The sequence below is a fragment of the Phaseolus vulgaris genome, chromosome 10, assembly GCF_000499845.2.
Source record: "Phaseolus vulgaris cultivar G19833 chromosome 10, P. vulgaris v2.0, whole genome shotgun sequence".
Taxonomy (NCBI): domain Eukaryota; kingdom Viridiplantae; phylum Streptophyta; class Magnoliopsida; order Fabales; family Fabaceae; genus Phaseolus; species Phaseolus vulgaris.
Window position 1 is genome coordinate 34,634,403 of NC_023750.2, and position 128,296 is coordinate 34,762,698.

At 34.9% G+C, this 128,296-nt stretch overlaps 8 protein-coding genes and 1 long non-coding RNA gene across 12 annotated transcripts in view; 6 read left to right on the forward strand and 3 right to left on the reverse strand.

Annotated features, from left to right (window-relative positions):
* Nucleotides 1-957, forward strand: part of LOC137817968 (uncharacterized) — a 2,236-nt gene extending 1,279 nt beyond the window's left edge. Inside the window, exons 3-5 of the mRNA XM_068621191.1 lie at nt 13-373; nt 470-759; nt 933-957. Coding sequence (XP_068477292.1) covers nt 13-373; nt 470-759; nt 933-957 — 676 coding nt within the window. The remainder of the gene's footprint in view (nt 1-12; nt 374-469; nt 760-932) is intronic.
* Nucleotides 958-9,213: 8,256 nt separating this feature from the next.
* LOC137817969 (uncharacterized) lies at nt 9,214-10,748 on the reverse strand. The gene is made up of 5 exons (XM_068621192.1): nt 10,735-10,748; nt 10,485-10,611; nt 10,127-10,405; nt 9,947-10,048; nt 9,214-9,870 (listed from the first exon to the last, which is right to left on the reverse strand). Exons 1-5 carry the CDS (start codon nt 10,746-10,748, stop codon nt 9,376-9,378), a joined length of 1,017 nt encoding a protein of 338 aa, XP_068477293.1. The 3' UTR covers nt 9,214-9,375.
* Nucleotides 10,749-10,755: 7 nt separating this feature from the next.
* On the reverse strand, nt 10,756-17,238 carry LOC137819719 (uncharacterized). 2 transcript variants are annotated; one of them, XR_011082380.1, is made up of 5 exons: nt 16,025-17,238; nt 15,895-15,938; nt 15,074-15,151; nt 11,141-11,204; nt 10,756-11,031 (listed from the first exon to the last, which is right to left on the reverse strand). It is a non-coding gene; the product is annotated as an uncharacterized lncRNA (long non-coding RNA). The 2 variants fall into 2 exon arrangements; XR_011082381.1 differs by lacking the exon at nt 11,141-11,204 and having other exon boundaries at nt 16,025-17,236.
* Nucleotides 17,239-58,494: 41,256 nt separating this feature from the next.
* LOC137818315 (uncharacterized) lies at nt 58,495-119,891 on the forward strand (the record flags this gene model as incomplete). Of its 3 annotated transcripts, none has more annotated exon segments than XM_068621652.1 (11): nt 58,495-58,629; nt 58,904-58,977; nt 109,931-110,057; nt 110,257-113,214; nt 113,414-113,656; nt 114,014-114,721; nt 114,870-115,697; nt 116,214-116,891; nt 116,996-117,841; nt 118,445-119,026; nt 119,195-119,891. In XM_068621652.1, coding segments are annotated over 8 exon segments (7,212 nt in total). In that variant the 5' UTR covers nt 58,495-58,629; nt 58,904-58,977; nt 109,931-110,057; nt 110,257-110,277.
* Nucleotides 68,868-69,875, reverse strand: LOC137817970 (uncharacterized). The gene has a single exon (XM_068621194.1). The coding sequence runs from the start codon at nt 69,873-69,875 to the stop codon at nt 68,868-68,870; it is 1,008 nt and encodes a 335-aa protein (XP_068477295.1).
* On the forward strand, nt 78,990-81,215 carry LOC137817971 (probable disease resistance protein At4g27220). Its single transcript, XM_068621195.1, has one exon. The coding sequence runs from the start codon at nt 78,990-78,992 to the stop codon at nt 81,213-81,215; it is 2,226 nt and encodes a 741-aa protein (XP_068477296.1).
* Nucleotides 81,226-82,512, forward strand: LOC137817972 (uncharacterized). Its single transcript, XM_068621196.1, has 2 exons — nt 81,226-82,033; nt 82,237-82,512. Exons 1-2 carry the CDS (start codon nt 81,374-81,376, stop codon nt 82,510-82,512), a joined length of 936 nt encoding a protein of 311 aa, XP_068477297.1. The 5' UTR covers nt 81,226-81,373.
* On the forward strand, nt 82,760-92,168 carry LOC137819493 (putative disease resistance protein At4g19050). Its single transcript, XM_068623361.1, has 5 exons — nt 82,760-83,444; nt 83,608-84,426; nt 84,720-85,406; nt 85,503-86,360; nt 92,033-92,168. Exons 1-4 carry the CDS (start codon nt 82,776-82,778, stop codon nt 86,247-86,249), a joined length of 2,922 nt encoding a protein of 973 aa, XP_068479462.1. The 5' UTR covers nt 82,760-82,775; the 3' UTR covers nt 86,250-86,360; nt 92,033-92,168.
* On the forward strand, nt 89,170-95,453 carry LOC137817973 (uncharacterized). The gene is made up of 9 exons (XM_068621197.1): nt 89,170-89,311; nt 90,192-90,646; nt 91,298-91,366; nt 92,033-92,713; nt 92,803-93,276; nt 93,326-93,646; nt 93,769-94,272; nt 94,361-94,471; nt 94,575-95,453. Exons 1-9 carry the CDS (start codon nt 89,170-89,172, stop codon nt 95,451-95,453), a joined length of 3,636 nt encoding a protein of 1,211 aa, XP_068477298.1.
* Nucleotides 119,892-128,296: the final 8,405 nt, after the last annotated feature.

The window sequence follows — 128,296 nt, forward strand, 5'->3', positions numbered from 1 at the left end:
TATCTTTCCCAGTCTACAAGAGGTTGCTGTCAGTGATTGTGCAAAGCTGCAAACTTTATTTCCTGCTTTCCTGGCAAAAAGTCTCAAGGATCTTAAGAAGCTTAAAATAGTTTCCTGTGAAAATTTGCAAGACTTGGTTGGAAAGGAAGAAACAGCATTTGTAACAGAAGAGTTTGTGTTCCCTAAGCTAGAGGATTTGGAACTCAATGACTTGCCCCGGGTCACTTGCCCTAACCCATTCACTCTGGAATTCCCCGCCCTAAAATTTTTATCTGTGTGGAATTGTGATGAGTTAGGGGTATTTCAAAGTGCAGGTGAACCCATGGATGAGGGTACTTCAAGCAGCAAACTTCCTCTTATCCCAGATCCAAAGGTAAGTTAAAGTATCATAGAATCAACTTTTTATGCTTTCATCTTTTATCTAATTCACACACCTTAGATCCCATTTGTTTTTGTCTCTAATTGTTAGGTCATTTCCAACCTGGAGAAACTGACTCTTGATTGGAAACAAATTCGGGCATTACCGGAAGGCCTCACAAATTTAAACAGCATTTCCTTGTGGTTCTTTGGCGCTGATGTGAATGAAATGTCTATGTTGCCCATTGAAATACTCAAGGCACCAAATTTAATAGAAATGCATATAAACAATTGCGAAAGTCTCAAGAATTTCCTTTCTCAAAACCCCAAAAGTGCCGAGGAGAAGATACTGGGACAGTTAACAATATTGAGACTACGCAATGTGTCCACTCCCCAGTTAGAGTACTCCCCAAGCTTAAACATAATCTGTGAGAGGCTCCACAAATTATATGTTTCTAGATGTCCTCATTTGACAACATTAGGAGTACATTCTACTTCTAAAGTGTCTTTCTCTTGTCTGAAAGAAGTGCATATACACAAATGTCCAAACTTGAACGATTTATTTACATCTTCAGCTGCAAAAAAGTTAGTGAACCTTGAGAAGATTGCTGTCAGAGAATGCGAATCAGTAACAGAAATAGTGGCTAAAGAGGGAGATGAAACTTCTGAACCCATTAAATTTGAGCGACTCCACACCATTTATCTATCATCTCTAAGAAGTTTAGAATGTTTTTATCGTGGGAGTGACACTCTGCAATTATCATCTTTGAAAACAGTGACAATATGGAGCTGCCCCAACATGAAGATTTTCTCCCAAGGAATTGAATCCCTTATGGAAATCACGTTATCCATGGACGAGGAAGCAGACGATTTACCTCCTCCACAAGATCTTAACACCAGAATAAAAGGGATCTCACAACGAAAGGTAAAAATTTCAAGTATGTGTTCGGAAAGATATTTATAATTTATTTGATCTTATCATATTTAATGCATATCTACAAGTAATTTAGAAAATTTATAAAAAAAAACCTTTTGTAATTTACAGGAGTTTTTTGAAGCAGTGGACAAGGAGTGTTTTTCTGATAATCTTGAGCTCCAAGAAGATCCGCATTGTAAGTTTGGCCTGCAAAACAAATGGTTGGGCGATTTGGTTACTTTGAAGCTGCAGAACTGCACTCTGCCATGTGCACTTCCATCTGCTATTATTGGTCTTCTAAAGAGCTTAAAAGAGTTGGAAGTACGGGATAGCGCAACAGTAGAGGTACTTTTTTATATGAATGACACTGAGATTACGGAAATAGCATCCCAGTTGAAGATATTGACCTTAAAAGGGCTATCGAAGATGACACATGTTTGGGAAAAGAAAAAAAATGGAGTTCTCATCTTTCCAAATCTGCAACAGGTCGTTGTTAGCAATTGTGAAAACCTGCAATCTTTATTTCCAGCTTCCCTGGCAAAACATCTTAAAAGTCTCAAGGCACTTGTGATAGAATATTGTGCTGAATTCCAAGAAATTATAGAAAAAGAGGAAGACACAGAAGCAAATTTTGTACTCCCTTGTTTAGAGGAGTTCAAACTTTCTTCCTTGCCACAACTCACTTGCTTTTACCCTCAAACATTTACTTTGGAATGTCCAGCCTTAAATAAATTATCTGTGTCGAACTGTGAGAAATTGGAGTTATTTCAAAGTGCACATTGCATTGGTGAGACTACTTTAGGTGACAGAGAGCCTCTTATCTCAAGTCTAGAGGCAAGTGCACTATAAAGAATCTGCAATCTATTTTTTTTTTGCCTATTACAGTCCTTAATTTCTGTTGAATTTGTTTTTGCTTTAATTGTTAGGCCATTTCAAACCTGTAACGATTGACTCTTGATTGGAAACAAATTCTGGCATTAAGATCAAGGCTTGGGTCTGAAAAATTTACAGGAGTCTTCAAATGTATAAAGAATATGTCCCTGTTATTACATGCTGATCAGAATGAGATACCTATGGTGCTCAATGAAATATTCCATACAGCACCCAACCTAACAGAAATGATGATGGCTATGCCATATTGCAATAATCCGGAGATTTTCCTTGCTCAAAACCCCAAAATTGGTGAGGATGGGATGCTCTTATTACAGCTAAGAATTTTGACACTCATCCAAGTTTCTGCTATCCGGTCCATCCAGTCAGAGAACTCATCATGGTTAAACACAATCTGCGAGAAGGTTCACCAATTATGTGTCATCGAATGCCCTCATGTTGAAACAATAGGAGTGCATTCTACTTCTACAATGTCTTTCTCTTTTCTAAAAAAAGTGCATGCAAACCAATGTTCCAAATTGCAGTATCTATTTACATCTTCAGTCGCCAAAAAGTTAGTGAACCTCGAAGAGATCATAGTCTGCCAATGTAAATCACTGAAAGAAATAGTGGTCAAAGGGGGAGATGAAGATGAGCCCAAAGGAGAAGGTGAAGATAAATATGAAAATGAGATTATATTCAAGAAGCTTGAGGATTTGACTCTTACCTCATTAGACAAATTTGAAGGCTTTTACACCGGGAGTTCCACTTTGAATTTCCCATCCTTGAGAAGTGTGTGGGTTGAAAAACGCTTCAGCACCAAAGTTTTCCGTGGTCGTGATAAAGTGCCTCGAAATTTACGGTGGTTATAGATGAAATCCATTGTGTAGGTGATAAAAAACATTTGATCATGCAATAACTTAGTTTGAAGATATTCCTCATTTAATAACTTTTCTTTGTTTCTGCATTTTACATAAATGAAGAAATATGAAATGTTAAATCAGAAAATAATTTTCCTTAATATGTGTTTGTCATCACTAACCTTGTAAATCATTTGCTTCAGGAAAATGTCAGCTGAAAGAAACTTATTGTCATTGCGTTGGCTTAAGGTACCCCTGAAAACTTGTTTTCTTCTTTTCATTAAGCACAACAACAGAGAAGAAATGGAATGTTAGTGAGTTTATTTTTCTTCTTTCATTCATAATTTTCCATCTTTATAAAACATTATTCTTAACATAATAAATGATGTTTCCATCATTCTTAACATAATAAATGATGACATGATAAGTTATTCTTAAAGATTGAAGGAAAGAAAAGTTCTGATATAAAAATTTGATAAAGCATGGACACTAGTCAGAACTAGAAATATAACACTAATTCAGACTATTAAAATATTGATAGTCAGGTTTTCTCATGCCTTACAAAAACCAGTTTAAAGGCTGTGAATCTTTCACTTCTCAAAGTTGGGATTTCACTTGCTGCACATGAACATATTCGTCTTCTTTTCCTAATAGTTTTAAATTGTTCCACACTCTAACCATAGTTCTTTTAAAAAAATTCAAGTTGCAGGGAATGAAGGCACTCTCTATAGCGACATGGCTACAACTATCAACAAACAGAGGGCTTTTTCTTTCTGTTGCAGTCCAGTGTTGATGAACAAAGTTTCCCTAGATATATAAGGTTGTTTGTGAATAAGTGTTGTTCCTGTATTCATACAGGAGCAGATGCATGTTGCTTTTAAATTATGTGAAGGATGTTTCATATATTTGACCAGATTTGAAGTGTTTTAAATTGAGTTCTTGAAGGATTTTCTCTGAATAAATTTGACATGAGTTTATTTGTAGCGAAAGATACTCCATGGATAAGTTGGAAACTAAGCCTTGCATCCCTACACATGTCGTGTATGGTTGGTTTCTCTGTTATAAGGTGTTTCATGAACAATACCTCAATTATCAACCCTCTCCTATGATAAATGCCTTGTGTCTTAACCTCTTTCTGACTATCTTAGAATTTCTAATATTTCCTTAGCTTTAAACTTTGATCACTTTCATGTTAATCATCTTACTGGTAATTAGACTTTGGATTAGTGCTTTTATCACTAGGAATCTTGTTGACATTTTTTATGTCTATATGTTGTCATAGAAAATTTGAAGATTTAGAAAGAAGATATTTTGGAGAAGTGGAAACTAATTATTCTACTCCAAGTTTCTTCAATTTTTATCATCAACTTTAGGGATTTCAATGGATCCCATGTTTAGGGTTAGATAATGAAGCTAAACTCCATAGATGTTAATGTTCTTAAATTATGTTTCACTTTTATGCATCACACTTTTGTGTGACTTATTTCATCCAAACTCTCTTTTGGCTAATTTTCTTATATAGGAAAAATGGTAAGTGTATTTTGAACTGATTTGGAACATCAATAGACAAAAGATTTTTCTTTGCCAATTTTTCTGTTAAATTTTTTGCCAATTTTCCTGAAAAATAATTTGTAAATATAAGACAATTAGTGAGTCAACCTTCATTTTAAGATATAAGCTTCAATAGGTGTGTTGTTTTTGTTCTGGGTACAAAAATATATTTTTCAACACCCAATAAATTAAATATCAAGTTAGGATGATCAAAACTATTGTAAACATTAAACATAGAAAAAAAATATTAGCATTGAATGGAAAGACATATATATAAACAATATCAATTATATGAGAAATTAGTTTCTTATGACATCTAATCCCAACAAAATGAATTTAGCTCTTCATTATCGTGAAGAGTCCAAAAATAAATAAATAAACTACAGAGGAAAATGGAGAACTAAGGAGGAGTATGAAGTTCTTCAAGGAAACTCTAACATCCCAAAAATCTCTTCAAAATGCTTTCTTTTCTCAAAAGTAGTCTAAGTTCTTTCACACAGTGTTTGGATCAGGGGTGGCCCTGTAGCGTGGACGGATTATAGGGTGGCCACCCCCATTTGGTTCTGTGAGAGGGGAAGGTGAGGGTGAGAGTGAATGGAAAGGAGGTGGTTTGAGGGTCATCTGAAATATGAAGAGAAAGGAGAGTGGAAAGTCACGTAGGATTGGTTGAAAGACCATGGTGCCCTTATTCACGTTACACAACAGTAACCTTTTACTTTGCATGGAAGCTAAGCACCACATCTATCTAGCCTTCACACAAAGAGTTGCATTGATATAGGATGCTTGGAGAGGGGTCTTTAGTAAGCATAGAGGTAGGAGAATGAGTTTGGTAGTTCATGTTTGCCCTGAGGTTACGTTTTTTTTCATTTTAGTTTCATACATAATTGATTATCATTGCAAAATAACGCACTACATAATTGATTATGTAGTTAAAAACAGTTGATAATCGATTATGGTCGTGATATAATCGGTTATCTGAAAACTTTTGGCAAGCATAATCGATTATGAGAGCTTTGTTATTTTGACCATAATCTATTATCTGTTAGCATAATCGATTATGTTAGATTTTGAACTGCAAGAATAGTTGATTATGTCTCTTAAATCTTTGGATAATCGATTATGTGATTTTTTTAAGGGAAGTGATAATCGATTATGTTCATGGTTTTCCAGATTTTTTTTTTTTTTTTGAACATTTTTTCAGGCACACTTTGATTTTCAGGCACAATTTATTTATGTTTAAATTGTGTTTGGATGTTTATTGTTTTTGGAATTGAATTTTTTAAAATTATTTGAAAGTAGTTATTTATGTTAATTAGTTTATAATTTTAGATGTCAATATTTAAGAGAAATTTATTAATTATATTAGTAAATTAATTATTGTGATAAGTTGTTTATGTAATTGTATATTGGAAGGAAAGAATTTGATGAAATATCAATATTTATTTTGTGTGAGATGAATTGAAATCATAGATATGAATATGTATTTTAAAAATATTATAAAAAAATTATAGTAATTAAAAAAGGCAGAAAAAGTTAGAGAAGAAATTTGAATTTTTAATGATATGTGTAGATAGTTTTTATTTTTTGAACATTTAATTATTTATAAAAAAATAGATTTATTTATTTAAAGAAAATATTTTTACAGAATGGAAATATAAATTTTTAATGTTTACTGTTTTTTTTCTTAGATTTTACATTAATTATTAATCTTATAATTAAAAAGATTATAAAAATTGTTGTAGTTATTAAAAACACAAAAAGATTAGAGAAGAAATTTGAATTTTGAATAATATGTGTAGATAATTTTGAATTTGAATTTTAAATTTTTAATGACTTTATATTATATCACTAAAAAAAATGTGTAAAAAGTGGCGGTTTTAATATAGCGGTTATTGATAACCGCCACAAATTTCAGTATAATACGTCATTTCATTAACCGTCATAATTATCTTTCAAATTATGTCATTTTTAACTGTCATAATTTTCCTTCAGATTTGAAAACTTGCTTTATTCCTTTATTCCTATATTCACATTTTTAACTGATTTAAAAATCCTTCAGTTTTTCACTTGAAAAATGATTTTTTTTTAAAACTTAAGAAAATATTTTTTTTTTAATTTCATTTTGAAAACCAGAGTGAACCCTAACTCTAACGCTTTCACACTTCTCTCTGCCTCACACTCACACGAACCCTAGTGCATGCTGCCTCACACGAACCCTAGCGCTTGCTGCTTCCACACGAACCGAGCGCTCTCTGCCTCACACAAACCCTAGCGATGTCGGCCTCACACGAACCCTAGCGCTCGCTGCTTCCACACGAACCTAGCGCTCTCTGCCTCACATGAACCCTAGCGCTCGCTGCCTCACACGAACCTAGCGCTCTCTGCCTCACACAAACCCTAGCGCTCTCTGCCTCCATACGAACCCTAGCGCTCTCTGCCTCACAAAACCCTAGCGCTCTCTACCTCACAAAACCCTACTCTCTCTGCCTCTACACGGAACCGATTTGAAGGTAATTAAATGTTCGCGCGTTCTCTTATCAATGCCGACCATCGACTTTGTTTGATGTTTAGGATTTGTCATGTGATTTTATTTGTGTATTTCATTATGTGTTTCATCTTTTTACTAGGTAGCTAAAGAGCAATTGAAGCAAGTTATCACAGAGGCGGCAGGGGAGAAAGAGTTTCTTGACTCGAGTTCTGATTTTCGAGCAATTGAAGCAAGTTATCACAGAGGCAGGTGAGAGAATTCTAAAACTCATTTTGAGTTCTAAGAAAATGCAATATCTTTTTCAAATGCAAAATTAGAGCAGCCTAAAATTCCCAAGGTATAATTCTCTGCTGGTTTTCTCTGCTGGTAACTGGTGTTGTATGATGCACCTTCGACAGTGTGAATTGGGTAAAAGAATCATCATGGAGAAGGTGTTAGGAAAGTTAACTAATAAAGAAACCACTGTTAGCTTTTTCTATTTTGATTTTTCCCATCATATCCATCTCTTTTGAGTTTTCACATGTTGTAGAACAATTTATTTATATTAATTGGAAGATGTTTAGAAAGTCAGAAATAAAATAAAATCTAAGGTTATTAAGCATACTACAGAAGCATTTGAATGTTCCATGAATAAGGCCCAATAGTTGAGAGAGAAACCTACCAAGACAAGGATTTCGTTTGCTGCAGAAACTGTTTTTCTGTATTAAGCAATGGATCTATGGAAATTATTAAAGAAGTCAAGTCAAGGGATTTTATTAAGTCCTTAATCATGACTAAAAGATTATATAAAAGTGAGTTTATATTTTAATTTTTTTAGTTTTCTATTTAATTCTCATTTCTCAAAAATTTAAAATCATTGTTTTGGAATTATGTCTCTTTCACCTACCACTAGAGGAAAACAATATGCTGAGATTATTTTTAAGAATTCAGTTTTCACAACTCTTTTAAGAATTCAGTTTTCACTATGATGCCCATAACTGGTCCCTCTTGATGCTTTGGTGATGGTGACTATGCTCTCCTGATTGAGTGATTATTCTGATTTGCTATATTTTGTGTATTTGATTGAGTAGGGTGGTGGTGAAACGTTACTAAGAATTCTCAATTAATTCATTGATAAAATTCACACAGGTTGTAAACATTGTAATATACACTAGTACTTACTGCTCATAACAAATATACTGAATGTACATATAAGGTTTCCTTGAAAAGGTGACGGGTGAAAGAGTCCAATAACAATTGCTTTCAACTTTCTTTTTTATGTCAGTTTATCAGCATCTATCCTTATCTCTTGTTTGGGTTATGATAGAAAGATGAGTACTTTGTTGGCAAAAGCTGTGTTGTTGAATAATGCATATATACCGATGCTTGGTTTATTCCAATCCTTGAGCTATTTTAGATCGAGTTGCGATAGTTATGTGTATTGATAGTTGCATATTGTATATGAACTACCAAGTGTGATGAATGAGTGAGAAAGAGAGAAAACCCAGAGTGGTAATACAAAATTGTGTTAGAATTTTGTGCTTGTCACATGTATACTGAAATCACAAATCGAAACCCTATTGACAGGACAATACTGTAGAACAATCACTACAAAAAAATCACTTTTAGCGACCACCAAATTCGGTCACTAAAATCACTATAATCGGTCGCTAATCATATCTGCGACCGAAACAGTCACCAAATAAAGATGGAAGCGAAAACCCTGGTCGCAAAGCCGTTAGCGACCGAATTATAAAGTGGTCGCTACTTTGCAACCGAAATTTCGATGGCTAAATCGGTCGCAGAGAATTTGGTCACCAAAATTTAGAAACTAAATTAGCAACCGAAAATTCGGTTGCTAAATTTTTCGCAGATAAATTTAGTCACCAAAATTCGAAAACCAAATTAGCAACTGAAATTTCGGTGACTAAATCAATCGCAGAAAATTTGGTCACAGAAATTCAAAATCCAAATTAGCTACCCAAATTTCGGTGGCTAAATCGGTGACTGAATTAGAAGGTGATAGTGACCACCATTTTCGGTCGCTAAAAAAAAATCTTTTGGTGACTATTTCGGTGACTAAATAGAGACTTCTACAGCGACGGATTTGATTTCGGTGGCTATTTTATTTGTATTATTAATACCTATTTAAAATGGTATTTTGACCATTTTATAAAAAAATTCAGACCTGCTTATAAAGATACTCAAAATTCAATCAAGCTAAATTGTAATGAACTTCAAATACATAGTTTAAGAAGAAGTTGTGCTCAAATTAAAGGTAAATCATACTACACAACTAAAACTGTTGAAAACTAGTTAAAAGAGTCAAATCTATGATATAATTCAACATATAACTAATCTTCTTCTGAACTGTCATCTCTACTCTGGTCTCCTTTATGATGTCCACTGGTAGTAGGATCTGAAGAGCCTGATGCGGGATTATTCATTTGAATGTGTTGTAGGATGAGTTGCATCTTCTCATCTTGTTTGCGCATGCGTTCACTTTGCTCTTCATGAGTTTTCATCAATAGCTCCATCTTTTCTTCAAGTGTCCGCTCCTTGACACGTTTTGTCATAAGTTCATCATTTAGCTTTTGAATAATCTCACGCATTTCTTCTATTTGATGGACTACTGGAGCTTGACTTGCAGCAGAGTGAGCACTTGTTGAACTATTAAACCTTTTGCTCAATACACCAAGACCATAGACATTCCCTTTTTTATTTCCACTTCCAACAACATCGATGTATATTTCATTGTCATCAATAGAGGCAACATGAGAGTTTTGCGAAGATGCGCTTTCAAGCATTTGCTGTTGTTGGGCTTCTTCTCGACGTTTCTTATATTTCTCCTGAAAATGAAGTCAAATTGATTATTACGAAGAAAACATAAAGTAAAAATTAAACTATAACAAAGTTTAAAAATACCGCAAGGTTGCGAGTTTTGTCATTGACCCATTCTCCAGTCTTCAATTTCTTTGTTCTCTCTACAACCTCCCAAGCAGTTGGTTGTCGTTCAAGCTCTTTAGTCTACATAAATTCGATAAAAAGATATAATAGATTGTATTTAAATTAAATATAGAAAGAGAAGAAATATAATAATATTACCATTTTCTCAAAGTGAGCTGCAGTAGATATGGAACCACCACAGTAGGCTGAGGCTCCCTTCTCAACAGCCCGATTCGCCTTGGCAATAACACTCTTGTTCTGGAATTCTGTACAACTCCAATGCTGGTCCAAGGTTGCTCGAACAAGTTGTGGAATCCAGGTCCCCTTATCTTGACAATGCCTAACTTTACTCATAGCATTTTTAAAGATACGGGAGGCTTTTGTATAAAAAATGGATCTAATGAGTTGGTCTTGTTCCATATCCCACCTATACTCTTTCTGCATGTAAAATAAATTAGAAAAAAAACATTGTAGAAAAATAAAATATCATTTTAAATGTAATCATAACTCAAATTACCTTGAACTCTCCAAACCATCTATCTCTAAGCTCAAGACGAACCTTCTTCCAAGTGGGACTGGGTTCATCATATTTTTGCTTGATGATTCGTGAGATTACATTGGAAGGTCCATTTTCAAGTGAAAAACTATGTTCAAAACATATTGTCAAAATGATATATGAAAATTAGATCATATTTACGAATTACAATTAGATTAAAATATACTTACTCTCCTCTTGCTGCATGAAGCCAGGGTCTTTGATCAACTACATTGCCAAACTCATTGTCAGGTGTAAGAGAGTCTTGTATCGGTGAAGGTTGATTCATAGTTAGCTCTGTAGAAAAGGTAGTAGGATTTGATTCTCCTACATGATGTTCAATATCTTGTCCGTGAAGTGTAGGAAGTGGGGCGGCTCCTTCATAAATAGGATGTGTAGACTCCATAGTTGTTGGAAGAACAAACGAAGGGGGAATGTTGGTATTGGGTAAAGATATATCATCAACACGAACACCTCGACCACCACGATTAGGTGGTCTACGACCACCACCTCTACCCCTTGGTGTCATCTGCAAGTAAAAAATATTACATATATAAGATGTAATTAATACAATAATCAAAGTCGATCAATCAATTTTGAATAAACAAATAAAGTAATCATGATCAAAAGACTCAAACCTGATTTTGTTTTCTACAACCAAATATGTCAACCAAATATGTCAGTTATCTTCCCTGTTATTCACTACAATTATGGGAAACCACAATAAAATTAATGTTAAACATAATTTGGACTAGGTATACAATCAATTTTAATGCATGAATTACCGAAGAGGTATCTGTGTCACTGAAATCACTCTCAATGTTATCCTCACTTGAAATGTATTCCTCCTCGTATTGTTCATCTATGTTTGTTTCATTTAGTAATTGTATATCTACTTCTTCTCCCCCCCCCCATCAACATCAGCAAGAGAATCATGAATGAATTCTGGATCAACATGTAGCACTACTTCAAGTTGTAGAAGCTCATCATCTTGGTATGGAGTGTCATGCTCAACCTCACTTACTGTGTTATCAATGATTCTAATACGAGCTTTTGTTTTAATTACTCCCAACCAACCTTGGTGTCGCTCTGGATATTTGGTGTAATAAACTTGCTCTGCCTGTTGGGCAAATATGAATGGATCATATGCTTTATTATATCTCCGTGATTCTTTTACTTGAACGATCCCATAGTTCTTATCTACTTTGGTTCCTATATTAGGAGTATTATCAAACCATTCACACTGGAAGAGAACTACATTCATTATTGGAAAGCCAGTATACTCCAATTGAATAATATTAGACAATATTCCATAAAAATTTGACTCTGATTGATCATTGGTTCCTCGTACATAAACACCATAGTTAGTGGAATTCATGCCTTCACTCCAAAGAACAGTGTGAAATTTGTATCCATTGATAACATAGATAGACCATGATTGAACTTTTCTCTTAGGACCCCATGCTAAGTTAACCAATAATGGATCTTCAATATTATTTTCTGGATTTAGAACCTAAACAAAAGATTATAAATTACACAATGTCTCCAAAAGTAAAATTTGTATAAAAGGCAAATTAAAAACATACATATTGTTTGAACCATATAGCAAAATAGGATGAAATGTATTGGCCAATTTGAGCTTCTGAAGCAGTAGGACTAATCTCTCTTAAATATTTAACATAAATACTGCAACAAAGAAATTGATTATTCAAACCTCATGCAACATAATTAACTTTCTTTTCAAATGAGTGAACATTGTCTTACTCAAAATATGGTTGAACCTCTTCACAGTTTTGAAGAACATACAATTGGGCAGCATCAAAGTCTTTTTGATTTAGATAATATGTCATGCATTTTCCGATTTCTCTTCCTGGATAATTGAAAATTGAAATAGGAGGAGCACGTGAAGAACCCTCGCCTACTTCAAGATTACGAGGGATCCTAGTCCTTCTTGTTTCAACATGATCAGGATAATAAAATGAGGCAAATGTAGATGTTTCCTCCACCAAGTAAGCTTCACAAATAGAGCCTTCCACCCTCGCTTTATTTTTTACTTTTTTTTAGGGAGTGTAAGAACCTAAAAAAGAATATGGATGTACATAATTTTAAATATTAAATAAATAAACAACAAATATTATAATAGTGATTAGTTCCAACGATATTGGACTGGACCACCAACTTTTGCCTCGTAAGGTAGATGAATTGGAAGATGTTCCATGGAATCAAAGAAGCTTGGTGGAAATATTTGTTCCAATTTACACAATAACACAGGAATATTTTCTTCCATAACTCTTAGGTGGTCAACATTTAGTGTTGTCGAACTTAATTCTCTGAAGAAAAGACTAAGTTCAATAAGAACTTTCCAGATTGATTTTGGTAATGCGTCAAATGCAATTGGAAGCAAACGTTGCATGAACACATGACAATCATGACTTTTCATGCCATGTAACTTGCCTCGATTAAGGTCAAAACATCTACCCAAATTGGAAGCATATCCATCTGGAAGCTTCAGTTCTTTAACCCATTTACAAATAAAGACTCTTTGGGATTTCGTAAATGTATATGCTGCTTTTGGTTTGATAAGTTTGCCACCACCAATGTCTTTCAACTCTAGCTCTTTTCGATTGCATATTTGTGCTACATCCAATCGAGCCTTGTTTGTGTCCTTAGTTTTTCCTTTGATATCCATCACAGTGTCAAACACATTCATGAACACATTTCTCTCTGTGTGCATAACATCAATATTGTGACGTAAAAGTTGAGTTTTCCAATATGGCAACCTCCAAAATATACTTTGTTTCTTCCAATTATGTTTAATACCATATTCAGGAATATTTTGTTGTTCTTGTAATTCAGTGCAAACTGGTAAGTGTGCAACCCTATTCCAAATGTCAAGACTAGACAAACGTGGAGGAGGGGGATCAGTCTCAACAAACTTCTTCTTGAATGCCTTTTTATTCTTCCTAAATTGATGATCAGGTGAAAGAAATTGACGATGACAGTCAAAAAAGGATATCTTGTGGCTATGACTAAGATAAAAAGCCTTTGTTCTTTCCATGCATATAGGGCAAGAAAGTCTACCAGAAGTCATCCAACCCGATAACATGCCGTAAGCTGGAAAGTCATTAATTGTCCACATCAAAGCAGCTTTCATCATAAAATTTTGCCTTAGTGACACGTCATAAGTCAATATCCCTTCAGTCCACAAGGTGCATAAGTCATCTATAAGTGGTTGCAAGAACACATCAATCTTATGCTTTGGATTTGAAGGACCTGGAACTAAGATTGTCAAAAACATAAACTCTCTCTTCATGCACATGGAAGGCGGAAGGTTGTATGGGGTTAGGATAATTGGCCAACAAGAATAACTTTTTCCATATTGACCAAAAGGATTAAACCCATCTGCACATAAACCTAATCTGACATTTCTTGGGTCTTGACTAAAATCTGGATGCATTCTATCAAAATGCTTCCAAGCTTCTCCATCAGATGGATGAGAGAAAATAGACGGGTCCCTTTGATTCTCACTATGCCATCTCATGTGAGGTGCAGTTGCCATTGAAGAGTATAACCTTCTAAGTCTAGGAATGATGGGAAAGTACCACATTTTCTTAATAGCAATTTTCTTTTCAATTCCCCTCCTAGTGACTGTCTTATATCGCTCCATTCCACAAATAAAGCAATTAGTTATACTTTTATGACAATGTTCCCTATAATACAACATGCATCCTTTTGGACAACAATCAATTTTCGTACAACCCAAACCCAATTTTTCCACTGACTTCTTAGCTTGGAAAAAATTATTAACCATTATGTGATCTTTGGGCATAGTCTCCCCCATAAGTTGGACCATTCTATTGAAACATCCTTCAGACATATTATAATCAGATTTCAAGCTTAGAGCTTCCAAAGAAGCTGACAATTCTGAGTGATTCTCGCATCCTTCCCACAAGGGTGCTTGTGCAACCGCAAGCATGTTAAAAAAATTTCGAGTTTCAAGATCAGGATTTTCCTCCATGTACTCAAATCCAATAACACTCTCTGGTTGCATGCAATGTGCATTTGAGGGCCCCACATGATCCATTATCGTTTGATGGAAACGACCTAATTCTTCTCTTTGTTCACAAGTTCCATAACATGAACTGGAAACATCCACTGGGGGGGATTGTGACAATTCTTCACCATGATTTGTCCACCAATAATAATTAGGCATGAATCCCTCTTGATAAAGATCCCACCCAACTTGATCCACATACTTGAAAACTTTACAACTACATTTAATACAAGGACATCTTAACATTTCACCTTGTTCTTGAAACTTTTCTTGACTAATAACATATTGTAGGAACTCATACACTCCTTCTCTAAATTCCTCTGTCAGATGTTTGTTTCTATCCAATCTTTTATACATCCACTTTCTACCTTCGGGGATTTCCATTAATGCAATCTGACTACAACAAATTCTTAATGTATACACTTGTTTTAGGAGAGAGAAAACAGAACACTGAATGGAGAAAGTAAAAAATGGATGCAAATATGAAAGTATTGGGTTGACAGGAAGAGAAACATACCTTTGTTGGTTCACTTTGTAACTGATCTTGGGAGGAGGTTCTATTATTTATATAGAGCTGCGGCTATATATATTTTTCCTATAGACAAGAGAGACGAAGAATATCATATTGAATCAAAAGATCATTAAAATAAGTAAAACTAGATTCAGCCTAATAATAAAGGTTTAGTCACCATCATCGAAAACTAATAAAAATTGAGATATAATCAGCCATTGATTAGCCATATTGCCAACAGTTTCATCTTGATATCATACAAAAGAATAAGAAAGAAGAAACTACAAACTAAGGAAATGAATGCAGAGGCAAGTTTAGAACAGAGGGAAAAATCTTTCACCTTTTATTTTTTAAAGTTCAACCATTAATTTGGTCCCTATAGTTGAACAAACTTTACATTTTAGTCTCATGTAAAGATCATATTTTTAGTCTTATACATACTATTGTAATCTCTTTTAATTTCTATGAATTTAAACATTGAGACTAACAAATTAAAAATGGTATGCATAAAAACTAAAAGTAATCGAAATAATGAGTGAGATAATGGCCTTTTTTTAATATTGATTGTGATTTTTCAGTAAAAAATAAATTTTATGCACTCTGTTCTAAAGTGACATCAATTGGAATGGTGTCCAAAATTAGTAAATAAGGAAGAATTTTGGAGAGTTAATTGCATATGAAAGATAAAACACCACATTGCACAACATTAATGTAGTAGTATAAACATACACATGTAACAATGATAAAACAAGATAATTTTGTAACTCCAAAAGGTTCACTCTAAGAAAGGTGGAGTAAAACACAGCAATTGCTTTACTGAAAACTACCTGAGGAACAACAATTGCTAGATTTAGAACTCCTATGGCCAATCCTGCAAAACCAACAGGCATCTTGAGATCATAAACATTAAAAGACCAAATATTCAGGATATCAAAACTATCTACAACTAATACCAACCTTGGCCACCTCCTGAATCAGCCGTCAACTCTGCTGTGACAGCAAATGGAACACTATAGGTAATCTGCCACAGATATGGGAAATTTATTATGTCATGCACTCCCTTAGGTATTTAATAAAGCTAATAGAATGATTGCTTGAGAAGATCTATAAGGAAACAAAATCTGGTGGTGCAACAAATAGTTTAAATGTAAAAGTCAAACAACTCATTCATTGATTTTAGCTCCAGGCATTTGTCAACTAAGGCAAAAAGCCCATTCTCAGTTACATGACGACAACTCCAAAGAAAAATGGTCTGAACAAAAACAATAAGCTATCATTTATAATGCAATGGAATATCACAAACATCGAATATAAACCAGTGAAGATTGATGATCAGGCTCATACAGACAGTGAGATTATTGAAATGCCATTTCTTAGACAATTGTAATTTTTCTTTTGACCATGAGCTTCAGTATAAACCCTTTGTTCTGATGTTCTATATATTAGTTTCTTTTGTTATGGAAGGAGGACAATAATTGAACACAAAAACCTAACATTCAAGTTCTTATAACTTGCCTCCAACTTTGGACAACTCCTTACAATGCCAAACAGAGATTCATCCGTGATAAATGTACCACCAACATTAAGATGTTGTAAATACCTAGTTCTGGTTATCTGTTGTTAGAAGCAAAGGGAAATAAAAACAAAACAACACATTAATTGACAATGTATTGATTTTTTCTTGGAATGTGTCCTAATTTAGGTTTGAGGACAAATTTTGTGGCTATCAACTGAAATCCAAATAGCTATTAGTCAAACTAAAAACAGAAAATAACAATTCCTTAACCTGACAAATGTCAGAATACTATCTGCACAATCTAGTCATGATAAACTCCCAAAACTAATCTAATTTCATTCCAACTGCAATAGTCTGCACAAAATGATTATATGTTGGAATGGCAAGTGAGACACACATTGAATTGAAAAGATCAATCAAAAGAATGACCCATATTTATAATATTTTAAAATTTTGGGTTGGATTTAATTTCAAGTTTACTCGTATAAGATGATAATAGAGATTTTCAGGGAGCTGAAAACAAGTATTGTGATTTAATCCCCTTCTATTTTCTAACATCATTCCATGTAATATGTCCCAAACCCAAGCATGTGAGTTACAAAATCAAAACAATAGCATACCAGTTGGTAAATCATCCAAAGGTTGTCATGAAACAATTATCCCAAACGCTTAAGCAGTTAGTGAAGGCACATGAATCTCATACACTTTTTACGCAAGAGCTCTTTGGGCTTAAAAGGTTTGTGTTTCAATTGAAAATTTACTAAGAAAATTGGGTGCAATAAGGATCAAACTTTGGACTACTTGGTCATAGAAGCTTTGATACATATGAAAAACCTTTATATCCAACAAGTTTAACACAGTTTAATGAAATAAATGTTCATCCTGAATATTCAATGAATTTTAAATGCAACAAAAATAAAAGTGACCATAAAAAGTACTCTTGCAACATATCCCAGTGGCTGATGAATTCTACTACAACACTGATTTACAAAATGGTCTGACAGGGCAACAAAGATTTTGGTTTTCAAGTGGAATTTATAGTAATACACCAAGAAACATAATTATAAGAATCTTACAATTCATGATTTGAATCACACAATTGGATTAGTCATCGTTCATATCAAGTGAAGAATCACACATAACCATGAATCTTAAATACATGATTGAATTGGAATGATTTTGTATCACCAATATAAATGATGCAGTTCAACAATTAATTGTTTTTATGTTTATTTTTACTTCACTTTTACCACTTCATATCAAAGCAATTGAGTTGATAAGCTTAAACTTAAATGAAAAGAAACCTGATTTTGTATCACCAATATAAATGATGCAGTTCAACAATTAATTTCTTTTTTTTTTGTTTATCTTTACTTCACTTTTACCACTTCTTATCAAAGCAATTGAGTTGATAAGCTTAAACAGTTAAACGAAAAGAAACCTAAGGACACTTTTGGCAGTATATTGGGCTCTATTTTTAATCTTCTAAAATAATGGTTTCAAATAAGAATGTGTTGCTTATGACTTTGTCTTGTGAAACTCATGGCTATTTGTTTAGTTTTAACTTATTATGTTGACCATTACTCGTCGTTTATATGATATATTTCAAGCTAACTTTTACCACTTCTTATCAATGCAATAGCATGATGTAGAAACTAGAAAGCATGATGTGTGGCTACATGCATAGCTTCCTCTACATGGCCAAAGTATGAGGTGCCAGATGTTAGCCTTTCAACCCATTCCTTAACCTCCAGTATCATTTAGCATTTTTTAGTGTGCCAAAGTATACTATGCTTTAACTTCACTCCTACTCAAAAATGCATAAAACCTCCCCCTCTAAACCCTTTGTACAATGTCCTCATCATTCTGTTTTGTTGAGCACCAATTCATTAACTCTTTCTTCCCACCGTTAAGCTCAATTAATCCCCATGATCCCTTCAGGAATAATGAAGCCTTCCAGAGGAAAGCTTCCTCTTCCCATCATTATCATCACAACCTGTGTTCTTGTTTTTGTGGCTATCTTGTATGCAGAGAGACTCAGTTTCCTCTCTTCCAAGTCCATTTTCAAGTTCAAACCATGTCCTAGACAAATCACCAAACCAAAGTCGAGTAAGTCAGCTTCTCATATGCCACAACTATATACCTCACCTCATCTTTGTCTTCTTATGTTTTTATCTATTATGAGTTTGATTCTTATGCATTTATATCTCATCATACAATGATAGTCCTAGCAGGTGACAAAAAGGCAGATGAAGAGGTTGTGATTGTGAATGCATCATCATGGATTGATGACATGTTTGATTTTGACCCTGAGGAGTGCAATGTTGCCAATGGGAAATGGGTGTTTAACTCTTCAGTAACGTCTCTCTACTCTGACATAAGCTGCCCATATATAGATAGACAGTTTTCTTGTGTCAAGAATGGGAGGAATGATTCTGACTATCGTCATTGGGAGTGGCAGCCAGAAGATTGCACGTGACAGCCAGAAGATTGCACCTTGCCACGGTAAGTTCCTCACTCCAACTTGCCAATTGTAATTGTAGAACTTGCTTTATGTATATAAACATTTTTATCATATACATGTATGATTAGTTTATGTAAACTACATTCCAAAATGACTATATTTTGCAGTTTCAAGCCAAAGCTAGCCCTCAGAAAGCTTCAAGGGAAAAAACTGCTATTTGTTGGGGATTCACTGCAAAGAAATCAGTGGGAGTCTTTTCTCTGCTTGGTAGAATGGGTCATAACTCATAAGCATAAATCTATGAGACTAGCTCATTCGGTCTTCACTGCCAAGGTATTGATATATTGATTGAAATGATGGTCAAATATGTTTACTCAACTCAAACAGCTATTAACTAGAACAAAACATAGATGCAGTTTTACATATGCTTTTGTTGTTGTTTTCCAATCAGAATTGGAGTTTCACTTCAATAGACAGAACTAAGATGAAGCTTTAAGAAAAGAAAAAAGCCAAAAGAATACGACTCTAGGGGTATCTATTTTCAATCAATCATATAGCCAAAAGACAGGCATACCGTTCGCTCGCACTACTCGCACCGTTCGCCTCCGCACGGCTCCGCTCACACCGTTCGTCTCCGCTCGGCTCCGCTCACACCTTCGTTCGCCTCTGTTCGTACCTCCGTTCGCACCACGATCATCACCTACAACTTCCTCCTCCTCCGACCACCGTTGCAGCTTCCTCCTCCTCCGACCACCGCTGTAGCTTCCTCTGCACCTTTCTTCACTCCTATAAGCAATTTTGGTATTTCGTGCCCTAACAACACCTGCACTTCCAAATAACTCCAAAGCTTAAAAAAAACAAATTTCAAATTAAAAAATATTAAAAAATATAGCATTTGTGTAAAATTAAAAATAAATATTTAAATATCCATGATAGTAAATATGGATATTTTAATAATTAAAAAACTATTTACAATTTATGTCTAAAAATTTATTTATGTTTATAAAATTAAAGTTATTTTAAAGATATCATTTTATTTAAATTTAATTATATAGCATAATTATATAGCATAATTTTATTAATAATAATATTTTGTTATGTAATTTTATTTAGAATTTTTATTTGAGCTGATATTTTAAAAAGAGTATTTAATAAATTTTATTTAAATTTAAGAAATTACAAATATATTTGAAATATATTTTTTAAATAGAAAACGAAACCAGTAATACAACTAATTATTTTTTAAACGGATGAGTACTCATTAATATTCAAAAGTGTGTGTGATCCTTGTATAGTTTTTTAAAATAAAAATGAATTATTATTATTATTAATAGTAGTAAAATAAACAATTACATTTAGCGACCAAAAGAAATTCGGTGGCTAAAAAGTGGTAAAAAATCGGTGGCTAAAAACTAAATAAATTTGGTGGCTGATTCGGTGGCAAAAATAAACATTTATATTTAGCGACCAAAAGAAAATCGGTGGCTAAGAAGTAAACATAATCGGTGGCTAATTCGGTGGCAGAAAAAAGCAATAAAATTTAGCGACCGAAATAAAATCGGTGGCTAAAAAATAAACATATTCGGTCGCTAATTCGGTTGCAAATATATTTTTCCCAATTTATTCGAAACAACCACCACTTTAGCGACCAATGGTTTTGTCACTCTCATATTCGGTTGCGGATTCGGTCGCAAAACTAACTAACATGATAAATAATTCAGTCGGTCGCTATTTCGGTCGCAGATCTGACACTACGGGTATTTGGTGGCTATTTCGGTTGCAAATTGCGATCACTAATTTTCGGTCGCTAAATTCGGTGACTAAATTGTTATTTCCTTGTAGTGAATATTTACATCAATTCAAGCCATTTTGTCTTGTAAGTTATCGATCAAGATTCAGGGAGATAATTGTTTCAATAGCTAAGGCGTACGTTGTCACTGCTTATATTAGTAACATGTTTAATTTACCAATACCTTGTGCCCTCAGAATGATGGGGCAACGTGGGAAGCTTATGAAGGTACTACTAGGATTATAATATTTTAAGCACCAAAAAAATAGTTAAGTTTTGTTTACAAAATAACTTTTTTTCAGTCAGTACACTGTTATGAAATTGATAGAGCAATACACAAAGCAATAAACAATACTCACAATTTTAAGATGCAATTTTGAACTTCTAAATTTTAGGACAACTACATATCCTCTGGTATTGTTGTCGGATTGGTTTTCAATGACTTGGAAGGTTGTGACATACATACCCTGGAAAATGAATTTTGACATGTTATGTTATGATGTTTGATTATAAACTGTTTATAAACAAAGGCTAATGAGTAATGACATTCCTATTGAGTTACATTTATCTGCATAAATCATCTTCTTTATATACCTTATAGTTTCAGTTCCAATGTGTAATAGTTTTATATGGGCCAAACTGTATAGATCCTTTCTATGGTCCAACACAATATTCTGGTCCCTCACTTCAACATTTTATGTTCTGTTTGCAGTTGCAACTACATTCATTATGATGTGACTTCATCATTCCCCCACCTTGGGCATTCAAGCATAGTTAAAGCTACACGAGAGCTTTTTATGCAGATTGAAGGAAATCCTGAATTTTTCTGATATAAAGTTACACTTGTAAGTTTCTTGATATCTCCATGTTACCTCTTCAAAAACAAAGGATGAACTTGGTGATGTATAGGGAGTAGAAAGGAAAAGTGGGAGTAAAATAGTCACACTAATATCTTTGAAACCATGACAAACTTATCACAAGAAACCAGATATGATAACAGTGAAATGCTTGTCTGCAGAGGAAGGCAAAACCTTGGGTGAACCTTCCTACACCATGATTTTTTATATGGTTTTCCCATGTATATTATTAACCTGTATATAGAAACAATACAAATTAACTAGCCATTATTGCCTGGTTAAAGAATTAGATCCACAAAGTATTAAAACTTGGTAAAGAAATTAATCAGTAGAATTAGATCCACATCTATGAAACCAAAATTTGATTAAATTTTAATATCTTTTTTTCCATTATATGCTAACAAATATCTACTAACTTTATTGAGAATTAATATTCATAAAAATGGATTAATTATACGTTTTATAATGTTGATAATAAGTGGTTCTTGGGTATATATGTTTCTTGATTGCTAATAAAAAAAATACGTGAAGTATAAGTTTATAATCGTACACTAGTATTTTAGTAGACTTGAGAAGTCAAATTTGTGAATTCCATAATACTAAACTCTCCATCACAGGACATTTCTCATACATTTATTATAATATATTAATATTGTAATATATTATATATTGACGTTTGGTTCTTAATTTGTTTGACATTTTAATTGGTATCATTCAGTCGATCTTGGGAGGAGTGTCTTTTGGGATATGAAGAATCGTCTTCCTCGAAGCATCTCAACATTGGAGTGGGAGAACAGCTTTGTTTATGTTTACAGCAAGGATAATCCAAACTTGCTTTTCAGCATGTGAGTGTTGATTATTTTCAGCAATACCAATTCCTTTTTATCTTTCCCTTTTTTCATTGCATTCAAGCCTTTAAGAATATTTAACTGGCCTTGGGTGTCTAATTTATCATGATTATGGTTGAAAATATAGTTTTAATTGGTGAGTGAAGCTGAATTGTGGATAGTCTGTGAAGAGGTCACCATTGGTTTCCCATGGTCTTTGTTTGTTTTCAGGGTTTATGACCTATTTTCGAGAGGCAACTGTGCATACCCAAGAGCTTCTAGATTTGCTAGTTAAATGTGAAAATAAAATTCAGACTCGTATTAAGATTGGGCTCAACACAAAGACGCCTAGCAGGTAATTAATTCTTTTTTTTATGGTAGGTATATTAGTTGTTTCTTAATATTTTATTCATAAATACTAGGTTTTAATGTTCAAATCTATGCTCCACTGTATCTTTTATCAGGTTCTCACCTATCATTTTCTACACTCCTAAAGAAATAGGAGGGCTTGGATTGTTGTCCATGGGTCACATTTTGATTCCACAAAGTGATCTTCGATACCGTCAGCAAACAGATGTTGGAGTAACCCACTTCAAGAGTGGAATGAGTCACGAGGAGGACCAACTGATTCCCAACCTTTATCGTTATATACAGGTGAACCTTAATTATCTTCCTCTTATATGTACTAATATGTATGCATTTGCCTTGTCATGTGGTTTATTAAGAGTCATATATTAAAATAAACTTTATCTTTATGTTCTCTTGGATCATGCTGCCTTGGGAGAGCAAGTTCATTGATTCATAGCGTGTCTGAGCTAATATGCATTGAAAAGACAGGAAGCACAGGCACAAAATTGACGTTTGACCCTGGAAGATCTGGAAGTGAGTTTCTGTTGACTTTTTATTGACCTTAATATTTGTGTTTAGGTAGTTGTTGTGACTCTGGATAATGCAGTGGTAATGTGCATGTGTTTTTCTTTGAGACAAATCTACTTATTTCCCTACTAAGTTATGTTAATCTGTTCTGCAGGATTCATGGGAGAGGTATATCGCGTATTAACACTCTGTTTCAAAAGGATAGGCACACTTTGGCTTATGATAAAGGATGGAGAGTGCGTACTGATTTCAAGCAGCACCAAGTTCTGAAACAAAACCCCTTCTAGTGGACACATCAGATGCACGATGGGAAATTGTGGAACTTGAACAATTACTGAAATGATGTTAATTGAACTTTTTAACAATTATGTGTTGTAATTTTAAACTTGATTAGAGATGTATGTAGTTTTTGTGTTTTAATTTTTAATTATATATAAACATTATTATGTGTGTTTTAATTTTCAATGAAATGAATGATTGATTATAACTTTATACATTATTTTATTTTATTATGAAAAAGTGGTGGTTAAATTTTATAATTGTATAAAACAGATTATAAAAACGTGGTGGTTAAATTTTATTTATTCAGAATTAAAATTACGTCAGTTAAAAATGTCACTATTTACGTATATAATGGTGCCATACTGTAAATTGCAACGGTTATAACTGACACTACTTATGTAGATTATGGTGTCAAAATCTTTTTCAATGAATGTAAATTACGACAGTTATAACTGATAATACTTACATATAAAAACCGTCACTATTTACACTATGTTTAAAGTGGCGGGTGTTGCGGCGGGTAACGTAAAACCGCCACATTAAACTTTGTGGCGGCCAGTTCTATGGCGGTTTGGGAAACCGCCACAAGTGTATATTGTGGCGGTTATAAACGCCAGTTTATACGAAAATAACCGCCACAATATACATTTTTTTTTGTAGTGTATATTTTCACAACTACTTAATATTCATATTCTAAATAACCATTTACTTTTTAAAATATATTAATTTTGTTAATGACAATAATAGAAGTCCTTATTAAAAATAATTTTGTATATAAATATATATATATATATAAAATAATTTAAAAAAAACATAAATAATATTAAAATTAACTTAACTAACAAAATTAATTTTAATTAATAAATTGGAAAATAATGAAATTATATTTAAATATAAAAAATTATTTTTTTTATTTCTTTGAATTTTGCAATATTTTTATTTTATTTATATTAAAACTTTAATTTATTTTAATGAACTAAAATATGAACAACATTAATAATTATTTATTTCTTTTTTTATATAAAGGATAAATTTGTAATCTTACAATTTAAACCTTTAAAAGTAATATAAAATACTCCTAGAACCATCAAATGACTCATGTATTTAATAAACGTTCTTCACACATTCAGTCTATCATACCTTAATTCAAACAGCCCCAATTTTTTTCACACTTTCTTCTAATATCCTCACATTTCTACTCACCCGCACCCTCAACTTTCGACTCTCCAATTCAATAAAAAATATCAAAAAAATTGAAAAAATAAGCCAAATATATCATATCATCAAAAGCAGCACCCAGCACTAGACATTCCACACTCGCCGCATGGACGCAAAAGAAGAAAATTAGATTCCTCTTCAAGTGGCGCTAAGTGCGAGTCAAGTGGTGCTCATCCTAGGGCAACACAAAATCCTCGGTGTTGAGCTTGATCTAAGTAGCTATCAGTGCAATTTAACTTTTAAAATTCTCATATTCGATATTTTTTATAAACTTTTTCATGGATTTCCCTCTTACTTACTTGGTTTAACACAAGTATTTTCGGTACAATTTTTAGACAAAAATAATAGGGATTAATAATATAATTATATGAGAGTAACTAATATCCAATTACATAAAAAAAATTATCAAAAGACGACTAAGTATGTTAAAAGTTAAAGAAGAATTTACTTTGTTAATGTAAAATGACTAAATAAAATGATAAAAATTAACATTATTATTAGTTAGCTACTGTGTAACTTTGTAAAAAGAATTTGGTATTTTGAAACTTAATGTTTCTTTTGTTGAGAATTTTGAAGATTAGTTTTAAATTTAATTATTTGATTATCTAAATGTTAGCTTATAATACTAAAGTGTAGAGTTGTTGGACTCATAGAGATGAAATTGTGATTTTTGTTTGAGTTATGGTCTTGGTTGAGTATATGTGTTAATTGGAATGTCGAAATTTGATTTTTTATATATTCTAGGGGTTGAATAGCTGAGTTTTTTTAATGTTGTTTTTTATGTATTCGCTTAGCGTATTAAAATTCACAAAGCAATTACAAGGAAATGAACATGAGAGCACGAGAGTCCAATTGTATTACTTTCGGACAAAAAAAATTAGACAGTATTTTCTATGAGAAGTTCACTAAGTAAATTTGAACCTGTTCAGTGGATTGAAATCTGTTTGCAGATTTCTTAAAAAAAAATTGTTTAATTATTTAATCCTACCATTAAAAAAGTTGTATGGTAAAAGATTTTAAATTGTTTACATGTGTTGAAATAAGCTAAATAAAAGAGTTAGGTTGTTAACTATAACTATCCAAAACTTAAAGCTAGATATTTCTGTTATCAGAATGTTTTTAATTCTTTCTGTTTTTAACAGCTATAAATAACATTGTTTGTATTGTATCAGTACAGTTTTTCTAATAAAGAGGTTTCAGTTTCAATTCCAATTATCAATTAATTCCCAACGGATTGGTATCAAGAGCATAGGGAGGGGACTTGTGTGGTTTCCTGGCAGTGAGGGTAAGACTGTTGCTGGAACTTTGAGCAGAGAAGGATCTGTTGTTGTTTTGCAAGCCAAGAATTGGAGGTTGACTGCTGTAGGTGATAGCTGTCATGGCTGCATTTGGTGTGGTTCCAAGGAGTCTTCCGGTGTTTGATGGGAAGGATTATGATGATTGGATTGTGAAGATGGAAGTCATTCTTGGTTTTCAAGAATTAGAAGAAGCTGTCAAGATTGGCTTTCAAGATTCAACCAAGCTTGAAACAGAGGAGCATAAGAAAAAGTCTGAGAAGCAATCAAAAGAAAATAAAAAGATTGATTGCAAGGCACAGATGTTACTGCATCAGTGTGTCTCAGCTGCTATTTTCCAGAAAATCTCAAAAGCTGAATTTGCCAAGCATATTTGGGACATACTGGAACAAACCTATGGAAATATTTGTAGGGTTAAGAAGGTGAGGCTTCAATCACTCAGAAAACAATTTGAATTGATGTCCATGACTGATCAAGAATTAGTGTGTGATTACTTTGGTAAAATCCAAGCAAATGCAAATTCCATGCGAGGTTGTGATGAGCAGTTGCCTGATTCAAAGGTGGTTGAGAAGATTCTTAGAACTTTGACTCCTGCTTTTGATCACATTGTAGTGGCAATTGAAGAATCCAAGGATCTTGATGAAATGACAGTAGAAGAACTCCAAAATTCTCTTGAAGCACATGAACAATGGTTACTTTCAAGAAAAGGTAAAGAAAAGGTAGTAGAGCAAGTTTTCCAGGCTCAAACTGCTGGCAAAGGCAGAGGAAGAAGTGGCTGGAAAAAGAAAGGAAGAGGAAGAGAAAGAGGAGGTCAATCAAGTGACTGGCTTGCTTCAAGCAGTCAGAACCAGAGTCAAAATAGTGTGCAAAAGCAGAAATTGGTTGCTGGTAGAGGGAGTCAAGATCATGGATTCAAGAAATTTCATGATAAAAGAAAACTACAATGTTATAATTGTGGAAAGTATGGTCATTTTGCAGTTGAATGTTGGGGAGTTGGTAACAGTAACAACACTGGAAAAATTTTCAGGAAAGATGAAGCACATTTAGCTCAAGAAGATGAAGATTCTGATTTAGATCAAGTGTTATTAATGGCCACTACAAATCAGGATGAAGATGCTTCAAGTTGGTACTTAGACACAGGTTGTTCCAATCATATGACTGGCAACAGGGAGTGGATTATTGATTTTGATTCTAATGTCAAAAACAGTGTGAGATTTGCAGATAATAGTATGATCTCTGCTGAAGGAATTGGCAAGGTCAGATTCACTTGTAAAGATGGAAAAGTTGGTTGTATGAATGATATCCTATATGTGCCATCAATGAAGAATAATCTTCTCAGCTTAGGCCAACTACTGGAAAAGGGATTCAAAATGTCAATGGAGCATAATTCTATCAACATCTATGATTAGAAATCAAGGTTAGTTCTTAAGGCACCTTTGTCTAAAAATAGGACTTTTAAGACTAACCTTAATACATCAACTGCACAATGCTTGTCTTCAATTGGGGATAAGGAGGAAACAAATCTGGTGTGGCACTACAGATTTGGTCATTTGAATTTCAAGAGTTTGAACCAACTGAGCAGTAAACAAATGGTCACAGGGTTGCCACCAATCAACCTATCTCATAAGACTTGTGAATGTTGCCTATTTGGGAAGCAATCAAGAAAGAATTTCAAGAAATCAGTACTGCAAAGAGCAAAGAAGCCTTTGGAGGTTGTATATTCATATGTATGTGGCCCTCATGATAACAATTCACTTGGAGGTAATAGGTATTTTCTTACTTTTGTTGATGAATTTACCAGAAAAATCTGGATTTACCTATTAAAGGAGAAAGGTGAGGTCTTTGGAAGATTTGTAAAATTTTGTGCTAAGGTTGAAAGGCAATCAGGCTATGCCTTAACCATTTTCAGAACTGATGGAGGTGGAGAATTCAATTCCAAAGAGCTGGAAGAATTTTGTGTTGCAAAAGGAATTGAACATGAAGTTACAGCTCCTTACACTCCACAACATAATGGAATTGCAGAGAGAAGAAATAGAACTTTGCTTGATATGGCAAGGTGCATGCTCAAAGGCAAGGGGCTGCCTCATAGCTTTTGGGGAGAGGTTGTCACCATTGCAGCCTATATTCTCAATAGGTGTCCTACAAAAAAATTGGAGGCAGTTGTACCAAAAACAGTTTGTTCTGGACTTAAACCAACTGTTAGTCATTTGAAAATATTTGGTTCCTTGTGCTATAGGCATATTCCAGATGAGAAAAGGAAGAAGTTGGAAGATAAGAGTGAAGCTCTTATCTTAATTGGATATCATCCAATAGGTGCTTACAGGTTGTTCAACCCAGTAAACTAGCAAATTCTCATCAGCAGAGATGTTGTTGTAGATGAGAATGCATCCTGGAATTGGAGTAAATCTGTAAAACAGATTCATTGTGTTTTAGAAGAAAGTGGACAACAACAAGATGAAGAACATGAAAATATAGTTGAGCCAGAATCTATAAGATCACAAAGGCAAAGATTTCCTTCTTCTTGATTAATAGGTCATGAAGTTTACAGTGATAATTTGATCTCTGATGAAGGAGAGTTGGTTAGCATTTGTGGCAGACATTGAGCCAATCACTTGGAAGGAGGCAATAGTTGATAGAAAGTGGAAGAGTGCAGTGATTGAAGAGCTGGAATCACTAGAGAGAAATGAAACCTGGGAATTAGTGGCTTTGCCAAAGGGGAAAAGACCAATTGATGTCAAATGGGTTTTCAAGATAAAACTCAAGTCTGATGGCAGCATAACCAAGCATAAAGCAAGATTAGTTGCTAAGGGTTTTCTGCAGAAACATGGAATATACTACACTGAATTCTATGCACCAGTGGCCAGATTGGAAACCATTAGATTGGTGATTGTTGTGGTCAGTTCTAGAAACTGGAAAATCTATCAAATGGATCTTAAATCTGCATTCTTGAATGGAATTTTAGAATCGGAGGTTTATGTGACTCAGCCACTAGGTTTTGAAGCAAAGGATGTCAGCCACAAAGTGTTCAAACTCAAGAAAGCACTTTATGGACTCAAACAAGCTCCTAGAGTGTGGAATAAACTGATAGATTCGTTTTTGCTCAAGCTAGGCTTCACAAAGTGTTCAGTAGAATATGGAGTGTATGTAAGAGAGTCACAAAGTCAAAGCTTAATCTATGTATGTCTATATGTGGATGATTTTTTAATCACAGGGAGCTCAATGACAGAGATTGAGCAATTCAAAAATAGATTGAAGGCTGTTTTTGAAATGAAAGATTTGGGAATGCTTAGCTATTTTTTGGGAATGGAATTTGTATACACAGATCAAGGTATTATCCTGCATCAAAGGAAGTACATTAATGAAGTGCTCAATAGATTTAATATGGATCAATGCAATGGAGCTAGGGTGCCTGCTGTTGGAAATTTGAAACTGACACAAAGCTTTCGAGGAGATTGCAGTAGATAGTACTTTGTTTAAACAAATTGTTGGAAGTTTGAGGTTCATCTGCAACAGCAGGCCTGACATAAGCTATGCAGTTGGACTTAGAAGCAGATTCATGTGTAATCCAAGAGCCTCTCATATGGCAGCAGCAAAACACATATTGAGGTATCTTAAGGAGACAACAGGGTATGGCTTACTGTTTCCAGTAAGCTTGAATGAATTTGAAGACTGTTTGGAGGCTTGGAGTGATTCAAATTGGTGTGGTGATAAAGTGGGAAGGAAGAGCACCTATGGATATTTCTTTTCAAATATCTGAAAGCACCAATTTCTTGGTGTTCTAAGAAACAAACTATAGTTGCTCTCTCATCTTGTGAGGCAGAGTATATAGTTGCAGCAAAGGCAACTTGTCAATGTGTTTGGCTTGAGTCTGTGCTTGATGATTTGAAGTTGGATCATGTGAAGCCCTGTGCAACTTTGTGTGGACAACCAATCAGCCATCAACCTTGCAAAGAATCCAATCTCACAAGGGAGGAGTAAACACATAGAGACCAAGTTCCATTTCTTAAGGGAACAAGTTGGAAAAGGAAAGCTAAAAGTGAAGCATTGCAACACATTGCAACACCAAGAAGCAAGTGGCCGATATTTTCACCAAACCACTTAGACTAGACAGATTTGAAGAACTAAGATAGTGGTTAGGAGTTAGAAGTGTTGCAGAATTTAGCTTAAGGAAGAATGTTGAAATAAGTTAAATAAAAGAGTTAGGTTGTTAACTCTAACTATCCAAAACTTAAAGCTAGATATTTCTGTTATCAGAATCTTTTTAATTCATTTTGTTTTTAACAGCTATAACTAACATTGCTTGTATTGTATCAGTACAGTTTTTCTAATGAGGATGTTTCGGTTTCAATTCCAATTATCAATTAATTCCCAACAACATGTTTATAAATATTATATTTTATGGGATTTTATGATAAGAAGTGATTGATTGAGATGAGTTGTTTATGATATGAAATGAAAAACTAGTCATTATTATATTTGAGTGAGTACTAAATTATGATATTTAATGAGATATTCAATTTATAGTGATAACCTTATATATAGATGAAAGTTATGATATGATAAAAGTTAATAAAGATTTTTTTAGTATTTGATCAAAAGTGAAGTGTTATCAATACTCACTGCAATGCGCGGGAAATCATCCTATTATATGATGTTTATAAAAAAAAAAAAATTATATCAGAATAAGTATAATTACTAGGTATATCAAATATTATATATATATATATTTGTATGTTTATTTTAATTTACTAATGATAGTAAAAAATTGTTATAGTTTATAGAAAGTTTTTTAACAACCAAAAAAATATAATATTTTATTCTATTTCAAAGAATTATGTAAAAAGATAGGAAACGTTTTTAAGAAAAATTAAATAAAATATTTGCTCTAGATAAAAGAATTGATAAGTTTATTAAATAAAATGAAATAAAATAATTTATCATAAAAATATCTATCTCTACTTTAATTTATTTACTTATAGGCTCTAGTTCTTCATATGAGAATTATAAATGCGATTTTAATTCTTATCATATTTTCTAATATTGATTAAAGTTTGAAGCATGATATTTCTCTTCCTCAATTATTTTCAATTCATCTAATGATTAACAAAAATAAATAAAAAATAAAAAAAGAAAAAGACTTATCATCTAATAAAAAAAAATCTTGATATGATTTCATAGGTCATTTGACACTACAAGAAATCATGAAATAGAAACTAATTTTTAGAGATAAAAAATAATTAGTTGCTATCATGACAAAATTAGAAACCATTTTAGAGACTAAAAAAATTTTAGTTTCTAAATTAGTTTTTATTATTATAAAATGATTTCTAAATTGGTGTCTAATTAACAATCAAGGTTTTTGCTAACGGTCTCTAATTTAGTCACTATAACAACTAATTATTTGTTGTCTCTAAAAATTGGTTTATATTTCATGATTTTCTTGTAGTGTGAGCTGGTCTTGTAAAATCTCTTCAAAAGTCGTTTGAGGTGTCCTTGAAAAGAGTTAGAGTAAAGTCCATATCAATGTTTATTTGATAGATGTCTCATGATTTGAATGCAATAAAAATGTGTTTCATTTCAAAATAATTATACATAAGTCATTATATATTTTAAGATTAGAAACTTTATATATATATATATATATATATATATATATATAAATTTAAGGGGTTAGCGGGATATTATAGGAGGTTTGTTAATTTTTAAGATATTTAATTTATTTCACTAGAAAATATCATCGTTTTGCATGGATTAAGGAATGTAAGAAAAGTTTTGAAAAATCGAAAAGAAGATTAATTAATGTTCTTGTCTTAACAGTCCATGATACAAGTCAACCTTTTGAAGTTTCTATAATGCTCTATATTAAGGATTGTGATGTTTTCTTTATTGCAAAATTAATAGGTTCTAAATTATCATAAGTATTACATTAATTTAAGCACATAAATTAAATAAATTGAAGAGAAAATATTATGAAATTGAAATTTTTTTTCACTTAGAATGATAATTAAAATAAATTGTATGATCTCATGTTAAACTTGATGAGATTTAGCTGGAAATAGAAACTAAGCTAAAATGGAGTATCTGTTTAGCACAAGCATGAAAATATAAGTGGATTGATGATAGAAAAGGCATGGAAGAAACACCTCCAACCATTGAGCATCTAGAGAAGCGCTGAGCGGATCTATATGCCATAGAAAGTTAATCAAATTATATGATCTATTGAACGAAGGCCAAGAAGCGTAGAGCATAAAAAAAACCTAAGAACAAGGAAAGTTAATTTGTTGAGCACAACAATAGAGCAACTGAGTGCATAGGATTCTTTGAGGTGAAGAAAGTCAATTAGTTGAGTGATTCTATTATGCGTTGAATGAAAGTTACGCAAAACAAAGTCACTGACTTAACACTATAAATAGAAGATTCCATGGTAAAAAAAAGGGTGGAAAAAGGAGGAGACAAAAAGAGAGCGAAATTTAGTTTAAACATGTTCTTAGTTGCTAGCTACTTGAGCTTTCATTGCTTTGTATTCATCATTATGAGTAGCCAAGTTACTTTTATTGAGATTGAAAGATAATGTAACATTTATGCACTTTTTTTACTTATGAATGCATGTATGTTTCAGTCCATTTGATTTGATTTTATGTTTAATGCCGATATGTGAGGGATCACTATTATTGTCTTTATAAATTGAATGATATTGGGAAATACTTTCACCTTCTGAATTAACTCAAATCATCCAAAGATTTTAATGTTTGGGGATGAAATTGAAGTGTTTGGCATGTATTGTTCCATTAATATTGCAAATTCAAACTATTATAAGTCAAGGAATTGATTATGATAGTTTGCTTTTTTATAAAACAATGATTAAGGGATTAACTTTGTTTGACTTTAGGGAGAAGTGAATATCAACTACATTGCATTTATAATCATTGAGTGCAAAAGAGTTGCAAAGTTTATTCAATCCCAACATCTTATCAACTCTGAATTCTTCTCCTTTTGCACCTAATTTTAGCTTTATTAAAGTTATAATTCAACCTCTAATAAAGATAACCTTTTTACATAATTTTGGATGATGAGATGAATAAAAATGATTTATTCTCAAGTTTGTGTTAGTTTTCGGAATCTAGGGGAAGATAGAGATAAGAGGACTAAAAGAAAATGGACAATTTAAAGACAAGATGAAAAGACAAAGTTGGAACATTGAAAAATCGCTCAAGCAAGATCACTCAAGAGGAACTCACTCAAGGCTCGCTTAAGCGAGTTCACTCTAGTGAAGTTAGGTTTTTTCTCGTGAAACTCACTTAAGCAAGCAATATTTTACTTGAGCTCACTTAAAACCAAACCCAATTAGGTTAAGTAGAAGGCATGAGACATAACCCTAAACATCACGGGAAGTATATTCAAAGATAGAAAATCCTAGAGGAGACAGCCGCCAAGGAGAAACACCTTAGATCTTATTTTCTTGTTTTTCATGCTTGTAACACTACAAAAAAATGTTTATATGGTGACGGTTATAATATGGCGGTTATTAAAAAACGTCACGATTATCTGTATAATATGACAACTTCGTAATCATCATAATTATTTTCTAAAATGTGGCATTTAGAACCACCATAATTATTCTTTGAAATAAATGCTCTCCCGCATTTAGTTCCCTCCGTATAATTCTCACAAAATTCTCAAAATTTATTTACTAAAACCTTTGAAATCCCTCTTCTATTCGAAACCCTCTCTTCTTCTCTCTGCCACTCATCGTATTTTCCTCGCTGCTATCCGCCTTCTCTCTGCCACATCCACCATCTTCTCTTCACAATTCACCGTTTTCTCTCCGCCACTCACCATTTTCTCCCTGCCACATCCACCGCTGGCTTCGTTTGCGCTAGAGTTTTTCGAAACAAACCTGTTTTCTCGCTCTTGTTTCACTTTTCACTCTCCATCATCTCTGCAAGTCCCGCGTTCGCTTTCAACATTTCCGACACTTCCTCAAATTTTTTATTTCCCAAAACCCTATTCTCATCTTCATCCCTGATTCTCCCAAATTTCTAAAAATCTTATGAAAACCTATTCCCAAAATCTTTTGTTTCTTTGCCTTTTCCAATCCCCAAATTTGAAAAGTACCTTTTTCAAATTTCAATTTTGAAAAGTACATTTTCAAATTTCAAAACTAACTAATATTTTCTTTTATTTTATGATTTATTTTTTAAACCACATATATGCCACATAGGTCATATATGCATATTTTACATTCTCCCACTTGGCCAATGTGGCAGAACTACGTTAATGAAAAATAAACCATAAACATAAGGTTGAAATATCTTAAGCATTGGTTATATCATTATATCATCATTAAGTATAGGCTAATATGAGTCTTAGCGGTTTTATGTCATTAAATTGACATAATTCCTTCGAAGTATTACAATATTAGTTTTCTACTTAATATGACCTATAAATGAAAGGCTCATGATGGTCCAACAATAATGTCTTAGTCACTGACAAATCCTGTTATATCAACATAACTCATTATGTATATACAACAATTAATTCAATAAAATAGGATGCATTAAATATCAGAAACAATAATCTAATGAGCTTAGAGTGCCAATACATAAAGAACATAATACTCAATCATAATGTCAATAAGGGTTTTTAATTACACCCATTCTTTCAACATGCTCATTAAATATCTTTGGTGGCAAACTTTTTGTCAAGGGATCTACAACCATAAGATTGGTGCGAATGTGTTCAATTGACATATCCATGTGTTTAACGCCCTTTGAATACTTGTCGTTTTTAGAAAAAGAAGACTGTTGTGATATTATCACAATAAATTTTCATTGGCTTGGCAATACTATCGACAATTCCAAGTCCTGAAATAAAGTTTCGTAGCCATAATCCCTAAATAGTGGCCTCAAAACATGCCACAAACTCATCCTTCATAGTGGATGCAACATAATCTGAATCTGAATATCCTATCACCTCAAGGTGATAAGATCTTCTATAAGTGAGCATGTAATTTTTTTGGTTCCTTGCAATTATCTCAATACTTTCTTTGTAGCTTTCCAATGATTTAATCTTGGATTACTTTGATACTTGACCAACATTTCGACAGCAACTGACATCTGGTATGGTACAAGTTTTAGCATACATCAAGCTGCCAACGACAGATGCATAAGGAATCCATTCCATTTCCTTGTGTTCCAACTTATTATTTGGACATTGCATAATACTAAACTTATCCCCTTTCTGAATTGGAACGACACTTGTAGAGCATTTTTCCATCTTAAATCTCTCAAGAACTTTATTAATATATGCTTTTTGAGACAAACCTAATAATCCTTGTGATGTATCACGAATAATTTCAATTCTAATCACATAGGATGCCTCACCCATATTTTTCATTTCAAAGTTTTTGAGAGAAATTTCTTGGTCTCGTGTAATAAGCCAACATCATTAATAGCAAGCAAAATATCATCAATATACAAAATTAGAATTATAAATCTGCTCTCACTGACCTTTAGATATATACATCAATCAACAATATTTTTCGTAAATCCAAAGGAAGTGATAGTATCATTAAACTTAAGATACCATTGTTGGGAAGCTTGTTTAACTCCATATATTGACTTCTTAAGCTTACACACCATGTGTTTTCCTTTAATTGCAAAACCTTTATGTTGATCCATATAGACTTCTTCCTCTAAATTCCCATTCAGAAAAGTGTTTTTCACATCCATTTGATGAAGCTCTAAATCATATTGAGCTACCAATGTCATGATAATTCTAATTATCCTTTTCAGAAACTGGAGAAAATGTCTCTTTGTAATCAACACCATCTATCTAAGTGAAACCTTTAGCAACAAGTCTAGCCTTGTGTCTTTCAACATTGCCTTTAGAGTCACGCTTGGTCTTAAAGACCCACTTACACCTAACTCTTTTACATCCTTCGGGAAATTCAACAAGATCCCAAACTTCATTATGATCCATTGATTTCAACTATTCTTTCATGACATCTAACCACTTAATAGAATTACTGCTTTCATGGCTTGTGAAAATGAAACTGGATCTTCATCAATACCTAAGTCAAAATCTGACTCTTGTAAATAAACCACATAATCATCAGAAATAGCAGGTTTTCTCTGCTTTCAGATCTTCTTAATACTGTCCCATATGGTTCATTTATTACAGGATCATTGGTGACAACTTCATTTTGGGGTGTTTCATCATTTATTTTTTGTTCTTGTATGTTGCCAAAAGTTTCAACAACTGTGGGAACAACAACCTGAGTAGACGTTTTAGGTAAAGGAATCTCCACCCTAACTTCTTCAATTTCCACCTTACGTGGTTCGAGACTCCCACTAATTTCACCATTTTCAACGAACCTTGCATTTCCAGTTTCAACAATTCTCGTACTATGGTCAGGACAATAAAATTTATACCCTTTAGATTTTTTTGGATAACCAATGAAAAAACCATTAGTTGTTCTTGAATCCAGTTTCTTTTCTTGTGGATTATATATTTTTACTTCTGATGGGCAACCCCAAACATGCAAGTGTCTCAAACTGGGTTTCCTTCCTGTCCACAGTTCAAAAGGTGTCTTTGAAACTGCCTTATTGGGAACCCTGTTTAACAAATACATGGCGGTTTTCAAAGCATACATCCACAATGACAAGGGTAAAGAAGAATAAATCAACATACTCCTACCATATCCATTAAAGTACGACTGTGCCTTTTTGCAACACCATTTTGTTGTGGTGTGCCTGGCATTGTATATTGGGCACATATGCCATAGTTTTCTAGGAACTTAGCAAATGGACCAGGATGTTGTCCCATTTCATCATACCTTCCATAGTATTCTCCTCCTCTATCAGACCTGACAATTTTCACTTTTCTATCTAATTGTCTTTCAACCTCATTAATAAATACCTCTAAGGTATCTACTGACTGAGATTTCTCATGCAACAAATAGATATATTCATAACGTGAAAAATCATCAATGAATGCGATAAAATACTTTTCTCCACCAAAAGATGAAGCATCAAAAGATCCACATATATCAGTGTGTATAAGTTCAAGGAGGTGTGAGCTTTTTGTGGCTGTTTTCTTAATTGTGTGTTTTGTATGTTTTCCCTTAATACAATCTACACAAATACCAATATCATTAAAATTGAAACCAGGTAGGATTTCATTCTTTACCAATCATTGTATTCTTTCTTTGGATGCCACAAATAAGCTGAACTTTCATTCACTAAATCGCGTTTAGTACCAATATTATGATGCAAGGTTAATAGAGTCTCAACGAACGGATTATCAAGTTTTAATTTGTATAAACCATCACCAAGAACACCATAACCAATAAAATGATTATGTTTAAACAAACTGCAACATCCATTTCCAAACTTAAAAGAATATCCAGTTGTATCAAGTTTAAACAAAGAAATTAAATTTCTAGAATTGAAGGAACATAAAGAGTTTGGAAAAGATCTAAATGATGTCTAGTATCTAAAATTAAATGGTAAGTTCCAATGGCTTCAACTGAAGCTTTGACTCGATTTTCCATAAACACAAATCTTTCATTTGGGCTTGTGGTTTAGGTCATAATAAATCCCTGCATCGTATTAGAAACATGAGTGGTACAACCAGAATCAATCCACCAAGTATTATAAGGAACTTCTGCCAAATTTGATTCGAAACATACGAAAGCACTAGGCTTACCTTTCTTTTTGAACCATATCTTACATTTCAGACAATTTTTCTTATAGTGTCCAATTTTCATACCAAAATGACCCACGTCCTTCTTTTGTTCTTTGTGGATTTTGGCTGATGACTCATTAACCTTTAACGGTCCTTTATAGCCCCCTTTGATTCTTCTTTCTTCTTTCCTAGTTTCTTCTTATCTCCTGACTTACCCACAATATTGACCAAGTGATTTCCTTACTTCTTGAGTCTTTCTTCCTCTTGAATAAGTAAACTTTGCAATTATGTCACATTCCATTTATCTTTAATAGTGTTGTAATTATTTGGAATGGACCATACTGAGGAGGCAAAGAATTCATGATGAATTGTACAAAGAAATTTTCATTCACTTCCAATCCCATAGATTTCAATCTTGCTGCTATGTTTTTCATTTCAGTGAGGTACTCATGCATTGTACGACCACCATCAAACTTCATGGTAGTTAACGTACCCAATAATGTCCCAGCAATTGACTTATCAGACTCAAACATACTTTGAGAAAACAACACTAACAATAATAAAATTTACATAGTATGACTCCAATTTGATGTCATTGTTTGCAATAACAAAGTATAATTCTTTATGCTTCCACTTCTATAATTGTACTTTAACATTTAGTGTTATTATATATAACTCATTCAAACTATACTATTGAAGAATAATTTATTACTTTTATATCTATGAAATCAAATCAATCTTGAATCATCATAAAGAAGAATAATCTACATTTCAAATGCAATAAATTATTAAAGCAAACCCTTAAAGGCATTAAGCAGCGGAAATATATAATTGATAAAATTATCAATTTTCTCATCAACAAAATTAAGGTTATCAATTAGTGGAAATAAATGACAAAAAATAATGGAAAATCATATGTTCTTAAACCTAGCTCTGATACCACATGTAAGAATTTTCTTAAAAACTGTTTGATCTTAGAACTATATGATTTTCACAATTTCATAAATATAAATATGCACCTTGATCCATGTAGATTTGTTCTTCAATATGTTGACAATAGATGATCACAAAATTGGTTTTCTTCTTCTTGACTCTTTTCTCACTTCTACAAAACTTTCTGATGGAGAAGAAAGTCTCTCACGTTCTTGGTTGAAGGAGGACTTCTTTTAAAAAAAACTCTTATCAGCACATACCATCAATGTGCCTAAAATATAAATTTCAAAACTACATTTTTCAAATTTCAAATTTGAAAAGTACCTTTTTAAATTTCAAAATATGAAAAGTACCTTTTCAAATTTCAAAACTAACTAATATTTTTTATTTATTTTATGATTTATTTTTTAAATCACATACATGACACATGACACATAGGTCATATATGCATATTTTACCTTGAAAGTTTTGTACATGAGTGGTGTGAATTGAACCAATCTAACATGCTCTAATTAACAGAGCAACAACCAAAGGTTTATATTATTATATTATAATTATGACTTGATGTTTAGTTAATTATCTAACTATGATGACCACGCTTATTTATGACTTCACATAACTGGTCGGTTGTAGTTAGTTATGATTTTTGCCTTGTATCATAATGTATTGTTTAGTTAATTCAAATAAATTATGCATAAGTTAGTACTTATAACTAATATGTAAATTCCTGCTTGCTATTATTTGAATATCTCAAGTTTCATGAATTCTTAAAGCTAGAAAATGAAATTGGAAATATTACGAGACAAGAAGCTGCGAGCATTGTGGGCTAATTTACATTTTGTCTATCATTATTCATGATCGTAAAAAAGGACCAGCTTTTGTTCTAAATAGCGGTATGACTTAGTGCATGTATTTTACTTTATAAGCTTACCTTTCAAGAATTTAAATTGTGCAAGTATTTCATATTTAATCCTAATGGTTTCTTTAACTTTCTTTTTTGTTATTCTTGAGTTGCTAATTACCACACGATGTAGTTTATCATGAAGGTGTGCCGAAACATTTTACTAATTACCACACGTGCCAACTTTTTGCTTCATTTATATTTTAAAAATTGAAAATTAACTCTAGAAATATTTTTATTTATTCAGACATTGGATGTTGGAAGTGGTGCTCTATCACCAAACGAGAATATTAAAGGATCAAGTGGAGGCATCAAGACAAATTAGGACTACGACTTCACTTGTAATATGTTAAAATAATGAAATAATTGATATTTTGACAATTTAATTTACTTGTAGTTTGGATTAGTTTAACATTATCAACTTTGTTATCTAAATGAATAAATGAAGTGATCTTTTGATTATTATATTTATCAATTTTAATTACATTATGAAGTTTAATTATATTATATTTATGTTATGATTTAGTTATATTATGAAATTTAATTGTATACTGGAATTTAAGTATAATATGAAATTAAATTATATTATAAATTTAAATTATAAAACATAATTGAATAAATTATTAAAAATTATAAAAATAAAAATAAATAAATATTTCATTCTTGAATTACAACCGTTGTAATAGTTATTATCAATGTCATATTATAATGTATTAAGTGGCATTTAAAACTGCCGTTATTTACACTAAAATTGGTTTACCCAAATTCAAAATTGTGACATTTATAACTAACAATATTACGTGCTTAAAACCGTATTTTATATAATGTATTATATGGCGTCTGCTACAACAGTTCTCAATTGACCATCACATTAAACTTTGTGGCAGCAAGAATTCTGGCGGTACGCGGTAGGCGGTACCGCCACACGCGTATAATGTGGCGGTTATAAAAGCCAGGTTATACAAAAATAACCGTCACCACATACACATTTTTTTGTAGTGTAATGACCAATATGAGTGACTAAGTGTTCCCTTTGAGATTGGAAGTAATTTGTTCAAACTCTTATGTATTTAGGTGATATTTTTTTTATAATATTTTATTCTTGATTGATGATTGATATTATCATTTTATTCTTAAAGTTTGAATCTTTATCCATGATTTTGATCCTTAGATTTGACTGAAAAGTACTTCTAAATATCTGACCTGAATGATAATGTTTAACATATTTGAATGCTAGGAATTTATTTGAAATGTTAATTGCTTTATAACATTTGTTCGTAATGATAAGACGTTTTTATAAATATGCGAGAAATCAATATTTAGGAAACAATCTTAATAATTTTGTATGTGAGGAATCAATATGAATTATTTTTATATGTGCATCAATGTCAGTCAAGATAGAATGTTATATGTTTTTATTCATTGAAAATACAAACGAGTAAGAAGGATTAACCACAATCTCAATTGAATCATCCAAATCATTTACTTTGTTTTTATTTAATTTCTTACAAATTCATAAATTCATGATACAAACAACCTTTCAAACAAACTTTGACACATCTTTTCATATATTTTGTGAATACTATACTTGAGATTTTAAAATCGTTCCTTATAGATTTGATATCCGTCGAAAAATTTATTACATCTGACTCGGTACAGTTGTCGAATTAAAGAGTCATTAAGCTTTTAAATTACTGTGATTTCCAACTAATGTACCATATTGGGAAATCAAATATTATTGCAGATGCTTTAAGTCACAAGAAGATACATGTGTCATCAGTTATGGTTAGAGAGTTTGAGTTAATTGAGAAATTCAACAATTTGAATTTGAAGGTTTCTATATCTTCATTATATTAGATACAATATGCTTGTATTTACACTCAGCACCCATGTAGACAAACACTACCATATGCTTAACAAGACTCTAATATTCATAACAATCGAAAAAAACATGCAATCAAAGATCAAGAGGTCTTCATAAGGGATGTAATGAGGCTAAGGTAAAGGTAGGTAAAAAGTGGGAAAATAGGCTTAAAAACCATAGAAAAACAAAGGAGCAATAGAGCATAGGTCTAAAAAACAAGTGTAAGTATTATGACAATTCAACTCCTCTTTTTATTTCAAGATATCATTTTTTTTTCATATAGTAGACAGTCAATCCAATGTATTAGAGGATCCACTTTTATTTTATTTATTTTGCTTTGCTTTTCTTTCTCTTGTTGTATTCCTTTTTTTTCTATCCATTTTTTTTCTTTTTTTTTCTTTAAAACTGAAGAGGTAAACTATGAAAATGAGATACACCCCCACACTTATTCAAAAACCTATTCCCAAATAATTTCAAAGCTCCTTTATCTTCTAAGGTAGGGACAAACATGGTTTTTCTGTTTTGAGGCTTGTAATGAGGGTTAAAAATAAGAAAAAGGCCATAGGCTCAAGGGGCTAACAAATGGATTATCATAAAGGTAGGCTAATATGGCTAGTGGGTTAATTTAAACAAAGAATGCCTCAATCATATCAATTCATGCACGCAAATCACAATTGTAAAACAAAGAATCAAGCTAAGTTCTAGAGTATAAGCAAACATGAGTGAAAACACACTAAAAAGAGTATTAAATGATATATCAATTAAGGCTCAAAACTCACTAGGGACATTCTATCAAAAGATTCAACCCAAAATTTCTCATAACCAACTTATTTATCAATTTTAAAGAAAATCCAAACGAAAAATATCAAGAAACCAAGATTTTCAAGAATTATAAAACATGTCAGCCATTAGACAATCCTAAAAAGCTTATTTATTAACAAAAGCAAAAATAAATTCAAACAATTAAAAGAAAAAACAAAAAAACACAAAAATAAATCAAGAAAAGATAAATCCTAAACTATGATTCTCCTCCCCCGCACTTAAATCATACATTGTCCTCAATGTAAAATCAATAAATAAATGTGTATAATAAAAGTGAGAGAAGAAGTACTCCCTCATTCAGCTTGAGGGAAGTGGCAACTGCAACAAATCTCTTCAACCATCTCCTCTACAATATAATCCAAGGGCCTTTGTATAGTGTAGCACAAAGATGATGATTGCTGGAAGGTCTTGCCAAGGCATGCAGTACCTTGGTAAACTATGAAACAAACATGCTATGACGAATAAGCCTTGAATTAATAGATGAAAATGGGGCGGGTCTGGAGGTCGTGTGAAATGGTACAGTTTCTTCCATGAATGGATGATGGTACTTTCAAGAGTATATATGGAAGACAAAAATATATTCATCATAGACGATCTGATATGATTAGCTGTTTGAGGATCGTCTAAGGGTGGTGGTCTAAGGCTAGACAGTCTAGCTAGGGTAGACGGTCTAGTTGGGGTGGGAGATGGAATGAAATGTAAGTTAGGAGGTGGTGGTGGCTGGTAAAGGCTGCTTTCAAACGTTCCAATTATGATAGAAGGTGTAACCAGTGGAGATGATGGAATGAGTGATATGGGCTTCACCTTAAATAGTGGAGGTTGTACTCTTTGAAGCTTTAAGGATGGAAGAATAATGTCATCTTCTTCTCCACTAGCCGTGTTTACTTGAAAGATGGGTAATTTCTGCTCTTCTTCTTCTTGTATTACCTCCAAAACTATGTCAGAGCCATCTGCTAGTGCGCAATCTTTTTCAGTAGATTCGACAAGTAAAGCAGCATCAACAACTTCTTTATCAAGACCTGCATGTGTCATAGAGTCTAATGCCTCTTGATTAAGCAATGATTTTTCCTCCATCAGTGGAGGTTGGACATTAGTTGGTAATGGTTCATAGATCCTAACAACCTGCAAATCAACAGTGTCTGCACTGCAAATTATATCATCAGAGGATATGCATTTGGTCATCACAGAACATGTTGCACATGTATCATCAAAATCCTCTATGTCTTCAGCAATCATATGCACTTCGGGAGTGTCTGGATAAGGTTTAATTCCTGCAAATGAAATGGAAACTGGAGGCATGACAGAATTAATCTCAACACATATATCAGGATCACAAGTATAGCCTGTATCAAAGTTGGAAAAATTTTCTATATCTAAATTAGGATCATGATGTGAATTCAAACTTTGCTTAGAAATATCTTCAAATTGTCTAGTCAATTGACCTACTTTCTCTTCTAATTTTGATAGAGTAGCATCTATGCTTTGCTGAGATTTGATTGTATTTACCATTAATTGTCTCACCAGCTCCTCTAAAGATGGCTCTTCAAGATTATGAGTAATATTATCAGTTTGAAAAAATGGTTGAAAAGGTGTTTCACTTTCATCAAAATAGTATTGCTGATAATATGGTTGCTGTTGAGGTAGCTCATATGACGGCTGACAATATGGATTAAAATGCTGAGGTTGTTGAAAATATGGTTCACATTGTTGTTGAGGCTGCTCATAAAACTGTGAACGTTGCTGCAAATATGGCTCATAATAAATATCATAATTGTAAATTTCTTCAGCTAATTTCCGTTCCATTTTAGAATTGAAAACAGTGGATGTATATTATGGACACCAACACCTATTAGACGCCTTAGAGCAAACTCTTTTTTTTTTTAAATTGAAAAGCAAACCAAGTAAACTCCCAGGAAAGAGAGGTGAGTCACAAGTGGACAAACTTAGAAACCAAGTCTTTCCTAGCCAGAGTCTTCCCTGAATTGCTTTCAGTTTAAAAAAAAAATCAAAGAGTAGCAACTGAAGTGTCTAACCTAAATGCAAGATCCTAAAAAAAAAAAAAAAAAAAAAAAAAAAAACTAATGCAAATGCTACACTTAATGCTTAAAAAAAATAGTTAGAGAAAAAAAATTATGTTAAAATAAATAAAGAAATAACTAAAATATAGAAAATAAAAACAGTAAACAAAAACAAAAATAAAAATAAATAAAGATTACAAAACAAAATAAAAGAAATAACTAAAAACATAAAAGATATAAAATTAAGGCAAAATAAGATAAAGATAAAATATATAAAGGAATAAAATAAAAACAAATCAAAACAAAAAAATAAAGATAAAAGATATATAGAAAGAAAATAAAAACAAATCAAAATAAAATAAAGGTAAGAGATATTCTAAATATTAGATTTTTTTTATTTTATTTTTTTTCGTTTTTTTTTTATTGCTATAATGAATAAAAACTAAAAGGAAGAAAACACAGGTTAAATCTGCAGAAAAAAAATTAGGGAAAAAAAAATTATGCAGATAAGAAAGAAAAACCTGATAACCAAAATCAAATTGAATTCCCCGGCAACGACGCCAAATTTGATAGCTGTCGTTTTGCTGTCAAATTAATATGATTCTAGCGTAGACTTGTCTAACACTAGAGAGATGATAGTATAATTGTGGATAAATGTCCCCAAGTCGTCTCCCAACAAATCCAATAGTAAAATCAGTTGATCAGGGTTTAAAATCTATCTGCAAGCAATAAAAGTTAGCAATAACAATAAAGATAAAAAGGGGGTTTGAGATAGTTGTGCAGAAAATATAAAAAAGATTAAAATAGCAAATAAAAAGCGGTTGATCCCTAGTTCTTCCACCATTGAATTCTTCACAGGTTCTCTAAAGATTAATCTTTTCTCAATCCTCCAACAGAGCTAAACCAGATTGAACATGCGCCGATCTAATTCAACTGAAACTCACCAGTAAAGCATGCGTCTACTAGTTTAATCAATACCCATTTTGTTCCATGCGTATACTCCATGGGAAAGCTTACCTCCTCTCCCTTGAATCATGCGCCCAAGAAATTAATTAGAACAATGCGAACTAACTAAGAAACCAAAGTTTAAGATAAGGAAGACTCTCAATCATGCGTTCAAGTACAACCTCTCACAAAAACCAGTTTTCCAGGAGATTAGACAATAAAAACAACTGCTATAGAGAATTAAAAATCGAAACTTTTATTGAACAAAACCTCAGAACTCAATGGGGAATTACAAAAGAATCAACCAAAAAGGTTTAGCCTTCCATGCGGAGGCAGAACAAAAGAATTACTAAGAAGAAAATAAACTAAGAAAACCCTATGAAGCTCTCCCTTTTCTCCTTGATGCTTGTGTCCTTTTATAGGCTTTTCACCTCCAAGGATCTTGAGAGAATATTGTAGTTTATATTTTGTTAACCGTTTCCAAGTTTCTATCTTTCCATAATTCTTGTATTTTGCAGAAGATCTGTTTTGGTTCAAGAAGCAACTTGGACTTTTGCATATTTGGCCCATTCACAAAGGTAGATGCTTCCTCTAGATAATTTACTCTAAAAACACAAAATTAACAATAATAATAGTTAAGGCCCAAATAAACCCAATTATAAGAATATTAATTAAAACAATGGATTTATTTATTATTATAGTCCAATAATCTATGAATAAGGCTAGTGAGTGTGAATAAATATATGCTCATCAGAAATCAAATATTATTGCAGATGCTTTGAGTCACAAGAAGATACATGTGTCATCAGTTATGGTTAGAGAGTTTGAGTTAATTGAGAAATTCAACAATTTGAATTTGAAGGTTTCTATATCTTCATTATATTAGATACAATATGCTTGTTATAACTAATGAGTTCTTAGAAAAAGTGAGAGTGAAGCAGAATAAAAGCTTCTCTACGGGAGTGAGGGATATCTTAAGATTTAGAAACAAAATATATGTTCTAAAGGATGATGAATTTAGGGGTGACAATGCGAGACGACTATAGTAGTGAATGTTTAATAGAGTCATTTGAAATACGTTTGTAGATATTTCTTGATGAATATCCTTTGATGTATAGATATCGTTATGTATGTTTATGTTTAATAGAATTGAATTCATTGTGAATTGATAATTAAAATATTTTCTTTTATATACATTTATTTTATGTTAAAAATTTATTTTAATAATTTACCTTTGTATATATTGTTTGTATAGTGATTTATTATGAATATACTGTATATACAAAAAAAAATATATAAGTATAATTTTAGAGTCGTATCTCAAAAAGACTGAAGAAAAATCTAAATTATGTTTTTGAAAAAATATAAAACATAAATATATGTACATATATTTTATTATATTTAATTATATATATATATATATATATATTGTTATATTTAAATTTCTTTTGAAATACTATATGTTTTGTAAAAATCCTCCCTATACTCTCTGTTGGAACTATACTAAATTACATAATTTTGTAAACATTTTAAATGACAATGTATTAAAAACATTTTAAATGTTATGTATCTATACACTACAAGAAAAACTTGATTTAGCTTTCAAATTTTTGCGTGGGCCATTTGCGGACGCTACTCTCGTCGGCCAAAATGAGTAAAATTCCACGCAAGATTTACAATGGACGCAAAACGGACGCATATATTGATTTAATTTTTTTTTTTTTGCGTCGGCCGCGACCCACGCATAGGCGTCGATTTTGCATCGGCCGCGGCCCACGCATATGCGTCCGTTTTGCGTTGCCCACAGAATCCACGCATATGCGTCCGCTATAGCCCACGCATGTTTAGAATTTTAAAATTTACATATTTTTAATGTATAATAAATATTTTAATATTTAATTCTTTATTATATTTATTTTAGAATTATTTATTTAATGTTATAATAAATTATTTAATTTATCAATTTTGAATATAAATTAATTAAATTAGATTTATTAAATTAAATAAGTGCTTGATTTAAAATTAATTGAGTAAAATAAAATATATATTTAAATTATTTAAATGTTATATAAAATATTTGTTTATTTTAAATATTATTTATTTTAAATTTATTTTATTTATATATTGTCATAACTATTTTATTTTTGAAATTATGATATAAATTAGTTAAATTAAATTTATTAAATTGATGATAATAATATTAAATTTATTAAATATTAATATTAATACTAATAATATTAAATTTATTAAATATTAATATTAATACTAATAATATTAATAATATGTATAATATGTATAATAATATTAATAATAATGTTAATTATAATATTAATTATAATGTTAATTATAATATTAATTATAATGTTAATAATAATGTTAATAATAATATTAATAATAATGTTAATAATAATTTAATAATAATGTTAATAATAATTTAATAATATGAGTATAATTTATTTTATTATTATTAATAATAATTATATTAATATGTATAAATTATATTAATAATAAGTATAATAAAAATGATAATATGACCAAAGAAGTTGTCTGGTTTAGTGGTTAATGCTTCCGTGCTTACTGCATGTCTCTTTATCGTTCGACAGTTTTATGTCGGGCGTCCTTTTGGCGCTCAATGTCGCTCCTACCCAACTTCACCCAAACACTTGGACGTCTGAGTGTTAATTGCAGATTTCTAGGGAGGATTGAAGATTTGGAGTAAAGGAGAATAATTTGAGCTAAAAAGAGAAAGCTGGAAGGTCCCAAAATGGGAAAAGATTGAGCCTTTTTTTATGTTTTATCACTTAGCCCATTAGCACGACACATGAAGCAACCTAGCCCTAGAAAATTAGGATAAATAGGGGGCTAGAGGCTCAACCCTAGTGTCTCAGATTGAGACGAAAATACCATAGAGTGAATTGTAACCCAATTGGGAGAATGAAAGGTGTTAGAAGTATGCGTGACTATTCTACCCTTTGGGATTGGGAGTAATCTGCTCAAACTATTAAGTATTGAGGTGATATCTTATATATTAATATTCAGTTCTTGATTGATTATTGGTATTGTTGTTTTAGTTTTAACTTTCCGTGACAAATAGAGAATCCTAAATCTGACCGGGAGGTATTTTTAGGGTTTGGACCTAAACAACAATACTTAACATATTTCAGTGCCAGGAATAGACTTGAAATGTTAATTGCTATTAACGTCTGAGCTTCGTTCTAAGTTTTTCTTATAATTATGTGAGGGATCGATAGTTAGGGAACATTCTTAAGGATTTTATATGCGAGGAATCGATATAAATGATTTTTATACGGGCATCAATTTCAATCAAAAAACTTAATATTGACATGCTAATCAAAATACATGAGAGTGAGAGAGATGAAACCTAATCCCTATTTTTCCAACTTGAAGCAACCAACTCTTTGTCTGTTTTCTTATTGATCATCGCCAACACAACCACTTTCAATACACTTTTAATTGTTTTGTTCTATATTTAGCGATTATTGTACTTGATAATTCATTGTTCCTTGTAGGATCGATATCCGTCCTTAGGGACAATTATTACTTTTGACAAAGTAGTGCACTTGCCATAAAAAGTCATCAGCGTCCATTCAGGCCTTCTTCCTGATATGCGACATTTTTCGGCTCTGACCTACTCCTTCTTGTTTTCTATGTCATTATGTGTCTCATCCGACCGAACCAATCATATTGCATTCGTTGGTAAGTCGGTCGGGGAATGTTTTGTTTAACGCCTTCACCACCTCCTAAAAGAATTTCAAGGAAAAGTTCAAGGTTGTCATTCATCAGGAGAGCACCTCATATTATTTTAATCGAAATGACCTTTCGAGGTTTCCTATGTTTTTTACTAGGAAACCTCGGAAGTTTAAAGAGTGGCCTCGCTCAGATTCGACTGCCGAGGAGAAGGAGATTCTTTTTCTCTTTGACAAGCTTCCCCGGAAACTTCCCACACGGAAGTTGATTGCGCTGTACGGGGAAACACAACGTTGGGCGACCTTTAAGGGTATGATAGTTTTCACTAGTCTCGGTCGGATATTTTGTTTTCAACTGACACCTTTGTACTCTTGTGCAGAAATAATGACTAAGGAATTTCCTTCATCCGGCGACATGTTAGACTTCTTCAAGATATGGGCCGCAGAGCGTAAAGGTCGGTCGTGCATAGAGGTCGTGGCTCCTGGGAAGGAGGTGGTTGCTGGTGCTGACCCTTCTAGGAAAAGACTAAGGGAGGGAGGTAATACAGTCAGGACTAATTGGTCTTCTGGCTCATTGCCAGTGCCCCCTCCTCGACGTGGCGGTCCTATTAATGTCGACTCTCCGTCACTAGGGGAGCTCGACCAGCCCCTGCCTCTTCCCGCTGCCGAGGCCATTCAAGTATCACCCCTATCGATGTTGGGGGTGACTTGTAGTGTGCACGGGGAGTGCAGGTTGGCTTGACTGCCCCTACCAAGGAGCTCCTCCGTGTCGTGCCTACCGACGATTGTCTACGCAGCGGTGTCTCGGCTTGAGCATCAACTGGCTGAGGCTATGGGTAACTTGAAGCAGTCCCTCGCGGTCAATACTGAGTATTCAGAAAAGTTGGCCCCAGAGGCTGCTGAAAGGGAGATTGCCCAGGATCGGGCGGCAATATTGGAGCGGCAGCTGGCCAAGAGCACAGTTGAGGAGGCTCAGCTGAAGAAGATGGTCGAGGAGGCGAAAAGGAAGAACTTGGTACTGCAGGTCGAGGCATCTGGTCTCGGGAAGGACAAAGAGGCTTTGGAGGTCGAGTTAGAAAAATTATATGAAGACACTCTGGAATTGACAAACCGGAGCTTCCTCCAAGTCGTCCACCAGGCCCATGTCCTCTACAACGGTCCACCACCGGTTGGTGATTTCGATCCCGAGATAGAGGTGTTCGAGGGTCGTGTTCTGTCACGTGCCGAGGTGAAGGCCTTGAAGAGCGCGACACAACCTGCATCGACCGAAGGTGATGAAGACGAAGATTCGTGTCTTAGGTTTCTAACATTTTGTTTCCTTCGGCCGGGATGTGGCCTTCTGTTACTTTTCCTCCTTGGTCGGGGTGTGGCTTCGTCCTCTTCTTTTTCAATGAATCGGTTGTTTCTTCCTTTTATACATTGCTTACAACTGATAAATCAACCAAGTTAAAAAACACTGTCAGAATAGTTTAAATGATCTTACAAAATTGCATGTTAATTATGTGTCGGTATGAGAAGTCGGTTAACGTTTATTCCTTATACAAGTGGTGTTTGGTACCGGCAGGATATTCCGGTCAAGACTCCTTCCAGACCGCACCACGTGTTTGAGGTGTCGGCAGGATATGTCGGTTAAGGCTCCATCCATATCGCACCGCATCTTTGAGGTGTCGGTAGGGTATGTCGGTTAAGGCTCCATCCAGACCGCACCGTGTCTCAGAGGTGTCGGCAGGGTATGCTGGTTATGGCTCCATCCAAACAGCATCGTGTGATTATAAATGCGAAAAAATAATTAAGAGCAGAGTTGAATAAAAACTCCTCGTTAAAACCTGACCGGCTGAAAACCCTCCTTATGGAAAAACAACCGGACGAGGAAAGAGTGCGTAAATTTTATTGCCTTTAACTATAATAAAATTTGAGATGCATAACATTCCACGTCCTTGGTACAATTTTTCCCGATAACCATTCTAAATGATACGCCCCCAGCAGCAACGTCTCAGACTTAGAACGATCCCTCTAAGTTGGACGAGAACTTGCCTTCGTTCTTCCTTGCTTCGCTCCTCATCCTCCAGACAAGGTCTCCTTTCTTGAAAGTCCTCGGTCAGACTTTGGTATTGTAACGCCATGCTGCACGTAGTTTGCATGCGGCCTCTTGGATTTTGCTTTTGTCCCGGAGTTCGTTTGACAAATCCAATCCGACCGATAGGCTTTCTTCATTAAGGTTGAGGTTGAACATTTGTCTCCAGATGGTGGGTTCCCCCACCTCGACCGATATCATCGCTTCGGTACTGTATGTTAAGCTATACGGTGTTTCTTGTGTGGGCATCTTGGGGGTACAGCGGTATGCCCAAAGGACTTCCAATAGCTCTTCAGTCCATCGCCCTTTCGTTTTGCCTAACCGTTTCTTTAGCTCGTTTAGTATGACTTTGTTAGCAGCTTCAGCTTATTCGTTCGCCTAGGATTGCTCGACCGAGGCTATTATTGATTTGATGCCAAGGTCCTCATAGAATGACTAGAGCCCTTTTTCAATTAACTGTCGGCCATTATCAGTGATGACGATATGCGGGACTTCGAACCGACATACAATGCTGCGCCAGACAAAACTTTGTACGTTCTTGGCCGAGATAGAGGCGAGTGGCTCGACCTCAATCCACTTGATGAAGTAGTCGACTCCTGCGAGGAGGAATTTCGTTTGGCCTTTTCCCGGGGTGAATGGACCGATGATGTCCATTCCCCAGACGGCGAAAGGCCACAAAGATGTCATGTTGTGGAGCATTTCTGGCTTGAGGTGACGTAGGGGGCCAAACTCCTGGAACTTGGTGCATTTCTTCACGTATTCCGCACAATCTCTTTGAACGGTCGACCAGTAATAGCCGGCTCAAATGAATTTTGCAGCCATCGTTCGCGCCCCTAAGTGATTATCGCATACTCCTTCGTGTAGCTTGCTAAGAACATACTCGGCCCTGTCCTTAGTGATGCACTTCAGCAGCGGCCTTGAATAGCCTCTCCGATAGAGGTTCCGATTGATCATTGTGTACCTTGAACATTGTTGCTTCATAGCTTTCTCCTTTTCCGGTTTGCAAGTGCCATGTTCAAGGTATTGGACGATTGGGGTCATCCAGCTTTCGGCCTTTGACCGTTAGGCATTCGGCCTCTGTCTCACTAGGTTGTTTTAACCAAATTTGAATGACAGATTTGTGGTGGCTCTTCCTTTTGGTTGTTGCAACCGAGACAACGCATCGACTCTCGTGTTGTCTGCCGGCAGATATGGTCCACCGTTACCTTTTGAAAACACGCGACACTGCTCTTCACCGTATGGTAGTACCTTTGTAACAAAGGTTCTTTCACCTTGAACTCCCTCTTGACCTGACTGACCATCACCTGGGAGTCACTTTTGCATGTCACTTCTCGAGCTCCCATGCCGTAGCGCCGTGAGCATGTGATGCATGACCACGTCCGAGCTAAGGTTGCGGATGTTCATGGCTACTTTTCCAATCCTGTCAATGAACACCCTCAACGATTCCCCTTTCTCCTGCCAGATGCCAACTAGGGCTATTGAAGTTAGGTGATGAGGCCGACTAATGGCAATTTGCGTGTCAAACTTTGCAACCAGGGTCTCGAAAGAATCTACAAAATTCAGAGGGAGCTTTGTGAACCAGCTCAAAGCTCCTCCCTTGAGCGAGGTGGGGAACACTCAACACAGAACCGCGTCGTCCGATGTATACAATCTCATGTGCATAGTGTACGCGTCCATGTGCTCATCAAGATCAGTCGTGCCATCATAACGGTCCCTTTGAATCCCTTCAACTTATCCGGCAGTGGGGTTCCTATGATGAAGTCAGTGAACGGGTGTCGATGGCTGGAGCCTGTAGTCCCGGTCATGTTCAGTGACTTGTTAGGATGGGATTCACCGTCCATCTCTAAGGTAAGAACCTTGTTCCTCTGCTCCTCGGCTGCTTTGGTATCGATAGTGGTGGTGAAGGACCTGCCGACTAAATTGTTCGGGTCAACAAATGGTCCTCCCTCCATAAACTTCTTCATTTCAGCGTTCTCCTTTCGTAGAGCCATGATCTCTTCCTCATTCTTCTTAGCATCTTCTTCATGCTTCCTCTTCATATCGGCCAATTCTTTTTTGCAAAGCCATCAACATTGCCGTCTGGTTTGCCTCAGACATCTTCTCGCTCGCCATGCTTCGGGTTGATACCATCTACCAATGCTTCTTCACACGAATTCTCTCGGCCCCACAGTGGGCGCCAATTGTTCTCGAACGGGGTTTGAGACCCAGAGAACTATTGGTATCAACGATCTTCTAACACCTGTCGGTCGGTCGTGCTAGTCTTCAACCTCCTTCCTTCTCGTCACACCTCTGAGTCGTCTCGGGCACAGACTCGAATGGTACCTGCAGAAGGCACTCCGACGCTCAAGTCAGCAAAGGTGTCGGCACTCGGTTATCAGAGTACTGTAGATAATGACGTACCTGATTCTTGGAATCTGTGCTATTTATATTACCTTAATGGGCCTCTGTGATTGGGCCGGATTAGGGAGTTGGGCTGTGCTATTTAGCGCTTAATCTGTGATTAGCTTTGCTGACTTCCTTTAAGCGCTTTGAGATAGGTCGACCTTCTCGAGGGGGTCAAGATCTCGGTCGTTCTGAGGAACGGGCCGTGAGGATGCTTGTTCTGTGAATCAGTTAAGGTATCGGTCGGTCTAGTAAGGAATGACCGACCCACTTAACCATTTGTACAGTCCATACCAGTATAGAAATGTTTGCAACAGTCACAATAATTTCAATGGGACAACCATTTGGTGGCTAGTCAATTCAATAATAAAAGAAAGCAAAAGTATCTATACTTTGTCTTGTATTAATCTTAATTTTTAGTTAATTAATTAATTTAATAATTTATAATTTTGAAATATTTTTATTCAATTAAAGTTTTAAATTTTTAATTTTAATTAGTGGTGACAAAGCGAGGTGATGGGTTCTATCGGAGCCCATACAAAACACGTAACACAAACTCATTGTTTTGGTATGCTGATCCGTTTAAGCCAGTCTTGCATCACCCATAACTCGCACAGACCAGGTACGGGACGGGGCGGCTCAACCCGCTAGTCCGGATAATAATAATATGATGTTTCTTCCTGCACCCTATCAATTTTAGAAATTGAATTCCAAAAGTCAAAATAGTTACTCTATATTTTGGAAAGTAAGATAACTATTCTAAAAAGGTTATTTTGGAATATTTTTTCCCATTTGATTTCCATTCACTACAAGAAAAAGTGCTTTTAGAAACTAAATTTTTTGTTTCTAAAATGATAAAATTAGTCACTAACGTAATTAAAGACTAATTTAGAAACTAATTGTCTTAAGTGGCTAAAATCATGGTCACTAATTTTAGATACCAATTTAGATTCTAATTTAGAAACCAATTTAGTTACCATTAAAATAAAAACCAATTTAGTGACCAAATATATAAAAACTAATTTAGTGACCAATTATATAGAAACCAAATTAACAACCAATTATATAGAAATCAATTTAGTGACCAAAATATATATAAACTCATTTAGTGACCAAATATATAAATACCAAAAAATGGTCACTATATTGGTCTCGAAATAATATAATTTATTATAAAAAATTTAATTTTTATTTTTTTAACTTTTATTTTATTTTATATTTTTTATGTTTAGTACTATCAAGCAACAAAGGGATGGTGATGAACTAAGTGGAGATTGTACAAATTTACTCCTACAATTAATAATTAATTAATTCCCCTAGAAGTGGGAGGGTACTAATAAGAATAAAAGTGCTGAAAATGTTTTTGTAGTATATGTTTGTAGGTGGTCTGAAAAGGCAAAAGGCAGCCCTTCGAGTGAAACTCCAAAAAATGAAACACATAGTAGTGCTCCATCTATCGTTACCCACACACTGACAACAATATCAATCCATCAAAGGTGTGTTACTAGTGCAGTGCTAGTCCATGCTCAGTAACTTCAATTAATAACTCATGATTCAGCTCAGCTGCATTAGTGGTATCTTCTTGAACACTCAGCTAGTAGGAAATGCCCTCAAATGTTGGTAGATAAGTACACAATGACAACCTAATGCAATTCTCATCAAATGCAAGCACTTTTAGACCTGTGAATGCATCCTCAATCTACTTGACAACTTCAAACCTGAACAAGGGAACAAGTTGAGTAAGTTGTGACACAGAATTACAGATAAGCATTTGAAGTGTAAGTGAAAGTTGACTCACCACTTGACTCTGAACTGAAGATTCTACAGATACTTTAGAATCAACTTCATTTCATCAATCTTATTTTCAAGTTCAAATTGCTGCATCATATGAGACAAAAGATCTTTATAAATCTCATAATCTGCATCTTTTTTAAACTAATTCAATCCAATTCAATTCAATTCAATCCCCAAGAAGAAACTAAATAGGAAGTAACATGGATTGTCAGTGTCAACTATACCTTTAAATTTTTGTCTAGATTTTCCGCGGCTAAATTTGAAGAATCATATTCTAGAATTGAGGAATCGATGCCTCATGTATGTTCTTCTGATCCTGTAATTATTAAAAGCTAATATAAAAACATGATAACTACATGAAACCCGAAACAGTATAAAACACAAACAAGTGCTTAATTTCTAAAAAAAACTCACTTGAGTAAGTTAAGTAGTTGCAGAATTGAATGGTGAGCATTTTGGTTCTGAAAATAGCAGCCAGACATTAAATAAAAAGACATAAAATATAAACAAAAGAAGCCAAGCTTCAATGCAACCAAATTTTTTATAAAGACCCACTCTCAATAACAGGGGAATATGCAAAATGTTTGGTACATCATGGATGTTCAGAATATTCTCAATCTGCAAAAAAATCATACAGAAAATATAGATCAATTAACCGATAGAACAAAACTCTCAGACAACTGAGCTCGGTTCACCAACAACTTACTGGAACATGGCAAAATTTTGAGAGTTTTTCCTTGGTACTTTCTAGAAGAGGCTGCCAGATTCAAGAACAAAGTATTTCAGTTTCTAATATAACCAAACTAGCATCAAAGACAACAGGAAAAGTCAAAACAGAAGAAAACATTTCAAAAACACTGAATTCACAATTGATTTTAACAAATAGAAAAGATGAACATAATGAAGTTCAAGCAATCACCATATTCTCCTAAGAATAGAATTATTGAGGTAAGAATGCGTCTTAACATAATAGCCCCAATTGTAACAACATAATTTCACTGGGGAAGCAAAAGCTAAAAAAATTCAACAGATGCTCTTACGTAGCTTTGCATAGTACTCAATTTGTCCTGTTTTACGGAGAAATCATATTTCCTGAAACAAAAAAATAGTACTCCGAGTTAATGAAATGAGAGAGAAAAGAAATTTAGGATTTTAAGATGGGGAAGATACAGTGAGTAAAGTTGTGAAGCTTCGATGACCAAGAAAAAAATAAAAAAAACAAAGAGCAAAATGGGGCATAAATTAATGGAGCGAGAATGAAACTTACGAAGGGTGCGTTGTCGTCGGGTGCATTGCCAACACAGGTGCGTTACCGTTGCGGGTGCATTGCCGTTGCGGCTGTGTTGCCGTCAAGGATGCGTTGCCATCGCAGGGTGCGGTTCCGATTGGTTGCAGAGTGTTGCTGAGAGTGAGAGATGAGTAGAAAAGTTAAATAGAGATAAACTTTGAAATTCAAATTCCTCGAAACTATGCTCAAATTTAAAAAAATTAAATAATTTTTTGAAAAATATGTATATTAATTTAAATTGATTTATTAAATTTTTAATTTAAATAATATTTTGAATTGATTATTAATTTAATTTTATATTTAAATAAAATTAAAAGATTAAAATACTATTTTAAATGTAATTTTTAAGTTGATATTAATTATTTTAATATTATACTAAAATTAATAAATTAGTAAATTTATTCATATCAATTTAAAATATTTTATAAATTAATAATTAATAATTAGTTTTATAAAATTTAATTAGTCCAAAATTAGTATCATAAATTTAAATAATAGTGACTAAAAATTTAAGTATCTAATCATATGATGATTAGAAACTACAAAATTAGTTTCTAATTTTATTTCTTTTAGAGACAAAAATTAGTTTCTAAAATAGATTAAAAGTGACTAAAAAAATGGTTTTCATTTACATTTTAACAAGAGACAAAAAAATGGTTTCTATATAATTTTTTTTTATTCTTAATTATCAAAAATATAGTATCTAAATTATAGAAACTATTTATTTTTTTATTTCTAAATTAGTTATCATAAAATCATTTTCTTGTAGTGATTTATAGAATTGACTTTATGTTATGAAAATTAAATTTTAAAATTAATGAGATACAAGAGAAAATTGAATGGAGTACAGGAAAAAAATCATAATAAAAAGTACAAAATTGTGTGTTCAAACGTTTGGTTTTTATCAACATGTATTTTTGTCACTCCAAACACCTTTTCAATACTAAAAAAATATAAAGTTATTGAAAAAAATTATTAAAATGAAAATAAGTTAAAAATATATAAAGAAATCCCTAAAAATACAAATTAAATATTATGACGCCAACATTATCATAACGTAGTTTACGGACAATATAACAAATGTTTTTAAGTACATTAACATTTTTTTACTTTTAATAAAATTTTAATTTCCTTTTACAGAATGAACCAATAAATTCAATTGAAAAAGTAAGGTAGGTGAATCACCCACATTTTTCTAATCAATGCGAGTCGGAAAAGTAGGCGGCACCCCAATTCCGATAACCATATCCTTTAAAACAAAGGTAACTTGTTTTTTTAAAATAAGTTTCTATGAAATTGAAAGTTTTTTTCATCAATGAAAAAATATTTAAGAAATTTAGTTTATTTTTGTACTAAATTTATTAATATTCCTAGCCTTTTTTTAAAAAATCAACTTTAATCTCTCTATCATTATTATATTTATTGTTTTTGTTTTTATTGATTGTACTTACCAAAAGAAGTGAAATTCACCCAGCTGTTTTACTCAAAATAAAATTACACTCCTAAATAGTTTAATTAATTAATAATTTTCATTACTTATTTACTAAAACTACAACACTGACTTGTAGTTAAACATTTTAAAAAAATATTAATATAAAATACCTTAGATTAATTATTGTAACAGAAAACTAACAATTAAAAGTATGAGGAAGAAGTGTTTTTTTTCTTATAGAGTGTTTAGTAATTTTTTTTATAAAATATATTAAAAAGGAGAAGAAAAAGACCCACTTAAGTGACAATAATATTTCAGGGAAAATTAAATTTGTGATGGATAATTAATTAAAAACAACACCAAACATTTATTTATTTATACTTTTTACTCTTACTCTTATTATCATAAAAGTTTTGGTGCAGATATCAGGGTGTGAATATTAGTTGTTGTTGCAACTTCATCCTTCTCAAAGTAAATCTCAATGCTTTGAAGTACACCCTTCTCTTTCACACTGTTTTCCTCAATACTTTTTTCTTTGTTTTGCAGTCTTCAACGTTTCTGGTTGTTTTGGTTGCCTTCATGGTGATCAGGTAAGCATTAATGGCAACCTCATAAATTTTCTCTTCTAAAACAAAAATATCCATGCATGTTTAACTTTCTATAGTCTGAAAAGATAATATTGCTACTTAGAATTAACTACAACGTTGTTTTTACTAGAATCTGGGAACCATATTTTGAATTCATCAGGTTCTTTTTTGGTCCATGGACGATCTCAAAGAGAATCCACTTTTCTAGTTGAAGAAATTATTGTTGACCATTTCTTTTACCATGAACTCATCATTTTACCTTCACTTTCCTTAACAGAAGAGAAGTGGCTACGAAATTCACAACTTGAACTGTTACTTCTTGAGAGTGTTCAATGGTTTCTACTTAACAAGGTAAACTCTCCTTTTTCTCTTCCTTGAATTTCCCATTGTCCTTTTTCATGTTTGGGTTTTTTCATTTCCATTGTTTGAACATATGCATATGCTTGGATATGATTTTTGCAGGTATGTTAGATAATTGCTTTTATTTAAAAATCAGGAAGACAAACAAAGTTTTCTATATTTTCTCATCTACAAAATACTTATAGAGAAATTTCTTGTTTGTGGTTTTCTGACACTTGTGTGTTAATGTTCTGTGAAAGTATCTGAGGCTACTGATAAGTTTAGAGTGGATCTGGTTTCTTTGATGGACCAAGTTTTGTCTTTTCCTTTAACATCTCATTCTTCTTTTCTTCCTAAACTCAATTAGTATATTTGATGAACAAAGGGTGTGAAGAGTGATCATACAATTTGGATTATATATTTCCTAAAGAGTTATCATTCTAAAAATAATAATGAAAAAGGAAATGCTGAAATTATGCAAGTTATTCTTATAACTAGAATATCTGAGAAGGAATTAAAAAAAATTATATTTCTACAGATGGGTGATCTGGAATTATTTATTTACTACTTTCGATATATTCTAAAAGGTAAAGGACAAAATTAAAATTTTAATAAGTGTTGAAGAAAATTATGTGGGTGAGGAAGAAAAAGTCCTAATTTTATGGGATATATTTTCTGCAGATTGTGAGTATTGTAAATGGATCAGATAATATTTTTTTATAAGTTATAAAAGGAAAAATAAATTATAAATATGTAGTTTTATAATACATTGTCAAAATATGATGTGTTTCAAAGTAATATTTATTATAAAGTAGAATTTTTTCCTACTTTATAAAATGACAAAAAACGAAAAAAAAAAGAAAAATTGAACCTAATTTTCTATGTTTGTATGTATTAAATAAACCAAATATATGTTTGTATCAATCATAAATATAAAGTTAAAATATAATTTGATCTCAAACTATATATAAATAAAGATAGTTATAAATGCTAAAACAAATTTATTATCTTTAAATAAAGACTTGACATTAAATAAACGCAAACAACTTTGATAATATATATATATATATAAATATATATATATATATATTTATATATATATATTTATATATATATTTATATATATATATATATAAAGAAAAGTTGTAAAAGTATTTATTTTCCGGTTATAAATTTTTATATATAAAAATAAAATAAAATTACTATGTCTATAGGAAAATGTTATTTTTTGCATCACATTAGTCCACGTACTAGTGTTTATTATGTGTTGGTGAAAATTGAATATTTACAAGAAAATTATTAAACAAAAATTAATTTTAAATTAAATAATTAATTAATATATTAATTAAATTAAATATTATTTTAAAAATTAAAAAAATTATTGTTCTCGCCGATTGACCAGGGACGTCTTCGTGCGTGGCTTATCCTCGCGAGCTAGGGCGTCTTCGTTTTGCACCGTCTGTGATACCTGAAAAGGTGTGGACAAAGGGGCGTCATCGCGGCCGTTTGCACTCCGACGATCAAGTCAGTTAGCGAGAAACATCAAAGGGATACACCTCCATATCGGAGCACCGTGAACGAATGCTCTGAAGGTGGTCGAAAAATATACTTACTGGCTAAAACTGTGTTGCCCTAATTCTCTGTGCGTTCAGTGGGTGCGCAGCGAAATAACTAGGGTTTACGTGTGTGTAGAACTGTGAGAATTAGGTCAAAGCCCGAATCCTTTTCATACACCTCCTGCATTTAAAGCGCGTTAAAGCGCATTGAAAGCGTATAAAAATGTGCCTTGAAACATTTGATACGTAAACTAAATTAACGCGTACCTTAGAAAACTTTCACTAAAAAATTGATGAGCACGTGCTTATTGCCACGTGTTCTTCTGACTTGATCGTTATTCTACGCAGAGGGCCTCACAACGCTGTAACCCAACTTAGGGTTATTCCATTGTGTGAGTCATCTTTCCTCGAAGTGCATCTGGCGTGTGGGGTGACTTCCTAGGTGCCAACTCATGCGCCCCAACCTCTAGTCACTCGCCCTGAGTGTATCTACCTTCCTCTCGCACCATGCACTTGGTTCACCCCCGGGCATGACCCTCTCATGGGTCGTATCTATCCCAGGGGTCTTCCTGAGGTGGCGTGGGTACTTCACGAGTCAGGTTACTCCCTACTGGTACTAGAACTATGGCCTTGAAGCCACCTTTCTCTTCTCCTTGTTACTATTCTGGGCTGTCAGACATGAGACCTCCGAGCGGTGTCGCCCCCTCCAAGGTCTTTCCTACACATGGGTATCTGGGGGTAACACCGTTGACGTCTCACCTTGGCTATGTCTTGTCTTGGCGACGCCTCCCCCTGGCGACGTCTTATCTTGGCGACGCCTCAAGGAGTCAATATATTGACTTTCTTCCTTGGGTCCCACCATACGTTGACTTTGACTTTGACTTTGACTTTGGTCGACACCCGGGGACGGGACGGTACACAAGCCCCCCAGTCTTGAGCTGATACTTGTTTTCAGTGAAAAGACTAAGGCATCGCCCTATCATCCACGTGGCACCCCGATGACGTGGCATTTCCTAAGCGGCTGACGTGATATTCTCTTGAGCAGCTGACGTGACATTCTCTGCGCCAGAGATGTGACGCCTTAAGTTGCGCTTTACTCTTTCGACACGTGGCTTGATCCTACGGCTGGGGATGAGCGTCGTTAGCGCTTCTAAGTTAACGTTATAACCTTTCGAAATCGCACGCTCCAGGCACTGTTCCATTCGCCTTCTTCGCATTCCCTACTATTCATCTTCTCAAAGCTCCTTCTGCGCTCTCTGTTCTAACTTTGCATTTTCGATCTTCACCAACTCCGAACACTTAAAGGTATGAACTTTCTCATTCGATGACCCTCTTTCTGCTTATCGTGCCCGATATAACTGCCTGGGACTGTTTATTTTTCTGCATTTCTTGTGTTTTTCTCTTTTCCTCCTAGTTTCTTCGTTCTTCCCCCTTTCTGGACTTCTCGCATGGGTAGGGGTTTCCTAGGGTTTCGTCCCATTCGCTTCTTCTAAACTCCTTCACTAAGCCTTTGCTTTTTTCTTCCTTCTTCAACTTCTTTATCAATCTATGGCACGTACAAAAACAACGCCCAATCCTCCCCCAAAGGTCGACTATAAGGCTCAGTACCCCTGGGCCTCAAATGAGCTCTTGGTTGAGTGCACCAGCCTGACCACTGTAGAAGACGTGGTGAATCACCAGGGTGACCCACATCTATACAACTTTTACGCCTTCTGCAGCACCCATGACTCCCACGTGTCTGTTCTCCATGGCACCCCTGGGGAGCCAGTCTGCGTGGACAACCAGTTTAATGGCAAGAAACCCTTCTTCTTCATGTACCAAACAGTTTTCAAACGCGTTGGTGTGCGCCTTCCCTTCACATCCTTTGAAAGGGAGTTACTCACCGAGATCAACACAGCCCCCGCCCAGCTACACCCCAATAGCTGGGCCTTTGTCAGGGCTTTCCAAATCCTATGTGGGTACCTGGGTGTCCCACCCTCGGTAGACGTTTTTCTTCATTTCTTTGAAGTGAAAAAGAAAGGGAAAACCCTCTGGGTAAGCTTTTTCGGGGTTGCTGGCAGAATCCTCCTCACCCTCTTCCAGAACTCTTACAAGGGGTGGAAAGGCCTCTTCTTCAGGGTGTGCGCCAACAAACACAACCCCTCTGTCCTAGACGGGTTTCCCCTGTATTGGGCGGAAAAGCCCAATCTGACCAAGCCGAAATCCTTGGACGAGCTGTCTTCCGCCGATAAAGGGGTGTGTGAGGCCTTGGCTGGCCTGAAGATCGTCTTCAACACGTTGAAGCTCATAGCTTGTGAGTTCAACGCGCGCACCCTCTCTTCATACTTCGGTAGGAAAACTTGCCCCTTGCTTGCCTCCTCTATGCTTATTTCGTAATCGTGCTTTCCCTTATTCATGCATGCGATACTTGTCTGCTTTAATTTCTATATTTGCTGTTGATCTGCAAAATTACCTCAGTAGTAGGGTTAATATCCTGTACTTAGTCCCAAGTTCAAGCCTTAACTCCAAATTTCTGCGTATCACCATATGTATTTGATACTTCATTCTTTATTGATATCGGCCTTAACCTTTGTTGCTTGGTTTGTTTGGTGCAACATCAGTGATGGACCCCGCAACGCGAGTTGAGCTGGCCAGGTCCTTGAAGGTGCGTTCTAACGCGACGTCCATAAAGACCGGCGCCTCCAGTACTCCCCCCACCGAGTCCAATCCAACGCCACCATCACCACTACCCCACACTGCCGAAACACTCCGCTCCCCTCATTCCCCCTCCAAACACCAAACTCCAAACTCCCCCCTTACGTTCCAAGCACCTTCCATAGCCCAAACATCCGACTCTCCCCCAACACTCCAAACACCTAACTCACCCCTTACACCCCAAACACCTAACTCACCCCGTCCCATTGCTGCAGTCCCACTAACTGTAGCTAGCATTCCTTCCACAACCCCCCCCCCTGACAAAGGCAAGAGGGTGCTTACCATTTCCTCCGAGGATGATGACTCGGACGTGGGGCTTGCCTATAAGAGAAGGAGGACCAACCGAATCGTCTACTCACACTCCCCTTCACCTCCATATGGGGGGTCTTTGATGGACAACCCCCCAGCGCCACATCTCCCCCACAACAAGCAGCCCAAGAGGCGGGGGTGGTGGAGTCTGCGCCCCTACCAACACCAACACTAGCCCCTGCACCTACCGCCCCTACGCCTACCCAAGAACTCTTGGAGATTCCCCCGCCAATTAGGCAGCTGATGCGGGGTTTTGCTGATAGGTCAACGCCCGAAAGCTCCTCCGTGGAGAATAGGAGAGAAGGCATGCTCTATTACTTGGGGGCCTTCTTGGCCATCGCTCTTGAATGGCGCGCCCAGGCCAAGTCCAAAGTTGAAGAGGTACGCGCCCTCCAAGCCCTTCAACAGGAAGTGGCTACCCTGAAAGAGGAGAAGGAGGGCTTGTCCTGCGACTTGGCGTGCCAAGAGGAGGTCTACAAGGCCTCTTTGAGGAGGACCCGAGAGGTCAATGCGGAAGCCTGCAAACGACTACACGATGCAGGGCAAGCTGGCACTGAGCTCCTCACTCGGGTGGCGTCTCTCCAATCCAAAATCGCTGATCTCGAAACGACGATGAAAGCTTCTGAGGCACAACAGAAACAACTTGCAGACCAGTGCGCTGACCGGGAGCAATTTTTGGGAAAGGCTGAGGGGGAGCTAGCTGAAAAGATGGAAAAGCTTAACCTTCTCCAAACTGAGCATGGCCAGTTCCAGGCTGAACTGAATAGGCTTTAGGTGGAGAAGGAAGTTCTCGAGAAGCAGCTAGCCTCCGGGGACTCCGCGATCGAGGAGCTGGAGAGGGCCAAGAAAGAGCTCATTGTGGAGAGGGAAATCCAGGACTCCACAATTAAAAGACTGGAGCAGGCCAAAGGGAAGCTTATCGACGACATGGCCGACACCTTTGCAGTGGGATTCAAGGAGGCTCTAGCTCAAGCTGCCTGTGAAAACCCGGGGATTGACACCTCCAACTGCAGCCATTTCAACCATATTGTTGATGGGAAGGTCGTGCCCCTCAACCTCGGGAAATGAGCTGCCCTTAATAAACTTCTATCTTGCTTGTGAATTTGTATTTACAATATTTTAAACTTTACTTGTAATCCTGACACTTAACTTCATTTGCTTGAATGTCATTCGAACGTCGCCTTTAAATTCTCGTACGATCTCAATCTTCATTGCACCTTTATTTGCTTCTGTCTTCTTTACTATATCGAACGTGTTTTCCTCAATACATCTCTTCATCGCTTCACCTTTAACTCTCTAGATAGCACGTGACTTCTTCTCTTGTTCTTTCTTTCTAAGTCGTATCGCCTATCCTTCTCTTGGCCTTTTCACTCAGAAACTTGCTTAACCTTCGTGTCTGTGAGAAATCTCCCTCACGAAGGCGTCGCCACCTTGTCATTGTCCATAGGCAAAGGAGGATTTAACTTCATGTGTTTTTCTCATCTTTGGCAGCTCGTGCCTTCATGCTTCATCTCCTCCTTGCTTTTCGCTTACTTGTCTTGAGTCCCGAGGTGCTTATTACCGAAGACATTGCTGGCCTTATCACCGCTTAGGATGAGAAGGGTCTCATCTTCTCTTTCTGGCCTGGACATCGCTCAAGGGCGAGGAGGACTTATCTTACCTGTACTGGGTGCCCATGCTCGAGGAGGGACCTGCTCTGGGTGTCTTCAGCGTATCTAGACACTTGGAACAAAAGTCGCGCTCTGGTGCCCACGCCTATGGAGAGGCCCATAAACCAAACTGAACAACGTCTCCATGGTGGAAGATTGAGGCGTGGTGTGGTAAACCCACACGATCCTTGGCACTTCTTCAGCCCACACCCCCTTAGCTTTCTCTAACCTTCTTTTCAGCCCTCTCAGCAAAACCCTATTTGCTGATTCTACCTGCCCATTCGTCTGGGGGTGTTCGACTGATGCGAACACTTGCTTGATCCCTACTTCTGCACATAACTTTCCCAACTGTTGGCTTGCGAACTGGGTGCCATTATCAGAAATGAGACGCCTCGGCACCCCCAAAACGACACACAATGTTCTTCCAAACAAAGTGTTGTACCTTGTGCGCAGTGATCTGTGCCACTGGTTCTACCTCTATCCACTTGGTGAAGTACTTGATGACGATGATCAGGTACTTCATCTGCCTTATCGCCAGTGGAAACAGACCTAGGATATCAATCTCCCAAGTATGGAAAGGCCATGGGTTATATATGGATCTCAGTTCTTCTGGCGGCGCTTTGTGCCAATCAGCGTGCATCTGACACTGCTTGCAACACTGGGCGTAACGAACGCAGTCTTCTCTTACCGTCGGCCAGTAAAAACCTGCACGTACTACCTTGGATGCCAAGGATCTTCCTCCCACGTGGCTCCCACAAATACCTTCATGGAGTTCAGCCATTATCCTGGTGCACTCGTTGCCACTTACACACGTCAAGATAGGGTGCGTAAACCCATGTCTGAATAATATCCCATCCACTAAAGTTTACCTTGCGGCGTTCCTCTTGACCTTCTTGCCTTCTTCTGGTTCCGCTGGGAGGATCCCATCCGTGAGGTATCGCCTGTAAGGGGTCATCCAGGTGTCGCCTTCCTCCAAGGCGCATACATGTACGCCCATCTCTTCTTCCAACGAGGTCGCGTAGGTACTGATGCAGGGTGTCCTCGCCGTAGCTTGACTCAAAGAGCGATGGCTCCTTGACTTTCCTCTTGTTGTACTAATGTGAAAGACATCCACTCTGTTGTCTGCCACAAACTTTCGCGGTGTTTTGGACGTCTCTTGGATGACAGTCCTCTGCCTTCCCCCCTCTCCTGAGCTAGCAAACTTGGCAAGTAGGTCAGCACTGGCATTTTGTTCCATAGGGACATGCACCAACTCAAACACGGCGAAGGCTCCCTTCAACACCTCGACGTACCTCAAGTACGTAGCCATCTGTGGATCCTTTGCCTGATACTCCCCTGTTACTTGTCCTGTGACCAATTGTGAGTCACTCTTTGCCAAAAGGCTTTGAGCGCCCATTTCTTTAGCCAAAAGCATCCCAGCAATCAGCGCCTCATACTCCGATTAATTATTGCTTGCCTTGAATGCGAATCGTAAGGCTTGCTCGATCAACACTCTGTTAGGCCCTTCCAAGATTATTCCAGCGCCACTTCCCTACTGGTTAGAGGACCCATCCACTGAGAGCATCCACTGTGATCCCAAGTCTACCTCTTGAGGGTCTCCTCCTGGTGACAGCTTTGCCACGAAATCTGCATAGACTTGCTCTTTGATGGATCCCCTGGGTTCATACTGGATATCAAACTCCAACAGCTCCACCGCCCAGCGAACCATCCTCCATGCTACATCTGGCTTCTAAATTATCTTCTGGAGGGGGAAGTTCGTCATCACCACCACTGTGAAACTGTGGAAATAGTGGCGGAACCTTCTGGCTGAGAACACCACTGCTAGTGTTGCCTTCTCCAGTGATTGATACCTCAGTTCTGGGCCTTGCAAGGCCTTGCTTACAAAGTAGATGGGCTTCTGCACTTGGTCTTGCTCCTGGACCAGCACAGAGCTAATGGCCCACTCTGTCACCGCAAAGTATAATCGGAGGGGGACGCCTGCCCGTGGCTTGCAAAGAACAGGTGGCGTCGCCAAGTACTCCTTCAATTTGAGTAACGCTGCTTCACACTCATCTGTCCATGCAAAACGGCTATTCCTCTTGAGGCATTGAAAATAGGGGTGGCCTTTCTCACCTCTAGCAGATACGAATCTTGATAACGCTGTCATTCGCTCCGTCAGTTGTTGAACTTCTTTCATTGAGGTTGGGCTCCTCATGGCGATGATGGTTGCGCACTTATCGGAGTTTGCCTCTATCCCCTTCTCCGTGAGCATGAAGCCTAAGAACTTCCCCACCTCCATGCCAAAAACGCATTTCTCCGGGTTTAACTTGAAGCAGTATCTGGCTATTGTGGCGAACAGCTCTTCCAGATCCACTGCGTGCTGGCCTTTGTCACGCGAAGTCACTATCATGTCATCCACGTAGGCTTGCACGTTCCTTCCTAGCATGGGTGCTAGGACCTTGTCCATCAGCCTCTGGTAAGTGGCACCTGCATTTTTTAGCCCAAACGACATCACCTTGTAACAGTAGTTGCATGTCTCTGTCATGAACGTTGTTTTACACTCATCTCTTGGGTGCATCTTGATCTGGTTGTAACCCGAGAATGCGTCCAAGAAGCTCAACATCTTGCTTCCCGATGCACTGTCCACCAATGCGTCGATGTTGGGCAACGGGTACGAATCTTTAGGGCACGCTTTGTTCAAATTCGTGAAGTCGACGCACATCCTCCACTTCCCATTCACTTTCTTCACTAGAACCACGTTGGCATGCCACTCAGGGTATTGTATCTCTCTGATGTACCCGGTGCTTAGCAACTTTTGCGTCTCTTCCTTCATGACGAGGCATCGTTCTTCATTGAACTTCCTCCTTCTCTATCGTACAGGGCGAACGTTGGCATCTATAGTATGATGGTGGCACAAAAAATATGGGTCTATGCCCGACATGTCCGCCACAGTCCACGCGAATGCGTCTAGGTGGCGGGAGATGACTGCTGCCACTTCATCTTGTTCTTCCCGACTCAACAAACGTCCCAATTTGAACACCTTACCCCCTATCTGCATTTCCACCACATTGTCTAATGGTTGGGGTCACCTATCCCGCACACTCTCTGCACGAGTCTTATTCCTGTGATCCTCTTCTACTGGCGTCGCCCTGTCGGGTGCGTCGGGCGTCGCCTCCTCCGACGCTTCTTCTATGGGCAAGGCCTCTATGTGGCTTCCTTCTGCGCACACATCTTCTACAGGCATTGCCTCTTCCACTGGGTCTAACTCCATTCGCGAATCTGAATTGGGTGGTCATTCAATCACCATGACCACGCCTCTCTTCATAGCATCTCCGGGCCTCTTCCTGGTATGACTTGATAACTATCACCTTGCCACTAAGATCCGGTAGCTTCATCTTCATGTGGTGTATGGAGGCCGCTGCTCTCAATCTGTTTAGGGCGGGTCTGCCCAACAAAATGTTATAGGCTGAATTGGCGTTAACCACCAAGTACCGGATGCTCTCGGTACGCGACGCCACTCCATCAGTGAATGTCGTTCTCAGCTCCAAGTAGCTACGTACCTCCACTGGATTGTCTGCGAATCCATATAAGTATCCAGTATAGGGTCTCAAAAGGTCAGGGGATAATTGTAGCTTGTTGAAGGTCGACCAAAACATGACATCTGCAGAACTGCCTTGGTCGACAAGGACCCTGTGTACCTTTCTCCCCGCTGTGACTACTGAGATGACCACGAGGTCATTGTCATGCGGGAGAACATCCCGTAGGTCAGCCCTGGTGAAAACAAGGTTTGACTCTCATGGGTCATCCGAAAACTCCCAGCAACTGCACTCAGTGATCTCACATATTTCTTACGTTGAGAGGCAGTAGGTCCTTCCCCGGAAAAGCCACCAGAAATGGTGTGAACTTCCCCATGGACTGGCATCTCATGTGCCTGACCCTCCTCTGGTACCGTCGGGACTGTGGTCACAGCAGACCCAGCGAGATAATCCTTTAGGAAACCATTCTTCACGAGCTCATCCAACTGATAGCCCAGCGCTAAGCAGTTGTTGATATGGTGCCCGAACGCCTCATGGAACTCGCACCACGAATCTTTGTGAGGTCCTAGTACCTTATCAGACTTTACTGGTGGCCTCAACCTGTCAACTATGTTGGGCACGACGATGAGGTCTTTAAGCTCTACCACAAAGTTGTGCCTCAATGGTTTACACCCTTCTCTCTTTCTCTCTGTTTGACCCCTGGGCTGGGTACTTCTTGCCTCGTAGGGGCGCTTCCTGTCTTGGTTCTCCCTCCCTGTCGTGGCCTTGTGGATCCTAGCGGGTTGCGCGCGTATATGCGCTCTCGGGTGCATGGCCGCAACAGTTGAGCGTTTCTCGTACACCTCGCCCTCAGAGGCAATGTGTTCTACCTCACAACGCCTTATTTCAGCAAAAGTCTTGGGGCAGTCACGAAAGAGCGACTTGCTGAAAGGCTCAGGACACACCCCTTTCCTGAATGCATACACGATCATGGGCTCGTCTGTGGTACCCACCTTCACCACCTGCACCCCGAAACGGCTTATGTATTCTTTCAGGGTCTCATCCTGATACTGTTTTACGTCAAATAGGTCATATGAAACTGGGGGAGGGGCCCTGTTGGCTAGATACTGCTCTCGGAATAGCCGCGAAAGCTGTGCGAAAGACGTGATATGACCCTCTGGGAGGTTGATGAACCAGTCCATGGCCATCCCAGTCAAGGTGCTCATGAAGAGCTTGCACCTTACCGCATCAGAGCCGCCTACCAGCATCATCTGCGTGTGGAACGCAGTGAGGTGCGCCTCAGGGTCTTCTATTCCTGTGAAGGTTGCTTTGGGCCCTGTGAACGTGTTGGGAATCACTGTCTCTAGGATCGCTTGTGAGAACGGTGTTGAGAATTCTTTTGGTGGGGTGACAGCCTCGACTTCGTCTGTGTCGCGCCGCCCGCGGCGCAGCTCCTCGTTTGTACGGTGGAGCTCTTCGTTTATCTCTTGAGATGTAGCAAGATCCGCTTGCATGCGTTCTTACTCCACTTTCGACGCTGCCATTGCTTCTTGTAATCCCTGCATCATACCCATGAGTTACTGCATGGTCATCTCTTCACTTTCAGCGCGCGTCGCGCTTTGTCTCGTGGATCTCATCATCTGGAACCGCTCTTAGCTGTCGTGCAACTCCAAGGGGTAAAGACTTGAATTCGAACGAACGTGAGCGTACAACGACTCAACCAAAGCAACCGGTGAAAACTGCACCAATTCTTCTTTGGTAAAATGGCGAGGGAATTGGGTTAGAAACTGCAACTGCAACTGGAAAACTGGGTGATGGGACTGATGTTTTATATCGGCCCCACGGTGGGCACCAAATGTTCCCGCCGGTTGACCAGGACATCTTCGTGCGTGGCTTGTCCTCGCGAGTTAGGGCGTCTTCATTCTGCACCGTCTGTGATACCTGAAAAGAAGTGGACAAAGGGGCGCCCTAGCGGCCGTTTGCGCTCCGACGATCAAGTCAACTAGCGAGAAACATCAAGGGGACACACCTCCATATCGGAGCACCGTGAACGAATGCTCTGAAGGTGGTCGAAAAATATACTGAGTGGCTAAAACTGTGTTGCCCTAATTCTCTGTGTGTCCAGTGGGTGCACAACGAAATAACTAGGGTTTACGTATGTGTAGAACTGTGAGAATTAGGTCAAAGCCCGGATCCTTTTCAAATGTCCCCAGGCCCCTTTTCATACACCTCCTGCATTTAAAGCGCGTTAAAGCGCATTGAAAGCATATAAAAATGTGTCTTGAAACATTTGATACGTAAACTAAATTAACGCGTACCTTAGTAAACTTTCACTATAACATTGATGAGCACGTGCTTATTGTCATGTGTTCTTCTGACTTGATCGTTATTCTACGTAAAGGGCCTCACAGCGCTGTAACCCAACTTAGGGTTATTCCATTGTGTGAGTCCTCTTTCCTCGAAGTGCATCTGGCGTGTGTGGTGACTTCCTGGGTGCCAACTCATGCGCCCCAACCTCTAGTCACTCGCCTAGAGAGTGTATCTACCTTCCTCTCACACCATGCACATGGTTCACCCCCGGGCATGACCCTCTCATGGGTCGTATCTATCCCGGGGGTCTCCCTAAGGTGGCGTGGGTACTTCACGAGTCAGGTTACTCCCTACTGGTACTAGAACTATGTTGTTGAAGCCACCTTTCTCTTCTCCTTGTTACTGTTATGGGCTGTCGGACCTGAGACCTCCGAGCGGTGTCGCCCCCTCCAAGGTCTTTCCTACCCATAGGTATCTGGGGGTAACACTGTCGACGTCTCACCTTGGCTATGTCTTGTCTTGGCGACGCCTTTGCCTGACGACGCCTTCTCTTGGCGATGCCTTAATGATGCGACACCTCCCCCTGACGACGTCTTATCTTGGCGACGCCTTAACCTGGCGACGCCTCAACCTGGCGACGCCTCAACCTGGCGACGCCTCAACCTGGCGACGCCTGAAGGAGTCAACCTGTTGACTTTCTTCCTTGACTCCCCTTGAGGGGTCCCACCATATGTTGACTTTGACTTTGACTTTGGTCGACACCCGGGAACGGGACGGTACAATTATTGATATTTTAAAATTAATATATAATTAAAATAATATTAAATTTAATTAATATAATAACTAATTATTTTTAATATTTAAAATTAATTTTTATTTAATAATGCTGCAGTGACATATACTCATTTGAGTCCCTTCCTTCCCTCTCTTTCCTCGTACAACCAAAAGTGTCCCTCCATTTGGGTGAAACCTTCTCCACTCCTCGAGATCCTATCTCCACTCGAGCCACCATTGCACGCACCATTGCCATGAAGGGCAAGCTCCTCCACCGGAAACTGCACAGATTTTTCTTCACCCACCCTCACACCATCTTCTCTTTCTTCGCCATAGTTAGAGCATTCTGACTCGTAAAACTGCTCTCCAGTCTTCTCCTCTGAGCCGACATCCGAGTCCGCCTCTTGTGTCTCCCCCCACATGGGATGAAAGCATATGGAGATGTTGGCCGAGAGAGACGACTCCTCCTCTACTACATTGAAGCACCTCTTTTCCAAACGTTGCTTCATTAACTTCTATTAGTGTCCCAACTTGAGCAGTTATTTCTTCAAAGCACTGTCTGTTCCAGTAAGCTAGGGAATTCCTCTACATCTTACCCATACATACTTATCCGTTACAGCAAAGCTATTAACCCATGGAACAACTTATTCAAAAATTCTTCTAGCCATGCCTTTTTCTCTTTGATAGTCTTCTCTACCACCCCTTCCGCTTCCCCAGACATCAACACAAAACTATCTCCTAGATATCTCACTCTAATGAAGTTGAAACCTTTCATGATGATCTCTCCTTTATGGCCTCCACCTTCCCCGCCTCTAACATTCTACCTACAAAGCATTTTTGTAGCCATTTTGTACTATCCTCCTTAACCCTGATAAGAACCATACACTCTTCTTGATAGCATTGTCTTCATTTCTTTTGAATTTTTGTGGTGGAGCAAAAGCTTGATGTAGGAAGCGGACAAGGATGATTCTAATAAAGTTATGGTTTCTTTGAAGGTGCATGATTGGTTGGGCCATATCACTTGGAGAAGGTGAAGAAGAAGATTAAGGTCTCAATCCTAGAGAGACAAGACAAGAGAGTGAGAAAGCATGCAATCTTGGCAATAATTTAGTCATTCATTAATCTTGGAAATTCATGAGCCAAGCACCCTTTTAAATAGGAATGAGGTACAACCATTGTACAAGGAAATTAGTGGGAAATTCAAATGCAATGGGTTTGTATATTAGCCCCTAAAATGAGCTCACAAGTCAAGCACGACAAGGTGTGTTTCATGTGATTCATTTAGACCTAAATGACTGGCCTAGGTTAACTAGGGGTTTTTTTATAAACCCTAATTTAAACTAGGTTGATTTTTAGATGCTTAAATTCAACCCTAATTACAATTAAGAAAAGTTATAAGTAAATTTTTTATTCTACTTTTGACAAGAAAATAAATTCTACTTTAAATATTTTACACTAGGTTTATGACATTCTTGAACATGTATATGAGGGTTTCTCTACTATCAGTAGCATAGTCTCAGTCTTCTTGGATCTTTCTTGCCATGGACCTAGTATTTCCCTTCTTTCATTCCCTTCACCACTTGTGCAAACGTCTGGCATCTGACGATGATCTTGTTTCCTCCATTCCTTCCTGTGTTGCATTGATCTTTGGCTTCAATTCCACTCATTCTTTGATTCCTCAAACCTCCTATATTTTGATCTATGTACTCGCAACTTCCACGTCGCAGCATCAACAACCTCTTGAAATCTCACAAAACCAAACCTTTATTTTCTAACATTAAATCTTCTTTTTTTTTTTTTTTTTTTTTTTTTTGATCAGCAATGAATGAATTAAATTAAGAGGGATACTTTAGGGGTATCCCAACCCGTTTACAAACCACACACTGATTATACTGCTGAGCAGCCATAGAGAGGCTATGCCTGCAGCGATAGATACAAGAAAACCCTGCAAAAAAGAATCATAGCAGCAGAATTGAGCTTACACACCCACTAAACCCATCCTCCAAACAAACATGAGAAGGGTGCTCTTAGCTTATGATCTAACCTTTAAAAAGGTCCTAGGATACCTCATTAGCAGTAAAAAAAACAGCAAGTACCCCGACATTTTAAATTCTCAACTACAGCAGAAACAGCCAACACCAAAGTGTTTATATAGATTCACCACTGCAGCAGGCTCCAACAACTGATGATTTCTTTTGCACTCCAACCCACCTCACCCATATCTACTCCTGCATGTTCTTCCAAGGCCACCCCTTCCATCTATAATAATGCAAAGCCATCGTCCAACACCACCACCTATATACACCTACTGTTGTCCTTCCATGCTCCACCCTTCCATATCTTCCTCTGTTATAGCCTTTTCCAACTTACCCATGCCAAGTAAAACCAACAGACCGTGTCTGTATGAACACGCTGTGCATCCTCCAAGCTCCAGCAAGCCTGTCCTGCACCACTAAGCCAGTTCCAGTATTCTCACACCTATACCAGTAATGTTTACGCCAGCTCACATGTGAGTGAGAAAAGATAGAGTGAGGGTAGTGCACTTCTCAAAGCAGTGCATACTCTCAAAGCCTATTACAGCACCGGAACTAACTCGACTTCTCCCAAGATCCCTATTTCCAGTCAAAACCTTCTTCTCCAGCAATCAAAAACGGCCCATCTATTCCCCTGTATCTGCATCAAAGACTTGCCTGGAAAAATTACTTAAAGCTCGTAATGCATATAAGTGGATTAAGAACCCAATCAACGAACGAATAGTTAAAGGAAGGCGTTTTATGCTTCAGCCATAGCCAAGACTTGAGTTGAGCCTTTTGGAAGACTTCCTCCACGTCTACTACCCCATGCTGGAAAACAACCATATTTCTTTGATCCCATATGCTCCTAACAACATTTACCCAAACACCTTTCCATAGCAGATTTTGTTTGCTACTAACTTGGGATAAGAAAAAGCTTTGAAAATGCACCTTTAAATCATTATGCTGGACAGATAAAATACCTATCCAATTAAAGCATAAAGACCATACCCGTTGAGCGTGTTTGCATTCCAAGAAGATGTGTTGACATGACTCCTCCTCCAACTGGCATAAAGGACACGACGTAGAGGTCATCAACACCCCTTTCCTGCTCAAGCCCACTCTTGTAGGTATTCTTCCCACAAGTACCCTCCAAGCTGTCGTGACTACGCTTGGAAATGCCTTTACCTTCCACAAGAGTTTAAACACTTCGGATTGAGGGTCTCTAATTTGCTTAGTTAGGCATTCGTATGCAGATTTCACAGAGAATAACCGTGATTTCTCCTTCCCCCACGTGTGATTGTCCTTGATGTTCTTCTTCAAAATGACCCTGGATAAGATCATGCTAAGATCTGCTTCCATTGGCTTCTCCCACTCAAATCGAGCACGCCTCCACTTCAAACTCCACCGCCACTCCGAGTTTATCCATTCACCAACCTCACCCACTACTTGACCCTGATTTAGGGACAAGGAAAAAAGTCGTGGGAACATGGATTTCAAATCGGCACTTCCAACCCATACCTCCTCCCAGAATTTAATTTTATTACCACATCCTATTTCCCATCCTAGCTCTTCTTGAAACCAGCCTTTACCTCCTCCCTCCTTGCATATCTTTAACAGGTCTCTCCACCACCAAGACTGAACTTTGGTAGGTGTTTGGTTATCTTCTAACTCCAAGTTGTACTTTGAATCTAGCAGCTCCTTCCACCTTCCATTCACATCAGACAGACTGCGCCATCTCCATTTGGCTAAAAGAGCATAATTGAGCATACGTATATCCCGACAACCCAAACCTCCCTCCGCTTTAGATTTGCATACGTCTTTCCAGCTAACCCAGAAGATTGGCTTATTGGCTTTCCCCCATCCCCACAGAAATCTCCTTTGTATGCTCATAATCCTCTTACAAACCGCCAGCGGTGCTTTGAAAAGGGATAAGTAATACAAAGGTACACCTGTTAAAACAGATTTAATAAGACAAATTCTTCCTGCCATTGAAAGGAATCTTCCTTTCCATACACTAAGTCTTCCTTTTAACTTATTAATGACCGGTTCCCAGAACTGCTTCGTCCTTGGGTTTCCTCCCACTTCCAGGCCAAGATATTTGAAGGGAATCCCCATCTGCGAGCAATTAAGAGTCTTAGTGTAGCATGATACTGCACTACTTTGCACGTTTATACCTGCTAGCCTGGACTTATGGAAGTTAATCTTTAAGCCTGAGGCTAGCTCAAAACCCCTCAAAATGGCTTTCAAAGTTAACACGTTGCTGTAGGAGTCTTCACACAGAAATAAGGTGTCATCCGCAAATTGGAGAATGCATATCTCTAACTCCTTGCTTCCAATCTTGAGACCCGATAGCATATTGACCTTCAAAGCCTGTCTGACAATTCCAGCAAGACCTTCTGCTGCCACCAAGAACAGGAAGGGGGCTAAAGGATCACCCTGTCTCAACCCTCTTGATGGCTTGAACTCCTTCGTAGGGCTCCCATTGACCAGCACAGAAATTGAAGCGGACTCCATACAACCTCGAATCCAAGTGATCCATAAGTTATGAAACCCCATCCTGTGCAGCATATCATATAGGAATTCCCATCTAACCGAGTCATATGCCTTCTCGAAGTCCACCTTTAAGCAGAGCCCACTTCTCCCCTTTTTTCTAAGATCCTCCACCACTTCATTAGCCATAAGCACGCTGTCTAGAATCCCTCTATTCTTTAGGAAGGCTGATTGGCTTTCATCTACGATTGCAGGCAGCACCTTCTTCAACCTGCTAGCCAAGACCTTAGATATGATTTTGTATAGGGCTCCTACTAGTGAGATGGGTCTATACTGTTCAAGCTTAGATGGGTCCCTGACCTTGGGGATTAGACATATGAACGAAGCGTTACAACCCTTCGGAATGGTTCCAGTCCTGTGAAACAAAGCCATTGCTGCAAAAATGTCATGTTTTATAAGATCCCAGCTTTTCCTGATAAAACTGAAGTTAAAGCCATCTGGACCGGGACTCTTCGAACCTTCACACTGCCACACTGCGTCCCTTATCTCTTCCTCCGTGAACGCTGCTACAAGTCTCTCGTTATCCATTGGGTTAAGAGATTTAAACTCGACTTCATCCAACCTTACACCAAGATCTTTCGTGGCACTAAATCTAGCTTCAAACAACTTTTTTGCCTCCATGCGAACGGTACTAGGTTCCTCACACCATTGGTCCCCAACCTGAACGCCCTTCACTTCATTCCTGAGCCTTCTCCACCTCAAAGATGAGTGAAAAAACCTAGTACAGGAGTCCCCATTTTTAAACCAGCTTGCTCTAGCCTTTTGACAAAAAAGGCTTTCAATTTTCTTTTCAGTCTCAACCAGACGGCTTGTCAATTCCATTTTTTCCAGCCTCTCACCTTCCCCTAAGCCCCCACTGCAGTCTTGGCAATCTAAAGCCTCCAGATCCTGAAGGATCCTCCTCTTAGTAGTATCAAGGTTACCAAACACATCTCTGTTCCATACTTTCAGATCTGTTTTGAGCATTTTCAGTTTTTCTTTAAAAACCGTTATACCATTCCCCTGTAGCAAGTATGATTGCCATTTATCCTTCACCATCCTGTTAAAGCCCCTTTCCAATAGCCAAGCGTCAATGAATTTGAAGGGCTTAGGTCCCCAGTCCTTCTCTACCGACTTAACCACCAGTGCACAATGGTCGGATACCTCCCTCCGTAAAACATACTGTTTACTCGTGGGCCATAGTTTAAGCCACTCTTCAGAAACCAGCACTCTATCGATTCTGCTCTTAGCCGTTCCATCCGGTTTGAACCACGTAAAACTCTTGCCTACCCGAGGTAAGTCTAGCAGAAAATTGGCATCAATGAAACTATTAAAGCCCATTATCTCACTTGACTGTGTACCCCATCCTCTAATGCCTGACCTTTCGTTTCTACTTCTCACAGCATTGAAGTCTCCACACAAGCACCATGCTAGAACTTGAGAGGCCAGCTTAGCAGAAGAAAGGTCCTCCCATAATTTCTTCTTACCACTTAATGCACAAGGAGAGTACACATTAACCACCACACACCTAGAAGAGGATTTAATATGTTGACCGCACACTATAATAAAACCTTTGCCTACCAGATGATATTCACAGCTAAAGGCTTCTTTATGCCATAGCGACAGTAAACTTCCATTCCCATCATCTCCTTTATTATGTATCCATCCAACATTGTTATCTCCCCAAAGAGAGAAGCATCTACCGTCCGAAATCTCCTTAGTTTTTGTTTCCTGCACACACACAAATTCTGCTCCCTCGCTTCCAATGATATGCCTCAAATACCTGGCTTTGGTACCTCCCCCCAGACCTCTTATATTTAAATTGACAATTATCATTTAAACACATCCTTCTTACCCTCCGCTAGACTCTCCATGAACTGCAGATCTCTTGCTTCCAAAGAAGAGTATTCATTGAGAACCTGTTGTTCGTCCCCTTGGCATGTGATCCCCACTCTTCTACTTATCTCCCACAGTTTGGCCGAGGCCACAGGCGAAACAGAATCACCCAAACGAGTGTTGCAATTATCAATATCACCGTCAGAAAGAGAGACTGAGGTCAAACCGTGTCGGGAAAGAGAAGAAGAAAGGTCAAACCCTAAACATTAAATCTTCTTGAAATGAAAACATATTTGATTCTTCTCCCTCTCAGAAAAATCTTCCACATATCTCTTTCATTATGGTCGCTTGGAAAATTGGAGAAAAAAAGCAGAACTCCATTACAAAACTTTTTTGTTTCATTTATGTTAATGTTGCTTTTCAAGTTTGATTGTTTAATTCTTTAACTGAAAGTTCGTTCCCCATTTTAATTCAAATAAACAATTTGGATTTTTTTATATTCGGTCCATTTGCAGAGGTAAAATTTATGCACCTCAATTACACAGATGGTTAAACTTATATTGTAACATAAACATATACAAAAGAATTGCAGAATTTATTAAGAGAAATACATAAGATATCGATCTTTGTGGAGATAAGAATTTTAGAAAACTACTCTTTGTTATATCATTCTTCTTTTTCTTACACGAAATTAGTTTTTGCATTACAAAACATGAAATTTCAGGCTCAAAGAACAGCAAAGTTCATCATCCCTAATCTATTATTATCGATTCATTAGTTCAACTATATTATCTCTTAATTAATATTACTCTGTGATTTACACGTATGCATGCAGAAAAGATGTAATTGAGAGGCAACATGGCTTCTCTGGTCACGTGTTATGAATTCCTGACATCGTCACCTCGTGCAAAGGCGTGGCTAAAGAAGCATTTGATTCAACTGTACAAGTACGAGGCAAGAGTTCGTGAAGTAGAAGGTGTTGTGACGAAGCTCCAGAAAAAGAGAGATACTATTCAGCATACTGTTGACGAGGAAGAACGTCGACATGGAAGAAAAATTCACGTTGAAGTTAAAGAATGGATAGAGAGTGTGGATAAACTCATTCTCGCATATAAGGATTTCGACGAGGACAAAAATTGCCATAAATGTGCAGTGTTTGACTTTTTCGAAAGTGGTTATCTTCCGAAGCCGGGAATAAGGTATCATCGAAGTAGAAAAGCAGATGATATCACAAAGCAGGCAAATGGGTTGCTGCAAAATGCAAAGTTTGACATTTTGTCTTATTGGTCTGGGCCACCTTCCATGGCTGCATTTTTTTCAAACCTTGGTTACGAAAACTATACATCAAGAAATGACACTGTGAAAAAGATTACTGATGAATTCCAAAAGCCAGGTGTTAGAATGATCGGTCTTCATGGCTTGAGTGGCGTTGGCAAGACCTCTTTAGTGAAAGAAGTTGTGAAGAAAGCCTTGAAAGATAAGATGTTCGAAGTGGTGACCATGGCAAGTGTGACAAAAAACCCTGACGTAAGAAAAATCCAAGGACAAATTGTTGACATGTTGGGGGTTGTATTGGAGGAGGAAAGTGACATTGCAAGAGCTGCTAGGATTCACGAGATATTGAATAATGAGAATAAGAGTACGCTTATAATACTAGATGATCTCTGGGAAGAAGTGAACTTTAACCTGCTGGGGATTCCATGTGAATTAAAGAAAGATGATAGCGTAACAAATGTCAAAGGAAAATCCCTTTATGTTGATAGCTCCAAGAATGTCACTGATGGAAAATCCCCCGGTGCTCTTGATAGGGTGAAGAGTGTCAAAATAAGAGATATCCTTGGCGGTGGTTTGAAGAATGCCAATGAAGGAAAATCCCCCGTTGATGCTTCTGATCGGGTTAAAACAGAAAAAACTGTTCCTCAGTACAAAGGGTGCAAGATTTTGATTATTTCTGAAATCAAACAAGTGTTATCAAGTCAAATGGAAGGGAAAGAAGAGTATATTTTCCCCGTGGAAGTCTTAAAGGAGAAGGAAGGAGAGATGTTGTTCAAGAAAAAGGCTGGAATAGATGGCAAGAATTCTGAATTTGACAAATTAGCAGCTCAAATTGCCAAGAAGTGTAAAGGGTTGCCAATGACAATAGTTACCACTGCAAGGACACTGAAAAATAAGAGCCTTTCTGTATGGGAGGAAACTAACCGAAACCTCGAATCTCAAAACTTAACTGGAGCACCTGAATTTTCTACAATGTTGAGTTATAAGCTTTTGGATGAGGAACTCAAGCACACTTTCTTGCTTTGTGCTCGCATGGGTCATGATGCATTGATTATGGACTTGGTCAAATATTGTATTGGTTTTGGTTTTCTTCGAGGAATCAACACAGCAAGGCAAACCAGAGACAAAGTACATACGTTGGTTGGAAAGCTAAAAGAGTCGGGTCTGTTGTCTGACAGTTATTCAAGTGATCATTTTACCATGCCGGATACTGTTCGTACTGCAGCTTTGTCAATAGCATATAAGGAAAATCATTTATTTACACTGACAAAGGGAAAAGTAGATGATTGGCCTGATAACCTTGAAAGCTATGCTGCTATTTCCTTACATCATTGTGACTTCATTGAAGAGTTTCCCGAGAGAATAAACTATCCAAGACTTAGAGTCCTAGAAATTGTCAATAATAATCCACGTCCGAAAATACCTAACAACTTCTTCGAAGGAGTGAAAGAACTCAGAGTGTTGATATTGACTGGTATTCATCTCCACCTCATTGATTCTTCAATTTCATGCTTGAATAAACTTAGAATGCTCTGTTTGGAACAATGCTGCATGCCAGATGAGGAATTATCCATCATCGGAGAGCTGAAAAGGTTAAGAATTCTTAGTTTTTCAGGATCTGATATTAAAAGTTTGCCAGATGAATTGAATGAGTTAAAAATGCTACAAATTTTTGACATAAGTAATTGCTCTAAACTTAAAAAAATTCCATATGGTGTCATATCAAGCTTGGTAAGTCTGGAGGAGTTGTATATGAGAAATACCTTGATTCAATGGGAGGATGAAGAACAACACGTCAAAGTAAAGTAGCTCTTCTTTCTGATTTGAAACATTTGAATCAATTGACAACTCTAGACATACAAATCCCAAATGTTTCCTACTTGCCAAGGAATTTGTTTTTTGACAAGTTATATAGTTACAAGATTGTTATTGGAGATTTGAGTTCATTTTTAGAGACAGATTTCAAGATGCCAGAGAAATATGAAACATTGAAATTTTTGGCAGTACAATTGAAAAATGGATCTGACATTCATTCTTTAAAGGGGATCAAAATGCTGTTTGAAGGAGTTGAAAATTTGTTTCTAGAACTTAATACTGTCCATGAAAAGCACAGTAGTGTCCAGGAAGCCCATAATATTGTCCACGACCTTTTTTATAGATTGAATTTAAAAGGATTTCCATATCTGAAACATTTGTGGATTGTAAATAATTCTACCATTCAATCTCTCATCCATCCAAAGGACAGGCAGCACCCTGAGAAAGCTTTTCCAAAATTGGAATCATTATGTCTCTATAATCTGAAGATGAATGAATTATGCTCATGTAAACTTTCTGAACCCTCTTTTGGTAAACTGAAAGTCATCAAGATCAATCTCTGTGGTGAATTGAAGAATGTCTTCTCAATTTCTGTGGTTAGACTTTTAAAAGTCCTTGAAACAATTAAAGTTTCTGAATGTAACTCTTTGAAGGAAATTATCGATGTGGGACCACAAAGCAACCCTGAAAAGACTGAGCTTCTTACTCTCCCTGAATTACGCTATTTGAAGCTACAATCTTTGTCTGAGTTTATTGGGTTTGATGCCATTCCTCCGATAGAAGGAGAGGAAAGAAAACTCTTCAACGAAAAGGTGCGTTTATAATTGTTCCTCCAAATTTCTGTGCTAAACCTTTTTTTTCACATTTTATTTTGTTAAACTAATAGGAAAGAGTTTGTAAGGAGTTAAACTTTAAAATAGAAGAAGCTTATTTGTCTATTACGAAAATTAAGTTGAGAAAATCAAAATCAATTCCTTAGTTTTTTGAGACACTAATCACGTGTGTCTCTTTGCAGGTTGGAGTTTCAAAATTAGAGAGACTGGAGTTGTCCTCAATCATGATTGACGTTATATGGAGTGTCGACCATTCTTCTAAAAGATTATCTTTTGAAAGTTTAACACGTTTGGATGTTAATCGTTGTTGGAAACTAAAATATTTGGTATCATCCACAATGGCCAAGAGTCTGGTGAATCTTCAAAGCCTTTATATTAGTGAATGTGATAAGATGAGAAGCATCTTCCTCCCTGAACAAGATACAGAGAAGGATATTATGGTAAGAAGATTGGTCTGATTAGATTCAATGTTACGATTTGAAATTGCAAACCCACCACAATCGTAGTTTCAAATAGTACAGTTATTGATGTTGTTTGTTTGTAGATCTATAAATGTTATATTAGTCCATTTCAAATTTTAATAGTTTTTAATGTTTATTATAACCAAAGTACTTCATGTTTTTCTGTTTATTAATTTGGTTTCTCTATTTTACATCTAATTCCATTAACTAATGGTAACTGTGTACCAAAATAGGGTAGCATCTTTCCAAAATTGAAGAATATGAAACTTGGCAGCATGAAGAGTCTGAGCAAGATATGGAATCCGAAACTCCCTTCAGACTCCTTTAACAAACTAGACACTCTAATCATTGAGGAGTGTGACAAACTTGAAAATGTAATGGAGGGAATATTTGGGAGTCTATGCAGCTTGAGAGTTACAAATTGCAGGTCCATGCAAACAATATTTAATATAGGTGTGCAAGTTGGGGATGTAGCTAATAACTTGCAAGATGTTCATTTAGAAACACTCCCAAAATTGAAGCTTGTATGGAAAATCAATAATGAAGATCGAATAGAGATTCCTAAGTTTAACATACTGAAGAAGATGTGGGCACAAGATTGTGACAGCTTGGAATATATATTTCCATTTTCTGTAGCCAGGAGTCTTGATAATCTGGAATCTCTAGTGGTTTGTGATTGCTATGGATTGAGTGAAATTGTTGCCGAAAGGGAAGCTACCAACAGGGGTAGAGCCAGATTTAACTTTCCTAAACTAAGCACCATCAAATTTTCAGAACTACCAAAACTTACGAGCTTCTATCCAACAACTTATGATTTATCATGTCCATTGAATGAGCTGTCTATTGAACTTTGTAACAATCTGGAACCATTCAACAAAGGAACCGAGTATGCACAAAGAAATCCTGTACATGTATGCTTTCCTGAAGAGGTACTTGTACTAAGCCCTTCAACTCTTCAACCACACTTTCTAATTCATGCAAAATTAAATAGAAAATGATAAAAATGGAAACATATTCTTCTACTTTTATTTAAATATATTTACATTTATATTAATATACTCATCCTTTTGTTTACATGTTTGTCAATTATAGGTAATCAATCACTTGAAGTCCATGCAAATTGAGTCTTGGCATGCAAAGTCACCAAGCAGTTATATGGGTAAAAGGAACCATCGAAGGGATAACTTAGAAGAGCTTTCCTTGTCTAGATTAATGGATACTGAGATTTTATATTCTTTCCTACAAAGAAATCCTAATTTGAAAAGCCTATCATTAAGTAATTGTTTCTTTAATAAGATAGTGCCTCTAAAAGAAGATACGGAAATTGAAAACTTGGGAGTAGTTCCAAATCTGAAAAGCTTGAAATTGATAGACTTGCCGAATCTTGAAGAGATAGGCTTTGAACCAGACATAATTCTTGAAAGGATAGAGTTCTTGATTTTACAGAACTGTCCCTGTATGATTACTATAGCACCTTCCTCTGTATCTTTTACTCGCTTGACAAATCTAGAAGTGGTCAACTGTGATGGATTGCAAAGTCTAATGTCAGCATCTACTGCAAAAAGTTTGGTTCAGCTCAACACCATGAAGGTAGTGAAATGTGAATCCCTGATGGAAATAGTAAGAAAAGATGGAGAAAAATCGGACAAAGTTGTTTTTCAACAATTGAAAGTCCTAGAGCTTGTTTCACTGAAGAACCTCAAGAGTTTCTGTGTCTCTGATTGTGACTTTGAATTCCCATCACTGGAGAAATTTGTAGTGAGTGCATGTTATAATATGGAAAAATTTTCTGAAACAGTCTCCAGCTCACCAATTTTACAAAATATTCACGTTGTACATGGAAAAGAGAACAAACGATTCTGCTGGGAAGGAGGTATAAATGCTACAATACAAAAAATATTTGGGGAGAAGGTATGTAATTATGTATGATTTTCTTGACTAAATTTTCGTTTCAATTTTGTTGTCCCCAGTTTTAAAAGTTAACTTAAAACAGTGTAATTAGTGGGCTTAAAAATTTGTGTGAATTTGTGGTAAATAGAAAACGAGAAATAATTATGTCTTAGCTTCAGTTATCTTTTTAAAGAATCAAAGACCCATTTTTTTTAAACATCCTCTAACCAAAAAATAAAAGAAAAATCAATGACAAGTGATTGTCTGAGTGGAATAGGTATCATACAATGAACTTACACAATATATATTCACAGAAATTTTTTGAAGGCATGGAGGAGATGAGCCTTTCTGAACATCAAGAGCTACAAGAAACCTGGCAAAGTGGATCTAGTCTTCAAAAGCAAAATAGCTGGTTTTATAGTCTGAAAATTTTGAAGCTTGAAAACTGTGTAATTCAACCATGTGCAATTCCATCTAACATTCTTCCTTATTTGAGGAGCTTAGAAGAACTGGAAGTACGAGGTTGCAACAATGTAAAGGTAATTTTTCAGATGAATGCTGAAGGGGGTACTGGAACAACATTCCACTTGCAGAAATTGACTTTAGAAGAGCTACCAGAACTTAAGGATGTCTGGGAAAGAAACGGTAAAGGAACTCAGAGCTTTCAAAATCTGAAGGTAGTCAATGTCAGTGAATGTGAAAACCTGCAAACTGTGTTTCCTTTGACCTTGGCAAAAATTCTTAAGAAACTTGACGAACTTGAAATACTACTTTGTCTTGGATTGCATGAAATTGTTAGAAAGGAAGAGGACACAGAAGCGGTGTTTGTGTTCCCATGCTTAACTACACTTCATCTTGGTGATCTGCCAGAGCTCATTTACTTCTACCCACAATCATTTACTTTGGAATGCCCTGTGTTAAATAAATTATTAGTGTGGAGTTGCCCAGAGTTGGAGCTATTTGGAAGTGCTAACAGACAATCCATGTTCTTTGATCTAAAGGTAATTAAGTAAAAAGAAATGCGCACTTTGTATATATTTTACGTTTCACCTTTTAATACTCAGTGCTCACCCTTTTATTTGTTTTTCTTTCACTAGGATATCTGCAACCTTGAGGTACTGTTACTTGACTGGAAACTTGACTCGGTGTTAAGGACAAACTTGGGAGAACCTATGGACAACCTCAAATACTTACATTATATTCTCCTGTTTTGTTATACTGATGAGAATAAAAGATTTGATTTTCCCATTCAAATACTCCAGAAGATGCCCAATTTAACAAAAATGAGTATATACAATTGCAGTTGCCTCGAGTTATTCCAAACTCGAATCCCAGAAATTGTTGAAACAAAGGTGGTGCTTACGGACTTGAAAGCATTGGAACTGAATAACATTTCGAAACTCCAGTCCATTGGGTCGGAGGACTCACCATGGTTAAACGTGATTTGTGACAGTGAAAAGCTCCAAGAATTATATATTGAAAATTGTCCTGATTTGAAAACTTTAGTGCATTCTACTCCTTCAGTGTCTTTCACGTATGTGAAAGAAATGTTCATAGAAAGCTGTCAAGAATTGAAGTATTTATTCACATTATCTGCGGTGAATAAGTTAGAGAACCTTGAGCATATAAAAGTCAGAGACTGTAAATCAATGGAAGCGATAGTCTTGAAAGATGAGGGTGACATTTCAGAAGAGATCAAATTACAGCAGCTAAAGCGCATAGATCTAAGTATTTTACCAAGCTTGGAATGCTTTTATTCAGGCGATGACACTATGCGCTTACCCTCCTTGAAGCAAGTGGACATATGGATGTGCCCCAAGATGGAGTTTTTCTCTCGAGGATAGATAGACATGAATTCTTCTTTTAGAGGAATTCAAGCTTCAAACAACACAAGTGATGAATTTTTCTTATACAATAATCTTAACTCGTCGGTAAAAAAGGTGTTCCTTCAAGAGGTAACCACTTCTAATTATGAATCAATTAATTATGACTCTGGTTTGTGTGAATTTAAAGAATCTAAAACAAGAATTTGCTAAGTATTAAACTCAAAACCACCATAAGTTAAGTTTTGTTTTCTCCATGGAAATTTGAATCACCAATAATTATTACCTTTAATTCTGATTTTGAATATCATTTATGTTAGAATTGTAGGCCTTAAACAAGAAGGGGTGACTTGTTTTCAAACGTTTTTTTGAAAGTTTTGAAGGTATGTAGAAAGTCAAAGAAGAATCAAAGTCAAAGGAATCAAAGAATACAAAATAGAAAACAGTTTTAGTTGAATTCCAGAAATTCAACCAGTTGTTTCTGCGATTCAACCGATTGTTTTTATCAGCAGAGTGTAAATACAACTAAAAACAGATATGCAAGAGTTAAGGGAGAGAAAGAATCACACAAGCAATTTTATACTGGTTCACTCTTATACCCAAAGCTACATCCAGTTCCCAGAAACCTCTGGGTATCCACTAAGTAATAGAAAAACCAGATTACAAACACACAACCACTAAAGAAGTGATCTTGATCCCCTCAAGAGCACACACTTCCTTTGGCACACCACAAACACACCACAGATCATAACACCCTCTGACTCTGTGAACACCAGTTCTTATAGAAATACAATTGAAGGAGGAAATAGGATTGATCACACCTGGTACAAATAAAATCAAAGTACACAACAAGTCCTACTTCACTCTTAGAGAAAAATCCAAAGCCTTAAGCAATCTTGGAGAAAACTTGATTTCAAAAACTGATCTAACTCTTTTGCTAGGAGCGTATAACAGAATATTTATACTCCAATTAGCAGTTAAAAGCATTTATTATTAAAGTCAAATCAGTTTTAAAACATTCAAAGCAGATTTAACAAACTTAACATAATTATGTTAAGGCAGTTAAAAAAAAATTGATTGTTTTGTCGAAACAACCGATTAAATTGATTTGACAGCAAAGTCAACCAAGTTCAAATATGCCAAAACTACACTACAAGAAAATCTTGAAATAGAAACCAATATTTAGAGACCAAAATAATTAGTTACAATAGGAACTAAAATAGAGACCATTTTAAAAACTAAAAAAAAAATGGTTTCTAAATTAGTTTCTATTATTTTCTATTATTGTTAAATAGTTTCTAAATTGATATCTAATTAGCAACTAAGGTTTTAACTACCAATTATGTAGTTTCTAAATTTGGTAGCAAAAACCTTGGTTGCTAATTAGATACCAATTTAGAAACTATTTAACAATAATAGAAACTAATTTAGAAACCAAATTTCTTTTTAGTTTCTAAAATGGTCTCTAATTTAGTTACTATTGCAACTAATTATTTTGGTTTCTACAAATTGGTTTCTATTTCATGATTTTCTTGTAGTGGTAGTTTCAAAAACCTTATGTATAAAACAACTGATTGAAACGATAAAACAACTGGTTGTTTTTTTGCTTCTTCATAAAACACTCTTTTAAAAAGATTTGAATTAAACCAACTTCTGGATTCAAATTAAGAGTGAATTAACAAATTCAAACTACCCTAGAACACACCCAACTAAGCTACAATCATCCTTCACGCAATCCATAGACAGCGCATGAACAGCGAAAGAAGAAAAAGAAACAAGAAGTCTTAGAGGAAGCCTAACAAACAAAGATGACCACCAAGAAATACAAGGTGATGTATGCGCAATGTAACTGAGGAAAAAGACGTGGATGCGAAGGTCGCGACTTCAGTCGCAACGAAGGTCATGCTCGTGAATACAACAATAAAGAGAAAGGACAAACAAACCAAAAAAACTAACGTGCATGAGGTTGCGGTCGTGGAAGTGGTGGTCGTTCAAATAGTCAAAATGTTGAATGTTACAACTGCAAAAGACATGGACACTGCGCAAAAGATTGTAATACCGAGAAGAAAGTGGAAGAAAATGCAAATTTAGTCGAGGAATATGAGACAAAAGAAGAAGGAATTCTCATGATGGTTGATGAAAATGTCATTTTGGATAGTGACATGGTATGGTATCAAGACACTGATACTAGTAGTCATATGTGTGGGCACAAACACTTCTTTGTTGATATACAAGAGATAAAAGATGGACATGTTTTGGAGACTCAACAAGGGTCAGGGAAAAAAATGTTTTCCTAGAAGGATAGAAAAGAAGGTATTATAGAGGACGTCTATATTTTTTTATCGGCAAAGAATAAAAAATAAAATAGGGAGCACTTGGGGTGCCTCAACCCATATACAAAAACCAGGCTTGAGAAAAAGTATTACATGTTGGCCTAAGACAGCTAACCAACTAAAGCAAAAATCAAGCCTGTAAAAACTTTAAAACGCATAAATATATAACCGAAAATTGCTCCCCTCCCATAATTTTCCTAACTTAAAACTTACATAATTCCCCAATTCACCAAAACACCAAATTAAGAAAAAAAATACAAACAATACAATATCTCCAACATTGGTCTAAACTAACACCCCAATTGAGTTGCACCAATGGAAAACATTATTCCTTGAGACAACTACAGTATAAATCTGTGATCCATGTGTGCAGGTTATCATTCCATGCCTTAGAGAGTTCCTCAAGTTATGAAGGACTTCTATTATGTACTTGACTTGAAAAGTAATATTATTAGTATGGGATAATTATTGAAGAAAGGATGTTTGGTTTTCATGAAAGACCGAATGTTGCACTTGAAGGACAAAAATGATAGAGTGATCGCAAATGTGGAGATGTGATGTTCAAACTCAACTTAAAGAATATACAAGAGAGGTGTTTGCAAGTCAACATGGAGGACAAAGCATGGTTATGGCATTTACGGTTTGGACATTTACACTACAATGGGCTAAAAGAGTTAGCAAAGAAGAAGATGGTCCATGGGTTATCAGACATGGACTACATCAAGAAATTATGTGAAGGTTGTGTATTTGGTAAGCAAGCAAGGACAAATTTTCAAAGAAGGCAGAATATCGTGGAAGGAAATGCCTTGAGTTGGTTCATACTGACATATGTGGCCTAATCACTCTAGGTCTTTTAGTGAGAAGACGTATTTCATTACTTTCATTAGCGACTGTACAAGGAAGACTTGATTTTATTTTTTGAAGGAAAAATCATAAGCATATGAGGTGTTAAAAATTTAAGGCAATGGTAGAGAAGACAATCAATTTATACATAAAGGCTTTACGGTCAAATAGAGACGGAGAGTACATGTCAACCACTTTCATAAACTATTGTACGAAACAAGGTATCAAAAGATTCTTGACAACACCATATTCACCTCAGCAAAATGGCATCGCAAAAAGAAAAGATCGAATAATACTTGATATGGTTTGATCCATGTTAAAGAGAAAAAATATGCCGAAGAAATTTTTGTGCGAAAGTAGTGCAATGTGTTGTATACGTGCAAAATCGATATCCACATACAAAATTGATGAATCAAACGCCAAAAGAAGCCTAGAGCGGTTATAAACCAACCGTATCACACCTTAAAGTGTTTGGTAGTATGGCGTACACGCATTGTACTCACACCTTAGAGTAAGAAATATGTGTTTGTTTGGTATGATGGGAATACTTGATCCCATTGATAAAAAAGTGATTGGGAGTCGAGACGTACAAGTGAATGAAGAAAACACGTGGGACTAGAAGAATCAAATGGTTGCAAAACAAGGAGGGTAATTGAGTATTGTACCAGTAAATATTTGAATAATTTTTCCATATCATGATGAAGAAGAAGAGCCATGACAACCTAAGATGCGAAGCCAGACCTATATGACTCAACTGATGAAACACATTTGATTCGCTTATTAGTAGACTCAAAGAACATTGAATTTGAGGAAGTAGTGAGAGACAAGAAATGGAAAGCTGCAATGGACAAAAAGATAAAAACAATTGAAAGAAATGGAATGAGGGACTTATTAGAGTTTCCAAAACGAAGTAAACTCATAGGTGTAAAACGGGTGTACAAGAAAAAGATGAATGTTCAAGGGGAGATTGAAAGGCATAAGGCACACCTAGCTGCAAAAGACTACAAACAAAAGGCGGGAATTGATTATGATGAAGTTTTTGCTTCAGTTTCAAGAATAGAGAAAGTTCGACTTCTTTCTTCTCTTGTTGCACAAATCGAGTGGCCAATCTATCAAATGGATGTGAAATTTGCATTTTTAAATGAAGTCCTTGAAGAAGACGTCTATGTAGAGCAACCGCTAGGGTTCATGAAATTTTGGAAAAAAGACCAAAGTTTTGAAGCTAAAGAAAGCATTGTACAGGTTAAAGGAAGCGCCCCGTGCTTGGAACTCCCAAATTGATACTTACTTCAAAAGCGAAATAAATTTTTACAATGTGCTTATGAACATGCACTATACGTAAAGAAAGAAGAAGGTAATTTAATTTTTGTTGCTCGTTATGTTGATGATCTTATTTTCATGGGGAGTAATAAGAAGATGACTGAAGATTTTAAAGAAGTTATGAAGCAAGAGTTTGAAATGACAAACTTAGGATTGATGAAGTATTTCTTGGCCTTGAGATTAGACAGAGATTTTGGAATTTTTGTGTCCCAAGAAGCACATATGCTAAGGATATTTTGAAGAAAAACGAGATGGAAGATTGTTATCCGATAACAACGCCAATGAAGCTCGGTATGAAACACTCTAAATTTGAAGGAGGAGACCAAGTGAAGGCAAGAGAATAATGTAGTTTAGTAGGGAGTCTACCGTATCTCACATGTACAAGGCCGAACATTGAGTATAGTTTTGGTATAATAAGTCGATTCATGGAGGATCTAAGACACTTGCACCTAAAAGATATTAAAAGAATTCTTCAATACATTCGAGGAACAAAATCACTTGGGCTACTCTACTCAAAGACAAATGAATTTAAGTTGGTTGGATACTCTGATAGTGATTGATGTGGAGATGTAGATGACCGAAAAAGTAGAGCAGGATATGGGGAATACAACATTAACATGGCTCTTAAAGAAGCATCCAATCGTAACTTTGTCAACATGTGAGGAGGAATATGTTACAACATCTTGGTGTGTGTGACACATGATTTGGTAAAGAAATTTATTATGTGAGTTAAATTTGCAACAACTTGAGGCAACTAAAATACGAGTTGACATCAAATCAACCATTGAATTAGCAAAGAATCTAGTTCATCATGAGAGGAATAAGCATATTGATACTCGTTTTCATTTTATTAGAACATGTGAAGAATGGAAAAGTAAAAATAATGCATGTTGCAAGTCATCTACAAACAATTCTATTTGAAAAATTGAAGATGATTGGAATGAAGAATATGAAAGGTTTTAGTTTAAGGGAGGAATTTGTTAAGCATTCAAATCAAAGTCGCCCTCAGTTGTTTTTTTCGTCAAAATTTGAATGACCAATAATTATTACTTTTAATTTTGAATTTTGAATATTATTTATAATATGATTTTAGATGTAATTTATATTATAACTGTTATTAGAGAACAAGATGCATTGGAAGTCTATTGTGAGACTATATAGTATTGTACTCTCTATTTGAAATATTAAAAATAAAAACTTTGTCTCTGTTGACAGAACCATTGTAGATTTAAAGCGGTTTTTTATAGGTAAACAAAGCATAGCAGGCAATTGATATATCTGATGATAAACCTATTGAAATATTTACAGGAGTTTTTTCAAGCCGTGGACAAGGACTGTTTTTCTGATAATCTTGAGCTACAAGCAGACCCACGTTGTAAAATTGGTCTGCAAAACAAATGGATGGCCAATTTGGAAACTTTGAAGCTGCAGAACTGCACTCTATCATATGCAATTCCATCTTCTATTCTTGCTCTTTTAAACAACTTAAAAGAGTTAGAAGTACGAGAAAGCGACCAAGTAAAGGCAATTTTTGACATGAATGACGACACTGAGATTACTGCAACAGAATCCCAGTTGAAGATATTGACTTTAAATGGGCTACCAGAGCTTACGCATGTGTGGGAAAAGGACACTCACAAAATTCTCATCTTTCGCAATCTACAAGAGGTTGCTGTCAGTGATTGTGCAAAGCTGCAAAGTTTATTTCCTGCTTCCCTGGCAAAAAGTCTCAAGGATCTTAAGAAGCTTAAAATAGATTCGTGTAAAGATTTGCAAGAAATAGCATTTGCAACAGAAGAGTTTGTGTTCCCTAAGCTAGAGGATATGGAACTCAATGCCTTGCCCCAGGTCATTTGCCCTAACACATTCACTCTGAAATTCCCCGCCCTAAAATTTTTATCGGTGAGGGATTGTGATAAGTTAGGGGTATATGATCCCATGGGTGAAGGTACTTCAAGAAGCATACTCCCTCTTATCTCAGATCCAAAGGTAAGTTAAAGCATCACTGAATCAACTTTTTTCTCCTTTCAAAATTCACGCACCTTTCGATCCGATTTGTTTTTGTCTCTAACTTGTAGGTCATTTCCAACATGGAGAAACTGACTCTTGATTGGAAACAAAGGGCATTAAGCTTATGGTTTCAGTCACAACAATCTACGGAAGGCCTCACAAATTTAAACAGCATTTCCTTGTGGTTCCTTGGTGCTAATGAGAATGAAATGCCTATGTTGCCCATTGAAATACTCAAGGCACCAAATTTAATAGAAATGGAAATAAACAATTGCAAACTCGAGAATTTCCTTGCTCAAAACCCCAAAATTGGCGAGAAGGAGATGCTGGGACATTTAACAATATTGACACTATGCAATGTGTCCACTCTTCAGTTCTTCCAGTTTGAGTACTCTTCAAGCTTAAACATAATCTGTGAAAGAATTCATAAATTACTTGTTTCTGAATGTTCTCATTTGACAACATTAGGAATACATTCTACTTCTACAGTGTCTTTCTCTTGTCTGAAAGAACTGCACCATACACAAATGTCCAAACTTGAAGTATTTATTTACATCTTCAGCTGCAAAAAAGTTAATGAACCTTGAGCAGATCAGTGTCACAGAATGCGAATCAGTAACAGAAATAGTGGCTAAAGAGGGTGATGCAACTTCTGAACCCATTAAATTTGAGCGACTCCACACCATTTATCTATTATCTTTAACAAGTTTAGTATGTTTTTATTCTGGGAGTGACACTCTGCAATTATCATCTTTGAAAACTGTGAAAATATGGAGCTGCCCCAACATGAAGATTTTCTCCCAAGGAATTGAATCCCTTATGGAAATTACGTTATCCATGGACAAGGAAGCAGACGATTTACCCCCTCGTCAAGATCTTAACACCAGAATAAAATGGATCTCACAACGAAAGGTAAAAATTTCAAGGATGGGTTTAGAAAGATATTTATAATTTATTTGACCTTATCATATCGAAGGCATATTTACAAGTAATTTAGAAAATTTATAAAAATAAACCTTTTGTAATATTTACAGGAGTTTTTCGAAGCAGTGGACAAGGGGTGTTTTTCTAATAATCTTGAGTTACAAAAAGATCCGCATTATAAGTTTGGCCTGAAAAACAAATGGTTGGGCGATTTGGTTACTTTGAAGCTGCAGAACTGTACTCTGCCATGTGCACTTCCATCTGCTATTATTGGTCTTCTAAAGAGCTTAAAAGAGTTGGAAGTACGGGATAGCGCAACAGTAGAGGTACTCTTTTATATGAATGACACTGAGATTACGGAAATAGCATCCCAGTTGAAGATATTGACATTAAAAGGGCTATCGAAGATGACACATGTTTGGGAAAAGAAGAAAAATGGAGTTCTCATCTTTCCAAATCTGCAACAGGTTGTTGTTAGCAATTGTGAAAACCTGCAATCTTTATTTCCAGCTTCCCTGGCAAAAAATCTTAAAATTCTCAAGGCACTTGTGATAGAATATTGTGCTGAGTTCCAAGAAATTATAGAAAAAGAGGAAGACACAGAAGCAAAGTTTGTACTCCCTTGTTTAGAGGAATTCAATCTTTCTTCCTTGCCACAACTCACTTGCTTTTACCCTCAAACATTTACTTTGGAATGTCCAGCCTTATAAATTACATGTGTCGAACTGTGAGAAATTGGAGTTATTTCAAAGTGCACATTGCATTGGTGAGACTACTTTAGGTGACAGAGAGCCTCTTATCTCAAGTCTAGAGGCAAGTGCACAATAAAGAATCTGCAATCTATTTTTTTTTTCCCTTTTTTTTGCCTATTACAGTCCTTAATTTCTGTTAAATTTGTTTTTGATTTAATTTTTAGGTCATTTCCAACCTGAAACGATTGAGTCTTGATTGGAAACAAATTCTGGCATTAAGATCAAGGCTTAGGTCTGAAAAATTTACAGGAGTCTTCAAATGTATAAAGAATATGTCCCTGTCATTAGATGCTGATCAGAGTGAGATACCTATGGTGCTCAATGAAATATTCCATACAGCACCCAACCTAACAGAAATGATGATGGCTATGCCAGATTGCAATAATCCGGAGATTTTCCTTGCTCAAAACCCCAAAATTGGTGAGGATGGGATACTCTTACAGCTAAGAATTTTGACACTCCAAGTATCTGCTATCCGGTCCATCCAGTCAGAGAACTCATCATGGTTAAACACAATCTGCGAGAAGGTTCACGAATTAAATGTCTTCCAATGCCCTCTTGTTGAAACAATAGGAGTGCATTCCACTTCTACAATGTCTTTCTCTTTTCTGAAACAAGTGCGTGCATACCGATGTTCCCAATTGCAGTATTTATTTACATCTTCAGTCGCCAAAAAGCTAGTGAACCTCGAAGAGATCGGAGTCCAAGAATGTGAATCACTGAAAGAAATAGTGGCCAAAGGGGGAGATGAAGATGAGCCCGAAGGAGAAGGTGAAGATAAATATGAAAATGAGATGGTATTCATGAAGCTTGAGAAATTAACTCTTATCTCATTAGACAAATTTGAAAGCTTTTACACCGGGAGTTCCACTTTAAATTTCCCATCCTTGAGAAGAGTGTGGGTTCAAAATTGCTTCAGCACCAAAGTTTTCCGTCGTCGTGATAAAGTGCCTCCGAAATTTAGGGTGGTAATAGATGGATTCCGTTGTGAAGGTGATAAAAAACATCTGATCATGCAACAGTTCGAGGAGGAGGCATCCTGAGTTAGTTTGGTCACAAATTCTGTAGACTAGTAAGTAAGTACATTATATGATTTTCTATTCCTCTTGGAAATGGGATTGGCATATGCTGATCAACTGCTATTGACTTTGTGTGAAGAGATTCCTCATTTAATAACTTTTCTTTGTTTCTGCATTTTACATAAATGAAGAAATATGAAATGTTAAATCAAAAAATAGTTTTCCTTAATATGTGTTTGTCATCACTAACCTTGTAAATCATTTGCTTCAGGAAAATGTCAGCTGAAAAATACTTTTTGTCATTGCGTTGGCTTATGGTACCCCTGAAAACTTGTTTTATTCTTTTCATTAAGCACAACAACAGAGAAGAAATGGAATGTTAGTGAGTTTATTTTCCTTCTTGCATTCATAATTTTCCATCTCTATAAAACATTATTCTTAACATAATAAATGATGACACGATAAGTTTATTCTTAAAGATTGAAGAAAGAAAAGTTCTGATATAAAAATTTGATAAAGCATGGACACTAGTCAGAACTAGAAATTTAACACTAGTTCAGACTATCAAAATATTGATAGTCAGGTTTTCTCATGCCTTACAAAAACCAGTTTAAAGGCTGTGAATCTTTCACTTCTCAAAGTTGGGATTTCACTTGCTGCACATCAACATATTCGTCTTATTTTCCTAAGAGTTTTAATTTGTTCCACACTCTAACCATAGTTCTTTTAAAAAAATTCAAGTTGCAGGGTAATCAAGGGACTCTTGATAGCGACATGACTACAACTATTAACAAATAGAGGGCTTTTTCTTTGTGTTGCAGTCCAGTGTTGATGAATAAAGTTTCCCTATATATACCTACAGGAAACCGTGAATGGTTCTCTAGATATATAAGGTTGTATGTGAATAAGTGTTGTTCTTGTATTCATGCAGGAGCAGATGCATGTTGCTTTTAAATTATGTGAAGGATGTTTCATATATTTGACCAGATTTGAATTGTTTTAAATTGAGTTTTTTGAAGGATTTTGTCTGAATAAATTTGACATGAGTTTATTTGTAGAGAAAGATGCTCCATGGATAAGTTGGAAACTGAGCATTGCATCTCTACACATGTCGTGTATGGTTGGTTTCTCTGTTATAAGGTGTTTCATGAACAATACCTCAATCCTCTGTATCAACCCTCTCCTATGATAAATGCCTTGTGTCTTTACCTCTTTTTGTCTATCTTAGAATTTCTAATATTTCCATAGCTTTAAACTTTGATCACTTTCATGTTAATCATCTTACTGGTAATTAGACTTTGGATTAATGCTTTTATCACTAGGAATCTTGTTGACTTTTTTTATGTCTATATGTTGTCATAGAAAATATTTGAAGATTTAGAAAGAAGATATTTTGGAGAAGTGGAAACTAATAATTCTATTCCAAGTTTCTTCAATTTTTATCATCAATTTTAGGGATTTCAATGGATCCCATGTTTAGGGTTAGATAATGAAGCTAAACTCCATAGATGTTAATGTTCTTAAATTATGTTTCACTTTTATGCATCACACTTTTGTGTGACTTATTTCATCCATACTCTCTTTTGGCTAATTTTCTTATATAGGAAAGTTGGTAATTTTATTTTGAACTAATTTGGAACAACTAAGAAACTTTGTATCAATAGACAAAAGATTTTTCTTTACCAATTTTTCTGTTAAATTTTTTGCCAATTTTCCTGAAAAATAATTTGTAAATATAAGACAATTAGTGAGTCAACGTCCGTTTAAAGATATAAGCTTCAATAAGTGTGTTGTTTCTGTTCTATATCACAAAATATATTTTTCAATACCCAATGAATTAAATATCAAGTTATAGATGATCAAAACTATTGTAAACATTAAACATATAAAAAAAATATTAACAGGAAAGACACATATATAAACAATATCAATTAAATGAGAATTTAGTTTCTTATGACATCTAATCCCAACAAAATAAATTTAACTATGAGAGTAACTAATATCCAATTACATAAAAAAACAAATTATCAAAAGACGACTATGTATGTTAAAAGTTAAAGAATAATTTACAAGGTTAATGTAAAATGACTAAATAAAATGATAAAAATTAACATTATTAGTTAGCTACTGTGTAACTTTGTAAAAAGAATTTGGTATTTTGAAACTTAATGTTTCTTTTGTTGAGAATTTTGAAGATTAGTTTTAAATTTAATTATTTGATTATCTAAATGTTAGCTTATAATACTAAAGTGTAGAGTTGTTGGACTCATAGAGATGAAATTGTGATTTTTGTTTGAGTTATGGTCTTGGTTGAGTATATGTGTTAATTGGAATGTCGAAATTTGATTTTTATTTGAATTGAAAATGGCAGGTTTGAATTGAAAAGCTGAGTTTTTTTGATGTTGTTTTTTATGTATTAGCTCACCGTATTAAAATTCACAAAGCAATTACAAGGAAATGAACATGAGAGCACGAGTCCAATTGTATTACTTTCGGACAAAAAAAATTAGACAGTATTTTCTATGAGAAGTTCACTATGCAAATTTGCACCTGTTCTTGGATTGAAATCTGTTTGCAGATTTCTTAAAAAAAACTGTTTAATTATTTAATCCTACGATTAAAAAGTTGTATGGTAAAACTTTTTAAATTGTTTATATGTTTATAAATATTATATTTTATGGATTTTAAGATAAGAAGTGATTGATTGAGATGAGTTGTTAATGATATGAAATGAAAAACTAGTCATTATTATACTTGAGTGAGCACTAAATTATGATATTTTATGAGATATTCAATTTATAGTGATAATCTTTTCTAATATTGATTAAAGTTTGGAGCATGATATTTCTCTTCCTCAATTATTTTCAATTCATCTAATGATTAAAAACAATAAAAAAGAAGAAAAGAAAAAGACTTACCATCAAATAAAAAAAAATTCTTAAATGATTTGATAGGTCTTTTGGGCTGGCCTTGTAAAGTCTCTTCAAAGGTCGTTTGAGGTGTCCTTGGATAGAGTTGTCCAATGTTCATTTCATAGATGTCTCATCATTTAAATGGGTTTGTCGTGTTATGCAATAACTAAAAAGAGTTTGAAACTTGATTAAAATATAAGTATTTAGTTAATGCAATAAAGGTGTATTTCATTTTAAAAATAATTATACATAACTCATTATATACTTTTAAGATAAGAAACTTTTATATTAGTTAAAATCTTGGTGACTAATAAAATATTAAATAAAAATTATTTAATAATAATAGAAATTAATTTAAAAATTAAAAAAAAAATTAAAATGATTTCTAATTTAGTCAATATAGTAGTTAATTATTTTTTGTCTCTATTAGTTTTTATTTAATGATTTTCTTATAATGATATATATATATATAATAAATTTAAGGGGTTAGCGGGATATTTTATGAGGTTTGTTAATTTTTAAGATATTTGACTTACTTTACTAAAAAAATATCATCGTTTTGTATGGATTAAGGAATGTGAGAGAAGTTTTGAAAAGTTAAAAAGAAGATTAATTAATGCTCTTGTCTTAAAAATCCATGATACAAGTCAACCTTTTGAAGTTTTATATGATGCTATATATTAAGGATTGTGATGTTTTCTTTGTTGCAAAATTTATAGGTTCCAAATTATCATAAGTATTAATTAATTTAGGCACATAAATTGAAGAAAAAAATTATGAAATTGAACTTTTCCCACATAGAATAATAATTAGAATAAATTGTATGATCTCATGTTAAACTTGTTACAAGAAATAGAAACTAAGCCAAAATGGAGTATCTGTTGAGCACAAACATGAAAAGCGGAATGGATTGATGATAATAAAAAGGCATGGAAGAAACACCTCCAACCACTGAGCGTCTAGAGAATCATTGAGCGGATATATGCCGAAGAAGGTTAATCAAATTACATGATTTATTGAACGAAGGCCATGAAGCGCCGAGCATAAAAAAAACCTGAGACAAAGGAAAGTTAATTTATTGAGCACAACAACAGAGGAGTTGAGTGCATAGGATTCTTTGAGATGAAGAAAGTCAATTCGTTGAGTGAATCTATTATGCGTTGAACAAAAGTTATGCAAAACAGAGCCACTGACTCAACACTATAAATAGAAGATGTCATGGTACAAACAAAGAGTGGAAAAAGGAGGAAACAAAAAGAGAGCGAAATTTAGTATAAGCATGTTCTTAGTTGCTAGCTACTTAAGCTTTCATTGTTTTATATTCATCATTATGAGTAGCCAAGTTACTTTTATTGGGATTGAAGACAATGTAACATTTATGTACGCTTTTACTTATGAATGCATGTGTGTTTCAGTCCATTTGATTTGATTTTATGTTTAATGTTGATATGTGAGGGATCACTATTGTTTCTTTTATAAGTTGAATGATATCGGGAAATACTTTCACCTTCTGAACTAAATCAAATCATCCAAAGATTTTAATGTTTAGGGATGAAATTGAAGTGTTTGGCATGTATTGTTCATTAGTAGTGCAAATTCAAATTATTATAAGTCAAGGAATTAATTATGATAGTTTGCTTTCTATATAACCATGATTAAGGTATTAACTTTGTTTGACTTGGGAGAAGTGGATATCAACTACATTGCTTTTATAATCATTGAGTGAAAAAGAGTTGCAAAGTTTATTCAATCCCAACATCTTATCAAATCTAAATTCTTTTCCTTTTGCACCTAATTTTAGCTTTATACAACATATATTTTGTTTACTTTACAAATATTTACAAGACTTCAAATGATTATGATCTTACTTTATAATGAAAAGTGCATTTGTTCTGCTTACACCTAGTTCCTGGAGAAACTACAATCTCTCTTATCATATATATTACAGTTGACTCAGTCTACCTACCAAGAAATATCACATCAAAAATAAGAAAATCGTTGCCTATGCCTCCCTTCAGTTGAAGATACATGAGAGGAATTACCCAACTCATGATTTGGAATTTATAGTAATCGTTCTTGATTTGAAAATATGGAGACATTACCTTTATTGATCATAAGAGCTTAAGATATTTGTTTGATCAAAAGCAACCTAACATGAGACAAAAAAGATGGATAAAGCCTTGATAAGTGTCATAATTCAGTAATATTTCAGTAATAAAGTTATAATTCAACCTCTAATAAAGATAACCTTTTTATGTATTTTTTTATTATGAGATGAATAAGAACGATTTATTCTCAAGTTTGTGTTAATTTCAGAAATCTAGGAGAAGATGGAGATAAGAAGGCTAAAAGAAAATGGACAAGTGAAAGATAAAGTTGAAACATTGAAAACTCGCTCAAGCAAGATTACTCTAGGAACTCGCCCATGGCTCCCTTAGGCTTTGTTTGGATTAGAGGGTGTGGGGGAGTGGAAAGTTGAGGGTGAGGGGAAATGAAAGTGTGAAGATTTGAGAAGAAAATGTGAAGAAAGTTGAGTGTGTTTGGATTGAGGTATGTTAGAGTGGATGTGTAAGGAAAGTTTATTGAAATATGTGAGTGATGTGATGGTTATAAGGATATTTTGAATTATTTTTAATTGTGTAAATGATAAGATTACAAATTTACCCTTGTGTATAAAAATAAGAAAACAAATAATAATTAATTTTGTTCACATTTTATTCAATTAAAATAATTTAAAATTTCAATTATAAATAAAAAAATAAAATAATTTAAAATTCAAACAAATAAATAAAATATAATTATATTATTTTTCAATTTATTAATTTATTTTAATTTTATTAGTTAAATTAATGTATTTAGATAATTTTAATATTATTTATGATTCTTTAAATTATATATATATATATATATATATATATAAAAAGTAATGCTTCAATGTAATGGAGCCTAAATTTAATTTATACATAATATAAATTAAATGTTAAAAAAGTTGCATTTAAAACAATATCATTCTCTAAATAGTACCATTAAAACTACCATGAAAACCTTAATATTCTAAAAACAGAAAAAAAAAATTCAATGTTTTATGACTAATATGAAAAAAAAACTCCTATTAATCAATAAAACCCTAAATAAAAAACAATAATTATATTAGTGCTGATAAAAAAATAATAATTATATTAATTTGGTCTAGATTTAAAATGAATTTTAATCAAGAGAAATTCATTTGAATGGATTCTATAACAAAAATATGTAATTTATTTATTTAATTTTAAATAATATAAATTTCATTATTATCTTAATATTTCTATTTTAAATTAATTTATATAATTAATTTTCATGAAAATAATTATATTATTTTTATTACTAATAATATTTTCAAAACAATACAAATTATTATAAAACAAAAAAAAATAAACAACACAAAAATTTACAAATCTGAAAATAACTAACATAATCAATTATTTATATAGTTAAAAAACTAACATAATCGATTATTCAAATACATAATCGATTACCCTCACTTTTACACAGAGTGCATAATCGATTATGGTCGGAAAAAAATAACAGATAATCGATTATCCCAAGAGCATAATCGATTATCCACTGTTTTTAACAGCATAATCGATTATGTACTTTGTTATTTTTCAGTCATAATCGATTATGTGCTATACAAAACCAAGACAATGCTAACCTGAGACCAAACAACCACTACGAAACTCACTCCCCTACCACTTTGATGCATCACGAACCTCTCCAACCCCAGTGAACCACTACGAAACTCACTGTTCAATGTTGTGGTGTTGTGCAATGACATGCAAGCTCACGTGAAAGATAGCAAAAGGCAAGGGTAACTATGTAAATGACACTATCCTACGTGGCTTTCTTCTTAATCTCCCCCACTTTCTCTTCACTCTTGAGAGCAACAAAAACACTCTCTACTTTCCCTTCACTCACACTCTCAACCTCACCCTTCAATAGAAACAAACGGGGGTGGCACCAACAATTTGTCTGCGGCTACAGTGCCATCCCCAGAAGCAAACAGGCACTTAAGCAAGTTCACTCTAGTGAAATTGAACCTTGTCTCGTGAAACTTGCTTAAGGAAGCAATATTTCGCTTGAGTTAGATGTCACTTAAACCAAACCTAATTACGTTAAATGAAAGGTGTGAGACATAACCCTAGACATCATGGGGAGGATATTCAATGATAGAGAACCCTAGAGGAGACAACCTTCAAGGAGAAACACCATGGATCTTATTTTCTTGTTTTCCATGCTTGTAATGACCAATATGAGTGACTAAGTGTTCCTTTTTGAGATTGGGAGTAATATGTTCAAACTCTTACGTATTGAGGTGATATTTTTTTATAATATTCTATTCTTGATTGATGATTGGTATTATCATTTTATTCTTAAAATTTGAATCTTTATCCATGATTTTGTTCCTTAGATTTGATTGAAAAGTACTTCTAAGCATCTTACCTAAATGGTAATGTTTAACATATTTGAATGCTACGAATAAATTTGAAATATCAATTGCTTTATAACATTTGTTCATAATGATAAGACGTTTTTATAAATATGCGAGGAATTGATATTTAGAAAACAATCTTCATAATTTTGTATGTGAGGAATCAATATGAATTAGGGGTGGCAAAGTGGGGCGGGCCGGCCCGCGATCTGCTGAAAAAAAACTCAGGACGGGCTGCTTATTTTAATCCGCTGGCTTGCTTAGGCCCGCCCCGTATAACCCACAGCCCGGGCGGGCCAAGTGCGGGGTGGGGCGGGTTTGCCCGCATAACCCGCATAACTTTAAAATGTAGAAATTTTTTTCTGCACCTCCATATTTTCTTTATGTAGTATCATATTTCATATTCCACAAATTTTAATAACATCTTATTACGCATGCCTAATGAAAATAATATTATGAGACCATTTACCTAATTCATCTAAATAATAAAAATTCAAAATTTTTATTTAAGATTTTTTTTTATTTTTTAAAAATATTTCTTATGCGGGCTGGCCCGCAAGCCCGCGGACCAACCCTTATGCGGGGCGGGCTACAAGAATCAGCCTGCAGATTCTATGCGGGGCGGTCCAACCCGCATTGTCACCCCTAATATGAATGATTTTTATATGAGCATCAATATTAATTAAGATGGAATGTTATATGTTTTTATTCATTAAGAATACAGATGAGTGAGAAGGATTAATCACAATCTCAATTTTCTCAATTGAATCATCCAAATTATTTACCTTGTTTTTATATAATTTATTACAAATTCATGATACAAACAACCTTTTGAACAAAATTGACACATCTTTTCATATTTTGTGAATATTATACTTGAGATTTTAGATTCGTTCCTTCTGGTTTCGATATCTGTCGAACAATTTATTACTTTTGACTCAGTACACTTGCTGAATTAAATAGTCATCAAACTTTTAAATTACTGTGATTTCCAAGTAATGCACCATCTTGGGAATTCAAATATTATTGCAAATGCTGAGTCACAAGAAGATACATGTGTTATCAATTATGGTTAGAGAGTTTGAGTTGATTGAGAAATTCAACAATTTGAATTTGAAGGTTTCTATATCTTCATTATATTATATGTAATATGTTTGTTATAACTAATGAGTTCCTAGAAAAAGTGAGAGTGAAGCAGTTGGTGGATTTTTATTTGAAGAATATTAAGCCTATGGATTTTTATTTGAAGAATATTAAGCCTATTAAATACTGATAAAAGCTTCTCTATGAGAATGGATGATATCTTAAGATTTAGAGAAAAAAATATGTGTTCTAAAGGATGATGAATTTAGGGGTGGCAATGCAAGACAACTATAGTAGTGAATGCTTAATACGAGTCATCCAAAATACGTTTGTAGATATTTCTTGATGAATATCCTTTGATGTATAGATTCATATATGGTTTATATGCACTACAAGAAATAATGATGGCAGAGTCCCCAAAAGAGCGATGCAAAGAGCAAAAGAGAGATGCTACATGGGGCTAGTGTGGGCTTAGCGTCCCAATAGAAATGAAAGTTATTCTTTTGGTGGTTATGCATTAGAGACGACCTCCAATGGGACACAAATTTACAAGGTAGTGTTGGCTAAGCTACATAAAGAAAAATATATTATTTAACTATAGCGTAGGTTTGGGGAGCACTAAAATGGATATAAAATTAGATAATTATTAAGAAATGGACTTTAAGCCTAACTCAACCTCATAAAACCGACTTATAAGGTGAGGTTTACACCCACTTATATACTACGAAATATCATAATCGCTAGTCAATGTGTGATCTCCAACACACCCCTCTCACGTTGAGGCTACCAACTCGTGCGTGAGCTATATATTTTGGGTGGTCCGATAATGGTCTGATAGTGGGTGGCCTGGTAAGCCCAACAAACAATCGCTAGGATAAGCTTGAAATGGTTCTGATACCGTATTAAGAAGTTGACTTTAAGCCTAACTCAACCTCATAAAACCAACTTATAAAGTGAAATTTACACCCACTTATATACTATGAAATGTCCTAGTCTCTAGTTGATGTGGGATCTCCAACAATAATTAAAATTAACGTCGTCATTGGGGACACTATATGAGAAAGCAAATGTGAGTAAATTGTTGTTATTGAGGACACTACCTGGGAAATAAATTAGTAAAATGCACTTAAGGAGAGCGAAATGGCCACGAAGACAAAAATGAAAAATGAAATTAAGGAGACGAAATGGCCACGAAGAAGATGTAGATTTTTAGGAGGAATTTCAGGATTATGAGTTTAAACGTGTGAGACAGAAATGAGAAATTGAAAGTGTGAGAAAATGAATATGTTTTTTTAGTGTTTTATTTCTTTTCTTATTAAATAACTTAGCGTGGGCTAAGGTGACAATAAACATCCACATCACCTTAGTGTCGACCTATGCTAAATGTAATAAAATATTATGTTGCATATACTTTGTGTTCTCATTCTCGACGCAGTATCATTTTGTAACTTATTTTTTTATTGCATCTACTTTCTATCCCCATTCTAGACACTAACTTATTATTATTATTTTAATAATTTTTAATTTGCATCCACTTTGTGTCCTCATTTTATACTCAATATTATTCTCTTACTTAATTTTTTTCATTGCATATACTTTGTGTCCCAATTCTAGACACTAACTTATTATTATTTTAATAATTTTTAGTGTGAGGTAAAAGTCTCCATTGTGGACACAATTTTTGACATTTCTTTTTGTATCCAACTTGATTAGACTTTACCAATATTAGTGATTTTTTTTATAGCCTCTGCTTTTTGTTTAGTAGCTAAAATGAATTTTTCTTGTAATGATGATTATGTATGTTTATGTTTATGTTTAATAGAATTCGTGGTGAATTTCTAATTAAAATATTTTTTTATATACATTTATTAAATGTTAAAAATTTATTCTAATAATTTACTTTGTATATATTGTCTGTGTAGTGATTTGTTATTAATATATTGAATATATACAAACAAAAATATAAGTATATATGTTTTGGAGTCATATTTCAAAAAAACTGAAAAATAATCTAAATTATCTTTTTGAAAAAACATAAAACATAAATATATGTACATATATTTTATTATATATATATATATTTTTTTTTGTTATATTTAATTTTCTTTTGAAATACTATATATTTTGTACAAATCCTCCCTATACTCCCTGCTGGACCTATACTAAACATTTTAAATGACAATGTATTAAAAACATTTTTAACTTTATGTATCTTTAAATGATTAATGTATTAATACTATTATAATTAAATGGTGTATATAGAATATGCAAAATACAATGGTTAATTATGTTTATTTTTGTATATTTTTTTATATTTTTACTAGGTATTTATAATAGTAATATTAAGCGTGCTACGTGGCAAATCAAACTTATTAAATTTTTATTGAATTAAATTTCATTTAAAATTATGAGTATAGTGAATTTTTTCCTTACATTTAACACAACTCGTAATTATTAGAATAAAAACAAGTTAAAAAAGATAAAAAAAATAGTTCCTAAAATACATATTGAATTTTGTCACGCCAACATTATTATCATGCAATTTGCAAACTAGACAACAAATATTTTCTATATATATTATAAGTAAATTAATATTTTTTTTATATAAATTGTAGCAATAAACTCAATTCACACGAGTAAGGTAGGGGAAAACAAGTAGGCGCGCATTGTAACCCCAATTTCAATAACCATATGATTCTCAAATATCAATTACCAATCCTTTAAAACAAAGAAAGGTTCCTTGTTTTTTCAAATTAAGTTTCTATGAAATTGAAGTTTTTCATCAATGTGAAAAAAATTTAAGAAATTTCGTTCATTTTTTGTACTAAATTAATTAATATTCCTAGCCTTTTTTTGAAAATTCAATTTTTAACCTCTCTCATCATTATTATATTTATTGTTTTTGCTTTTATTGATTGTACTTACGAAAAGAAGTGAAATTCACCAAGCTTTTTTACTCAAAATAAAATTACACTCCTAACTAGTTTAATTAATTAATAATTTTCATTACTTGTTTACTAAAACTACAAAACTGACTTGTAGTTAAACATTTTAAAAAAAAATATTCATATAAAATACTTTAGATTAATTATTGTAACAGAAAACTAACAATTAAAAGTACGAGGAAGAAGTGTTTTTTTCTTATAGAGAGTATTTGGTAATTTTTTTATAAAATATATTAAGTGACAAAGTAACACAAAGACCCACTTAAGTGACAATAATATTTCAGGGAAAACTAAATCTGTGATTGATAATTAATTAAAAACAACACCAAACATTTATTTATACTTTATTATCATAAAAGTTTTGTTGCAGATATCAAAGTAAATCTCAATGCTTTGAAGTATACCCTTCTCTTTCACACTGTTTTCTTCAAAACTTTTTTCTTTGTTTTGCAGTCTTCAAAGTTTCTGGTTGTTTCGGTTGCCTTCATGGTGATCAGGTAAGCACTAATGGCAACCTCATCTTTCCTATTTGAAGCTATGGTTTTCGCTCTGATCTCTTCTAAAACAAAAATATCCATGCATCTTTAACTTTCTATAGTCTGAAAAGATAATATTGCTACTTAGATTAACTACAACGTTCTTTTTACTAGAATCTGGGAACCAAATTTTGAATTCTTCAGGTTCTTTTTTGGTCCATGGACGATCACAAAGAGAATCAACTTTTCTAGTTGAAGAAATTATTGTTGTACCATTTCTTTTACCATAAATTCATCATTTTACCTTCACTTGCTTTAACAGAAGAGTGGCTACGAAATTCACAACTTGAACTGTTACTTCTTGAGAGTGTTCAATGGTTCTACTTAACAAGGTAAGCTCTCCTTTTTCTCTTCCTTGAATTTCCCATTGTCCTTTTCTCTGTTTGGGTTTTTTCATTTCCATTGTTTGAACATATGCATATGCTTGGATATGATTTTTGCAGGTATGTTTGGATAATTTTTTTTATTTAAAAATAAGGAAGACAAACAAAGTTTTCTATAATTTGTCCTCTTCAAAATACTTAAAAAAAAGTTATTGTTTGTGGTTTTCTGACACTTGTATGTTAAATGTTCTGTAAAGGTTTTATAAATGTTCTGTAAAAGTATCTGAGGCTACTGATAAATTTTGAGTGGATCTGGTTTCTTTGGTGGACCAAGTTTTGACTTTTCCTTTAACATCTCATTCTTCTTTTCTTCTTAAACTCCACTATTATATTTGATGAACAAAGGGTGTAAAGAGTGATCATACAATTTGGATTGTATATTTCCTAAAGAGTTGTCAGAATATTGCTACAAGAGTCTCTTATTAAAATGAATTTTGAAAATACATTTCTAAATATTCCCGAAAATTTATATTTTGTATAATGATAAATATAAAGTTAAATTATAATTTGATCTCAAACTATATATAAATAAAAGATAGTTAGAAATACTAAAACAAATTTATTATCTTTAAATAAAGATTTAACATTAAATAAACGCAAACATACAACTTTAATAAAATATTTTATTATATATATATATATAAAGAAAAGTTGTAAAAGTATTTATTTTCTTGTTATAAATTTTTTATATAAAAATAAAATAAAATTACTAGGTCTATTAGTAAAAGTATATTTTGTGCATCACATTAGTCCACGTACTAGTGTTTATTATGGGAGGGTAAAAAGTAAATATGGTACATACATATATATTATTAAGATTAAAAATTATTTAATAATTACATGATAATTTAAAAAAAAAGTCATTTTTTTTATTTTTTTTATTTTTTTTATTTTTTTTATTTCTAAGGTCATTTCTAATCTAAAAGTTATACCATAAAGTCTTATTCTACTTTGTATGAGTCTCACCATGCTGCATCATTTTTAATAATTGATCTTGAATCCATCGATCTTAGAAAATCCATTCTTTATTCACACTTCAATAAGATCTTTAAATAATATTTTATTCTTTATGATCCATGATTAAAGTTAAGTTCTCCATTTATAAGAGAAAGATTCTATCTAGAACATAGAAGAAGAAATTAAAAAGCAAAATGTTTGTATTCTTTTCGGAGATTCTAAATGTTCTAGAAGGTTTAAGAATGTTCAGAATCTCCTAGAAGTTCAAAAGGTGGAAGACCAAAGGTTAAGGAAGCATATTTGCAAGCTATAACTTCCTTCACATCAAATGACACTTAAAATACAACTAAATTTGTAAGCATCTTTGAGTGTCTTTGAAAGTATGAAACTCTTGTTTATTAGTTCTTATCTTCAAGAGTTTTTTCAATACTTAGAATTCATTCTATAAGTGACATGTTCTTTTCCCTATTTTTACCTTAATCCAATTTGTAATTTCTTTTGCAACTTGTTATTGTTACATTTTGATCAATGCCGCAAGCTTCTTTGAGCCATCCATAGAGTTTGGTTTCTCAAATTCTTCTTGAGATGATAAATCCTATAGCTTCCCTAAGGAACACATCACTCTCTCATATTACATCAGCATGTTCTAAAAACAGTTTGTTATAAGATTCACATCTTAAGCTTAATAAGACCCTAGTTATGACCCATACATTAGATATGCCCTTAATGCGTGGTTGTATGATATATTTAAGCACTCCTCTCCCTCTTCCCCTCACTCTCTATTTTGGTATCTTCCCATATGTATAACAAGATTCTGTCATTTCACAGGCTATAATTCACTGAAAACAACATTACAAAGCATTAATGACATCTTTTTTATGAAAACTCAGTTTTTATTCCTTAAACAGTGTCCTAAACATATACTTTTTCTCACATTGTTTACCTTGTTGTGGTTCGTCCCTTTCAACTGCGTTTAGCATAATGCAACACCTAGTATTGCTGCTAGGCCGTCAAATCTGCATAAATATAGTATACTCCTCTGGTGATCAAATTATAATTTTACAAAAAAGTTATTGTAGCACCAATTTGTATTTCTAAACTTGATGATTCTTGCTATATTATAGCTCCATCTTGTATTGCAAAAAAATTATTCTAGCACCAAGTGAAACAGCTCATGTTGTGCCCTCACATCACACAACCCATTTGTTTTACAGAACTTGATATTTCTTGCTCAAGGAAGAACAAAACAACAACTAAGCTATCTTTGGTTGACAATGTAAACATTCTTACACTAGTGCACCATGATATGAATTGAGTTGGCTTATTGGCTCATGGGATGAGGTTTGCACCCACTTACATACAATGAAATATTCTAATCTCTAGTCGATGTGGGATCTTCAACAAATCTCTATCATATCACAGTCTCACAGACCTGTTATACCATTTCTTAATTAATACTATGTTGCTATTTATGTACATGCAGAAGAACCTGTTAAACTGTTTCTTAATTAACACTATGTTGCTATTTATGTACATGCAGAAGATGTAGTTGAGATGTAGCATGGACTCTCTAATAATAGCTGGTTTTCGTAAGTTCCTGAGGTGGCCTCTTTTAAAGGCATGGCTAAAAGAGCAATTGATTTACCTCAAATCGTACGAGACAAGTGTTCGTGAACTAAAAGGTGCTGTCGAGAACCTCAAGAATGTGAGAGATGACATTCTGCACAAAGTTGAGGAGGAAGAACAACGACGTGGAAGAGAAATTCCTCTTCAAGTGAAAGAATGGATAGAGAGCGTGAACCGACTAATTTCTGAATATGAGGATTTCAACGAGGACACATACCATGAACTTGCGGTGTTTAACTTGTTGAAGAGTGGTTACCTTCCCAAGCCGGGGATAAGGTATCATCAAAGCAGAAAAGCATATGATATTAGAAGGAAGGTCAATGGGTTATTGCAAAGTTCAAAGTTTGACACATTTTCTTATTGGTCTGGTCCACCCTCCATGGCAGCCTTTTTTTCTAACGTTGGTTATGAAAGCTTTCCATCCAGAGAAGAAACATTGAGAAAGATGATTGCAGAATTGGAAGAGCCAAGTGTTAGAATGATTGGTCTTCATGGGTTAAGTGGCATGGGCAAGACCACTTTAGTCAAAGAGATTGTTAAAGTAGTCTTAGAAGCTAAGAAGATCGATGTAGTGACCATGGCAAGCGTGACAAGAAATCCTGACATCAGAAAAATCCAAGGACAAATTGCTGACACGTTGGGGGTTATATTGGATGAGGAAAGTGACATTGCAAGAGCTGCTAGAATACAAGGGATGTTGAAGAACGAAAAGAAGAAGACGCTTATAATCCTAGATGATCTTTGGGAAAAAGTGGACTTCAATATGCTTGGGATTCCCTATGAAATACATGGCGATAACGGCCTAAAAAATGTTAAAGAAGGAAAATCCCTCCTTGCTGGTAGCTTGATGAATATGAAAGATGGAAAGTCTAAAGAAGCCCGTGGTGCTTCCCATGAGATGAAAACTGAAGAAACTCGTAGTCAGTATGGGTGCAAAATTTTGATGATTTCTGAAAGCAAAAAAGTATTATTAAGTCAAATGGGAAGGACAGAAAACTGTGTTTTCTCTTTGGAAGTCTTAAAGGAGAAGGAAGCAGAGATGCTGTTCAAGAAAATGGCTGGAATGGGAGACTTTAGTTCAGAATTTCAGAAGTTAGGAGCTCAAATTGCCAACAAGTGTAATGGGTTGCCAATGACAATTGTTACAACTGCAAGGGCATTAAAAAATCAGAGCCGCTCTGTATGGGAGGATATTCTCCGAAGACTTGAATGGCAGAAGTTAACTGGAGCACCTGAGTTTTCAACAAAGTTGAGTTATGATCTTTTAGAAGACGAGGAGCTGAAGTATACTTTCTTACTTTGTGGTCGCATGGGTCATGATGCATTGATTATGGACTTGGTCAAATACTGCATCGGTTTGGGGTTCCTTCAAGGGATCTACACAGTAAGGGAAACCAGAGACAGAGTTTATAACCTGGTTGAAAAGCTAAAAGAATCGGGTTTGTTGTCTGACAGTTATTCAAGGGATCAATTTACCATGCAAGATACTATTCGCAGTGCAGCTTTGTCAATAGCAAATAAGGAAAAACATTTATTTACAATGACAAAGGGAAAGATAGATGAATGGCCTGATAAACTGGAAAAGTATGCTGCTATTTCCTTGCATCATTGTGACTTCATTGAGGGGTTTCCTAGGAGAATAAACTATCCGAGACTTAGGGTCTTCCATGTCAACAATAGTGATCCACATCTCAAAATACCCAAAAACTTCTTTAAGGGAATGAAGGAACTCAAAGTGTTGATATTGACTGGCATTCATTTCTCTCTCTTAGATTCGTCCATTTCATCCTTGACAGAACTCAGACTGCTTTGTTTGGAGCACTGCACACTAGACAAGGAATTATCCATCATAGGAGTGCTGAAAAAGTTAAGAATTCTTAGTTTTTCAAGATCTGATATTGAGAAATTGCCGGTTGAATTGCAACAGTTGAAAAAATTACAAATTTTTGACATAAGTAGTTGCTCTAAACTTAAAGAAATTCCATCTGGTGTCATATCAAGCTTGATATGCTTAGAGGAGTTGTATATGAGAAACACCTTGATTCAATGGGAGGAGGAAGAACTTACTCGTCAAAGTAAAATAGCCCTTCTTTCTGAGTTGAAGCATTTGAGTCAATTGACAACTCTTGACATACAAATCCCAGAGGTTTCCCATTTGCCGAAAACCTTGTTCTTCGACAAGTTAAATAGTTACAAGATTGTTATTGGAGATTTGAGTGCAAGCTTAGAGACTGATTTCAAGATTCCAGAGAGGTATGAAACATGTAGATTTTTAGCTATAGGATTGAAAGATGGGTTTGACATTCATTCTCTAAAGGGGGTCAAAATGCTGTTCGAAGGAGTTCAAAGTTTGCTTTTGGAAGAACTTAATACTGTCCATGATATATTTTATAGACTGAATTTAAAGGGTTTTCCATGTCTAAAACATCTGTTGATTGTAAATAATTCCACCATTCAATCTCTCATCTATCCAAAAGACAGACAACAGTCACAACACCCTGAGAAAGCGTTTCCAAAACTGGAGTCATTGTATCTATATAAGCTCAAGAAGATGGATAATATATGCTCCTGTAAACTTTCTGAACCCTCCTTTGGTAAACTGAAAGTCATCAAGATCAATCTATGTGGTCAATTAAAGTGTGTGTTTTCATTTTCTGTGGTAAATCTTTTAACTGTTCTTGAAACGATTGAAGTTTCTGAGTGTAACTCTTTGAAGGAGATTGTCTCTGTGGAAGAATCACAAAGGAACACTCTGAAATTCAAACTCGTGTTTCCTAAATTACTCTATTTGAAGCTACAATCTTTGTCTCAGTTTGGTGAATTTTATACCACATCAACTGTAAGAACCAAGAAAGAACTCTTCTACGAAAAGGTATGTTTAAAATTATACTCTAAATGTTTTTATCTTTAGCAGCTCAAACTTGTTTTTCACATTTTATTTTCTTAAAGCGAATAGGAAGGGGTTTGTAAGGTGTTAAGACTTAAATCATCTTATCTACTGAAAAAATTAAGTTGAGAAAATTGAAATAAATTCTTTAATTTCCGGACACTATTCATGTGTCTCTTTGCAGGTTGAAGTTTCAAAATTAGAGAGAATGGAGTTGTCCTCAATCCCAATTCCCAACATATGGAGTGATCATTATTCACACAGGTCCTCTTTTAAGAATTTGACACATTTGGATGTTAATGGTTGTTGGGAATTAAAATATCTAATATCATTTTCAATGGCCAAGTCTCTGTTAAGCCTTCAAAGCCTTTTTGTTAGTGAATGTGAGAACATGAGAAGCATCTTTCCTGATAAGCTTCAAATGGAGGTGAGTCGGTGGTCGGATTATATTTCACTTTCTAATTTTCATGTTCGAATATTATGTTAGCATACTATATGTAAAATGTAGGTTCTCTAAGTCATAAATATCAGAAACTAGTTGACATATAGGTATGACTTGTCTTTCTTGTGGTTATGATGTCAAATTACAAGTTTACAACCCACAATCATAGTTTCAACTTTATCGCACTTAATATGATACCAATATACAATAATATCTTAACCATTATAGGAATTACAACCTTTATTATAATCAAAGTAAATTTTGCTCTCTCTTTATTAATTGAGTTTGCTGCTTGTTTGGCATCTAATTTGCTTAACTTATGACTATTTTGAACCAAAACAGGGTGGCATCTTTCCAAAATTGAAGAATATCAAATTTAGTAGCATGAAGAGTTTGCGTGAGATATGGAATTCAAAATTCCCTTCAGAATCCTTTAGCAAGCTAGACACACTAATCATTGAGAAGTGTGATAAATTAGTCAGTGTTTTTCCTTGTTACAATGAGGGAATATTTCACAGTCTATGCAGCCTGACTGTTAAAAAGTGCAGGTTAATGCGAACAATATTTGACATAGATGATAAAAAACATGATGTTGGGGATGTAACTAGCTTGCAAGATATTCATTTGGAAATACTCCCAAATTTGAAGCATATATGGAAATTGAAAGAGGGTCGAGGAGGGATTCTTAACTTGAACAATCTGCAAAAGATAATGGTTCAAAATTGTGTATGCTTAGAAAATATATTTCCATTTTCTGTAGCTAAGAGTCTTGGTAATCTTGAATACCTTGTGGTGAGTTCTTGTTATGAATTGAGGGAAATTGTGGCCAAAAGAGCAGCTGCCAACATTGATAATTTATCATTCAAGTTCCCTAAACTAAGAAGCATCAAATTTTCAGACCTACAACAACTTACAAGTTTCTATCCAGGAGCTTTTCAACTGTCTTGTCCAACCTTGAATGACCTATCTATTGAACATTGTGACTGGCTGGAACCATTCCACAAAGAAACTGTAGATGCACAAGAAAAGTCTGCCCTCTTTCCTGAAGAGGTAGTACTAAGCCTTTCAAATCTTTAACAATAATTTCTAATTCTTGTAAAAATAAATAAGTTATAAAACTGGAAAAATAATCTCTTTGACATGAAAAATGCACATTTACTTAAATTTATACTTCTTTTTCATTATCTATTTCTTATAGGTACTCAATAAGTTGAAGTCCATGCAAATTGAGTCTTGGCATGCAGAGTCACCAAACAGTTGTATGGGTGAAGGGAATCATCGAAGAAATAGTTTAGAAGAGCTTCGTTTATCTAGATTAATGGATACTGAGATCTTATATTCTTTTCTCCATAGCAATCCTAATCTGGAAAGTCTGTCCTTGAGTGATTGTTTCTTTAAAGAGATACTGCCTCTTGAAAAACATACAAAAATTGAAACACTGGGAGTAGTTCCAAAGCTGAAAAGCTTGAAGTTGATAAATTTAAGGAATCTTAAAGATCTAGGCTTTGAACAAGACATAATTCTTAAAAGGGTAAAACTCTTGCTTTTGAAAAAATGTCCTAGCCTGAAAACAGTAGTGTCTTCTTCGGCCTCTCTCAGTAACTTGGTGACTCTTGAAGTGGATAGTTGTGATGGATTAGTAAAGCTAATGTCACCATCTACTGCAGAAAGCTTGGGTCAACTCAACACCATGAAGGTAACCAAATGTAGTTCTCTGATGGAAATAGTAGGAAAAGATGCAGAGAATGCTGACAAAGTTGTTTTTAAACAATTGAAGACTCTGGAGCTTGTTTCTCTGAAGAACCTCCAGAGTTTTTGTAGCTCTGCTAGTTGTGAATTTGAGTTCCCTTCATTGGAAAAACTAGTGGTGAGTGCATGTTATAATATGAGAAAATTTTCTGACAAAGTCACCAGCCGTAGCACACCCATTTTACAAAATATATATGTGGTACCTGAAAAAGAGAAGAAAAGATATTGCTGGGAAGGTGATTTAAATGCTACAATACAAAAAATATTTCAGGATAAGGTATGTGTGTTTATGATCTTTTGGACCGAATTTTCATTTTACACTTTTTTATTTCTCTCTTTTAAAATTTATTTTTGAAATGACTTTTTGAATTATTGGTGAATAAAGAAAAAAATGAACAATAAAATTGAAATAAATTAAGAAGGAATTCCTGCTTATTAGATAATGAATTAGATTGAATATGAAATTCCATGTCAATCAAAATATTGTGATATTGTTTTGTTTTTTCTTAACTGTTTTAAGGAATTGAGAAATATAGTGGTTCTGAAGGTTACTACTCATCCTGCAGTTATTTCTAAGTAACTAGTATTTTTTCTCTGAATTGCACTTGATAAATATCTATGTGAATAATATTGTTATTAAAATTTATGGAAATAGTTATTTTTGAAATTTGTAGATATAAGCTGTATTTTTACTAATTAGGAAATAACAAAAGTGAAAGACAATTGATTGACTTAATATGGAGAGGATTATGTTGTATCCTAATATTAACTTCATGGTTATTTATATTCACAGAAATTTTTTGAAGGCATGGACATGATGAGTTTCTCTGATCACCCAGAGCTACAAAAAGCCTGGCAAGGTGATAAAGTTTATCCGCAAAATAATTGGTTCTATAGTTTGAAAATTTTGAAGTTGGAGAACTGTGAAATTCAACCATGTGCAATTCCATCTAATATTCTTCCTTATTTGAAATGCTTAAATGAGCTGTTTGTGCAAGATTGCAACAAGGTAAAGGTAGTTTTTGAGATGAATGTCACAGAGGGAACAGGAGCGACATTCCAATTGCAGAAATTAACTCTAGGCAACCTATCAGAGCTTAAGAATGTGTGGGAAAGGAATGGTGAAGGAACTCATAGCTTTCAAAATCTGCAAGAAGTATCTGTTCAAGACTGTGACATGCTGCAAACTGTGTTTCCTGCAGCCCTTGTAAAAAATCTTACAAAGCTTTACAAACTTGAAATTGAATCTAGTAGGGGGTTGTTAGAAATTGTTGGAAAGGAAGACAATTCAGCATCAGACGAAACGCAGAATTTTGTGTTCCCTTGTTTAACTACACTAATTCTTATTGCCCTGCCAGAGCTCAGCTACCTTTACCCCAAATCGTTCACTCTAGAATGCCCTCTGTTAAATACTTTAAATGTGTGCGATTGTCCAAAGTTTGATCTAATTCCTCTTTTCTTGTATCTGAAGGTATGTAATATGCAGATTGCATTTAATTTATTTATTAGTTTTTCGTCTACTAATCCTAATTCCAATTCACAGTCTTTTCTTTTTTGTTGTGTTGTTTTGACTAGGTCAATCCCAACCTGGAGAAATTGACACTCCAATGGAAACACATTTCGAGGTTAAATTCAATCTTAGGAGATCTTAAGGACCACTTTAAGGATTTAAGCACTATTGATCTGGGATTTGATGCTGATGAGGATGAGAAGCCTGTTTTGCCCATTCAAATACTCCAGAATGTGCCAAATTTAGAAGGAATGACTATAAGTTATTGTCATTGCCTAGAGGCATTCCGCACTCAAATTCCTGAAATTGGTCAAAACAGGAAGCGTACAGACTTGAAAACTTTGGATCTGACAGATGTATGGGAGCTCAAATCTATTGGGTCAGGGGATGTTCCATGGTTAGACATGATTTGTAAGAAGCTCCGTGAATTATATGTTTTCAGTTGTCCTCATTTCAAGGAATTAATGCCTTCCTCTTCAGCAGTATCTTTCTCCTTTTTGAAACAATTGTATGTGTTCAATTGTCAAAGATTAGTGTGTTTATTCACATCCTCGGCAGCAAAAGAGTTAACTCAGCTTGAGTGTATCTATCTCTACCAATGTAGATCACTAGAAGAAATAGTGGCACCTCGAGCTGAAACAACTTCAGGAGAGATCAAATTGCAGAAGCTATACTACATAGTTTTATATGATTTATCAAGCTTGAAATGTTTTTATTCTGGAAATAACACTTTGCAGTTACCCTCTCTGATAGAAATTGTAATAATTAAGTGCCCCAAGATGGAAATTTTCTCTGAAGGATCAATAGGACCGAATTTTTGTAGAAAAATTACAACTTCCGAGTTAAATGATGGATCGGTCATCGTGCATGATGATCTTAACTCGACTGTCAAAAAGGTGTTTCAACAACAGGTAACCTCTTCTTCCAAATCAATTACTACAACTTCAAATTTTGTGAGTTTGATGTCTTAAACTAGTGAGCCATTTCCAAACTTCTCTTTTGATCCATTGTGGCACACAGGATACCAACATTTGTATCTCAATAATTTCCTTATTATTGTGATTCTAATATTTTGATAATTTGTCAGTAGTTTATTGTTATTTTTATAAATGGAGACTTTTGTAGACTTTCAGTCACATATGTTATTTTCTGTTGTGCTCAGTTTTGTTAGGTTGGAAACTAGTGTTAATCCTTATTTTATGGGAGAGTTGGTTGCATGACAATGATTAAGTACAAAGTAATGTTTGTCTTTATATTGTGGAGGTTTTCTTATTTCTTTTGTGTGTTTAAAGTGACAATCTTTGTTTTCTGTAACACAACCTACTGCACTCAGCAAATATAAAATTACTTTTTTTCTCCCTTTCGTTGCACAACTTCATAAAATCCCTCTGTTCTGTTTTTCTGGTTTTACAAATCTTTACAGTTTTCTGATTTCATACAACATTTGAAACTGTACCTTACAGTTAAACATTGTGAATCCTTACATACTCGCCTTTACTCTTTTGTATGCCCAGAATCATTTAGTTTTCTGGAAGTCTCATATGTTGCAAGAGATATGGAAACCAGAGACAGGGACACTCCCAGAAGGGTATTTCCAAAATTTAACTTCTATGGTAGTGGAAGATTGTGATTTTTTATCAGATGCAATACTGCCTTCCCATTTACTTCATTTGCTAAATAACTTGAAAAAGTTGAAAGTGCGGAGATGTAATTCTCTAAAGGCAGTATTTAGTCATTCGAAGATCACTAATATGGGACCTCAAGGAATTCTCACCCATCTGAAAGAACTTCATGTGGAAAACTGTGAAGAGTTAGTGGCAATTGTTGCAAAGGGTGAAGCAGAAACTGATGAAGCTAATAAAGAGATTGCTATGTTCTCCAGCATAACCTTGTTGAGGCTATCGAATTTGCCAAACCTAAGGTCCATATATCCTGGAATGCACATATTAAAATGGGGTATGTTAAAAGAGTTGCATGTCAAACATTGTCAAAAGCTGAAGTTTTTTGCAACAGAATATCAAAACTCTACGGGTTTAAATCAAGATGATCAAGATGGATTTTCAACAGATCAGCAAGCAGTTGTCTCTCTTGAAAAGGTATGGCTGTTTAGACAGAACACTCCTAAACACACTGCATTTTGTGTTTACACATATACATTTATCATTGGGACTTGTTTTTAAGGTTATTATTGGGACATCCAACATTTACTTTATGTGTCACAATTTTGTGGCCTTCTAATCTTTTGTATTTATTTTGAATCCAAGGTTACTCCCTGCTTGGAGGTAATGTCTCTAGGTAAGGAAGAAGAAGCGATGATTTTGCAGGGAAAACTTCATATTGAGCTCCCCAAATTAAGCTCGCTCATATTGCAGTGCTTTCACGATGAACAAGGGGATGTATTTCCATTTGTTTTTGGTTCGAAGGTGTCAGTGTCACTCCCCACTATCGAAAAGCTTGGGTTGCTTCATTGTGCCTTCAAAGAGATATTCCCCGCTCAAGCACCAGGCATAGATTGTACTAAAATCCTTTCACAGCTTAAAACATTGGAGCTTCTGAGTCTCTTCCAACTTAAATCCATAGGATTAGGGCACTCCTGGGTAATCCCCTTACTACAAAATTTAATACCTTACTTATCTGGGACTGCCATTGTTTGACAAACTTGACACCATCCACTGTGTCTTTCTCAAATCTGATCAAGCTTAATGTAAAGAATTGTCGGAAGTTGAAATACTTGTTCACATCTTCAACGGCCAAAACATTGGTTGTATTGAAGGAAGTTTGCATAACCAATTGTAAATCGCTAGAAACGATAGTGGCTGATACAGATGGAGATGGCCTGAATGAAGACAATGAGGTGGAGGAGGAAGGACAAAGGGAAGGTAATGAAGATGATGTAGAGGAGGAGGGACAAGGTGAAAGTGAAGATGAAGACGATGAATATGATGATGATGATGATGATGAAAGTGATGGAGATGAAGATGAAAATGAAGGTGACAGAGATGAAGATGATGGTGTGAAGGAGGAGGAGGGACAAGGTGGTGGTGAACTCCACGAAGATAAGGATAAAGATGAAGATAAAGCTAATGCTAATGCTGAAGTTGATGGAGATGAAGATGAAAATGAAGGTGGCGGTGATGAAGATAATGATGTGGAGGAGAAGCAGAAACATGGTGAAGGTGAAGACAACAAAGATAAAGATAAAGATGATGCTGAAGGTGATGGAGACAAAGATGAAAATAAAGGTGACAAAGACAAAGATGGTGGTGTAGAGGAGGAGGAGGGACAAGGTGAAGGTGAAGACGACCAAGATGAAGTTAAAGCTTATGCTAAAGGTGAAGGTGAAGGTGATGGAGATAGAAATGAAAATGCAGGTGAATGTGATAACGGTGGAAATGAATGTGAAGATGAGATTACATTCAAGAAGCTTGAGATTTTGACTCTTAAATCATTACCAAAACTTCGAAGCTTTTACAGTGGGAGTTCCACTTTGAATTTTCTATCCTTGGAAGAAATGTCGTTAAGAAAATGCTGCAGTGCGAAACTTTTCCGTTTTGGTGACAAAGTTCCAGAGAAATTAAGAGTGGAAGTAGATGAGTTTAAACGTGATATGAATTCTGTGTTCATGCAACAAGACGAGGCAGAGGCATCCTGAGTAAGTATATATTTGATTAGCTTATTCCCATGGAGACAGGTTGAATTAATTATAAAATCATGGACATTAGCATTGTAAAAGAATTAATAAGTTTTAGAAATATTTGAACGAAGAACAAATTAGTACTTATAAAATCTTTCTATACATTCAGTGAAATATCATAGAAGATTATATCATCATTCTCATTGAAACATCTTTTCTATGGACAGTTCTTGTTGACCATGTGGTGGTTGTAAACCTTCTATATGATCTAATGGTAATGTATTTTTCTCACTCTGTATTCTTTATTTACTTATTAGTTATATTATATTAACTTAGCTTATTAGACACATCTGGTTTTACTTTTTATTATCTTTCAATATTAACAATTTTAATATGATGGATTGTACATTATGTTGATTTGATTTTGTAATAAATCTGTTCAGAATCAAATTTAAATACAATCAAAATTATGATCAGATCATAGAAGACAGGTTATTTATTGGTGTTCCTCTGATTTTTCCTGGTTCAGTTTTGTGTCTTTATTTTTTCCCGACTAGCAGATTTTGTTTGCTCATTGGAACTAATTCTGTCAATAAATCAATGGTGTCATGTTTACTCACGCCTTACACAATAAGGTTTAGTTGTTATGAATCTCTTACCTATCAAAGTTCGTGTTCCACACTGCTCCTGAATAGATTTGACATATAGGTTTGAGACTGCTTTACTTTTTGCTACTATCTAACGTAGTTGTTTTTTCTGTTTTAAATCAAGGTTCAATGAATCAAGAGAATCAAAGAAGATAAGGGCATAGAATGGTGACAACAAGTATGAACAAATGGAGGTCTTTACTTTTGTTTTCTGTTGAACTGTGGCGGTGTTCAAGAATAAAGGGCTGCTATATTGAAGTGTTTTGAAGTTATACAAGGGTGTATGTGTTTTGTTCATAAAGTGGTCTTGTATTTATATAGGAGCAAAGGTGTGTATGTTTTTAAATCAGAGGTGTTTCATGTCACCTGAGAAGGACGCTACATGGAGTAAGTTGGCAACTTCATGCATTTCTACAGTTGTTGTGTATAGTTTTTAAGGTCTAAGGTGTTTCGTGAATATAATGTTTGCATGACATGTATTAACTTCTCTATAAAAGATATTTTTCGTAATGAAGATGTGTCATGACCATCTATAGAAGGTATGTATAACTATTGTTATTGTTGGAGATTTTACATCCATAAAATCATAAGAAGAGAAATGTTCGTACTTCTTAAGGAGAAGGCGTTGTTTTTGCGTTTATATAAATATAAATTTTATTATTCTAGCACATCAAATAACAATCCTCATAAAGTTGTTCCTTATTAGTCTAATGACCATTTTTCCTTTATTGTCATACTATTGTCACAAGTTCAAATAATTGACAAAACTACCTATGGACAAGTTTAAATAATTCACAAAAAATACATAATTTTTTGTGATTAAGGCTATGCTTAATTGTTTCGAATTAGTTTCAAGATTAAAGGTAAACTTTGAAGAGCTATATAGGAGGGGTAGGTTGCAGTCAACACTTGCTTCAGAGTTGTGCAACTATCTTGAATTGTGAGATTACAAAAACTCCTTTTAAGTATATGGAGTTGCATGTTGGGGGGTGCCAGAAAAGAAAGAGCTTTTGGGAAGGGATGGTAGAGAAAGTGAGAAACATGCTAGATAGGTGGAAAGGCAAGTTCATCTCTATGGCGGATTGTTTGTGTCTGATTAAATCTGTGTTATCTTCTCTTCCCTTATTTTATCTGTCTCTTTATAAAGTTTCAGCCGTGGTGGTAAGGAGCTAGACAGGTTACAATAGGATTTTCTCTGGGGCTGGGGCTCGAAAGGAAGGAAGATAACGTGAGTTTCGTGGAAAAATGTTTGCGAATCAAAAGGAGCAGGAGGGCTCGGTATGATAGAGATCAAAAAGTTCAACTTGGCTCTTTTAGGGAAGTGGATTTGGCGTCTGGGCACGAGGGAAAAAGGTTCGTGGAGAGAGGTGGTGGTCTCGAAGTACGGAGGCTGGAGAAACCTAAGGCTTCATAGGTTTAATAGGTTAGATTCTCTGTGGTGGAAGGATTTGAAGGAGTTCTGGAGGTTAGAGGGTTGGAAAGGGAGTTTCAAAGATAAATTTTCTTGGGAGATTGGGAATGGAAGAGAGATAAATTTGTGGGAGGATAAATGGACAGGAAATGAAGCCCTTAAAGATAAACTCTCGAGGCTTTCTCTATATGTTCTTGCAGGGAAGCCAAGTTGAGGCAAGGAGGGGAATGGAACAACAATCTTGAGTGGACCTGAAAGATAGGATGGAGAAGGAGTCTGTTTGAATGGGAAGAGCAACAAGAGCAAGAGATGGTTTTGATAATGGGGAGGAAGAGTCTTAACGAGCAAAAGGAGGAATTGTGGGCTTGGAAAGCTAATGATTCTATAGAGTTTAATGTCCAATCCGCATCCAAAGTTCTAAAAGGTGAAGGTCAAGAGAAAGGTGTTGCTATGTATGAGGGCTTCTGGAGAATTAAGGCACAACCATCGACACATTTCACTGCACGGAGGGTGCTGGAGGATAAAATAGCGTCCAAAATAAACTTAGTGAAAAGAGGGATAGAAGTGGAAAGCAACGTTTGTGATATGTGTGGTTAGGGTGAGGAAACAACGTCTCATCTCTTCTGTACATGTAGGGTTGCATGACTTGTGTGGTCGAAGTGCTACCATTGGGTGGGCTTAGCGTCAACAATTCATTAGGAGCCAAAGAGACATTTTTCTCAGTTTAGAATGCCCGAGGAGAGTGAAGATATTAATCAGGTATGATTGTGTGTCTGGATAGCAGTTGTAGGAGAATTGTGGAAACAAAGAAATAAGAAGATCTTTAAAAATGGACGCATAGATCACATTGAAATTTTCGATGGCACAATTGAATGTTTGGTCTTAGGTAACATCGAAGGTACGTTTAACTAGTTTCTCTTATTCTAATGGGTGTCTGGAGTCTTTAGTTTGTATGAGATATATTAAAAATAATAAAGGTTAGAGGGGTGAGTGGTAATTTAGTTGGTTTTGTAAAAGAGAAGAGAGGCAAGGTTGGGTAGAACAGGCTTGCTCACGGTTAGAGGTTTGTTTTGGTTCTTGGCCATTTCGGTCTCTTGTATAAGGGTTGAGGTATCCCTGAAATACCTCCATTATTTATTCTTTTTTGCCGATAAAAATAAACTAATTTAGATATTATTTTATAAACTAAAAATTATTGGATACTAAAAAAGTATTTATTATTAATAAAAATTATAATACAATTAGATACTATATTTTTATAACTAATAATGAAAACAAAACAAAAAGTTTTTTTTAGAGACAATTTTTAGTCTCTTGTTAAGATGTAATTGGAAACCATTTTTTAGACACTTTTTATCTATTTTAGAGACTAATTTTTGGTCTATAAAAATAATAAAATTAGAAACTAATTTTTTAGTTTCTAATCATCATATAATTAGATACTTAAATTTTAGTCACTGTTATTTGAATTTAGATACTAATTTCAGAGTAATTAAATTTTATAAAATTAATTATTAATTTTTAATTTATAAAATAATTTAAATTATTATGAATAAATTATTAAATTAAAAAATTTATGAATTAATTTAAATAGATATGCATACTTTTCAACCGTTTATTTATTTTTTTAAATCTGAGCAAATTGTCTGCAGGGTTGAATTTTTAAGTTTATCTCTTTCTTTTTAAGCTTTTTTAATCATCTCTCACTCTCGATAAGGACAATGGGGGGAATGCACCCTGCGAAGGCAACGCATCTTGTGATGGCAACGCACCTTGTGATGGCAACGCACCTTGCGATGACAAAGTACTTTGCAACGACAACGCACTTTGTAACAATGGTGTTTCTCTGCTCCGAAGGAGGCCAACCTCTTCAAGCTTATCATCGTAAGTTTCAATTCTTGCTCCATTCTCGCCATTTGCCTTTTATTTTTGTGTTTGCTCATCGAAGATCTGCGCAACTTTACTTCCCCATCTTAAAACCCTAGATTATGTTCTCATGTTGTATTCCCTCATTTACAATCTCAAAGAATCTACTAGAACTTTGAACCTTTTCCAAGTGTTTGAATAAAGCTGTGATTTCTAATCTTGATCTGTATGCTCCATTTGTATTGATTAAACTGTTTTGTCTTGTCTTTTTACTTATCTATTGTTGAACTTAATTGTTGGATGAGTGTTGTTTGGCTTCTTTTTGAAAATCTATTATTCGCTCATTTGTGACGTGATATCTGTTATATATAACCAGTTGCAGTATTTTGAAACATTTTGAATAACACTAGTTAAGACAAAATGAGAATGTTAGAAGGGAATGTAATTTACTCTAGTTAATATTGATGGCCATAAAAAGAAAGACAAAAGGGAATGTAATTTACTCTAGTTAATATTATGACATTCTAACCAATACACAACTTTAGTCCATACTCCTAAATTCCCAATACTATTTTATTGCATTTCGGTACTAAAAAAAAGTAATGATTATATGTTTATTTATCCTTAACATGCCTCTTATGTAAAGGTTCCTTTTCTGCTTAGGAAAAAATAATAGGGCCTAACTTATACTAAAATATTGAATTAAATTCGGAAGAATGTTTGCATCAGACTAATAATCAAGAAATTTAGGATAGAAGTGAAAATAGTGTAAATTACAAAGTAATTCAGATACAAAGTAATTGACTCAAACTGAAATCTGTAAAGAACTATCAATTCATCTGCATAACTACTGAAAACACACATATGAAGTTTAAATTTAAATTTTAAAATGTGTGCTATTTGTGTTAATGTTTGGTTGAATGAACATATAATAATGTACACAAATTTATTCATATATGGCACTAATGGGCATTAACAAAATTGTGTGTGTGGGTGTGTGTGTGTTGGTGTGTGTGTACATGTGTGTGCGTGTGGTGTGTGTGGGTGGGTGTGGGTTTGTGTACGTGTGTGCCTGTGTGTGTTTGCGTGCGTGTGTGTTCGTGTGTGTGATGCATGTGCATGTGTGTGTGCGTGCGTGTGTGTGCAAGTTTGTTGTGTGTGTGCGTGGTGTGCATGTGTGTGTGTGCGTGCTGGGTGTGCGTGTGTGGGAGTGTGTGTGTGAGAGAGAGAGATAGGAGATCGACATCTCCAAAGTTGAAAGGAAACAACAATTGAAGAAGATTTCTATAGCACAAACAAAGAAGAAACATATTTTATGTGAAAAGTTAAATCACAATTATAAGAGTCATTATTTATTGAAATTTTATGCAAAAAAGTTAGATATTTATTCATTTTAATTGTTGATTAAGCTATGACATAATCCAATTTGAAAAATCAGAATTTAGTAATATATCTGGAGTTATGAGATTAGATAGAACTATTTATTCCCAATTTGTGTTATTTTCAGAAATTTGTGTTTTGTTTGGATTAGAGAATAAATTTGAGATGATTTGAAGGGAAAGTTGGAAGAAAATGAGGTTGTTTGGGTTAAGTAAATATAGTAGAAAGTGTACGGAAATTTATGAAAGTTTGTGATGTGATAGGTGTGATTGAAATTATATTTTTGTAGTTGATAAAAATGTAGATTTACAAATTTATTCTTATATTTAAAAATTGTTAAAAAATTAATTGGATTGATTTATTTATAAATTAAATAACATATTATTTTAGATTAATTTAATTTGTATAATATATTATTTAATATTTTTAATTTAATTACTTATTTTATAATAAATGTAATATTAAATAAATATAATCCATTATCTTTTAAAGTGAACAGTACTTTCCCTGCAAATCTCTTCCTATATGAGTGAAAAATTTAAATCATAACCAACTTTGTCATTTTGTGTATTTTTTTTAAAAAATTTCAAATCTTGAAATTTGCATTTTCTTTGCTTTCATTGCTTAAATGTTTCGCGCCCACAAACAAACACACCCTTAAAGAGAGATGAATCAAAATGATATATTATGAATAATGAGTTAGCCCAAATTCAATTAGGTTAAATAAGGACATAAGGTAGAGAGAAAGAGCAAAGGGAGGAAATCCTAGGAAGTAGCCGTTAAGGAAAAATGTTATGGATCTCTTTCTTTTGCTTTGGTGCATGTAATGGCCACCATGAGTGACTAATTCATTTTCTTTTGGGATTGAATGTAGTCTTTTCAAGCTCTAATAAATCATGGTAATATTAATATATGATATTTTTTTCTTCTTTGATATTGGTATTGTCAATTTATGCTTAAAGCTTGAACTTTTATTCACGAACTTGATTTTTGTATTTTGTGCTTAAAACTTGAATTTTTATTTATGAACTTGATTCTTGGATCTTGTGCTTAAATCTTGAATTTTTATTCATGAACTTGATTCTTAATTCTAAGAATCTAACCTAAATGAGAATACTTGATATGTTTTGATACTAGACATATATTAGAATATATTAATTTCTATATAACATTTTTTCTTAATGATAAGAATGTTTTCTAAATATTTGAGACATCAATGTTTAGGGAATAATATTAATAATTTCATAATAGAGACATCAATATGAATCACTCTTATAAGTTGCATCAATATCAATTAATTCAAAATATTGTATGTGATGCAATCCTAGCTTGCATCTTCATTTGTAGATCTTCTTCATTGTTTTGATTTGAATATCTTCTATAGATGATGAACACTATCGTGGAAGCATAAATAATTGTAGAAATTTGGAAGAGATAAATGCATTTTCTTATGTAGCTATTACTTCTAATCTTAGTAGATATGTATCGTCAACAATAATAAATTGAGAGGTTATTTACTTTCAAAAGAAAGAAGTTATTTAGAAAACCTTCTACAACCTATAAGAAACTCATGGATTAGAAAGGTGTGATAATTTTTAGTGATGGATTGAGTGAATCCTAAAAAAAGACCACTTTTAAATTTTATGGCTATAACTGGGAGTGAACCAATGTTTTTGAAGTCAATAGATGGATCTGGTAAGATAAATGACAAAGATTTTAATGTTAAACACATGAGAGATGTAATTATGGAGGTTGGGCCGCAAAATGTAGTACAAATTATAAACTAATAATACCTTGTATGTAAGGTAGTGTATGCTCATAGAATTAGAATTTTCTTCAATCTATTGGACTCCTTGTGTAGTGCACACATTGAATCTTGTGTTGAAAAGTATTTGTGCAGCCAAAAAAACTGAAAGAAATGATACTTATCAACAATCTTCTTTGATCTCATAAATTGTTGATGATGCTACCTTTATTAAAAACTTTATTGTGGGGCACTTTATGACATCATCAATGTTCAATAATTTCAACTCATTGAAGTTGCTTTATGTTGCTTCAACAAGATTTGCTTCAACCATAGTCATGCTAAAAAGGCTTAAAAGTTTGAAAAAAAAAAATCCAATAGATGGTTATTAGTGATGAATGGTCTTCTTACAAAGAGGATGACATGAATAATGCACAATTTGTGAAAGAAACTTTGTTAACTGATAATTGGTGAATGAATGTTGATTACATACTTGTTTTGCTACTCCAATTTATGATGTTCTTAGAAAATAGATATGAATGTGGCTAATCTTCATTTAGTATACGAAATGTAGGATTTAATGATTGAAAATATTAGAAAAGTCATATACTAACATGAAAGAAGACAAAGTTTAATATTCATCATTTTTGGGTAGTAAACTCAATATTAATTGATTATATAGAC

Bases quoted from the DNA above. Each gene is read 5' to 3' on its own strand.
- LOC137817969 (XM_068621192.1), bottom strand. The intron at 10,049-10,126 runs GTAATATTATTA...GAATTTATGTAG, and splicing joins CAGCTCACTTTGAGAAAATG to ACTAAAGAGCTTGAACGACA. The intron at 9,871-9,946 runs GTATTTTTAAAC...CTTCATTTTCAG, and splicing joins ACAAAACTCGCAACCTTGCG to GAGAAATATAAGAAACGTCG.
- LOC137817970 (XM_068621194.1), bottom strand. From the start codon at position 69,875: ATGGCCATGGACTGGTTCATCAACCTCCCAGAGGGTCATATCACGTCT.
- LOC137817971 (XM_068621195.1), top strand. From the start codon at position 78,990: ATGGCTTCTCTGGTCACGTGTTATGAATTCCTGACATCGTCACCTCGT.
- LOC137817972 (XM_068621196.1), top strand. From the start codon at position 81,374: ATGCCAGAGAAATATGAAACATTGAAATTTTTGGCAGTACAATTGAAA. The intron at 82,034-82,236 runs GTGCGTTTATAA...GTCTCTTTGCAG, and splicing joins GAAAACTCTTCAACGAAAAG to GTTGGAGTTTCAAAATTAGA.
- LOC137819493 (XM_068623361.1), top strand. From the start codon at position 82,776: ATGAAACTTGGCAGCATGAAGAGTCTGAGCAAGATATGGAATCCGAAA. The intron at 83,445-83,607 runs GTACTTGTACTA...TGTCAATTATAG, and splicing joins ATGTATGCTTTCCTGAAGAG to GTAATCAATCACTTGAAGTC. The intron at 85,407-85,502 runs GTAATTAAGTAA...TTCTTTCACTAG, and splicing joins CCATGTTCTTTGATCTAAAG to GATATCTGCAACCTTGAGGT.
- LOC137817973 (XM_068621197.1), top strand. From the start codon at position 89,170: ATGGAGGACAAAGCATGGTTATGGCATTTACGGTTTGGACATTTACAC. The intron at 91,367-92,032 runs GTAACTTTGTCA...AAATATTTACAG, and splicing joins TCTTAAAGAAGCATCCAATC to GAGTTTTTTCAAGCCGTGGA. The intron at 94,472-94,574 runs GCAAGTGCACAA...TTTAATTTTTAG, and splicing joins CTCTTATCTCAAGTCTAGAG to GTCATTTCCAACCTGAAACG.